Source organism: Drosophila miranda, chromosome 2 (genome assembly GCF_003369915.1).
Source record: "Drosophila miranda strain MSH22 chromosome 2, D.miranda_PacBio2.1, whole genome shotgun sequence".
Classification (NCBI taxonomy): domain Eukaryota; kingdom Metazoa; phylum Arthropoda; class Insecta; order Diptera; family Drosophilidae; genus Drosophila; species Drosophila miranda.
Window position 1 is genome coordinate 20,937,111 of NC_046675.1, and position 143,003 is coordinate 21,080,113.

Consider the following 143,003-nt stretch of genomic DNA (forward strand, 5'->3'; position numbering starts at 1 on the left):
AGAGCTTCTTGCCCCAGGCCACTCCCAGGGTGAAGCGCAAAAAATACCCGAGAACAAAGTGGGGACAAAATTTATATGTTAATGTCAGGTTAAAGCCAACTAAAGAGGCTGGTCTTCGGCCAAACAGGGGGACTCACCAGGCACGTGATCTGGACTGATCATTCGATCAATGTGAACAACATGAATAACAGCAGCAGCCAAAACCACAACAGCGATACAGATAAATAAAAGCTATATCGGCGTGATTCCCTGGCTTGGGTTGGACAAAGAAGAAGTGAAGCAGCCAGCTCTACGAGTAAGCCCCAGCCGGTTTTGCTTCTCTCTCAGTCTCTCGCTTTTCTCTGTCTCTGGTTTTGAGAAATGTGACGTCACTTTTGACGTTCGTTTTTGTATGCATTTCGAGCTTGAATCTGAAAATATTTAAATAAAGTCTTTGCACTCACTTATGGACTGCACCCAGGGTATCCCCTGACTCCGTCCCCAGACCTCACATTCACATCAGTTTATCAGCCAATATTAAAGCACTTTAGACCCGTAAGACCGTAAATAAAATGCATATAAATGATATTTAGCCCATATTTGTTACTGGGCCTCCCACTCCAAAATGGGTGTAAATTTCTTTTTGTTGCACTTGTCCACAAATACTCGTGGCATGTATATGTATGCACATATGGTTATGGCGTGTGCATTCCCCCCAAGTCCATACATGGCGATAGGGACAGGCCCTGACTGAGGCAAAGTCATTAATTTACAACGCCGCGTGCAGTCCAGTCCAAGACAGGGACGTGTACTTTTGGTCATCATGATGTCACATGTCCTTGAGCTGGTTAAATGCCCATCAATCCCAGGGTAATAATGATGGGCCTCATCGAATCAGTTGATTGCATTGTCCGATTGGGCGAAAGCTACGGCGATTAAAGACGAGTTGAAGACCTGATAAGAGACCTGAGTAGTATGGTAATGCGTATTGAAATTACTGCCCATATAGTACTTCTAGGCCTAAGCACTTTTATTGTATAACTCTGCCCCCTAAACGCTTCTTGAGTCATGGCTGTACCTCCAATTCCGTTTCTAAATCTTACACAACCCGTTCAACGATCAACGATCAATAGAAATTCCATTAGCTATTTGTTCGCCTATATATATATTTTCTTGCTTGAGCTGATTTCCTCAACAATAGGCCCAGCGGGAGGCGCTAATTAATTTGGCACTTGGTCAGAGTCACTCGGTTCCTCCATCTTAAATAATTAGACACTTTTATAATGTTCCTTGGCCTAGGTATTTTCTGCTAATTGACAGCCCTACGTTACATGTTGGCCACACCCCAATTTGGGGGATGACTCGTAGCGACAGGTTCGACAAACGTGTGTCATTTCCTCTAATACCCATATTTATTGAATAATAATGGAATATTGACAGTTTCCGTTACATGATAAGATTACGAGGAGTACTGATACTCGTACTCGTATTTCAGAGAGAGACAATCAGAGAGTAAGCCCAGATTGGCCACTCACCCGCAAATCCCATTCAATTAGCCCTGACCCTTCGGGCTTAGACTTTCACTCACTGCGATAGGTTTTTATATGGGAATATATGTATATATAAACATTATTTTTTCTTTTATCCGCTTATAATTGAATCAAATGCGGTATCGCCAATGCCATTGGCATTGCCAAACGCAAAGGCAAAAGCAGAGGCAAAGGCAAAGGCAATGGAAAAGGCAAAAGCAGAAAGGCAAATATTGGCGCAAGTTTTTATCTGAGGGATGTAAGTTTGTTGTCAGCTCCAGATGGCACTCCTACTCCTCCTTGGCCATCCACCCTGACATGAGGTTACACTCTCTGCTATCAATACCAGTGTATTTATAAGTATGATAAAGTTTTCTGCCACAAACACAGATTCATGAAAATTCCATGAAAAAACGAATTGCAGTTGGGAACTTTTCCTAGACACAATATTTATACCGCTCATAAACATATATTGTAATTGCTGTTCGGCTTTTTGCTGTAAGCGCGTATGCAAATGAACGAAGAATACGATTTAATTGCTGTTCATGTTTTCCAGAATGGAAAACTTACAGAGCAAACATGGCTCGGAGGCAGGCGCTTATGGGCATTATGTCCACTCATTCTCCCTATTAGTTCTAGTGGAAAACTTTTCCATTAACTCGTTAACTCTCTGGAACAACAATAGGCTGCTGCCAGGCTCGCTGGCGCTGGCGATGGCTTGCTGGCTGGCTGACTGGCTGGCAGCCACGACATTAACATCATTGTCTCTGTTTGCTGTCGTCGTTGTCTGGCTGTCATCAATTCTGTGTGACGTTTTGCCTCCTATCGAGCAGTGGAAAAAATTGATATTGTGCAAAAATAAAAAAAATAAGTACGAGTCCACAGAAATTAAACATGCAAATGCACTGCAATTGCTGATTGGGTCCGATCAGAAGTGGTCGCGTGTGGTTAATTTGATGCGACTTTTGCGTTGGGGGAGTCTGCCTGTAGACAGACAATAACAATAACGTGGCTAACAACGGGGGTAACTACGCAGCGTAACGGTTTAAATGCCTCGGTAATCTTGACCTCGAACCAGAGTCAGAGCCCAACTCAGTTCAAATCCATATTGATTACAAAGCAATAGAACAAAGCAGTACAAGAGGCACACAAATTGCGATGAATTCAATTAAAACTTTAAAGTATTAGGGTTGGGGAAAGACGTGTCGTGTCAATGCATTCTGTGGACAACAGAGCTGCTGCGCTCTGTATTGGTTGATTGGAAATATTTGCTGTAGCTGTCAAAATCCTCATTCCACTCTCTCTCTCCCTCTCTGACCTCAAGCCTCCCATCTCTGACCCTCAACGATGCCTGGAGACTAACTAAGGTAATCAATTACCTAGTTGCTGGCAGTCGACAGCATAATTAGTTAACTTGTTCAAAGGCTGGCTTCAATTACAGCTTGAGAACGGCCATACCCAGCACGAGACCAAAAGGTTTACGACTCAGATAGCAAGTTGTCAGAATTAATTATCATCTTGTAGTTTGGCTTTAATCAAATAGTCGAACCATCTGTCCTTTCTTCAATGAATACACAATGCAACATGAGGTAATTTTCCCTACCTAAATAATTATCCCAATTTTAAAAAGAATAAATTCGTACTCCTCTTTTTTTCTATCTTGATAAGTTATTAATAATAATTTATTAAATCTCAAATGGAAAAAATTTACCGTCACTTTGTCGTTTCATAAATATTTTATTCCTATTCCTATCATTTATATATTTCTTCCTAACGAATACCCAAAGGTTAAGCCTTTAAAAACTCATAAATAACAATAAACTAATCATGTGTCAATCACTTGTTTCAAAATATTATTAGATAATGCATTTTGATGATATTATGGATGCATTAGCTTATTTGCATGACGTTGTCCCATCGATGTGGTAATTTGCTTGCTGCGAACTCGAATTTATGGATATGCCCCATACGAGTGCTGGGAGGGTTCAACGCACTTGCAGCATTGTCATCGAATTTCAGATTCAAATTACCCAAGCGGCAAGAGGCGACAAATTCATCAAAATGGAACTACCTACTCGTACAACAAAGAGCTTAGGGCTGGTGGCTGAGACTGGTGCCTGGGCCGGGGAACTGGGGTCAAAGTGTGTTTTTTTTTTCGTCATATGTGAAGTGGAGCCCCAGGGCACTCATCGGACCAGCTCTTGTCTCGGTTTCGTTCTCGTCCTGGGGCTATTGACATTTTAGTGGTGCTCGAACTTAAATTGAATTTTGAGGCTTGCCTTTGTCACACACAGCCGGTTAATGGATGGACGGGTCCCCGACTAATTGGCAGTTTTATTTGTCTTATCGTGACCCAATTATTTTCCTATTCTGTGACTATCCGGAGCGAGGTCAGCCATCAAGAATAAGGCCTACATTTTCCGTCGCTTGACTTGGCCTTTTCCCAGCGGACAGGGAAAATATACTGCGAGTATTTGCGGATTGTGCCCCATTGATAATTTATAGGAAAACATATTGGAGCATTTAGTTCAAAATAGTTTCCCCCGAGTCTGTTTGACCTTAGCCAAGACCCACGACCATGTCAGGCCAAGAAATATGATTGACAAGTTTGGCGCATTGAACACACAAACAGCATTTTTAAATTTCACAATTCGAAATTTCTACGCAAATGTGTCGAGATCGAAAAGAGTTATTGAGCGTTAATTATAAATTCCAATACCATCGCTATGTGCGGAACTAACAAAATCCGTCCTTGCCTTTTCCTCACCTTAGATAAGATGGGTTCTTCAACCTGACGGTCCTATCTAGCACGTGGCTGGATGAATCAACATATTCAAATTTCGATAAATCAGATACATATATGTACTTCTTATATACTTGATTGATGGCAACGGCTGGCGCTGAATGGAGCTTATAGAAAGTTAATTTGTAGAAATGAACATTACTTTCTGGGAAATTTATGTATATTTATTTATCTTATCATAAGCCAAAGAAATAAAATTCTAGATATGACCACATGGAATTTTGATACTTTTCCCTTTGAACGCATGGTATAACTATTTTATGAGCAACAGTTTATGCTAATGAACCAAGGGACAAATTTTCTGGAAACTCGAATATTCTCGTATGGTAATTTTATGAAATCTTGTAAACTTTTGCCTGTGCCGCCAAAAGTATCCCTGACAGTTCTTATCAATTATCAGTTGTGTTATCTTTTTGGTGTATCTTGTATCTTAAACTCTTGTCATGCAGCAGACAAGCATGTACCTATTCTATTTACGAGTCTGTGGCAGAAAATTAATTTCATCATGTTGTTTTTGAACTTTTACTTTCCTTAAAAAAAATTCTTGATATCTATTGTGCATATTTTATGATTGAGCAAACAAAATCTCCTGACTAGAATAAAGTTTATCACATGTCTGTGTTCGCTGGTGAATTTCCATCACAAAGCAATTAAGGTCTTTATGGCCGTCAATTGAGATCACAAACCCAGATATTTGTCACTTTCCACTTGCCAGTCACCTTGGCTCTTGAGTCTCAGTTGGGGTTTTGCTGCATTAGGTTTGGCTGATGGTTCTTTCAAGATACCAGTGATAACCATCAAATGGCTGGGCCCTCTGACTTATCAGTCAAGCGATAAAGTTGAGAGAGGGTGGGAGTGGAGACAAAAAGGCGTTGTTCAACGATGAACTTTAAGTAAATATTTTCCAGACTCTGGTCGGTTGCTACCTGTCTGGGCTGGGGCCTTAGGCAGCCGCCCTTCATTAGAGCCGCCCACATATAATGACCCAAATGTCTGCCAGAGATTAGTATGCGACTCTTATCATTCCCGCCCCTGCTCTAAGGTTTCGTCTTATCAAAGAGTGCGAATTAGTAGGCATGAATGGGGTGTGGCTATCATTAATTAAATTCATAATTGTTGCACTTGACTACGGACTGGGTTGAGGGTCTTTCTTAATTAAAACCCATTCACACTTACATTTACGAGTGCGAGTGCGGGTACCAGAGTGTTCGGCTAACCGAACCGTTTAGTTTTATTGGCCTAAATAATATTGTTAAGCTGCACGCTAGGCCGTCCAGCAAACCCCTGCCTCTCCTTTGATTCCGAGTAGCAGTAGGGCAACCCCAGCTGTCGACCACAATGGAGGCCTTTTGTTGCCGCACTTCATAAAACAGAATAAATGCTGAATAAATATACGTATACCTACATATATATCTGTGCGTTTATTTAAACAGAGTTTAATCGGGTTGGCTTAACAGTTTAACCAAAAAAGTATCTCTATATTTTATTATTTTATAATTGCTTGGCGCTGCACTTGGTGCGACCTCTTGGCGTCTTGCCTCAGCTATTAATAGTCTCCCTGCTGGCCTCCCTTCCTCACGGAGCTGTGTTGAATCAGCCAGAGGAAAAAACTACAGCCAGCACCATGCTCAAGGCCGTCCAGTGGCGCAAATCTTGCATTGAAATCGTGTAAAAGAAAAGTCCCAGCCAGATAAACAGTTCAATGCTCTACGGCAAGTACTCGTCTTTGCTCTATCGCAACAGATGAGTAATTTAGTGGGAATTACCCCACTTGAGTTTACTCCTATCATTCCTAGTGGCATCTTTATTTACACCTGTGATAACCCTAGTAAATTACGAAATATACATATACATATGTACTTGCATATTCCCTAACACAGCTCTGTCTTTAAAAAGCCATTTTAATGTGAGAATGAATTGCATTTTGTTAATGAACACTAATTGCACTGAAATCAATCAAATCTTGTTATAGATCTCGGGCTGAATGATCCCTTAATGGCCACACATAAACACAGCTGAGTAATTGATTTGGTAGGTTCATATAGTTCTATAAATGGTAGTGTAGCGAATCGGAAACAAGAAGGAAAAGTAAATTTCATTGGAATAGTAATATAATAATAAGTGATAAAAAATATTCAAAAAATAAAACTTTCAGATTTATTACTTTTTCTATGCAAATAAATATTTAATCAACAAAAGATTTATAAGGAAGATCTTTACCAAAAAATAAGCCTTTAAACCTTAAAGTTGAATTAAACATCAATCAATTAGTCATCTAATTCTTGTGTTCTTTGATTAACACAAAATCTACTTAAATTCCCATTCGAAACCTATCAAGGCCAATATTATATCCATTAGTCAAGCAGTTTCCTTATTTTGTGTTCTTTATTATGTTATTATTTTATAATGAAAAGTCAAAAACACTTCCCATTCAATAATGTTGCATTACTCCGAAAATGGGCAAAAGTACTACAAGATAAAACCCAACTTGATGTTGAACTAGTAAGTCGTTAGGGAACTTGTCGAAAATAAGTTAGTTTTGTAGTTGAATCTCTTGGTATTTATAGAGTTTTGGTTTTGTAGCGAAGTTTCACCAAAGCTCGTATCGTGTGGGAACGATTTCAATGAAAAATTCCATTAGAAGTTTGCGATTCTCAAACTTAAAAAAGTAACCAAAATCGATCAAAACCAAACAAATTAATTTCTGGGCAATCAACGCTTGCGGCTTCCATCGAATGACGTTTCTAACGAAAGTCAGGAGTTCAATGAACTGGTTTCTATTCGGTGCCGGAGTAGTTGCCACTTGGGCTTCAGGTTGTCGGCTTGGAGACCTCCTCCTCCTCTACTCCCCAGCCCGGCCAACGTCCAGCCATCCATGGCTTTGGGTAATTGCTGTTGTTGCGGTCATAAAATGCAATCGTGTAGAAAATTGCAAGGTTGCAAAAAACTACGGCCAAAAATAATATACTCAAATGAGCGAGCAGTGACAGCGCGTCATAGAAAAGTGCCTTAAACAGAAATCGACTTAAACTGTTTGTATAAAGTTCCATAACCATAGCAGGGCAAACTTTGGTTCATGACGTAGGTTGTGGCTGTCTCCGAAGTTTCTGGAAACTGATCACATGGAAAGTGCCCAATTAGAGGCGATACAAATCCATACTCAAACCACTGAATATTCATATTCAGCAATTTTCCAATGGTCTCTAATGGGTGTTACTCGTACTCACTCCGGATATTGGCAAAGGCGGACCCGGCCAGACATTCCACCCGAACCTGTTATTAGGTATTTATTCTGTGTGGAAATTACATCATAAATTGAAGTGCAAGTCATGAACTGGGCTAAATATTCAGTTACAAAGTTGGGAATTCGAATAAATGGGAGGGATAGAGGGGTCAATAGATGTCAAACTTTAGAAGTTATTGCATTTAATGAAGATTTTACTGTAAGGTAATCGATTAAAATTTTAAAGAGTCGAAAGATTGAAATCTAGTATGTATTTAAAAATAATAACAAACAAGGGGGAAGACTGTTTATAAAAATTCAACCAATTACTAAAGAATTGTTATTATTTATTTTATCCAAATACAAAACAATTTGATTTTTAAAATCAAATAAACTACATTATATATTAATCTTTCGGATCAATTTATTCTTTAAATTTCACAAAGTGGGGAGAACCTTTTCGTATCAGGTAGTAGGTAACAGCATGATTAAAAACTGCATATAAATATGTAGTAATATAGATAATCAACAGGAACACTATAATAAATTTACTTCAGTCTACAGTCTAAGGAAATCCCCATTGGTGTTTCACATTCATATGTATTTCTGTATCAATTTCACCAAGAATTTGTAAACAGAAAGGTAATATTTATTTATTTTTTAAGTATGCAGTATCAATTACAAATATTTCCGTCATTAGGGACTCAAATTAAACCACACATATTGTGCAGCTTCTTCAATTTCTTCAAAACAAATCGAATTTGAAACGTATTTTTAGCAATCCACTGCGAAAACTGACTTTAAGTCTTAAATTACACGAACTCAACCGAATTATTCGCTTTGATTGCATCGAAACTTTGTTTTCCTTGATTTATTCCGTCAATTTTCTTTCTTTTTATTTTGGATAATGGTACGTGCCGCAGCATAACCCAAAGGAATTTATATTTCATGTTTTTCAATGAAAAACAAATTATATAAAATGGTGAAATGCCAGCCCAAGAACCCACCGAGTCGTTGATGGAAAAAAAATTGAATATCAAATGGCTTTTAATTCCGCAGAACAAGTGTTTGCAGTGTAAACACACAAAAAGTTGAGACAATTGCTGACCAGAGGCCAGTCAGGCACGCTGATAAAGTTAACACCTTTAAGCCAAAGGCGACAACCGAAAACCAACAAGCAAAAGAACAAAAAAAATCACCAGAACAATTCGCAGACAAGATAATCGAACAATTTTGCAAACACGAGTTCCGTCAGTCAACTGACACTTGTTCGTGTCCAATTCGAAAAGGGGGAAAGGAACCATTGCGAGATGGTCGTAGTTGGAGGCACATGGCAGGGTGACAATCGATATGACATGAAGGAGAACCAGGGACAGCCCCTGTCCGTCACGCGGCCTCTGGCACCTTGGGCATCCGCATCCGAATGCGAATCTGAATCCGAATCTGAGTGGGAGTCAAAGTCCCAGTCAAAGGCCCCAATACCAGAGAGAGTGATAGATGAGGCCAACATTGACATGGAGAAAGCCTCAATCATGTCACAAGCGAAAAGTACATAAGTACTGGCCATGATTAGAAAGTGCCCACAGCACTGAGATAAGGTCGGGCATTCTCTGACTGATAGCACTGACTGAATGGCTGAAAACGTGAGCAGAGTTTCGCTTCGTTTACTCTTGGCAGCCAGCCAAAAGACAAAAAGCAAATGTATTTTTTCTAATGAATGAAACGTACTCGTACATATACTTATGCAATGTGTGTCTCGCCCTCTGAATGAATTCTGGCGAAGAGTCAGAGGAAGTATCGCCGACGCACAGCTTGAGTTAATAAGCAGACGCACCACACGGTGCGTATGCGTAATTTTTCGTATTGATAGAAAAAGTTCCGTGCTATGCGTTTGCGTTCATTAATTTGTGTTGTAAACCGAAATTCTAAGAATAGCTAAAGTTTGGCGTCGCTTTTTATATAGAACCGAGGGGAGAAGGAAAATTTCTTGTTGGAAAATTTTACAGTGAACGGAAATTATTAACGTGGGAAATTCTGCTAGATTCTCAAACTTCAAATGTCACAAAAAGACCTTCTAAAAGCCAGGTACGAGTGACCTATATTTTCCAGCTAGTATTTCCTCTGTGTCTCCCTATTTTCCCATACACTAAATAGGGGTGAGGGGGTGTGTTGGCTTAACCAACAAAGCAAAATACATATATGTATACAGTAACAAAAAAAATGAATATTGCCCATATATTCTGTGTGTACTCGAACTTGCTTAGGCGAGCGTACTAAAACGTCTCTATAGCCCCAACATTTTGTTTATCGAACAAACATATAACGTCATTTGGCCGCTTCCTTGGTGTTCTCCGGCTTTGTGTGCGCCTCTCGTATGATTAGCAATTTCAAAAAGTTGACACTCGACTGACGCATGAGTTTCTTTTTGTACCCAGCTACTCGTAGAACAGAAGGGGGACATTATATGCTATCTGCCATATGGTGTATTATAATCATTGATTTTGGTATATTTCTTTGTCTTTCTGACTTTTACTTAGTTATAGATCCAATCGACTAGAATGTTTGGAGCTACCTTCAATGAAAGTAGGGAGTATCTTATAGTCGGGGGAATATCAATCGGAGCGATTTTTCATTTTGTCGATAAATATTTTTGACGCTCTCTGTGGTCCACACAGTATTCTGACTCTGGCCCAGAGTCGTTTCTGTTGATTGGAAAAGCAATTAGAGCTCGGCCACTCATACAATCCAAGAAGACCCTATCCATGGTGGTGCGAACATGCATCCAAGAGCGGCGAGGGATATAGAGAGGGATTATACTGAAAGATTTATGGCTTGGCCGGGGCTTGGCCATCAAAATTTATGGCAATGAAAATAAACAATTTTCGCTCTCCAGCGAAAATGAAGAGAAGTGTTAAGTAGCATATAACTAAGCGTTTAATATATGTACATACATATATGAATACTCGTAGAGAGAGCATGCGGATATGAGAGGAGCACTTTTGTTGATGGCTGGAACAGATTCACAAAGCAAGTGGCTTCAAGTGGCTTCGTTTTTATGGCACCTCATGGCAAGCATTTGGCTGCGGCATTAATATATCATCATAAACAGGGTCCAGCTAGGAAATATGAGCCATTAGCAGCTCCAGTTCGACCGGACAGAGAGGACCAGGGTGAGAGAGTGAATCGGCTATAAAATGTGCAAGCTGGGCGAAAAGATTGCACTTCAAAGTAAAAAGCAATTGTGCATTGGACATTTATGAGGAGCAGAGCAGAGCAGCTGAGACTGTCTGACAGTTGCAGGGGAGCAGAAGAGCTGCCTTTGATAAGAAGTAAGTTACTCATCGACCTCAGACAATATCATCATAAAGATAAGTACGAGATTACAGCGTGGATTTCTTTGCTTGGTTGTTTGGAGTGTAATCTATATACAAGGCATAGAAAAGAACTGCACTTTCAAAGTACAATATATCAACCAAAGAAGAATGCAAGGCTATCTTAAGCTTCTAATTCCATTGTTTCCATGAAATAATGGGATGATCGATGAGGAGCTATAAGAGCTAGCCTTGGAATTGGAATCTACGGACAAAAGATATTAAAATATAGTTTATTTGTGTACGTCTTACATCATATGATCGAACATTCTAGAGCAGCTTATAAATGATGTAATATGTTAGTCCAGAAAAAAGAAAGGGTAGGTCTTATTTAGCATCTAGTTTGCATATTGTAGACCCAGACGTGTGTTTATCAACTAATTTATCTGGAAAGGGGCAATTAGCTCTGTTATATTTTTTTATTAACTGTGCGACCTTTCCCAATCTCACCTAGCCAAGAGCCACTTATATACAATAGTTTTGTAGTTCCTCCGCCTGGCAACATAGGATCGATCACTGAACTCAACTTGAGTCTTGAATCGGATGGCGGAAAACTTCAATGCTGCTATTTAGCTGCTGTTTAGAGAATGTTCAAGCCTCTTGAAAAAGCCACTCAGCAGTAAACAGTGAACGATAATAAATAAGCTCAAGTGCTCGTCGGGCATCCCCCAGAGAGTGGCAGGGCAATAATAACAGTACGAGAGAATAAAGGGGAACCATCAATCAGACAATAATACAGAGCGTGTGTTTATGTAAGCCTCTTCATCCCCCTGACCATGGCAGGACGAGAGAAGCCTAAAACTTGATTATTATATCAGAGTGCTAATCAAAAGTTGCAATTCAATCGAAACAATGAGGCCAGAGCCAGCACCAGAGGCTTTATGTAACTTTTTGCGGATTTCGAATGTCAGGAGAATTTCATAAAATTTTCGACAGCTTGGCCTGGTAAGGGATTCTTTCTCACTTGCCCTCACATCCCTGCTCTCTCTCTCTCTCTCTCTCTGTGTGCACGTGCCTGGAAAATAACTATGATTTTCGGAAATAATAGTACACACAGACACACATGTGTGTGGGGCAAAGCTGATTGAAATTTCGGCGCCAGCAGACTCAGGAACTGCTCTGGATGTCGAGGGTAAGCCTAACAAACAGTCGTATACTCTTTCTGTCAAGAATAGGCACTAATTAAAAATAGCAGAACTTTAGGGAATAAATAAGACCCCTGAAAATTCGTTAGAGAGAATACATTCTAGACCCAAAAGGCCTTAAAAAATTTGTTTAATTGTTGATGCGCTCAATGACGTTTGAAATTTAGTTTTTTAATATGAAATTCTTTTCTCCCTAACTATACTGTTGTCAGAATTTAAGAATAATTGCCATAGTCCGGGTAGGAAATTTTTGAATAGCAAGTGACCAATTGCGTTGTGATCGAACAAAAGACTACAAAAGAGTGTCCTACCCTGCCCAGAAGGCACTGTGTTCAACTATTATCTAGGACTATATATGTATAGTCATTTCTATTGCGTACCAATTGCATTTCTATACCCATCTGGTTTAGTCCTCTACCGCGTATCCCTATCCCCCAAAGCTTAATTGAAATTAGCCGGAACATACGCACGATTCTATTTATTCATTTCTCCTAACAAAAGAACAAAGGAGCTCTGAGAAATAGTTGGACTAAAAGTAAATTTCTTTTCACAGAAAAAAAACCTACGTGATTTCTGTTAATAATTGAATGGGAAACAGTGTTCCCTGCCTTCACCTCAATATTGGTTTATTTTACCATTGCCACATGGACTGGTAGGCTATTTACATATTTATTGGCCAATTTCTGTACGAGTATATTTCTTTTGGGTACCTCTGACTTTTGTATTCCCTTTTGGCTCTGTCCCCACCATCGACTGAACTCATTTCATTCCTTTTTCATTCATACTTTTAGCCAACAATAGGATAAAGGACAGCTGGGCAAAAGAAAAGACCTCTAATGAAGTTTTAGAATGCATTTCCTTCCCATCCACATACCAACAAAGTGATTTCCTATAATAATTGAATGAGGATGGTTGGGTTGCGCCTATCCTTACAAATCACCTCCACATGGTGTCCCCATGGAGGGTATTCAGTGATTGGCCTATTGCCCACTCGTATATCCCATCCTATTGGGGATTGTTGGCAATTGCTTACCCTTCTGGCTGAGTTCTCGAACGCCTGCCTCGTGCCTGGCTGCCCCTCAAGCCCCAATGAAATTAGCCCCCGTCGAGTGGATGGCAACGACAACAGGCAATGTCCTTGACATTGTGGGCTGGCAGGCAGGCAAACTGCAAAATAAACAGGCAAACAGCAGTTTAATATGCAGCCCGAGTGGGAGAGCCAGCAGGCGCGTTGGCGTCTTGGCCTACTCTGGGCCTGCTCCTGACTTATTAACATTTTATGCGCGACTCGAGACTCCAAACGAGAATGCCAATTGAAGTAGGACAATAAACAAGCTCTCCGCTAAATAGTTCTGTCAATAGAGCGGAAAGATATTTCACCGCAAAAGCAATAATATTTTTATAGTCTCTTCAGCTATAAGCTGGGACCTAACTCAATTTTCTGTAGGGCAGAAGCCCTTTCTGTGACACGTAACAAAGGTCAAAAGGTGGCAGAGTGTAATGCTTTGTATGAAAACTCTCAAATGACAATAGAAGTGGCCCAAAAGAAGCAAGGGTTACAGGTCATGAATCAATGGAAATGGCTTTCGTTGGCCCGAAAAGGACTCTGATTATGAACTAGGTCCCGGCCCCTTGTGTGGTAACAGAGGTCTCGTGTTTGTCCAAGGGCAAAAGTTCAAGTTATGTCAGCCAATGTTCACAACAGTTGACTCTGATGGCTGATCAGCTCTGTTACCTTTCCCCCGTGATGTTTGTCAATGACAAATTGTGAAGTTTCCATTTCGCATTTACCTGCCGTTGCCGTCTCTCTGAGATGGCATCTTGAGTGGTCCCATTTAAGTCGATTAGTGAAATTGTTTGCGGCCCTTTGGCAGGCTGACTGACTGACAGAATGTGTCTCTTGGCATTGGCATTGCCATCGGCAAACTCGAATCAATTGAAGCGAAACTTCAGCGACGTCAAAGTTCAAAAAGTGCCACTCAACGAGGTCCCTCTCTTCCCCAGCTATTGAGAGGTCTACCAAAATATTTTCAGGGGCTCGTGTTGGGTTGGGGGCTCTCCTCTGTGTGTGTGCGTGTGTTGAATGAAGATTGACAGCTTAATGTATCTCGCGCTCATAAGAACTGAAATACTCGTGCAGCCACTACTGTCAGTGGGTGCCTCCTCCTCCTTCTGGCCTGCTCTTTTGTGGACTAATTTCCCGTCGGAGCCATTATTTGATGTGCGACAGGCAGCGGCACGCAAAATTCGCATTTCTCTGTCGCCTCGACCTTAAGTGCAACAATTAGCAAATTAAATAACAACTTTTGCATAAGCTCAAATTGAAACGCACACGCTCTCCATGCTCTGGGCTCTCTGGGGTCTAAACTTTCTCAGTTTCATTCTCTTTTTTTTCCGCACTGTCCCTCCTGTTACTGTCACTGACATTGAAAGGCAATTAAAAAAGCTGCTAGTGCTCCTGCCCGAGCTCGAGCCCTGGGCCAATTGTGCTCGAAAAATGCTTTGACTGGGAAAGTTTCCGTATACACTTTTTTCAAAATACTTTTAAATCAAATTGCCGGGGCATAATTTTTAATTGAGAACAGTTAGGGCTTTGATTTATGAACGTCACACGGTTTTCTGAGTCTCAGCTGATGCCATACATTTTGAGGCAAATCAATTGGGGGAATTCTGCGGTTGCACAATCGATTTCGGTGTGTGGATGGGAACTCTTCTGGAAACATTTTGGCGAGCACGCTCTGAATGCATGATGGATTCGAGGGAGTTCACGAGCTCTGAGCTCAAGTCACGCATGCTAAAAGATGTTTTCATTTCGATTTTATTATGTGCGAAGCTGTGAACTTCAATAAAAAATCGCGCAAGAGTGAAATCAGCTGAACGTGTATGTACATCATATAAGATTATGGCACTGCAGATCATTTGTTTCTTTTTTCTTTTCTTTCATGATTAATTAGCAATTTTATTTCTTGAATATTCCACATATGAAGAGTCAGAGAAAAAAAATAGATGTGCAAAAATTATTATTAGTCTTATAGATTAAAAAAATCAATTACAAAATTTAGATTTGATGTGTGAAAGAAAACTTCTAACAATTTCTATCTTTAATTACATATTTATCTAAAATGTTTGTACGATAATATAGGAAATATCTTTATACCTCTCTTATTAAATTTGTATTTTTAAATTCCTAAAATTCTTACAGAAAAAAAACATGTGTCTTCTCTTGACGATATTTTCTTTCCATTTTTGTCAAGTTTCCAAGACAACTTAGTCACACCATAAACTTGTTGCTTTGTTGAAAAATCTCAGAGAGGAGCCACACAACACACAGATTTCCATATGCATACAAACTTATAAGACCTTATGAAAAAACGACGCAAAAAACGAGGGCGAACGTTGTGAGTTGCTGCTATGGCCGCAACTCTACATTTATACCGTATACTTAGTAAATAAGGCACTCCTCTGCCAGACAGAAAATCAGTCAGAAAGGGTCGTCGGGCGCTGCGTAGCCACTGCATATTGCAATTATGAAATACACTTGCACAGGTTCGATATTACAGGAGGGTGGATACCAACTTTGGTTGCTTTAGCTCTTTTAGTCCCTGAGACCTAGGCGCTCATCGTAAGCGATAGGCAAAGCCGACGACGGAACGTGTGTGTTAAAGAGAAACGCTTCCTTCTGGACGTTAAACACATCCACTTTCACCATAAATCTAATATACCCCTGTACTGATTTTGAGTATCGGGTATAACAAGCCACAGCCAGGCAAGTAACCATAAAAACGAAACCAAGTCAAAAGGCTGAGACCGAGAGATTGTTGTGGGGATGAGCGGAGGTGTTAATGGCCTTAATAGCCAAACGTGACGAGCGTCAAGTGGACAAACAAGCGACAGAGTGTGAACCAGCCAAACAAATCAGCTCGGATCCAGCAACAGAGACCCCAGAGGAGAACAGAGGAGACAAAAAACATTCCCCCACCCCGCCCTCAGATCGGAGTGGTACAGGATGCCGGCACGTGGCTAAAACGAACTTAATACGCCCAGAGCGATCTCCACTACTTGGATGCTGCCTGGCTGGACGAGCCTTCTGACAAAAGGATTGAATTACCCATAGTCTCAGTATCCGCGTGTAATGTGAGGTGTGGGTTATTGTCCTGCCGTACCTTAACCTCTGGTGTTGCCTGTCCCTCCATCTGGGCTACTGGCACAAAACTATTGAGATTCCTTTCAAAATCTCTATTGGCCATCGATCGTACGTTTTCGTGCGGTTCGGACTTCGTGTGGCTTGTGTGTGGTGTCCGTGTCAGGTCATGATGCATGCGCCGTGACATTATTGATTACAAATTGAATTATGCAGCTTTCGTTTGGTCTTTTCCGACATCCATCATACGCCGCGTTGGCCCACCAGTACTGCACCCAAAATGCTAGGTAAATTACACGCATATACGGCTGATTGATTGCCACAGAAGGCTGTTGCTGTTGGGGCAGAAGCAGCTCCAGCTGCAGTCGCAATTTTGGCCTTAAAAGCACTCCGGCAAACACAATTACTGCATGGCGCCAAATTCAATTGATTGAAATACATTTATTTAAATATTGCATTAAGTTTCCTGCCGATGGGAAATTGCATTTTCCCTTGCTTAAACAATTTGCTCGAGTTAAACGGAAATAATTGAACAGAAAATTTAGCAGAAAAAACAAAAAGTAAAGGCTTGAATTTACATACCCTTACACCGATTGTTTCCATATCAGGTATAAGTTTTATTCAACCAATTTTAATCAGCTTTTGCTGAAAGAAATTGTTTAAATAATATGCATGATAATATTTACGTTAATGCTGATCGGCATCGAGATTCTTCCTTCTCTTTGTAGCATATGTCTGCGCAAAATCATTACAACCGCTACAAGGGTATACAAATAAAAGCTTTTCGACTGTTTGCCTTTGGCTACGACCTGCCCAGGGGATGCTCTCAGAGAAGGGATAGGGATAAGCTGACAAGGGGCTGAGAGCCCAGAGGCAACAGTGCGGTTCATTAAACTCGTGCAAATAAATAATATGCAAATAGCGTTCATAATAAATGCGATAAATGCAAGCAATTTTCATTCTTGCAAATATCACGCCAAGAATTGCACTTCTTACCCCGTTCCATACACCCACACACCCACACCCCACTATAACCCACCCGTTCCCCCGACGAACATCCGCCTCCCCCCTCGCTAAGGTGCATTGGCTTTTGGAAATTTAAGGTTGAAGGGCGCGTACACATGAGTTCGGACACGGGCAGGGGCAGGGGCATGCTCTTCTCTCTTCTGCGCCTCAGGATTATTATTGTCTGAGCATTGACAGGCATCTGGCGACAATGGAGGCGTCTCCCAGCACCCGAGTTCAAGGTGCACACAGGGGAATCAGGGGTGAGTCAACCAAGCGACAAGAATATTGAGAAGAATATTGTATGAAATGATGCAGAGGTAGAGAGCATCAATAGATGAAGGTTTTCTAAAGGTTTTTGTTCCTCCATGAATCAATGAAAGTCCACATTTTTTGAATACATAGTTTCTTGCATAAAGATTGTTACATTTTTTGTATGCAATCTGCTCTTAAACTAATTGGAATTCAGCAATGGAAATCTGTAAAGAAACGAACTCAATTCTTTTCGACTTAAAGAAGTATTACACGTTTGATTTATGCATACAGTTAAAGTTCTCCCTTTTTGATTCATTAAAAGGCCATTTAAATAATTTAAATCGTCAATTTCTGGGAAATAGCTGACTTCAACTAAGAATCCATTAGCACTTAAATTTCCAAAACAATCCTGCGTACAGTTGCCGCCAAAATATTACGCCAACATTTGGCAGATATGCCACATTCCGCACTTCGGTGGCTGGGCTTCAAGGTGAAATCGGGCAGCAGGCTAATGCCCCATATCCATCCATCAACAGAAACCGTTGCTTAAGCGAACCAAAAGCCCCACGAAACCCAACCCAGTTTCAGCCACGCGTCAAAGTTTACCTTAATCATGAAGAAAGGAGCTGCACAAAATATCGCACAAAATAATTATACAAGAATGCGCCCGAGAGTAGAGTTGAGTCGATCATATACTCCGACATGTGATTATTGTTGTTGTGGTGCCATATCATCAATATTAGCGATCAATATTCATAAAGGCCAAGAAAACAGCGGCAGCAGCGGTGGGGCTATAAAAATGTTTGCCCAGCCATTTAGCAGGGCTAAAGCTGTTTTCGCACGCATGTTGCTACACTTCGAGTCCCTCTCTACGAGTGTGCTTTTTTTATTGTTTGATTTGTTGCCAAAAATATACTGCGTCAATTGAATGTGCAAATAACCCCCCTCGGGTTCCTGTTTTCCTTCTTTTTTTTGCCATATTCGCAGGGAAACCGAGAGCACGACTCGTTTGTTTGGGACTCAGGTTTAATCTTCTCGATTGGCAGAGCCGCACATGGGGAAATGGAAATGGTAGTGAAATTTATGTGACTTGTGGAGCATAGCATCAGGCAACAAATGGGACACATTTTCAGTGGAACTCAGCAGCAGCGCCTGCCTTAAACACTTTCCGAATGATTGATTGGCCCCCTGACTTTGAGCGCATTAACCATACGCCCTATTGCACACACAAGTTGCTTCATTTTATTGCCTTTGCCTTTTCTGTACCACTGTCCCCCCGCCAATGCCAACGGTCAATTGATTCGAATCTGTAGTAGCACTTTTCACTTTGGTCTTTGCATATCCTCAAAAACAGGATCAGACATCAGCGTCGGGCATCTGGCATTGAGCCATTTTGAATACTGATTGCCCCGACACTTGAGGGCAATCTCTGGTGTGATTTTCTGATGAGATTCTGGGGCTGCTCTGTCCGTCAAATGGCAAAGGTGACCAGGCCCTGGCCCCACAAATGCATAGACACATTTGCGCATTTTCATATTTGATTAGCTGCCACAGTGTTCTGGACTGTTCTGAGCTGCAGCTTTGGTTGGTGGCATTTTTAATATGACAATCAACGGAGCAGAAGCCAATCAGACCGCCAGGGAGAACACTGGCAGGCAGATATTGCATCAACTGGAAAAAGGTATGGATGACATGACATGACACGGAGCGCCACGGGCGCTCTATGATGCGATTATAGGGTGCCAGAGCTTTCAACTTTTGCCTTGGCCATGCCATGCATTGAACCGTAACAAAAATGGCTTCTCGAAAAGAGGGCCATGCCGTTGATGACAAATGCCAAAACTCTGATCCGGAGCAAACAAAGAATGCAGCACAATTGGGCATCAATCATGCGCAAAATTGATTAGTTTAACGTTTCCAAGAATCGCTCCTTTCTGTCCTTGCAAATATTTGTGCGCGCATCTGACACGCTTCATCGTTATGAACGAGAGTCTGTTCTACGAATGGGGGAAAGGTCTATGTCCGGATGCAGCAAAAGTGTCGAGTGTCAAAGCAAAATGAAAGCTGAGACGATGCTGGCAAGTGTTGAAAGCTTAACTTTAATTTCCGCACAAACATGCTGTTCAATAGATAAAATGGGGAGAATAGAATGGGGGCATTCAGCCAGGCAACCGGCCCTGGTAACGACCTGCAACTAAGCTTGGGGCTGGCTGGGCTGGCTGAATGTATAGCATACCCTCGAGCGCATCGCAACGCGACACTGAACACGCGCTTCTCGGTGGCAGATTGCGTCAGGCACTTGGCCAATTCATAAAAGCCAACAGCGGTGACTACTCAAAGCTATTTCCGTTGCATTTCAGTAAAAATGACAATTTTCGCTTCGTCGTGCTTCAGGCACTCCCTACTCCTCTGCTGCTGCTGCTGCTCGTTATATTTTCTGTAGCGGAAATGCACTTGAAAGTGCACAAGGATTTCCGGCTTAGGTCTGCTCCAGCTCCAGCTCCAGCTCCATGCCTTCGTCCATGTCAACGCCTCGGTTGATTAATGCCAAAGCGATTGGCTGGCTGGCTGGCGAAATTGCATCAAAGCGTTGAGCGGCGGAAACTGCATTTCCTGTGGCACGGCTGGAGCATGGCAAATGAATGCAATTAGCGGCAGTCTGAGAGCCTGACAGGTAGGGCTCTCTGCCTCGCCTTTAGCCTGGCCAAAACCCGCACGAAGACATCTCAGTTTATGAGTCTGCTTTCACATACACACACCCACATACCTTACGGGCCTCGAGGATGACAGGCTGTTCGCCGTTGTGTAATTTACGAGCCACCAGCCTCCACAATCTGCACCTTTGCAGGCTTCCGCTATCTGTGGCTTCTCTCCTTCGAAAATTACACAACCAAAGTAGGCATTAAAGCTTTATGTGTCACTCATACGCCATGTTGCACTTTCCGATGCCAGGCGCAGGCAGTAAACATTTCCCAAAGTATTCTGTTCTGTGGACTCCTTTTGAGGTTGCCGAACATACTTTCCACGTCTTTTTTGTACCATTTTCCTTTTTATTGTAGTTGGTGATGCTGTGAAAATATGTTGGCCACTTGACAGCAAATGCACATATCGGAAACAAACTTTCACTGCTGTGTGTTTCCTTTTTTTACTTTGCTTTTTATTAATTTAGTGGAAAATTGTTTTCGCTCGGCGGAGGGATGGCGTGTTTGTGGTTTGTTAGGTCTCTGATTAAAATTTCCTCTTTGAGGTCTCAGAAGACGCAACAGTAGACCACTTGATGAACTCAATTTGATTAGAGAAAGCAGGAGATACTCCACTTGTCTTTTCCTACCCGAATATAAATATTTTCTTATTATTTTCATTACCGTCTGCTACCTCTGACGAATGCATGGACTTCTGGCTGATGTCTAGACATAGGGGAAGACATTAGGGCAGACCCTACATCATATGTGTGCTTATTACTTGTACGGGGATAAACATCACATCTAATATTTGTCGCTCAATTTGTCGTCTCGTGTGTCAGCGATTACCCCGAGGCTGGCTCGTTATTTGTGGCCCCATTGTAAATTATAACACTCATACGCAGTGTGGTCTCTACTGCTATCTGTCATTGACAGCCGCATCACCAAACCAAACCAGACCAGACCCTACGCCACCAATGACGGTTAGTCGGCACGTGGAGGTCGGTGGGTGGTTGGGTAAATCCTCTCTGACGCTGATACTGAGCAAGAGAGCGAGTGTTTTGCATGTGATTATGCACTTGCCTTCAGGCACCACGCAAGTTGGGCTTCGTTCACGTGTTGCGAGCGGGTAGGGTTTCTCGTCTCTCATTTTTTTACTGTTTTTAAAATGCTTCCCCACGTTTCGCGTGTCTCCGAACACGTGAGAGGGAATAACACATTTAGTCCAGATATATATACATTTTAGTCGTCGGGAAAAATAAATATAAAAGCAATGAAAATGAATGTACATATTTTCATGATATGGCAAACAATTTGCATATCAAGTGCCAGAGCCAGAGCCGCATGTTACCAAAAAGAATGCCGAATGAATGACGGAGAAAAATATTCAACATGTTTTATTGTTTTTCATATGCATATGAATGCTGATTGCCATTAGCCGTAGAGTGCGAGTGTGGCTGGAGAGTCCTTCAAGTTTCCGACAAAACTTTGCACCCGGTGCAAACACAACCCGATTCGGGCTATGAATGAAGAATAAATAGCGGACAAATTAAATTTAGATTGTGATTTCTACCATTCATATTTCTTGGGAATACAACCCAACAAAAAGGAGGAAATGAAAACTGTTTGGCCATCAAAAAATACAAGAGTTTCCGGCCGAAACACAAAACAGTTAAAAACAAAAATGATGCCCGCAGTCATGCAAAAATTGTATTGGCTTTGTTCTCAGAGTGGCTCCCTGGCTCCCTGGCTCTGTGGCACTCCTGCCTTCTGGCTTTCTTCTGCCTCAGCTGTATTCACTGACCGAGTTAGGGCTGTCAAGGAGCCCAGTCTGTAGTCCACACTGGGGGCAGCTCTGTTTATTCGGCATCAGGCAACAGCAGCAGCTGCTGCAACAAAACCACCAGCAAATAAGCCAAGTTTCTGACTTTGGCCCTGAGCGCCACAGCACCAGCCGGAGCAGCAGCAGCAGCAGCAACAGAAGGAGCAGCAGCAGTTGTACCACATCCTATCTAGATATTAGCCTGGACTTTTGTTGCATAATTTTGGGCTTACAGTTGACAGGACACACAACTCCTGAAAGGATTCAGCTTTAGCAAACACACTCGTATATCATCCATACCCCACAGCAAGACCCAGACAAGCTTTTTATTTAAGTAATTATGCGTAAATCAAAATTCCCCGAGAGCCACACGGAAATGGGTTCAACCTTTGTTATGGCAGACAGCTCTTGAATGTGTACAAGTATGAGTTTCCGCTTATGTGTGTAAGTGAGAGCTGCTTTTGCTTATGTGTGTAAGTGAGAGCTGCTTAAGTGCTTGCCGGACCCAGCCGCAGTGCTGCTGGAATGCTTGGCTTTTTTTAGACAGCTGCAAATGTGTTGGAATAAACCCAGCTGTGGATAGAATGAAAACTCTGTATATTTTTCAGCAGTGGCTTAGCTTAAGCCATCACTGACCCTTGGGTGCTAAAAACACATGCACACATACGCCCTGCGTTTCGGTGGTCTTTTGTACTGGGCTTGTACAAACATCGTACTCCAAAAAAATAGAAAAAGTAAAAGCATTTACCACCGCCAAAGTGTCTGTGTGATGTCGTTAGAATCTGGCCCCAGTCCCTGCTCCTTGGCACCTCTGGCACTCGGACCAGAGACACGCCACAGAAACCTTCTCAGGGCTGTCCTCAACGCACATTTTTTTTTTGCTGCTGTCTTTGTGCAGGGACAAAAGCGTTTTGGTCGAGTGTGCGAGAGTAGCATATTTTAAGGTTGAGAAGAGAGGGCAAGCAGCGCAGACAGGCATTTCACCTTCGCTGAAATGTATGCCAGACATGTCCTGGACGAGAGGACAAAAGGGTTGCTCTTGGTTGGTTGGTTCCTTTTGGCTTTAAGGACAGCCACGCACACTGCTGACTATCTTTGGCTATGCAAAACCAGCTGAGAGAGTAAGGACTAATAAACAATTTTCGCGATAAACAGAGGGAAAGCTTGAACTTGAGCTCCAGCTGCGAGATCTAATGCAATTTGTCCTGGCATTGAGAGGGTGTCATGAGCTTGCACATAATTGCATTTCATTGTGATTGCCGTTTCCTTTCCCGTTCCCGGCCTTGGGGCTCCAGTGCGGAGGGATCTTTCCCACTCAATCCCCACTCATCCTCAGCTCTACGCTGCACTTAATCAAATTGAGCGCCCTGGCAAATGTCAGTGAACCTTGAGAGGCGAAGTGGATTCCATGTAATTATTTGCCACAGTTGTCCGCACAGTTGGCACAAGGTTCAAGAACAACAGAACAGAACAGAACAGAGCAGTGCTCGGCATGAACTTGACGATTGCCAGGACATTCGCGTGCGAGCTGAAGAGCAGTAAAAATGGAGAAGCAGAATCAGAAGGAGCAAAGACCAACACGCCATAGTCACGTACAAAGCTCTCCTCTCTTTGGGTGCGAAACTAGTTTTGCATGCCCTAGGACTAAGGACTAACTGCCAGGACCTGCAGCCAGTCTCTGAGTGTCCTCACCTGAAGAATTCTGGAATTGGACCTCTCTGCTGTTTTACATTTTACATATCCTACTGCCGCCGCGAAACCGAAAAATAAAGTAATTTGTTTAATTCCATTAGAGCACTCCTCTACGTGCCCGGCATTAAAAATTCCGCACAGCTCTGGGCTGTGGGCCACCCACTGGCCATGGACAGGGTCCGATCACGCAGCATGCATCGGGCATTGAAAATTTGTGCCAATTAGAGGCGCGTTGTTTCTGGTCTATGGGACTCCATGGGGCGTCCTGACATGGCCAGACGACTATGGGGAGCCCTCCCTCTGGCCTTCCTCCCTGCAAATCAAATTTTTTGTTTCCTTGGACACTTTTTTTGTCCCTGGTGGGCTGTGGCACGAGCACGCTCGAGCGCGTGGACTGTGACTGGGATGTACATATATTTAATGAATTTTTAATGCACTTTTGCCTTGCACTTTCAATCGCGACTGTGTTTGCCAAGTTGTCAAGTTCGATGGATGTTCGAGCAGACCGGGGGGGCTGGATGTCACTGAGGTTGGGCTAAGAGAGCACCAGCTGTTGGCAGAGCATTGCGTAAGACGGGGTTGACACAATTGGAATGCGCGTGGACATGTTGTCACACAGGTGCTGCTTGGATTAGCATTGAAAAATAGCAAGAAAAACAGCTTCTTGTGTGTCAGCATAAAAAAAACAGGGGCAGAAGCTACCAGGAATGGATTGTGCGAAAGAAGGGGACAAGAGCTACCAGGAATGGGATTGATTGTAAGAAAAGACGACTAACAAGACTGCCTTAAAGATGAATGGCAGTCAATCAGAAACTAACGAATATCAATGGCAGCAGGGATTGGGGGTCCGACTCCTACCTACACGGAGCTTTTTCATTAGCCATTCCCTGGTGGACACATTAGCGTGAATTATTCATGCCGAGGCGATGACAGAGCGAAATCAACAGTTCTGCGTCTGTGTGCCTCTCTGAATTATGGTCATAAATATATTTTTGCTGCCACTGCCACTGCCTCTACCTGAAGCGTCTTCTCATGGATCTTTTTTTCGCGTGCTGCAACATTTCGCAGAGGGCTAGGAAAGGATAAACTCGGTTAGTTGGTGGCCGTTCAAGGACCTGGCCAATTAACCTCCTCGGAAACACCTGCAGCTAATGGTTGGCTACTCTACTCCTTTGGTTCCTGTGCATGCTATCCGCCGGTTATATCATCAGCAGCACAGGTTAAATATAAACCAGCTAACACACGACTTTAATATCAATGATAATAATATACGTGGCTGTGGACATACCCCGTTTCATCATACGTATATCATTTCCTAGAAATTCTACGAGTGAGTGTGCGTGTGTGTGTGTGTGTGTTTGACAACCATAAAAAAGGAAAAGGAACTGGGTGTAGTCTCCGGGCCAACACACATCCACAGATAGTTCCACGTGGCCTGCATTCTATTCTGTTTTACTTTTGACGCCTTCCACTGACGGGCCTTGCCTATCGATTTTCCAGTTAAACCGTCGCCATTTTTAATGGCTTTCATTACTTGCGCTCGTCTTGTCTTTACTTTTACTTTTACCTTCATCATTTTTGTTTTTCTGTTGTTCTTTCGCTGCCTTTTGCCTGACTTTTTCTGCGTGAGTTGATTAAGAGGCGGCGGGCGGCCATCATTCTGGCATCCGTCTTGCGCTCAAATATGGCGTCAACTCTCATTTATCATGGAATTTAATTACGAGGCGCATAATTTCTCGGCCAGCCTCTTATTAAAGATTTCACGTCTACGTGCGGGCCTACTAATGGCGCGGGGCCAGGACAAAGGCGAGTTAATAATGCATGCTCGACCATTTGGGCGCCGGTAGAGTGCGACTGAGAGGCATTACGCATACGCTACATGTAACGATAAACCGCTAACGGGCCACAAAAGACCTGGCAGGACCCCAGCAGCAGCCATTGCCCTCTGTTGGTCGTACGTCAGTGTGTCCTAGTGTGTAAAACACTTCCGTCTAGAAAGGAGGGCCCAAAACCCAAGAACCTAGGGCCAGGCAGCCATTGAACAGACTTTCAAAAATCTGACTCTGTGGCGTAGGAGGAAATTCATCATTAAATATTTACACTTTCATAAATGTGTGAGTGCATTCAGAGGTGCTTAAATATTTTACGGCAGGGGCACCGGCAGCCTCCGGCTCCGCTACCAACACCCGAAAAGCCAGAAACAAATGGGAAAGAGGAAAGAGGACTTGGAAAAAACCATGCAAGCGTGAAAATCGCAGCAGCAACAACCAATGCAATGTTTGTCAGTCTCTCACTCTGTATATATTTCGTTTTTATATTTTTGGCTCATTAAAAGGCAGCCGGGAATGGATATAGAGAGAGCCAAACAAACAAAAAAAAAGGTACAAAAGAAGTTTGGAATCGTAATTTTTGTGAAGTGACAGTCGGACACAAAGACTGAAAGCTTTGAATATGATATAGGGGGCTGGCCAGGGTCTGGGTCTGGGCTCCTGTTAACAAGTTCATCTGGCCTTTTTTTCTGGGGCGGAGTTCATTTGGGGCAGTCAAGTTAGTTCATGCAGAAAAACAGAAATATTTTAATGTAATTCTATGGAAAACAGGCAGATACGTTTCTAATTTATTCATCAACCATGTAAATTATAGGTACTTTGCGGGATATTTGCACTATTAAAACTCATTGTTAAACATAACATCCACTCAGTAATCAGCCAAAGGATTTGATTAATGAATGGGGCTTGCGCCCCCTATTTACAAGTAAATCATATTTACGGATCAATCACTTAATTGCTACATTCCGACCCTGTCATTGTGGGCGGCGGCTGCTCTCGAAATAGATTTGCATTTGCCAACCTATAAGTGAAGGCCATTAAATGCAATTGTAATGCCCATTCGGCCATTTGGTTTGTTTTAAGTTTATCACTCTCTCTCTCGGCTGAATAATTTATCATCTATAATGTTTTCGTTTCGGCCCCATTAAACGGCCCGGGTACTACAGTGCTCGAGAACGACCAATAAAAATACATACGACAATTTTCGACTAATGTTAACCATAAAACAGGGCACAAAAATAACAAAAACACAAACACAAACAAACAAACAGACAAACACATGGATATATTTTCACAGGCGCTAATTAAAATATACAAGCCGCACAATGGCAGCAACAACAGAGCAGCCGCAGGACCCACAATGCGTCAAATGTGGCGTATATGTAATGTACAATTAAACACACACAAGTAAACATAGTCGCACACACACACACACACAGAGAGATTCTAACCAAGTGTCGGTTAGGACGAGGACTACCACTAGTTTGGGTTGCTGTTGCTCCCTCCCTTCCCTAACTTCCTTCCGTTTCTTGCCAATCCCCCTCTGCGGTGGTTCGTGCGTTCGCCTAATTGAAAGTAAGCAACAGCATTACTTGTACATGTAAAAAAATGCACCCCAAAAAGCAACATTAAGTTTTTGATGCCCCACCGTCTCTTGCCCCGCTTGAGTGTCGGTTCTTTTACCTAATATTCAGGGGATAAAGGCATACACTCTACTTTGACTGTGACATAGCCGCTAATCATTTAAACAGAATCATCACAAAATTATACAAAGCGACTTAAACACTCCAACACTGTTCTTCCTATAACCATTAGACGATGATTAGATGATGGGATCAGGGATCCATTAATATATCTACTAAATATTGAATGCTTTCTTTTCTTCACCTTTTTACGATACTCCCGATTCCCTCTACTACTCTGGAGATGAGACAACCAGTAAAAAATCTGTAGTCTGTACTTCGACTGTGCAGAAGCTATCTCTTTCAAATTGGAGCCTCAAAAGGCCTTGGACACCTCGCCATTTTCTCGATTTTCTAAGATAGAATCTCGTTAAGGCATTGGGACTTACATGCTCATACACACTGATATAGAAATATTGTCTCGGCTTTGATGACCAATAACAGCACGTTGTTAGGCGACCTTCTGCCTGCGGCACATATATCTTGTATCTACATACTAGTGTATTGCATACCCACCCAATACCGGGTACAGTCATTTAAATTACTCACAAGACGCGGTACGTTCGCTGCCAAATGGGGCTATAAAACTGCATTGTCTTTATTTTTAGTTGTATGCCATACAACGTACGGCACGTACTGTTAATGTTTGTCTTTGGCTTGACACAGAGCCCACACAGACGCTAGCAGCAGGCACGCACTCTCACAGATACAAGGGCTGTAAGTTAAATTAACATTTCATGGTCGCCTCTGCTCGAGGAGGAAGAGTCGCTTTCATCTTGGATTGACTCCTTCTGCTGTGCACCTGCTAATCAAATCAGCGAAATTTCTGTGTGTACGGGGAATACACACTTTGGCATCTGTGGCATCCTTAAGGAGATGCCAGGCAGCCTAATCGGCAGGCAGATCGGCTTATCAAGTGAACAGATTTGTCAATCGGAGAGGTTTGTAATTGAACGGATTTCAAATAATTGATGAGCATTTATCAGGGACTGCACTGCGCAAAAATCCAAGGTATCGCAGGTATCGAAAATATGTAAATTGGTTAAAACGAAACAGAAGCGATTTAAGCTTTACTCCAAAAATAAATTGGTACTGATGGAATACATATTCAATCTTCTATATCCTACGTTTGATCTAAGATTTTAAGAATTTTATAAAAAATTCGAAATTGTTTTAGATCAAAAATTGACGTGATTAACACCCCATTAAGACAGTTTATTATCCCGCCACTGCTCACAAACCAAGCCCGTTAGAGTCATAATTCTTTTTTCAAATTATACTTTATTAAATGCTTATAATTTGACCAAAAGGAAGATTTTATTACTACGCTTAAAGTATTTATAAAATTATATTATCGTAAAAACGACTTTGCGAGGAGGGTTTTCATCAACTATTTTACAATCGATAAAAAATTAAGCACCGAACTGTTTTAAGCACACTTTGCGAGGATATCATTTCAAGCAGAAAAGTCCAACCATATTAGTCCATAAAAACAGCGGCATAATAGCCCAAAATACCCATAATATATAAAACAAAAATTCACAAAAATAAGGTAACATTTTCACACTTTGCCAGAAAATATTAACTTCTAAAGCTGTCCGATCCCGTTCCACTAAGCTAGTGACATCTAAAGCTGCTGGTTAACTCTCAAATGGAATCACTAAACAACACATTGTATAATTGCAACGCAGAATCCAGGAGTGTCGACCTTCATGACCAAACTCTTCACCAATTAAGTTTGGTCAAAAAGCACTTTGGTTGCTGCACAAAATTCACACCAAAAACCGAGGAAAATATTTTCAAATTTTAATTAAATTACTTTCGGGGGAAAACTTTTGAATGCCTCAATGAGCAAAAGTTGGGAAAACTATTCAGCTTGAAACAGGTAAATGAAAAATATTTATGGCAAAAGACGACAAAAAATACTCACTCAGTTTTCTGGTGTGGACCGGAAGAATAGTTTGTCGAGTTTCACTTTCCAATATCAGAATTGACTGACAGTCGGTTAGTTATCAAATGTCAATATCAGGCGCACTGAGGCTAATTGATCGTTAATTAATCATAGAATTTACTGATGGCTGCGATGCGATAATTTATGCACTCCGTTGTGGACGGGACTGTTTGCTGTCGATGGAGGATATGCAGGCGCTGTCTCGTTTATATGCAAATGACCCAACAAGTCGGCGGCGACTGATTCGAAAATTCAAAATTCTTGGCGCAACGAGTGCAGCGGGTCCAAAGCCGAAACCGAACCGAACCAGACCCGAAGTCGAACCGCAACGAGTCCTGAAACAGGAACGAGGACATCCATCCACAGCAGTGTATTACCAACAACAACCCCCTCTTCTTCGTTCTGTGTTGCCATATCGACAGGACTGCGACTGGGAGTGTGACTGGCACTGGGACTGGGACTGGGAGTTGGTCTTGTGCTCGGGCTTCGAACTCGGGGACTCTCGTACTGCGTCTCAGACGGGGTCTCTCGGAGCCAGCCGTTTGCTGCTTGCTGCTTGCCGTTCGGGTCGAAACTGTTTGGACTGTTTTTTCTGACCCACTCTGTTGGGGCCACACTTCCTGCACACACGTTCGAGTTGCAAGCTCCTTCCACTCCTCCCGAAGTGGGTGGTAAACACAACATGGATGTGGCTGTGTGACAGCTACGTTTTTGGCACTTTCCTTTCTCGAGTGACGTAACTCTTCGCTCGTCGGCGACACTTGTTGGATTGTTGTTGTTGTGATTGTTGCTGTGCAAGTGCACGAGTACCAGTACCAGTGGTCGTACGTTTATCTGTGTAACTTGGTGGAAAGTTCAATCTTTGACAGCAGCTTCTTTACAGTTGACATGATAATGGAGCCGGAAACTTCCGGCAAGTTTCTGTCAGACTCTACGGAAAAGTTGCAAAAGTTTTGTGGGGTGGCCTTATTGATTATATGTACATTGATTTCAGCTATAGGGAATGGAATGTAAAGGAGAGTTTATACTTACTTATCTTCAGGTATCTTTTTAGCTCAAAAGGTACTCAGACTTACATACACTTACATTTCAGGCCCTGCTGCATCTCCGATTCCGGGGCTCCCAGTATTTCATTTACACGCGCCACTTCCCCCGAAACGTCAAAGACTACCGCAACAATAAAACGTGTAGCAGGAACGTGCAGGACCAACATAACACAACACAACACAATAAAACACTACAGCCACCCACCCAGACCTGCCCCTAGCCCATCCCTTTGCTGCAAGTTCGCTTGCAACACGTTCGATGTCGCAGCTACGTCTCAGTGGTAACTTCGCCGGCTGAGAGTATTTTTGGGGGAGATGCTTAGGCGTCCGTCCATTCGTCCGTCGAATGGGTTAGATAACTTTTGCTTTTAATTGGGTCTTGGGGGTGCCGTTAATGCACCTTTGCTAGGGGTCCAACCTTATCATGGAGCTATCACATGTCCAGAGTTCATGGCGGTCATTAGCTTCGATACTTGAAGGCTTTTAAGGTAGCCGAAAAGGTCAGTTGGTCACATTAGCAACAGCAAAGCATCAGCATCTCACCGACAATTCAGAGGCGGATCTCATAAAAGTTTCGATTACAGGTGTGGACCATTTTTTTGTTGCATAAAAGAGGTTTTTATCTCAAACCAGACGTCGGTCAAGCACCTCTTTCTCTCTCAAGAGATGATGGGAGTATTGGATTACGCAGCTGCCCGCCAGTCAAGTTATTAACCTCAGACTCAGGTCCGAGTTTATTCAAGCTGATCTCAGGCTGAGAACATTTATGGAAAAATGGCATGGCAACAGGGACCCTCGTAACTGAAACATCGTCCACAGGAAGCACCTCCAATTTGCTAGATGAAATGAAACTGTCAATGCCGTCTCACAGTTGGGAACACCCACATACGAAAGAGACTCCGAAGTCCTCACTGTAACTCAAGATCAAAGGAAGACCATTACACTGATCAATGAACCCAGAGTCCCAGCCCCGATCCCGATCCCGATCCGGATCCCGGATCCAGACATTAACGTCATCTCTGTCTCTTTGCTTCCGATCTGTCTGCACTCGATCGGATGGATCTTTGGGATGTTTTTTTTTTTAGCTTCCTGAAGAATCAATTACACATCCAGTCTCGGAGCAACAGATGTGTTCCCTGGCGAAAGATCACTAACCATCTCAAATAACATTAACCAGACACGACAGACATTTTTTTTTATCTTTCATAAAAAAATGTGCCTCTTCCTTACTGCTGCTGCGTCGTTGCGGAATTTTCTATGCAATAAAAGCTGCAGGACAATAGCAGAGCCATCAACAAGGATATCAGATGATAAACGCACCTCCCACCCCCAACCTCCTCCCTCAGATAACGAAGAAGAATTGTTTTCACTGCCTCAGCAAAAAGTTCCTGTTATTGTTGTTGATGCGACAATAGCAAAATGTATAAAGTCATTTCTATGGAAATCATTAAAAATGCGGGACTTTTCAGTTTCAATAAGAAACTGTTGCCGCACACGGAGAGGGAAAACCCAGCATAATGAAGGAAGTTGTTGCCAATCGAAACAAAAGCAAGTCACGGCGGCACCAAAGCCCAAGATTTGTACGGAATTACAAACGATTTGTATGCAGACTGGCTGCGAAAATTTAACACAACAAACAGAGCGGAATAAAATGGGGATTTTCGTATTTGATGGGCATGTAAAGAACCAAATGGTAATTATTCATTGGGATAACGACAACTGAGGTTCATTCGAGTACAGGGATAATAGGTCATTTTTGATTTCACATACTTATTCCAATGTAGCTTATAGTCCATTGGGTAAGACCCCTGCGCACTCGCTTTATCGGACTTTATCGGATACTATAGGAAAGAAAGCCAAAGTACAAATTAACCCTAGTTTCTGCTTATCAAAATCGTTTCCACAGAAAATAAACTAGAGAATATTTCCACTAACAGCCCTAATCGGCTTCCTGGTGCTATGCTGCGACGACTTAGCTAAATAGGCACATGGTTAACGAACGTCAGAAGCGGGCCGCGCACGCGCTCCTCGCCTCATTTCGCATGCGAGGCAGAGACCCCACGGGAACGTTCGCCGAATTATGTACGATAAAAAGTACGCCGGAACGGGGCGTGCGAACCGACCGGTCTGATGTTGGGCATTATAAATGCGATGGCAGATTGTCCAGATATTGCGGCGATGGGTGCGCACTCAGTGCAGAGACATCGTGAATGGACTGACAATACCGGGATAGATGGTCCAGTGAGAAACAGAGGCACTGTTGCGGTTGTGGTTGCGGCCTACGTGATCGACTGGACATCAGCCATCAGCCGGAAGAGGGAGAGTTGCTTGCCCTACGAGCCCTACGTTCAGGAAGTCGGTTGATCGACGTCGTCGACCGGGTTCAGTGTCCAGTTTTTGTACTTGAAACCCAAATTACGCAGTTCCCGAAATACCAAAAATAAACAGCACATCCCCGAGGCACATCCCCCAAAAGCTCGGTATTTTTGGCCAGAACGTAAAGTACCGCTAGGCGGGCAAGTGCGCAAGTGGGCCGCAGTGCCGAAACCCGGTTGTGATGTCACCAAGCACGGTGTTCGCTAAGCGGGTTTTTTTTTTGTACACGAACTTACACTTGAACTCCCCATCGCTGAGAGGCTGATGATGATTAACGCAGCCAGCCCGAACGAATCGGGCTCGGATCAGTTGGAAGTGTTCACATTCACGTCAAAGGGGCTTGCATTGCATAAGAGACCCAGATCATATCGATTGACACGCCCCTAACCGATTAGTTGCAGTCCTCTGTCTTTGGGCAGGTGTGAATACATAGGTTCATAAAGAATACATTCAACTCAGGGAAACCTTTGGTATATCCATTTAATGTAGTCTAAATTGGTGAAAAGATGGCAACAATATCATCATTTATACTAATGGCTTATACCGTATAACTACGGCTGGACACAGCCTGTTCAAAACTGAACCAGTTTCGTTTTTTCCTCATTAATCATCTTTGTTTTGTTTTGTTCAACATTTAAGAATCAATTAAGTCCGAAATTTATTGTGCGAAAACACGATTCCAGTGAAACAATGACAATGACCGCATCTTTGATGACTGCACACAAGCACATCGCTGATCTCTGAGATACTTCCATCCACTTACGCACTCGCTTAGCGCAGGGTTGGGTTGATCAACTGGTTTTTTCTGATAAGTGTGTTATTTTCTGCCTGAACCGAGCAGACAGAACGCATGGGATTTTTATGACCTATTGAAACAAAAAAAAATAGATGCAAGAAAATAAAATATAATAAAACCAAAATACTTAACATACATAACATAAAATTCATAACAAAAGAAATCAATCAAGATTAAAAATATTATTGGTATTCTAAATTAATATAAATGGAAGATACAAATAATTTTGTGACTAGTGCCTTAAATAAAATAAAAGTAAATCTTAAGTAAAATAAAGAAATAAAAATCTAAAATCGAAGGTTAAGAGGTCCTCTTAAGAGGTATCTGCCAAAAGATTTCGTATAGGTCTAAGAGTACAATAAAATGAATTCATTAGATATGAATTTGCCATGAAATGATTAGATTATGCTATATAGATACGATCTCTGCGGTTAACTCTTATGCAACAGCAGATCATAGGGTATTTAGGCTAGCGCATACATAACATTTCCAACAATCCCCTCTTTCGGAGCTTTAGTTCTGGCCAAACAAACGTGACATTTTAGATTTAAAAAAATTACGTTTTTCAAGTGTTCTTTATGGATTGCAAGGTTAGAATCAGTTGACCCACCCTTACGAAAATAGAGTCGGTCCCATCTATGAATCCCATCTACAGTAGATTTCTCTGCCTGCAGCTGCTGTCGCTCCTGGCAAGAGGGCTGGCAGTTAAGCCCAAAGCCGTTGCTGTCTCGGATTCCAATTTACATGTAAGGCCAGCCGTACGGACCGTGAACACAAATGGCTTCCAGCTGACAGAAGGGGGCGACGTGGGCTACTGGCTGGTCCACATCATGAATGGACAGCGGTTCATATGTGGGGCGTCCTACTATAGCTCCCTGTATGTGCTGACCTCGGCGAACTGTATGTACAGGTACCGGAAGAGCCTGAACACCATGAGCGTGGAGTACGTGAATCCCAGAATGGATCAGGAGAACAAAATCGCCCAGATCGAGAGCGTCAGTGTGCCCAAAAACTATCAATATCCCGACAACTACATGGACATTGCGGTGGTCAAGTTGCGCAGAAATTTGACCGGCAGTCCGGACACTGTTCGACTCTGCTCGCAGCCGTTGAGAAGATACCCAAAGTTCACGGCAGTGGCCTGTGGCGTAGATCCGGGAGGATCCTTTGATCGCACCGCCACCGATGATGTCGCCATAATGCCGAAAAGGTTCTGCCAGCCGCTATACAATAAGGACAAGCTTAGGATCTCCGAGACGATTGCCTGTGTCAGAGAGTGGAACAATTACAGGTACCGCATGTACGAGTTTGGATGCCCCGTGACGGCCGGTAACAACGAGCTGTGCGGCATCGTGGCCTGGGGACCACAGCTCGAAAGCGAACATCCTGGCCTCTTCACTGACATCTATCAGGTGAAAGGATTCATCCTAAAGGTGGTACGCGGCGTTTATGTAGACAGCCGACAGCTCTCAAAACGAACACGCCGCATTCGCCCAAAAAGAATGCACCGCACTTGGGCCCGATAGTGCTGTAAATTATGTACAATAATAAAATGCAATGTATAATACCATACACTAACCTGTGGCACTTCACTTGATGTTATGAGAATAAAGTTTGCGAAAACCAACTTAAGAAATAAAACAAAAAGAAAGGCATACAGAAATAAAATCAGCGATAGTAAGCGATGTAAGTAAGTATGGAAAAACGTGAAAACCATCACTTAGTCTGCACCATCAATTTAAAGGGTACAAATACAGGATAGATACTGTATCCCAATAATATATGTTCTGATTCTAGCGTCACCCCCGTCAAAGGAGGCCTGGAGATGTAAATATAAGCTTCAGCTGATACAATTCGAATTCCTAAGCTACAAAAATCTTTGGTGATTCGTTGGGTTTTAGCTTCGGTATCTGGGATCTGATTTAGATGATAGTTTCATCATCTTCATTTGTTGTTTTTTTTTCGCTGCCTCCAGTCTTCGATCCGTCTTCGGGTGGCGGAGAATCTGTTGAAGTTTTCGGCCCTTAAGGTTCAGCTCGACCCATTGGAATATTATTAAAAATATCAAATAAAAGATTCTACAAACTCAAAATGTTAAAAGCAGCACCCATGCTGCCGGCGCCAAGCCAATCGTTGTTCCAAAGAAGTTCAACCGGATTCAGTTTTGTCAATCGCGAACGGTAAGTGTTTCCCGTGCTCCGTTTATTAGTTTTTTGTTGTACTAGTTATTACTCTTCCCTACCCTCGTCCGCAATCTGCAGGGACAACCAACTTGCTTGGCGCAAGGGATTTATTCCTATGCCGCCAACGACCACCGGCTCCACTGTCGTGGGCATAAAGTACCGTGACGGCGTCATTATTGCCACCGACAGGCAGGGGACAGCCGACTGCATAGTAACCACAAACTGTATGAAGAAAATATATTGCTTGCAGGAGAACATTAAGTGAGTATTTGTTGGTGGTTGTGCCATATCCTTGTATCGTTCCAATGCATTCTGATAACACAGTGCCGGTGGGTCCGGGATCTACGGCCCAAATGGATCTTCACCGACTGCAAATGAGGTGCAAGGTGCCTGTCGTCTGTGCTAACCAGTTTGTAAAGCATCTATTGTATGACTATCAGGGCAACATCCGAATCAACCTGATCATCGGTGGGGTTGACAATGGGGGGCCTAGTCTCTATTCCACCCGCTTCGAGGGCACCACGGAGAAGGTTCCGTTCGCATCGAACGGATCGGGAGACTTTGCCGCCATGACGGTGCTGGAAAAACGATGGAGAGAAAGTCTCGACGAAAAAGGGGGCAGAGTCTCTGGCAATCGATGCCGTGAGATCAGGCATAAAAAAAGATCTGTATTCTGGCTCCCCCATCCATATCTGCGTCATCCGCACCGATTACTCGGTATCACTATATGACAAGATCTTCGCTGGGAGTCCTATTCCCAGACCACCCGTATGGAAAGTGAAACCCCAACCACCCAAAGTTCTTTTCGCTGCTGATCATGCATTGGAACCTATTGCCAACAGCTTACCTAGATCTCCACCAGAATCCGATCAGGTTGTGCCAAAGGGCACACGGACCGCCCTCGCATTAGCACGCCACAAGAGCAAGAAAACTAATAACACCACGGAAATCGATGGTTAAACTTTTGCTAGAACAAGTTTTAGTTGTTTTTGATCTCATCTAAGCTCATTTAATTGTTACTATAAATTATAGCTGTCAACTATATCCAATCTCAGCAGCAAATAATACACAAATATTCATAATATCAATTCAATGGATTTGAATTCGATTTGCTCATTGCTAAATAGCGGTCAGCCTCTGTAAGGGAACAACAGTGTTGCATCAGAATCGATACTTTGCATCGGTATTAATTCCTGTATCGATAACTGCATCGATAGTTGGGCCCATCGCAAGGTCTATTAAATGTGGGGTAAGGCAGGCGCTCTCCTTACCTTCCATGAAATAACCTTGGGACATTGCGCTGAGCTCTGGCACATTAGCTTTCGGTTATTTTAAAACCATTTTTTTTAGACCACATCCAATTAAAGAATGTATTTAAAATAAACCATTTAACTATGAAATTATTTCATTAATCGGATAAAATTATGCGGGCGGTGCTGAGGGTTCTATCTAGCTGATAATATTCAACGGAATATCAAAATCGAGGAATATGTATAAAAGAACTTAAATTCGTCAGTATATTTACGGTATATTTTGAAAATGAGACTGTATACTTCTGAGGGTCGGGCGGTATATTTTATTGTTAAATCCGCGGTCACACTGGGGAACGACCGACCAAAACAATAATAAAATTTAAAATTTAAAAAAAGCAAAGAATGGAAGTTGTGAGCGAACTCGTGCAGTTTATGCAGCCGAACCAACGGCTGGACCTCAAGGCGGTGGCGCTGACACACGTGCTGGGTGAGTGAGGGGAAGAAACAGGTGGTGGGCCACCGTTGGAGCTCCACGTGCGGCATGTTTTGGTGTATTTTGGGCAACCGTGACGTCACCTGGCAATCATTTTCAGGTCTTACGGGCAGCGCCGAGGGAAAAGCGGCTATACTGGCCCTGGACGACATGCTGATGGCTATCTTCGGTCTGACATTCGACGACAACCACACGGTGGCCAAGGATGCAGTGCTCAGCCTTATCAATCTGACGGCGGACGAGGAGTGCGCCACCAAAGTGTTTCATTTGGCCAAGCGAATCCAGCCCGTAAGAGAAGCAGCTACTTCCTAAGATAACATACTCATAGTCCCCCGCGATTACTTGCAGCCCTTCGCCATTGTGGAGGTGGCTGCCACACAAATCAGTGACGAGCAGTCGCCGCTGGCCGATCCCTGGAGCATGGTGCTCAGCAATCTAACGCGCGTGGAGAGCCTGGTGCACGAGATACTCGACATTCTGGAGCGGGGCGAGCAGACATTGCCGCGGCTGGCCAAAGCCTTTGCCCAGCTGGACTACAACAAAAAGAAAGCGCGGCTGCACTACTTGGCGCCCATCTTTTGCAACCTGACGCAGGTGGCACGCGGCCGGGAGCTGTGTTGCCACGCACGGTACCAGCTGTTGGAGAAGCTGCTGCCCTTCGCCTCGTACGAGGAAAATGTGGTGCGTCGCGGCGGCACCATTGGCATCCTGAAGAACGTTTGCTTCGATGCGGTCTACCACGGCGTGATACTCGGCGAAGATGACAACATATTGGTGGCTATTCTGCAACCGCTGTGCGGTCCGGAGGAGTTCAGCGACGAGGAAAACGACATGCTGCCCATTGAGCTTCAGGTGAGTGAGGGAGCCTATGCGCTCCCCGTCTATCCAGTCGCATATCTAAGAGACGTCTTTCCTTGGCTCCTCCAGTACCTGCCCGAAAGCAAGACACGTGAGACGGATCCAGATCTGAGGAAGATGCTCCTGGAATGCCTCCTCCAGTTGTGCTCCACGCGGCGCAGTCGGGAGATTCTGCGTGCCAAGGGCGTCTATGAAATACTGCGCGAATACCACAAGTGGGAAGCGCGAGTGGGCCTAGACCGTGATTGTCTGCTGGCCTGCGAGAATGTCGTAGATATTTTAATCAAGTTTGTTCAGAAGGAATACCCATACTCGATGATGTCTTCTGTAACGCTCTTTGTTTTATTCCAGAAAAGAGGAAGAAATCGGCCTGGATAACTACAAAAACGTTGAGGTGCCCGCGGAACAGGCCGAGAAGTTTGTTCAGGAAGATGTCGAATATGTTAAGAGTCTTTTAGATTAAAACCCACCCAATGACCCACCGTTTTGACTGTAAATACGCGTAGTGTTAGTGAAACTCATGGACGGTATTGAATTTTCAATATATTTATGCGGTTTTTATTCAGAAATGCTGATAGTTCATTTGTTTAATGCTTTGCTCCAAAATGTTGCCCTAGAAAAGTTGTACGCACGCACTTAAATGCGAGAGAAACAATTTCGATCGATTTCAATTCAATTTTTGATTAGTTCAAGTAGCGCGAGATCTATTTAGTTGATCTAATTATGCTCCACCCTTCTGTATTGTATAAGTATAAAGTTCTCTTAAGTGCTAGATACGTTCGTACATGCGTTCGAAAAATGTCATGAAACTTCATTTTAACAATCATTTGCTTGGTCGTTCATCGTGTGAGAGGGTTTCGAGGTGCGTGTTAATTGTTTGCCTTTTGATTAGTTTTCGCTTAGTTTTAGTTAAGTTGTAGTTGTAATTTTAGTTGCACTGCAAGCAAGCGATTTCAGCGGAAAATGTGTTTGAGTGTTTGCTGCCCGAAAGCAAAAACCGTTTGATTCTATCAAAATTGTTGTTTGATTGCTGAGGATTTTGTCATTTCTTATTTGCGGAAACCATTGCAAGCTCGCTTAGACTCGATAAAGTGAAATAAATAAGTACGAACCACTCGAATTCCAACTGAAAATTCATACAAATATTCTTTGTTCTTCTGTGTGTGTGTTCATTAAATGCTATTGCTGTTGATTCCTAGCTTTGCATATATGTACTCGTTTTCATAATTTGTTTAGTTGGTCCTATTGGTTCTTCTTCCGCCTCCTCACCATATCAAAATTTAGTTAGACTTTATAATTATTATTCTCTAGGCTAGGTGTAATTTTGCAAGTTGTGAACTTAGTCGTTAAAATAGCACTACTCCCATAATTATTTTGGTTTTGTTAACTTAGAACTGTTTCCTGCATAAACGGGCTAAGGGCACCATGGAAAACTGCGAACTCAAATTTAAAGATCACTGGACAATGAGCCACATTTATAAATAGGTTAATCATCTGACGACACTTTTAAGATAAGGTCTGGCCATTTTACAACCATTCAGAATCAGATAAGCACCACTCATGGGTTTTATACGAAAAAATGTCAAATTTATTTAGAAACCAGCTAACGATTCAAAATTGGTTTTTGGGCGGACTTATCTAGCCATCATGCGGCGCGACAGAACCTCGTAGGCGAAGATCTTCACCTCCTCACCGTCGTAGGGGATGTAGAGGCAACCGTGCGACGGATGCACCTTGCCGACGGTCAGAGCTCCGGCGTGATAGCCACGACCCGCGTACAGGGCCTCCCCATCGACGTTGTGTCCCACGCTAACGGCGCCGGGCGGAACCTCTCCGTTCTCCGCGGACAGCCACTCGTAGTTGTGGCCACTGAGAGCTTCGTAGCTCTCCAGCTCCACCTCCTGGTTGGCGTAGGCCACGTAAGCCTTGCCCTTGTTGGGGATCACCTTGGCCGGCAGCAGGTCGTTGCAGTAGAAGGCGCGTCCGACGTAGATGGTGTCGCCATCCGAATCATGGCCAGCCACTACGGCGTTTTGGGGGACAGTTCCGTTACTGTAGTGAAACCAAGTGTGACCTGGAAGGGATTCGCATGTAGAGGTTTAGGAGACGGGCTTCCTGTGGTAGAGCCATCCATCTTACCATCCATTTCGTTCGGGCTGTCGCAATGTATTATGCAAGCCCATTCGAGGGAAGTATTTCTTGAGCGATAGTCCTTATCAGCTTATCCCGGTCTGGCCCGATAACGAATCAGATGCACTCAAAAAAAGTATACATATTTGAATGTGAACTTTCTAGGAATTCTCCTTAGTTACACCACACTCAAAGAAACGAAAAATGTACTACTCAATTGCGGGAACTCTGAAAAGAATTTCTAATCAGACATTTTCCTTACATTCTGTATGTTAAATTTAAGTTTAAAATGTGGAAGTAATTTAAAAAGCGGAGTACATTTCACATAGTTGAAGACAGAATGATTGATAATAGACTTCAACTTAAGTAACCACATTTTCTTTTTTTTAAATTGTTCATTTGATATGTAGAAAATGTATCTTCTGGGTATAAAACGATGATGGTTTCTTTGAGTGTGGTGACTCAATATATGAAAGCAGACCGGCAGCGATAGCCTTAGAAAAGCGGTAACAATGGACGGATTGGTGTCTACCACACATTGAAAACCCTATAAACAACGTTTTGTGTCATTTATCAGTGGATTTTATGGCTTGATTTAAGGTGTGCAGGGCCGGAATTCACTTGTTTTTCTTTAATTGGTGAAAAGTACTTTGTGATTAGGAAATACAAATAAAATTGACCTACTTGATTGAAATATTTTCCCTGCTTCTTGGTAAATTGATAAATTGATCTGACAATGTTTATTCCGCGCAAAGTTTTGGGCGAGTTCTAGATCTGTTAGCGCTGGTTCGCAGTTTTCCTTACACGATTTTTCCCACTAATTTATTTATACAAAATTGTTTAATCTATAATCTGCCTAAAATTCAGCGTTCATTGTAACAAATAATTCGATTTGCTCTTTCATATGTATGTACAATAGTCGTCTAGGGAGGCGAGGCGAAAAATACTCTAACGCATCGCATATAAATCGAAAAAACATTTGCATTGCGTTTTCCCCCGCTTAATTTTTGATGAAAACTTAGCAGCGTCAGCACGCCTTTAAATCTAGGTTTCATTTTGCTTAGAAGCTAAAAATAATTGCAATTAGAATTTGAATTTCTGCCTTTGATTTTCGACTCTCGAATGCTTAGCATATACCTAAATACAATACATAGTTCAAGTTTCGCCATCAATTATTGTAAGATAGTTGTTGAGTATTCGTTTATAAATCACATAATTGCTTGATGAATTCCATAAAAATATGCTCCATTGCCACTGTGTGCTGACTGTGGGTTCGGGTGTCGAGCGTGTCCTTGTTGCCTGTCCTTGTTGCTGTGGCTCTGGTGCAATTATTGTAAGGTGCAATCCTAGACACTGAGAGAGTTTTGAGAGGTGAGGGATGACATGCAGGTAGAGATATTGGGATAGGGAGCATATGAGTGGTGCATCGGCGTCGCCGAGTCAAAGGAAAAAAGTATTTCCACTCGCAGTTGAATTATATTAAATGATTTTCCACGCTTTTCCCACACTTCATTTTCAATATCTTCTCAACTTTTATGGGGTTTCCCTTTCCCCTCTTCTTTCACATCCTTATGGTTCCTCCAATGTGCTACTTCTATTGCTACCTTGCAGCTGCCACCAGCAAAACCGCGAAGCTAAGCAGATGCCGCATTAGCGCCTCCGCCTTCGCTGGATGCCGTTGCGCCGTGGCCGTGTTGCAAGCATCCGCATCGCTGCAGCTCTGAAGGCACCCATGCACGTATCTGTAGGGGAGGCGAAAGAGCGGAAAAAGTTGGTGAAAAATGTCGGATAGTGTTAAGCTATCAGTTCCATACACTCAGAAAAAACCACATTATTAGTGTTAAGCATGTTTTATATTTAATGGGCTCCCAAAGTTTCACACTTTTTAGAATTGTGGGCGTGTTTTCTCTGAGTGTAAGATCCACTTCAACGAACCTATTATCGTAGTAAAACTTTCCACAGTGCGACATTCTTATTAACTCGGTGTCTGTGGTAAGGGTGCCGCTGTCCAGGGCACAGCCCCGCACCGTTATCGTTTCGCCGGTGTCATCTGCAGGCAGGGGTAGGAATTATATTAATGTCAAGACCATGCATCCTCGTCCATCATCCGAGAAATTCACTTACCATAATAGCCGGCGATCTTAATGCAGGCCGTGGCCGGGAAGAGGCCGTCGCGGCCCTTGCGACCGCCCATGCAGGGCGACTCGAGAATGGCGGTGGAGTAATTGTTGTGGAACGGATCGTCGCACGCCTTGTTGGCCCCATTATACGAGATGCACTTGAAGCAGTCTATGCAATAGCCTGTCGAATGCGAGACATCAAATTCAATTGCCATCTTCTTATTAATTCGTAGCACTTACCGCTCTTGACGAGCAGGACAAAGAGCAGCAGGGTCAGGCATCCGAGGATTTCCATGATTGAAGTGGGCGCTGCCATTATTCAGGCTTTACGCTTCAGTCGGTCAAAATCACAGAACTCACAGGATAAGACGATAGACGGATGACGGACACACCTCGTGGTTCATTTCGATGCGAATCCTGCAAAGGGAAATTCATCAAAATTAGAAAATGGATTGAAGACTCTCCTATGCTTAAAGGGCTTCTAAAGTTTTTCGATTTCTTTCCGAAAATATCCGGCTCAATGCTTAAAAAGCTCATAAAAAGTTGAACGAAAAATGGTCATAAAAATTATATCCACAATCCGCAGATATGCAATTTCAGCGAGTGACACCGAGAGGGGGTCCCACAGTCACCCAGCCCGAAAGACAGCAAGCCAAGAAAAATTAAAGGCAATAAATTGCACAACGCCATTTCTGACACAATTTCTCCTCTCGTTGGTAGGAGGGGGAGCATTTTTCCATTTCTTTCGGTTTCCCTGCGTGTTCCATATTTTTATTGCCGAAGTGTAAATAATTGCTTTTCAGTCGATTTTCGTGTCGAATGCGCGCCATGTGCTCTCTGTGTTTTTCCTCGTTCCTTTCTTTTCTTTTTTGGGGTCCCTTTTAATGGCCACTTTGATAGCCCAAGGTGTTCTGTTTGGGTCAATCTTTTTTGGGGTTCTTGTTTTTGTTCCTTCGGTCCCCTCCTTGGGAGCGAATTATGACAAATGATTTTGACTTACGGGCTGTAACTGTAGCTAAACTTGGTGGTCGGAATTTATGTGGATAATGCGTGTAGACTGAGTGGATGATTTTAGGATTACGGGTGAGAGCCTTATACAAGAAAGTAACCACTTTCTTCGAGGGTGTAAGCTTTAATAACCCTTGCATATCGATCGATTTCTTATGGCAACTATATGACGGGGTTGGAAATGTTTCATAATGGTAGGGTATCAATCCATCGGTGTCAATCACTGGCTCGTGGCATCAACACAGCCCACAGATATTCTACAGCAGAATTTGAACATTTCCAGAGAATTGTTGTAAAACCTTCGTGTATCAATTTTTATGGGAGATTATGACACTGGCATTTAAGTGTTTCCAAATCCACACGGGTCCACAGGGCATACGAGTAGGTGTAACATCCTGTGCAGCCGCAAAATGCTATGCATTAATTATGTGATTTTGAGTGTCTATCTGTGGATTGGTGTGGCAATCAGAATTACCCACAGACAGCTTTGACTGAGTCTGTCAAACGTTTGACACTTTGAACAGCTCGGAAAATGAAATTATGTTTTGGTATTAAACTCAAGATGAGAGGATTGATGGTTGTTCTACGCTAAGTCATGTAATTAAAAGCAACTGCTGCTTGAAGGTAGATGAAGGTGAAGAGATTTATAATTAAATCGCAAGAATTCCAATCAGCTTATAGGAGTAGTCTACTCTCAGAGTAATAATTATGTGGCACATGTACATCTATTTGCAAATTAACCCCTAAGCAGTCGAACGACCTGCCAAGCTGCTCTGTCTTGGGGGGCCAGAGGGAAGAGAAAGAACAGAGCGGATGTGCTATTCAATGGCAGTGTTGACGGAAACGGAAGTCGATGCCGCCTCCATCCTGCCCCAGTGGCTTCTCGTCTTTTGCCAAATGAATTTTACCTTTTGTTCCTTCTGTTTGCTGTCGTCTTTCAATGCATAGAACTTTACTCTCGGGCTCGTCTGTGGCTAATAAATACCTTATATATGTATATAAAACTTTTCCACTGTCTTCCATATCCAGCCAGAAGTATACTATTGTCCTCGCCTAACTACCTTCAATGTATAGTGAGAACACCGTCTGTTGCTGCTCTTTTGCCAGTACTTAATCAATTGTGTGGCTTCGGCGTGGCTTTGGGGACCAACCCACAATCGAATCAGGAATGAAGGGACCAGCCGGACAGCCAGTCAACTTTCTTTGGCAGCTGCCACATCGTAACTTTTACGACAAGGCAATGCCAACGGCAGTTAGGGAAGAGCAATATTTGTGTGTGGATATGGTGGTGGGTGTGTGTTGTCAAACAATTAAAAGCCCTACGTTGAAAATTGTCGTTTGACAGGACATTTAATAATTCCCCGCGAAATCGCTAGTCAGATCTGCACCGCACCCTCACAATTCTAAACAAAGTTCGTGGCATCTAATCACTTATTCATGGACCAACTTGCCCTGTGGCGAGCATTAAAAATGAAAAATGAACTTAAGGTTGTGCCCAAATCTGCATTTGACAAAGAGCCTGCGCTCAATTGGAGGCCATTAATTTCTTAATCTGCCTGTAAATGGCAACCCAGGCGGAGTGCGAAGGGAGAGAGGCAGACGGAGAGGCTGAGGAAGGCCTCATTAGGCTCTGGGTCAGATTTGATTAAGTGACCAACACCTGGGGGCAAAGCAAGTTTGGCATAAAAAATGAGGTCACCCTTCTCATGGATGCTTACTTTTCATTAAACGGTATCCTAGGATACCAGGCTTGAGAATGATGGTCCTAAGGTCTTACGGTAAGGTCTTAAAGCCTCCAGATAAGCCCCTTTGAATAGTCACTGTACAGGGCGAGAAGTTCTTTGATTTTGTTTCTATTGAATAGGTTTTTTCATGAAGTTCGTATTACTCCGATGTACTCCCGACCTCCACACTCAGGAGCCATTTTCTTCACGTTATTTTGCCTTCACTTGGGTTCCTATTTATTAGTCAAAGAATTTTATATACATTGTTGGACTTAAAACGTTGACAAAGATGACTGCCGCATCAAATGTATGAAGCTAGTAGCTCATAATTTCACATCCCCTTTCAGCTATCGCCATGACATGTGCTTTCAAGGCCAATTAACTTCTAATGACCCTGACTATTTATGGACTGTGATGGACCGAAAACTAAAATGTTCGAGACACACGTAAAGCGATTGGGCATTCGATTTATGTCTTGGGGCGGACATAGGGCTTACATTGATAAGGGTTCCCGATGTGGATATGTGTCCCATGTGAGTGTGGAAATATTTGTCGTTGGGCTTATAGCCATGCTTACCCGTAGTTAAGCTCATAAGCCTTTCCATTTTGCTGATTTTGTTGTTTTAAAGTTTCCAATCAATGAAAAGTCTGGACAACCAAGCCAATTTAAAATCATCTATAGGGGGAACTGGAGCCTTTAAATCTATATAATCCTTTCCCACAGAATACGAGTACGAGGCTTATATTTTAAAGTGGAAAGGCAGCTTATGAAAACACGAATATGAATGGTTTGAACTACCACGTTGATACATCAGACTCGTAGAAATTAAATTTTCTGGCTTCTTCTGGATAACTTTTACCACAAATAAAACTCTCCTTTAAAGTTTTTCAACTTGAGAAAACTTTGCCAGTTCTCCTCCTTCATTTGAAATTTAAATGAGTTCGTTTTGACGGACCAAATTTCACTTAAGTCCAAATAATTTAGGTCAATGGTCAATAAAATTAATTACTTCAGATAAGAATCCAGAATCTAAGTTCGAAATGGCCATTCCTAGAGGGCAAAGCTGCTTAAGACGTTTGGATTTCACCTTGCTCTGAATGCTTCTCGTTTTTCTGCCCTGTCTGGCTAATTGAGACTATAGAATCAATTTTATTGACTTACATTATATACATTTTTGTAATATTTACTTTGTTATCAAACTACTTTCTTTGCGGTTTAGCCATGGAGATCAATGTGTGTGCACTGTTCAATGATTCTCAACCGCAATTGGTTGAACAACAACCAATATCGATGCTCTTCTCGAAGCGTCTGTCACTCAACGCTGCCACTCGCCGTTCATTGTTGTTCGACACTTATTCAGCTCTCAATACCCGTACGCTTCAATGGTCAAAAGCAAAGGGAACAAAGCCCGGCCAGATGGTAAAGGTAACTCTGATACAATCCTTAGCTCTCTCTCTTTTCAGAGCTTAGAAAACACATTTAATTGCTGGTTTACTCTGCTCTTCTGGCTGCTGGTCAACTAAGTTAATGAATTTACTCTTCACTCCAACCATCGCTATTTCAGTGGGGTGTAGGTGGGGTCGGGGAACTGCCTGTTGTTTGTTTTATCCACTTTTACTGGTTTTGGCTTCTTCTGCGGTTTTTAGTTAATAGACAAACAGGAAAACAATGGCCGTGGTAGAAAATGGGGACTATCTCATGCTTCAGAACATTCTTTCCAATTAATGTAATTATTTTCTAAATGTTGATCTTCGCTTTTAGGACGATTTCTTCATTAAATGGAAGTGCGGAATAAACAGCGTAGCTGTAACTAAAATTGACAATTTGACTTTGTTTTAACTTCTGCTCTCGTTTCCCTAACAAGAAACATTTTTAAAATTCTATGAATAACAGAGTTCTATGAATAGTATCCATACATTTAAAGCGGAACAAGTTCTGCGAAATTTCTCTGTCTATGTCTTACTTTCTTTGGTGCCCGAAAGTTTTGCTCAAAGGAGCTCAATCTAAAGTTCGGTTGAGCGTGTGCTGGCATGACTGAATGTCATATTGAATAACTGAGTGAGTTTTCTCTGACAGTCTGGCCACAAACGGAAAGTTCTCCTGCCACAAAAACAAGTTCTAACCAAAAACGGCAATACACTTTATATGGCCACCCTTTGTGTGATGTCCCCCGAAGGGATTTGAAAACTGAAACGTGTGAAGTTCAATGTTTTAATGGTTATCTATGCGGAAAATCCTTTTGTGTGTATGGGAGAACTGAGAGAACTGTGTGGTTTTCTTATAATTCTGAATGCTTACATTCAGTGCACATTCATTTATTTTATTGTGCATACGTCAGCTAAAAATTTTCCATTAAATGAACAACTATATTTCATGCGTGGCAAACAGAATATGCATCTGATCGGTCGGAGAAGCATACCACCTAAACATACATAAAAAAGAATACATTCTGAGTTATTCAATGCATTTCAATGAGAATATACTACCCAGAAAAGTGTGGTAAGAAGGAAAAAGGAAGGAACCACATATGCGACATGTATGTAATCTTGCGCTATGCTCATGGGAGACCTGAAATTTATGCCATAGCTATACATTTCTCTTGCAACAATTTATTACATTTAGAGGCAACATTTTGAGTGCACAACAGAAAACCCGATGAAGCTGAAAACGGATGCTGATGCTTCCTTTCGTACCGAGATTCTGTGGCCCACATAAAAATGCATAAACAATCTCAATCTCTAACAGCTTGCTAAGACATTTCCATGTTAAGTACATAGCTTTCAACTCATATTTTGTAGTTAGTCTGCAAATGTGAATATTAAATTGTCTGCATACGGGGTTAATTAATTTAATACAATTCACTGGCCAATTTTCACAATTTTCGAAATGAATTCACATTATTAATTAGGTAATATAATTACATAATATAATTCTTATAACGAAGAAAAATCTTCTTTGTTCTTTGAAGGTTCTGTTCTGGTTTTAATTATCAAGAAAATTTAAGAAAACAAAATTGCAAAACAAACCTTTAAAAACTTTCTAATTTTTTGTCTCTTCTTTCTTTTCTCCCATTTTCTCTATGGTATATTTTTCAAGGTGCCCAACCAATTTTTCTTAGTTTTTCCTCCTCTTTTTACAAAACATTGCAGCATGCCATAAAGTACGCAACTAGCAAGAGTGCAAAGTTGGAAATTCTCTCTGGAAACAATGTATAAATGTTTCCTCCAGAGCCATTTGGAGCTAAGAAAATTTGCAGTCGAGTTGAATTAAGTCTAAATTTAGCTAGTCGGAATATATTTCTTTTCCACAGTGAAACTACATTGTAAATAAATTAAATTGCATATATGTACGTTGGGGCACATGTAGGACAATAATAGAGGAAGGAGATAAAATAATTGATTAGAAAGGCAACAGCAGGCCACTTGCAGAAGTTACCTTAAAAGCATACATGCAACTTCAGAGCAGAAAACGTGAAATGGAAAGAAGATTAATCGTATTATGTGCCTATTTACGACTCTCCAAAGAAATTTATGAGAATTTATTTTATTCAAGAGCCACACCCATCTCTTTATAACAGATAGTTCTCAAAAGATTATGATAATATTCCATTTTCCATCTTATTCTTTTGCATACTTTACAAAAAAGGAGAACCAATTAAAGGAATTCAATTTGTCTTAGTACAGAAATAAAAAAAAAATAATTAAGGCGTACGCTGAACAAGTAATGGACTTGTTGAAATTCATCTGCAGAACGGAGGGGATTGGAAAGCAGAAGGAGAAACTGCCACGGAATTATGAAATGCCGTTGAAAATGCAGAAAGTTGTTGCTATTTAAGTGAAACTTTTCCGTGAAACTTTTCCAAAGAAGATGTCGGTGCTAAAGTTTTTCAATACGCGGACCTGCTAAAAACAATCCGAAGCGAATTCAGTCAAGGGGATAATGGCTTGAAGAAGAAATTAAAGAGGTTTAAGTTGAAAAATTTATATATGTACATGTATATATCAGAGTCCGAGTGTAGCAAGCGGCTGCCAAGGACACAAAAAACACAACAATTTATGATAAGCCAATAAAAGTAATTGAAAAAATCATCAATATGAACAGAAACTCCACGCAGGCAGTCAATGGCCAATGGCACTTGGAGTAATGAACCTGAGGATGTCGATGTCCTCGCCCTCAACCTCATCAGGGTCGTAGTCGTAGCCAACGCCTTCATCGATTGAAGTCGGGAAAATCGAAGAGAAATCGATGCCACCACAAACAGAGGTACTACCATGTTGTTTATGGAAGTACATATAGAAGCCGCAATAAAAAGCGAGACGACCATAAAAAGGGCAACAGGAATTTATATAAAAAGGAAGCCAGGAAGTCGTTGGTGACGGAGCCTTCAGGCCTCCTCCATTTGTTTTGGGAAAAGGTTTGAAATAAATAATACATGGAGCTATGTGTTTCCATTCTCACGACAAGGCGAGGGCGTGGCTGCTATGCGGCAAAAAATACAAATAAATATTGCATAAGCGATTGATGTTTGACTTACGCGTACGTCTGAAATTTCATAAAAGGGGTTACATCAATCAAAAGGTATTGCTCCACACAAATGTATATCAAAGGACATTGGGAAATTGTCTTGGTATGCTTTGATGGGACATTAAAGGTGCCATGAACTGAATAACTCTGTACATGTATTTCACATTTGCTTTGGTCGCTTTATGGCAGCGGAATATCATCCTATAAAAAGTCCGCAATTTATTACTTGTTTAGAGAGGTAAAAGTACTCTTAATGCCGCATAATTTTTCTAGAGATTCCTTTCCTTTATTCAGAATTATTTTGGCACCAGATTTAACAACGTCAGGTTTCCCCCACTTGACTTTCCATCACACTTGAGGCTCATTTTCTCTGCCACAAAAACTTGAGAGCGTCAAATTTCACAGCTTTCCTGCTCTTGGGGGCTTACCTAAATTTTCTTTTATGTCTGGGTTTTGTTTATTATATAAATTTCATTTAATTGATTGTCCGATTTTTTGTAAAATCGCAGAAAATTATTAAAAGCATACTGCAAAATATTTAAGCCACATAAACAAATATTGCAAATTACTATATTTCACACAAGTAATTAATTTTTCCCGACTTGTTATGCAAAAAATGATGGTATAAAAACTTATATCAAACACAAATATTAATTAACAAAAGCCACATCAGGGATTATTGTAATTATGTATAAAAATGGGACCTTAACGGTACCTAAAAAGCCATGAAATTAATTTCTGTGGAGTGACCTTTTTTACTCACACCTTCAGCTGCCTGTGAGAATTGTGTACAGGAGCACCGTCTCCTGGGCCTTGGATAGACAAGGAATTTTATGGCAAAAAGTCAGCGACCACAGCAAAAGTTAAACTCCACTCTCCCTCCTTTTTTCTGGTTCCTGGCACTCGACAAAGTTTGATTAAAAAGCCGTCAACAGAGCAACTCATCCTGCAACAGGACAGATTGGATTGGCAGTCAGGACATTGGGTTTGTTTCGGGCACGTAGCTGGCTGAGAGGAGTTTTCAATCTGAGTGCAACTCTTGATGCTGCTGCGGCTGTTCGGATGATTGAATGGAATGTAAATGGGTTACATTTTGGGAGTTTGCCGGTGGTAGACAGTGCCCTATAAGATCCAATCCTTTCGCTCTAACTACTCCACTAAGTCCCCATTCATCATGTTTTGTAGAGATTCAACCAAGCTGTAGTCTTACAAACAAAAGAAAACATAAGGGAATGAGCAAAAATGTATTACAATTGATGGAATACGATATATTTTTCACTCCATTTTTATAAATACTCGTATATAGGTTGTTTAGTGGTCTGATTACTTTTTGGATGTCTCAGAGTTATTTCCTCTCTCGGGACTGATGAGTCACATATTCTTCTATTGTATATTTAAAGTGTGAGAAAAACATTTATATCGTCAGGTCATTAATGTCATCCATAGAATTCACAGCACGAAAACATTCCGACTTCATCCACATTCAGCATATGTTCTTATTTACTGATTATTTTTCATTCAAGTTCATTTATTTATACCAAAGACTTTCGAATAATATTTACTTAAACCAAACGAAAACAATGCAAAATTCAAAGTGAACCAAAACACTAAACAGAAGTGGCCTAGAAATGAGTAAAACGGCACAGGCGCAAGCTAATAAAAATCCCATAAATTTGCATAATTATTCAAGCAAAATTTCATTAGCACTCGAATGGCAGAGACCTTGAGAGGAGGTGGAGCCTGGAGGAGTTAGCAGTGTACAAAGGATTTCAATAATTGTGCGACACTTTGTTGGAATTAGCTGGAAATGTTAATGGGGGGATTTCCATTTGTGCCACCTTCCTACACTTGTAAATATTATTTTTAAGGTCCGTAATTTCTTCAATACTTTTTAGTACCACGATAAATCATAAGTACACAAGGCGGAATGAAAAATTACGTGAGAAAGGAGAAGGAAGTGTTTGCAATATCCCTAAATTAAAGGGCGTGAGCATACACAAAACCCATCCGCCAACGGAAGCAATCTACACAAATTTTAAAGCAATGATGCCAACTGAGTCTTTCCGCTGCCATTTCCTTAAGATCTTGCCTCTGGCGATGTCGTTTCATCTGCGGAGAAAATTACGAGGAGGTAGTGCGAAATTTCATCAACCCTTTGTTCATTTTATGCAAACTCCAAAAACCCGGAAATTTAAAAATAAAAGAAAAAACCAAGGGCATTTACCTGGCAGCATTTCAATAATGGCAGGTCTGGCCACTTAATTCCGGTGGACGTACTTGATTTTCCCTAAAAAATTCTATATCTTCAGCAATTTTTCATTTCTGATGAGGCACTTCCGTAGCCTAAAGGCAAATGAGTTTGTTACAGGATAGAGAGCCAAAGACTTAATCCAAACGCTGCAATGGCTGCTAAGTGTACCATGTTCTTCATCGCCTTATTAATGATGGTAATTTAGGTTCACATTATTCATTGTCCCTGTTTTGTAACACCTGAAGGAATTGCCAGAGAAGGAAATAAAGTTGTCAGCAAGTGACGACTTTACATCCACTTAGGTGAACCTAAGATTGGCTAACAGAACAGAGTTTTCTTAGTTTTGTTTTATTGCCGTCTTTCTTCATAGTGACAGGTACACTGCCCCGTGTAACTAACACTCTGAAATTGGCTTAGTGACTTGAGCTTTATGGCCAGAACGTGCTCACAAATGGCCAGGCAACGAAGAGGGTAAAGAGATAATGAAAGTGGCAGCCAATTAGAGTCAAACTAAACGATCTTTAACTGCAAATTGGGGTGTAAAGGCTACCTTCCAAGGGAAGCTAAGCCACAAGACATGAAATAAGTCCAGGACAGAAAGCTAAAAGTTGAAAACTGCTCTGGAAAGGCAGATGGAAAACAGACAACGAAATAAAACGATACTGTGGCTAAACAAAAAAATAGCAGCGAAAGCCATAAACCAACAAAACAACAGCGAAACAATGAATGGCCAAACTTTTGGAGAGAGCTGAATGATGGAAGCTGGTTGGAGAAAGTTTACTATGCTAGTTTAAAAATTTAAACAAAAGCCAGACCAGACCGAAAAGGAAAATGGGTCTGTTCCCCTGAGAACTGGTATCCAACAACGAAAAATAAACTAACAGAACACAGAACACATAACACAGAGCAAACAGCAAAAAACTACAACAAGCATCAGCTGCAAAATGGGAAAGTTTCGTGGGAAGGAGGAGGAGGGTCGAAGAGACCAGACCCCATAGAGCGTCCTGTGAAATTGCTTGCCAGGCACTTTCCCCATCATCTGTGTGCTGGTGGGTGTAATGTAGTTTTCAAAGGCGATTTTATTATTATTTTCCCAAGCATCTGTCTCCCGTATTCACTTTGGGTTGAGTAAAATTAATGAGCTGACCAGACAAACAGCTGCTTTGTGGTCTCTTTGAAGTGGTCTAGCAGTTGACTTTAAATTAAGTTTAAGTACAGGATAATTCTGATTAATTGATTAAATAAAGTGCAAACAAGTTTACGACTTATTAATGGCATCAATGAAGAAATTTCAGGATGGGAAGGGTTAAACGTTACTCAAAAGTCAACCATATGAAGCACCTTTATATTGAGGCGTGAATGAAAAAAACACAACCCATTTTGCACGTCATTAGTCTTACAGTGCAACATAGTCGGTTTTCCCATTTCCCATTTCTGTTTCTCTGTTTGCTTTGACACTTTTTCTTTTGTTGACATAACAGAATGGGCAGGATGGGCGGTTGGCAACCGAGGAAAACTTTAGCCTCACTTTCATGCTTATGTTTGTTCTTCCCCGAGAAATGTGGCGAATTTGCCAAAAAGGCGTTAGATTATACCAACAAATGACACCATGTTCTATGTCCTGGCAGCAATTCTTCGGCAAACTGTTGAAATTTCCTTTCTGAAATATATTACATTTTCTGCTTCGATTTGTAGTAAATACTAATAAACTTGCAATTTATACTAGAAATCCAAGTGCTATGGGGTCTGGGCACATTTTTGTCTATCTCTGAAGAAACAAATAATCCAGCTTCCATCAGATATAATATATATATTATACTATTCAACTTAAGATCTCGCCTTATATGGTATACAGTCCCTTGCGATTTAATTAAAAAACCTGCATTGTTTTCCTTTTGTCTTATATGTTCACCAAATGCCCCAGTAAAGGCTTGGCCGTGGTCCATTTCCCTGATGAAAAGTAACTTTTTTGTGGGTCAAACTGGGGAAAAACAAAGCCCAAGCCAACATCGATTAGCCCAAGCAACACGTACTCCATTTTTATTGAATTGGACGCCGGAGAGCCAAGTTACAGGGGAGAGAAATGAATGGGGAAGTGAGACAGAAAGCCAGAATGCCAGAAACGATTACTAAAGCAAACAAAGTAAGAAAAAAGAAAAGGGACGAAGAGAAATCCGAAAAGGCAGAGAGGAAAAAACGAGTATGAGAAAAGAAAAAAGAAAAGTGAAGCTGAAATGTAAATCGACAGCAATCAAAAGATTATATTTGTGTATCTAACTAGATGATCTTTGATCTCCCCTTGCAGAAAATGAGCTCTCCCTAATGGGAACAAATGCTTCTTCATAAAGTTAAGGGAAACTTCTTAGCTGTTTGACAAACGGAGTACCATATGCTTTGTCTCTGGGATCCATTCAGACCATGTCAAGGTATCATTAATAAAGGCAGTGCAGATGTCTGACAGAGTCCAGCAGTTGACATTCCTCTGCTTGATGTCCGCTCATATATTTATTACAAATCTTGGCCAGTGTGTGTTGGGTTCTATCAAAGTCTTTGAGTAATGGCTAGAAATTTGCAGACAATAAACTCGAATGTCAAGACTGGGGCCTGGACTCTTACATGACCCTACAAGGAAGGGGTTAAAAGACGAAAACCTAAGTTTTATACGAGTGTTGAAGTATATACATGTTTTGCATTTCAAAGTAGCCACAAAATAAAATACCTTCAAGTATGTAATTTCCTGAATTTTGTTCTCTTGAATGTAAATTTTGTCTAGAATGGGTTATATTTTTTATCCATTTAGAAATCATCAGGGCATATAAGGCCACTGTCTTAAAGCAGTATAGGATCGACCAAGAGGTACGACTCTAAAAAAGTCATTTAACAGTGCATGGAATATCATATCAGAAGACCAGAGCCGCCTGAAAAAGTGACAACATTAACAGAAGGAATATTTTCAGGCCTGAGGAATCTTTATAGCTCAAGTGATTTGCATGTGAAAGCCCCAACGCATGTCCTGAGAGGAGAGGATATTGCCAGAAGGCAGCAACAGGAGAGGTCTTATAGTGCTAAGCCAGGCCACCACAGGACACAACGAAATCGCTGCAGGACGTCATAAAATATGTAAATTACGGAGTAGTCAATGCTAGGAACTTAAGGTACCGCATTCTATGCAAACTGTTCCATCAAACGGGAAACTCGCGTTTGTTGTGTATACACGACGTGTGGGAAAGAGCCACACCATGGCAAAAAGGGAAAAGGAAAGGCCATAAATTTTCCGGCCAAGAAAGTCAAAATTATAATTTACTTCCGCAGCATACAAAAAAATAAAAAAAAAACACCGCATTCCTCAACCACTGATTGTTATTGTTTTTGCGGGTTAGCAAAATTCAAATTTCATTACGAGCAAAAGGAAAACTTGAATTGTGTTAAGGGAGGAGGGTGCATAAAGACAATAAAATATACGACAAGAAAATGATATGCATGAGTTTTTCTTTGCCATTTCGAAACAAGTTTACCACTTCGCCGACGGCATTTGGCAAAAAGTTTTCCTTGGATCTTAGAACCGCTCAGAAAACAGAGACAGATACAAATTTCATTGCGAAACACCCGTATTTCTTTAAAAATTTTCATACATATATTTGCCTTTAGCTTTCACTTTATCTAATTATACTTCGAAATATATGCTCCCATTTACAGGAAAATTTTATTGGGCTATAAGCTTCAGTTCTTATTATTATTATTATTAAAAGATGGAGAAGTGCAAAAATATATGTTTTAAAGACAAGTTTCAACCTGTTGAATTCGCCTGCTTTTCTGTCTGTCTCTTTTGTCATTGGGAATGTAGAATCGATAGAAATATGCACACAAAAGTTTAAGGGCTCAACACCTACCAAACTCCTCAAACAATTCAATTCGATACGAGTGTGTGACAGTTCCGTAAGGATTTCATATTCAATCTGACACCGATCAATGATGTCAATTTTCCACCTGAGCAGCGCAAAGAAGGTGGAAAACATGAAAATCCAATTGCTGTCGAGAAACAAACTCAAACATTCAGCATGGAAATCCTTTTTAAGATCCTCAACCAATTCCTTGCCAGAGGGAGCGAGTGGCAAAGCTCTGGCAAATTGTTTTTCAATTTTTTCGGCTGTTCAAATGTTAAAAGGTTTCTTGGTCTAGTCAGTCCATTATCCTTCGAAGGTGACGTTTTTTGTGTGAGGGGAATAGGACCGGATGGCTGAACAGTTTTTGTGGTTTTCCATTTAGAGTATCAGTTTTTTAATTGTGGCGACCAATAAATAAGGCAGATTGGTTCCAATGGAAACGGAGAACACCTGCGGTATAGGGATTTTCCATAGAAAATGCTTTTAAGCATTGTATTTTATGTATTGGCCGCCAGCATAGTAGCTTGAGTTACTTATCCTGCATCTGGCACCGTAGATAAGTCAAACGAAAAGATAACTTTCTCAAATTTAAGTCTCCAGTTGGATGACATTGCAGAAACACACACACATACACACAGGATGCGGAACATAAATTTCAAAGCATGGCCCATGGAGGATGGCTAACGTACTGACAGAATGACAGACTGACGCAATGACAGTTGCATGGAGCAACAAACGATTCATGCATTCCTTCGAGCTGTCTTGACACTGAGAAATGGGTGTCTGGATGTGGGTTGCATGGTACATGAGTCGTCCTTATGTCAGACTCCTTTCTTCTTCTTCGTGAACAAGCAACATCATCATTATGGATAGAGACAGGCGGCAGCAGCTGGTCCCCAAGCAGGATTCCAGCCATTTCTTGAGCCCTGCCCTCCTTTATCTCTCTCTGCCCCGAAGCGCATATGTTAAGCTGAAAAAGTGGCAGACACGTTGAAACTATTGTGGAAATCAGCGTGTTTCCGTCTTCGTTCTTTGGATTCTGTTCTCGATTTTAATGCTGATGAACGCCAAAGGTGTTTCTGGTGCGGCTGTCACCACTTACTTGACATCTATCTGTAGAATTTTTCGAATCTGATTCCTGCGGGTCCTGAAGGCGATTGAAAGAGGTAAAACAAAAGAAAAGGTGGTTTGTGGTGGCACCTAGATGTCAGCAATATATCAATTAAATAAGCAACACCTTAAGTATATATAAAGACTACATATTTTTTTTTAATTGCTGGTATGAACATAGAGAGGATTTGCTGTAATTTATGAACATAACCTTATTGATGTAACCTTTATTTGAATAAAGTTTACAAATATTCCATCTAACGATATGCAAATAGATCTGAGAGCTTGAATCTATTGACAGCATGACAGCAATTGTATATAATGCAAATCTGATTCGAAACAAAAACAAGAGCTCTTTCTTTTCGAATGAACTGTGGGAGAGGAGAGAAATGTGCCAAATGTTGTCTGGCTGTCATCCCAGTTCAGCATTTCAGCAAATTGGCTTTATATGACAGCCAAATGTGTATGTAATTATTCCTGTCGACTGCCGAAATGGATGGGGCGGGACCTTGGTCAGTCTTGGTCGGAAAAGTGCCCCCAACAATTATTATGATGGTGGCTAAGCCTCACACACACGAATACTTTAGGGTCACGCGTGTGTACTAAAAGTGGACTTGGGGTTCGCTATGCTACGTGACTGTTGGTAATTTTCGCTCACACTGCGTATACGTAATATGGTGGCACCTCATACTAAACATGTCCTGATGCACCTCTAACGCACGACATTTGCGAGTGGTTCTCCATTCAGGTTCCACATGGGATTTCTGGCGGCTTGTGTTCTCTCTCTGCCTACCGTTTCATCGCGTTTATCCATATTATTATGGCGTTTATGTGGCTCCCCCCTCAGTTTTTCTGGTAACACAAATGTTGCCAGGTTACAGGTTCTTTTGTTGTTTTCCCTCCGTTTCGGTATTGTTTTATTTTTGTTTTTTATTACCCTTTTATTGTTATTTCTGGTATATAAGTTCGCTCTATATAACTTTAGCTAACGCTCTGTATAAAACAACAATACTCATTAAAGTTTGAAATAGAGTTTGGGGTAATATACAAATATTTTATATTTATATATTATATTTGTTACCTCCCCCCACACGGTCTCACTAGCATCAATTTTTTTGGTTAGTTTGGGTAACTTTTGAGTCTTAGGAAGCCATTGGAAATAATTGAGTGAAGTTGTATAAATTCCATATAATCATCTGTTTGAACATATGGCTGTTATCTTAGCAAACTATTGAGGTATTTATATAATATTCATTGAGTACACGTGCCGTGCACGTGTTTACGCAAATACTCACTGTAATTTTTAATTTATTTTAACTAAATTCTATAATTGATTAAAACGCTCAAATCTCCGTTGCAGCTGTTTTTCTTATACATTTACGTATTTTCGGATTTTAGAATTCACTTGATTTTGATAGTAATTCACATCACAAGGAAGTTAATGGGAATATAAAAAAGATTTGTATTATAGAGGAGCCACTCGACTTCGTTTTACTTTACGATTTTCATTTGAATTTTCCATCATAGGTTATTACTCGTATGTTCATTGCGGAGCGGGTCGATTTTTTTTCGTTAAAATATAGCACACGCGAGTAATTGTGGGTGAAAGGCCTAAAGCGCCTCGCTCCTTGGATAGTAAAAAGGTCGGTAAAAATAAAAGGCGCTAGGAGCTCTGCTCTCTGTATGAATGTGTGAATGAATGGTATATATGAATGACTGTGTAAAGGTGCTTTAACTTAAATTTATGGAACAAGCGAGAGTAAAAGTGCTAGGGAACACAATTTATCTTTTTAGTCTCCGTTCATTTACTTTCGGATTCCTACAATTTCAATGCAGTGCCTTTTTTAATTTTATTTTTTTCCGAATAGAATTTTATATTTTGTTCCACATACACGTGTCGCCTTACGCAGCTCTTTACGTAGTTCAGCCACGTGGCGTATTGTTCTGTTCCGTGCTGTGCCTCTCCGTTGCGTTGCTCATGAAAGCCGCATAATGACTGAAGTCTCATCGGGCTGTCGACTGATTTCAGTTGGGGCAGAGACTATGGCAGAGGCAGCTCTGCTAACTGCGACGCACGCGGTGGGAGTCTGCGCAGGAAAAGCCGTGAAAATGAAAACAAATTTAACACGCCAATGGTGCCAGAGGTATGAAACGAAGTCCAAAGTGTTGCTGTTTATACCTGAAAGTAAAGGAAACCCAAGTTTTAGTTTTAATAGTATATACAATTTATAAATATTAGGGAAATTCAAATTATAAATGCATATTAATGTGGATACTCGTGGCAAAATGACTGTCGATAATCAACTGTTGGTTTCCAAAAATGATCTCAATAATTTGTGCAATACGGTCAACTTTTGATTACACTATGGAACTTAATTGAGTGCAGAGTTTTTATTTTTACTTTTCGTGCATTGTTTGGCTTTGATTTTTTTCTGTTTCCTCCTATTTTTAACTTTTGCTGTTTACATGGTGGAAAATACATTTGATGTGCTCACTGTACCCGAACAGCTATGTACAAGCTACAATCACTTTAAAGTTAAGGAATTCAGAAGAATATGAATTACGCACAATATGCTCATGAAATGATTCTGCATTGTACATAAAAAGACACCTGCTGCCTTCATGCATTCATTTAAGGCATTCATTAGGTTGTTAACTATTCCACTTCTATTGTGTTGAATTTAGATGATTGATTGCAAAAACCAGACCCCTAAATTCAAGTTAACTCTGAAATATAAGAAATCAAAGGCTGCTCACCTCCATTCATTCGCCTTTTTAAGGATTTGTACCTTTTACAGAATTATCCAACTTATTTAACCAGCAAGCATCAATAGGAAACTCGTGTTTCCACCTCATTGGTTTGTGACTGTTGCTTCTAAGGTGAGAAATCACCATCATTCATCAGTGTCAGATTGAATATAAAAACCTTTCTGTTCAACCACACAAAAAATTGTGTTTCCTTGAGACCCTCTCAATAAATAATTTGACAGAAAGGTTGAGATTTCTGATGATTGGATGTACCCCCGCTATTGTAACTTTTAACTTGTATTGTAAGTAGAATTTAGAGCCGAAGATTAGCTTTTAAATATGCCAAAGGCAGAGCTAGTGAAAAATGCCTTCTGAGAAAATCTTAAATTATGGCCTATATTGTGCGATGTCCAAATTAGTTACCGCTTTTTAAATCTGAATTTATTTATTCTCTTTTCTTATAGCTTCTGACAGTTTATTGCGATGTTCCCAATGCTTTTTTCCCTCGTACAACTAATGCCGCCCTGAATATACCTTTTTCCACATTTCCAGAATCCAGAAAGGAGTCTATTGACACCGTACATAGGAATAATTTAATTATATCCCTCTAAGGAATTTTTCAGCTTCGTATATTTATATGCAAGACAGACGGAAAGGATATTTCAGGCATATCCCTTCCATTATTATCCTCGCCCGCTAAATTATTCAGCAATTATTCCGAATAGTAAACGATATTTTAAATATTAAAATGGTTCGTCGTTATGACGGTGAACTGCGGCTACAACTATTTGTACTCTGCCAGCTGGCACGAATCCATTTTTCCATTCCTCTTCCATCCATCCATTTCCGCCACAATTACAGCTACATTGTGTGGTGGCCGTTTGCCAGATGTTGCCACAATCATGAAGCGTAATAAAAGTCCCAGACAGACTGTACTTGGGACCATTCCTGGCATAATGAGACATAACAAAGGTTCTTTTTGTTTGCTCGAGATACGCCTTATTGGCTGCTAACAGGACAATTGCTGGAGGACATTTTCAAACACTTGGTATGCCAGACAGCCAAAAAGATTCACAATCTTAAAGCAAACTGAGAACCAGTTGCGCACTCATCTGGTTTGTATCGATTTCTGAGTGCGGACGATATCGCTAGCTCAAGGGTATCAAAAGTGATTTGCAATACTTCTTTAATTTTGTATTACTAAATATATCCTTAATAGTAACCCAATCTAATCCAATTTAATTTAAACCAAATGGCGATGGGGCATCGAAGACTCCCTTAAGATCTATGTCACCTCTTTTTTTAGCTTCAAATTGTTTTAAGAATTCTGTACTGATGAATGTAAACATACATATGAATAAATATTTAATGAATCAATGGAATACAATCATCAATTTGAGTTTTAATTATCTACAGTGTTTTGTTTTTTTTTTCATGATTTTAGTGGCTACTGTTTGTTTTTACTTCGCCCACTTCTGCATTATTCCTTTTTCAGAATTCAGAATAAAAATTTAGTGGGAAGTGTTTTCTAGCAAAAGGAAATAGGGCAGTGACGTGGAAAAACATTGGAATAAACTGGAAGTGCTTTTATTAATTAAATAACGCACTCTGATTTCTACCAATCATTTATGGATCATAAATAACATTAAATCTAAACATTAACGCTAACCATCTCCCAAGCATTTTCATTATTAATGGAAAACAAGAAATTAATAAGAAAAACATCTGGCGAAAATGTTATTCCATAACCCCCTAGAACTATTCATGAATGGTACCGAATGGTCCAGAGCATATGAGGAAAGTTACTCACGAGTATATGCGCCTTATGGGAAATATTCTGCTTTAATTTGTTTTAAGCCACCAGATCATTTCATAAGGACGAAAGAATAATTGGCTTACTGCCTGCAGACACAGTCAAAAGACTGGAGAAAACGTAAGTGCCACTTAATGAATACGTTAAAGTAAAGTCTTAAAGTTCTGTTATATTTCTGTATTTTTAAAATAGTCTGGCTTTCGTAAATGAAATGTTCGTCAAATGTGTGTCTCAAATATCCTAGTCAGCAATATGCCATTTCCATAGACGTAAAGTTTGGTTTCGTGTGTGCACCGGACAGGCGATGTGACACAGGATGAAGTGACCAGCACAGATTAAAAACAGAATTTTGTTGTTTTTATTTTAACGATGGCTTATTCAAAATGCCATGGAACACATACCCACACCGGTGGGTTATATAACTGACCAGCAACAGCAGAAGCCGTAACTTGAATAGAAGGCCAATCACCAGATCCTGGTTGTTTTCATTAAAACCAGCTTATTCTTCGCTTCCTGTCACGCAGAGTCACAAAAATTAAATGAAAATTCCCTTTGGCAACCGCAGTTGAAAATTATAGTTTTATACAATTTATTCATTTGTAGCATTGTCGATGATGTGGTGGAAATATGTCCTCGTTGTCAGAATAAGCCAATAAACAATTTAAGAGAGATGTGAGATGCTCTGAAGGGGTAACATAATTAGTACCCACTTTTGCCTATTTTTAATTAAACCACATAATACCATAGGTAATATGATAAAGCCTTGAAAAAGGATTAACATGTGATGAGCCACTCAGCCGCAAAGAATCCAGAGCTCTAATCTCTCCACAACACTTGTCGCATAAGCTTCCGGGAAACGTGTGTAAAGGATTTCCACGACATTTTAATATTTGTAACATGAAAATGAAGCCAGCAGAAAAGAGGCTACCCGCAGTCTGTCGTCCTTCCGTTGTGTCTATCTCAGGTGACAAGAGGCAAACTTTGTTTTAACAGCCACACATCTGGCTCAACACGCCCGACAAAAAAGCCACATTAACATTTGGTGTCGGCCTCCTAATCTGGGTACTAAACACCTGCTTATGCGCATTATTTTCAAAATTGAAATTTTTAAATCTTAATATTCTGCTGCAGACACTCTTTTTGGACTCTTATCATTGGGAATTAAATAGCAAAAGTTTTCATTTATGTCTGTGTTCAGTACTACTGTGGGTAAAATTATTGAAACACAAATTAAAATTCAAAGAGGTTAATAAACAATTTTGTTAGCATCTTTGATGGAATTCAATAATGATTATGGTTAGTAAAACATGTTAAAAAAACTTGAAACTTAAGAATTTTTAGAAGCTCAATATCGAATTCCGCCAAAAATCCTTCAAAACAGAATATAATTCATTTATTTTCACATGCAACTGTTGAGTTTAAAAATCATTCCGGTCTGATGGAGGAAAATTCATGTACCCCAGAGTTGCAGAACTTTATGAAAAGCACTCTTTTTATTACCACTGACTGGGGCAATACCCGTATTCCAGCTGACCGAATCCAAAGAGGGAGGACTTTAGTACCAGAGAAATGCTCCAACAATTATTAAAATGGCTTTTATTACATACATGCAACACACACACATATAGCTGCACACAAAGAAATGGGGGTTGAATACGTGACTGTTGGTAATTTGTCTGTGTGCACACTGCGTATACGTAATGTGGAGCATACAAACGCCAGGAATTTGAAACTGCCTTGGCCTCATGGAGGGTCTCTACCGGGTTCCCCTTCTGCCACAGTCCCTCCTCTCATTGTCGATTCATATATGCTAATGTTGGCTGCCTTTTGCCTTGTGGTCTTCTTTTATTCTTTATTATGCTTTTAATTATTTCTTTCTTTCCGTGCTTTTATGCACATTTCATTATTTTCATTAAATACGACAACTATGGTGTCCCTTAGAACGCATTCAGCTGCACGGGAAGCACGGTTGGAGTTACACACTGCCATGTGTAAATTATAAGCCAGAAATTGTATTCAGAAAGTTTTACAAATTCTTCAATTCATAACCAGAAAGGTGCATCTTAATACGAGGTATGTGAAGAATATTTCCCACTCGTGTCATGACCACACTTTTATACAAGTTCCACGGTTCTTTTCGAGGCTCGACGTGTGAAATGGGGAATTCGAGCTGGTTATTTCCCAGTCATTCAGGACTGGAGTGGAGGACTGGTGTGACATATGTCAGTGCTGATAGGGACACAGACAAATGCCTCCGTCGACGCGACGGGGAAAAAGCAAGCACGGAATATGTCAAGTGGATGGTGACAATAGAACAAACTACTTTCGCTGCCATCACAATCATCATCATATTTAACACAAGCAGCCTGCCAGAGGTGTGGAAGGAAATATGAGATATATATTCGAGGCTGCTGCTGCTTTGGCTGTGTGGCGTCGAATGCAGATGATGTCTTTTTCTGAAGAAAATAAATAATCGCACATTTCTCTATGTCAATCATTCTTCCCGCCTGAGAAAAAGAATCATATGCGGGTTTCTATATATATTATACCATCGTGTTTCTTCTTTCTTCAAGTGACTTAAGTTTTCCATTCGGGAAATCGAAATAGAGCCTCTAATCTCTTAAAAATACGTATCTTAAGTCTTTTAGAAATAGGTGTATTTTTTATTTTTGTACCTTGCGACTGTAGCTTTTTTCGTAAGAAGATTAAAGATTAAGCATGAAAACAGATCTGGCAAAAACTTTTGCGTTTATGCTCTTATGCTCTGGCATAAACATTGTAATCGTCAGTGGGAGTTCCATTACCGATTCGGCAATAAAATGTAATTAGGATGCCAACACACACGCAATTCCAGAGCGACATCGACATATTTATGGCCGATGCCTGTTGGAAACATGTTCAAGGAGTACTTCAGAAGGAAGGTTAGCAGTTTTTGACACTAACGACAGAACAAGAGTCTCTGGTGAAGAAGCAGTTGGGTAACTCTCGCCCTTCCCCCTAGTGCTGTTTGAATAATTGACATATTTTAGTGAGCTTATCGCAATTAAAAACATAGCTAGTGCGCCATGAATGGCGGGGGACAGGTAATTAAAAGATAAATATTATTTTATTAAAACTTATTCAATGCTTCTGAAAAAATACCCTACAAATTGAAAATCAAGATCTCACTATTACTCTAAAAGTTTAGGGAAATGGACAAAATGGAAAGGCTTAGGATCTTTAAGATGGGAATGAATGCAATTTGGAGACAGAAAGCAAGTCAATTCGATTTGGGGAGAAAGAGTGTGTTTCAAAGGATATAATACATTTTGCAATGCATTTACTAAAGTTGCTACGTACATTTGATTGACTACATAGAGTGAAGTGCAGTACGCCAAGGGGTTTCAGCAATACCGTTTGACAGTGACCGAAATTCGTATCAAGACTTTAAAGTACTCAACTGCCGACCCATTCCCCAGCGGAAATTGGAGTGCACGCAGTGGAGGTTGTGCCTGTCTATCAGTCTGTGTATCGGGCCACGTCCCACTTGTCTGTTTGTCAGTTTTCCTCTATTGCAATTCCCTCATCCACGCTGCTTTGATGCGCCTTTTGCCCGCGTAATTGTGCGTAGCAACAAAACCAATAGGCAACACCCAAAACAACCACTAACGCAGTCCGTTGAAGCACTTTCCCGCACATCGGGAAATTGCTTGTTTCCTCTGCAAAGAGTTGGACGGGAAATCGACATTCAAATTGCCATGGGATTTTTTCAACTGATTTGCCGGAACTTCGTGCTTTTAAACAGGGCAGCATTTTTTACGTAATCGGATATCCACACAATCAATACAATATCTCTTTTTGACTAAGTGGTATCACTTAACAATCAATTTACAAGATTCGTAAGCTCGAGAATTCACAGAAATCCTTGCTGATTCCAATTAGTTTATATACCTATAATTAGGTTCTGCAAACATGGTTTAATATTGTTAAAGTTTATTTTTATATTATTGTATAACCTACTTATTAAAGAGTAGTGTGCACTACATTTTAATGAACTTAAAATGGTTTGGCCAGGCAACAAGACTAATGAAATCAGTTCTAGTTAAAGGGTCACAGAACTGGACACTTCTCTTGTTTTCTGCTTTCAGTCGGCTGTTGCTGCATACACTGTGTAATGACTAATCGAATGTGTATTATTTTATATATCAAGACAAGATCAACATCATCATACATCATACAAAGAATCTAAATTTCTCGCTACCACCTTTATCTACCACGCTCACGCTCTTTTTATTTTCGGTCCATTTCGAAATTCCCCAATCCCAATCGTTTGGGCCATAAACTTCAACGCAGACTAAACCAATTTCAGAGTTTATATAATTGAAAGTTTCTAAACACATGGGGAAATAAAGATTATCAAGACAACATAGTGTATACAGAAAGATATGTCATAGACGATGAAAGATGAGTTTTTAATTATTTATCTATACGATTATAATCACAGTTACCAGATAGAACGATTTATCCCATACAATTATGGATTATGAATTATTGAAAGATATGGATAAAATTGATTCTTAAATTTATTAAATCAGATTTTACTGTATTTTTTCAGTTAAATTCCTAACCTGCCTAACCTCTTAGAAGAGTTAAGCGAGGTATTAGGGGAAAAGGTACACACTTCGATAAAAGATTGTTTTACCTGTCAGCAAACAATAATATCAACAGAAAAAAATCTGCATTTTCATCTTAAAATTAATTAAAGCCGAAGAACGTACAGTCAACAAAGGCTTTTTCAGACTGACAGGCCCCAAATGAAGCCGAAACAAAGTTGGGGGTCCTGTCCGTGAGTTGTGGCAACCGTAAACCTGCTGCCGAAATCCCTAATTTAAAATACGGCAGATAAATATTTACTTTGGTCCCACAATGAAACAGCTGGTTCCGTAAGTTGGAAAATGTAACAAAAGGTACAGGAAAAAAGGTATTCGTATTTGGATGTTAAAAATGGTTTTAGTGTAAGGTGAAGGTAAATTTGGGGATTTAATCAAGCTAAGTCTCTGCTGCATGCAAGTCGAAATACAATTTTCTTACAGCTCTCGTTTCATGAAATTGGTTTGTATAGAAAATAACTTTGTTGTGTGCAAAAAGCTACAATTAGATTGTTATTCGGCGAGGCATGCAGAAACACTCTCCGCTTTACCGTTCTTGCTACCATGCCCCACCATCGATTACTTTCGCTTGGCGCATTGCATCCGCAACTTGATTACAAAAGTTTCGTTACTCTTTTTGTGGGAACTTAATTATCACACCACATCACGAATCCTCTTCTGCGATGGCTGCTCTTGTTGGGGATGCTATTTCCGTGCTAAATATTTTGACAAAGCAAGCAACTTTCTTCTTTTTGTTTTATATGACTTTCTCAAAGGATTTTCTTGTACAGCAAAATTATACATGTTACAGGGGCCTTCAATGGCAAATCCTTCATATGAGTTTTCTAAGGTTTCCACTTCTCACCGGCAGACTTTTTTTACTTTTTATAGCCAACTTAATAGCTCTAATACTGCATTTTTTATGGCATGTGCAGGTCGATACTGGTCGCAGGATGATTGAACCAAGTCTGCCAAGTCAGTGGGAAGCAGCAGATTGTAGATTAAAGCTTTCTGCTTAACATTCGATAAAATGTAGACTGCTTTCTATATGTCTCGTTTTCACAATTCTCATATGAAGTTTTTTCACATCCTGCTGCACAGCTTAAAATAGTTATACAGTCACGTCAAAATTTTTCCCATCACAAAATTGATAGCCAAACTATTGGAAATTTCCCGCACCACATGGACCTATGGCACCTGCAATCAAATTCAGTTTTCATCCAGAATCGATTCTTATTATTGGCCAAACATTTGGCAAAGCAATTAGCACGTAACTCGCAGTGAACCGAGGGTTTAATTGCATTGTTTTGTGGTTCCCGGTGAGAATTTAGAGCCTGAACAACACCAACATGTCGCGCTGCTGAAATATGACCACAGCCTCTGGCCCATTGCGGACACAGAACGTGGCCACTGAGGTCAATGTGGCAGTGGCTGACATCCGGGTGCGCACCAGCATATATATTTTACACCAAATATGCCAGGCCTATGCCCCACAAACAGATTGTTTAAACTTTCGCAGGTGGGTTGACTAAAGGCAGGCGTAACACTGAGCCCATTCAAAGATATGCTGTACTAAACTTTTGTAGAATTTCACCCGCCCCGGCAAACTTTTATTGTTTGAGTAAACAATCGCTAAGTTATTTTCATCCAAAGGTACTACGAAATTCTGATAACTTAAAAACCTAAAAGATAACGTAAAATGTTACAAAAGAAAAACAATCTGTTGAATTATTTCATTCATCGGACTTTTCAGCGAGCAAAATTCCATTTAAGTCATTGAATAAGACTGGAGTAATTTGTTAAAGCATTTTTCTGCTGTTGAACAAAGTGTATTTCACTTGCCTACGAGGAGAGCACTTTGGGAAAATTCAATTAAAATCCATATTTTATCCTGCCTTACCTCTCTTGCATATACATATGGTGTTCACCCCCTGATACTTAATATTTAATTAAAGTTATTGCTTGTACGCCACGTGGACTTGACCCCATACATAAAGACACATATATAAAGCTCTGTACGCTGCCCTGCCAGACAAAGTAGGTTAACTTTATGGCGGGGCTACGAACCTCTATAAAAGCGTTCGTTGCTAGGCCATGAGCCATGGAAAAGGGCAGTAACAGTAATTACCAAATAAAGGGTCAGACACGAAAATTCTCGAAAAAAAAACAATGAATACGTCTGGGATGCGTGGAATTATGTTGCGTGTGAAAATGAGTTCTAGTTACAGATAATTCGGTTTTTTAAACAAAGAAAGCGGATTAAATTAAATTTTTCTAATAATTCCGTAAGATATAATTTAATTTAAGTTCTGGAAATACAATCGATTCCAAAATTCAAGAGTTCTACGCAGCCTCAATGGCGCACATGGATAAATGTAATTTCATGATTTTTATTAATCAATTCTATTGAGCCCGTCGAGATAATACCAACGAAAAATAAAATTTTCTCCTCTTGGATTTTGTGCTGCTGACGTATCGCTTGCGCTGGCATTCTGTCAAGGAGAGTAAGGACCTCATGGCGTATGTGTATTTATCTCCCTCTGCAGCCGCAATCGGAATTAACCACAGACCGTTATGACTGAAAATGTCGATTTCTTGACGGTTATTAATATGTAATTTCGATTAAAAGTAAAGCTGGAGATGATTTAATTGAATGGCGGGATTTCTTCATCTGATGCAGACACTTAACCTGCTCAAACAAAGACTTATACTCCCATTCTGATAATAAATTTTCCTTAAAGAATAGAGGTGGCAAATATGTAATTTTATCGTAAGAGTTCAATTCTCCATCAAGTCTGTTAGAAACCGTTTCTTCTCGAATTCGCTAATAAATCAACAAGTAGTCAAGGAGCTGCCAAGCACATTGTCCTGTTATGTATGGTATCCAAGAAAACGCGAGACACGGTGGAAACGAAAGTAAATGCCGCCCATGTCTTCGACCAAATAAAGTCAACTTTTTGTTCATTTTGTTTGCCAGCTTTTCATATAGAGCATTTTGATCCCAGTCTGTGCTGCGCTCCATAAAGAGCTTATAAAAGACTGTGCCACCGCTTTTCATATCCCGCCAGGAGTCTTCCATTTTCCATTGTTAGCGGCCATCAATGTGTACTTGGAACAGCTTCTGCTGATGCTCCTTTACCAGTAGTTACTTAATTGTGAGGCTTCACCATAGCTTAAGGCAAGCAACAATCGAAAAGGAAAAGCAGGCAACCCTCCAACCTCGCGGGCAGTCCATTTTTCTATTATTTTTCACATCGTAACTTTTATGACAAAACCAAAGGGAGTGGTATTTTTATCTGTTCTGGCAAGCAATTAAATTTCTTCAATGCAGAAAATTGTCGTTTTATTTAGTAATTCCCCTGCCAGCTCCCCATCCTTACTGGTGGATAATAACATTCGTGGGGCCTATCAATGTACTGAAAACTCTGCATTGACAAAGAAACCCGTCTAAGTGTTTTAATCTGCGTGAAAATAGACCAACATGGGAATCTTTGATAAGTAAACTTATGAAGGAAAATATAGCTACGGTACTAATGGGAGCTCAATCTTTTTTCCCAAGCTCAAAATGATTTATTACGAGTACTCGCCTGCTAGCAGCTTTGACAGTTATAAGCCAGTAGAATTTTCTTTTGATTAGGATAAATCAATCGATTTTATGGTATTATGTACTTTCTGCAGCTGCTGATGCGGAGGCTACTAAGCATGTTCGCTTTTCTATCACATGTGTATACATCCTGGTACTCGTATCTGCTTAAAAACCTCCAAAATATTTGATATATAAATGGAAATGCTTATAGAGCAAAATTAAACAAAATACATACGCATCTGTGTAAAATTAGCTACTTAATTTGTATTCCCACTCCTCTGCAGATTCAATGACTACACATGGTATTTTGCAACACCTATAATTTGAATGTGAACTCTTTCCTCAAGGGAAACCAGAATTTCGCGCACGGTTCTTACCTAAATTTACATATAAATAAATACATATATCGACCACAAAAAGCGGTTTACGAATTAGATTTGATAAACTGCAGCACTGGAGAAATTTTGCGGAGATGGAAATTGGATTTTAAATTTGTATACTAGTCCCCAACCTACGCAAAAGAACAAAAGAAAAGTTTTTTGTTTTTCCGCTAAATGTTGGGATTACCTAAACACATTCTGCGTTCCTAACAAACTCCTCTCCTGGCCAGTAGATAAGTAAGTTGATAGCCGTTGAAAAGCTCCTTAGCTCTCTTCCAAGAAGTCTCCTTTTTTTGCTCCATTATTGAGGCTCTCATAATAGGTAGTGTGATTAAATCTCGCAAGTCTCTACAGCCATTGACATCAATTTGATATGTATTGTTGGGACTTAGACTCCTTTATGCATTGTATGGATGCTCCTCTATTCATTGGACTCCTTTAGACTCCTTTATGCATTGTATGGATGCTCTTCTATTCATTGGATTAACACACCATGTTCATTCATTGGCTCGGGAAAAAGAGGAAAAAATATTCTCCAAGAAGCGCATGAACAGAAAAAAGATATAGAATCTGTTGCCTTTAGAACTAAAACCACTTCAAGCAATCATAACTGTTCATTTATCTTGCTACGAGTATATTCCTAACTTTATCTTCACGTCTAGTGGATTTTCTCTAGTGCATATCTATTAATTTTCACTAGTCAGGGGGAAAGGCTTGCAAACAATTTTTCTTAGTTTTTCCTCTTTGCAAAATGCACTTAAGTATGCAACCGGCAACTAAAAAGTTATAAACTCTCCAGCAATGTTGAAATGCCTTCAACACGGCCATGCCACTTTCAGCTGGAGTAGATGCAGTCAATGCCCACAGCCAAAAATTTCCTTTTTCATTTTCAAAAGTGGCTCTTTCCATACTTTTTTACTTCAGCAGTAATACAATTCAATACAATATTAACTAGTGAAATGCATTTTACATGAACAACCACAACAGTGAAACAGCCATATAAGGAATAATAATGACACGGAAGAAAACACTGAGTGATTAGCAAATAGAAAATATACAGAATGGTGTGAAAGTACAGTACTAGAGGAAGGGAACACGCGATCAAGAGGGCATGCAATTTTAGAGCCGGACACGCAAGGAAGAAGATTCATGGCATCAGGAAAAGACACGCGACTCTTTAAGAAATTGTACAGAGTCTATTATTATTAGTGATGATCTAATGACATGCTTCACATATTTTATTTCCATTGAATGTTTTCTTTCTACCAAAACTTCAAGTATCTTATTTACAACAAATTTTGCAGAATAAAAAGTATGCATGTATCTTTTGAAAGCAACAAATCGTCATGTCTCATTTCTTCTTTAGCTTATTGATGAGAGCTCATTTCCTTTTGGCCAAAAACAAGCCAAAGCGAAAACGGCTATGATGCTAATGTGATGAAAAAGAAAAAGTGAGGACTGCACAAATAGAAGAAAGCCTGACTCTGGGTCTTCATTTATTTTTAGTTCTGTTATATAAGTGTTTGTTTAAAATCAAGTTTTCTGACCTCTTATTCTTTTTACATTTACACAAATGCAGGCAAGAAAGAAGAACAACCAAACAAAAGTCTTTTTTTGGATATCCCACCAATATAAAACGTAGCCAAAACTGTATCTATTTTAATCTAGATATGTTGAAATCCGCCTCCAGGGCATTCTGTAGACAAGGAATCTTGTGGCAGAAAGTCTGCGGCCACGCTAAGAGAGAACTTCCGTTCACTCTTCTTTTTTCCTGGTTCCTGGTAGTCGACAAAGTTTGATTAAAAAGCCGTCAACAGGGCAACACAAGTTGCAGCGGAACAGATTGGAAAATGTGATGGCAGTCAGGAAATTGGGTTTATTTCGATCACGTACATAACTGCCTCAAAGGAATTTTCCATTAAAGCGAAGCTTTTGATGCCAACGTAGTGCAACGGGTGCAGGCTGCATTACAAAATATAAAAAAATACATTTTCTCTAAGTATTTTGTTGTTTTTATTTTGTTCATCCAAGCACTTCAAGGGAAAAGCATCCATAAAACATGCATTCCTAGCAATATGCAATAGTTTTTGCTTCCTCAATAAACACTGTGGCTAGAATGTAGTGCGTTGGGTTCTTAATTGAATTCAATTAAAATTAAAATCGGATACCTTAAATAAATTATTCTATTCGTACATACATATATGAATATAATTTAACTTAACTTAATTTCTACTCTCATATAAGAAACTATAATGGGTTACACCATTTATCTTTCCCGGTCCTACAAAAAAGGGGGATGGAACGATTGTAACGAATAGGTAAATATTTGTCCAACTTAATGAAAAAAGTCCTAGCGAACCTTTTGTTTCATCTTCTCGTGCTATAAGTTTTGCCTACGTCAAATAAGGGACACTCTACCCTATACTCATTCAGTACGGGGTATAATAAAGCAAGAAAGGTGGTGGTAGTATTGTTCCGCCAAAAACGTCTATATAACATATATCTGATGATAAACAAAACTCATCATTCTAACGGAAGACATTTACACAATACAAATTTGTAAGAAAATTTGACGACTTCCTCTTTCCGCTGACGTTTCCTTCAGAACTTTCCTCTGACTCTGGCCTTTCATCTGCCGCTGAAATTTCGGCAAGATAGTCTAATACTTCATCAACCCTTTTCAGATCTCGTAGGTCGATAAGACTCCTCAATTGAAGGCCAAACATTCCCAAAATCACAAACCGCTAAGAGGAAGGAAATTTCTTAAATCAAGCAGTCCTTGACCTGTCAGCTTATTATTGTAGACAAAAAGAATGATGAATGTGTCTTCATATAATCCATTCATAACCTTATTAATGTTGGCAATTGAAAACATCTTCGTTGCTTCTCCCTGAAAATACTAAAGGAAATGGCAGAGCATGGAAAGTGACAGAATTGTTAATTCGCTTAGTGAGAACTGACCTTAAAGAACTAAGATTAAAAGCAGCTAAAAGCACCTAAGGTAAAGTTTTAGGGCTATTTTTGTTGTGTCAAGAAATTTGCAAAGATACAATGTAGGTCGTGTGGAAAAGCAAAAAGTGCTGACTTGATCCAGCAGACATAAAATAAGTTCCAGAGCTGACCGTAAAGCATTTTTATATTAGCAGAAAGGCTGGTGAAAAACAAAAGGCAAATAAAACGAAACTGGGCTGGAGAAAATATGCACACAATAAAACACTAGATACACAACAAAGTTTGAAATTGTAATACAAAATTTCAGACAAAGAAGCTGGTTGGAGAAAATTTACGAGGTTAAAAGTCTAAAAATTCAACAAAACCCAGCCCAGAAATGAAAATGTGAAAGCTATCTCAGAACAGAGCAAACAGAAACATACTGAAACAAGCAACAGCTGCAAAATGGAAAACTAACCAATGAGGAGACCTCATAGAATATCCGGCAAAATTCATTGGCAGGCACTTTACTCAGTGGGTGACGTATGGTTTTAATGAATGATTTTCTAGTATCGGGACTAATGAGCTGACCAGCCAAGGACCTTCGCTGCAATATCTTTGATGTGTTCGGCCGAAATTAACTCGTTAGAAAATGTCTGTCAGTTGACTTTAAATTGAGCTTCAAGGCAGTATTCATATCTGATTTTGATTCATTTGTATGTCTTGTGTTTAAGCCTGAGCATGAGCATAGACAATGATTAAATAAAGGGCCAACAAGATTATACAATACCCAATAGAAAGGTTCATTCGTCCTCATTTGGAACTCACTTGTTGTATCTGATTGGGTGAGAATCGATATCATTCAGTGGAAAGTGGGTCAGCGATGAGCAAACAGAAGGAAAGCTCAGACAGTCAGATGCCAGCTCATGCCACTTTCTCCTTACACTCAATTACCTCTATCCGTTCCGTTCTTCCGGAACAGAAGCCATTGGCCAATTCGGTTCTTAGGTTTGGTGAGGCTAGAAAAAAGGGTGCGGAGTAGCTGGCTGCTAACTAGTCTAGTCTCTCCCCCATTGTGGTCCCTGGCACGCACAATTACGCGGCCAAGGAGCGCATCAGGCAGAGGGACAGCGGCAGGGAATGAGGATTGCCAGACCAGCAAACATGAATGCGTGTACGTAGTTCCCACGTTTCACTCGTCTTTTCTTGGCCACTGAGCAGTAAACAGGCGGTTAAACGGAAGTGCGGAGGATAGTAGGATCCAGAGCAGAGTACTTTGTGGCACATGATAGGCTTTGAACCGGCTGTCATGTTAAACGCCCTCGAAATTGTATACATTTCGCGTGACATCAGAACATACGAGTTTACCCCGAAAACGATGACCTTTTCTCGTTTGAAGCACCATCATTCAGCCTTTGAGTAAAAAAAAAAAACAATCTTAAGTAAACAAACAATTTTTCACGTAATTTATTTGCCAAATCATAGTGCTCTTTCACTTCTGCTGTTTCTATTTATTCTTCAACTTCTGCTTAGAACTCTTCTTCTATGAGGACAGATGGGTGAAGGTAAACACAATCCCATCATCAACATTATAGCACCACCGGAAAAAAGATTAGTTAATGTAAGGATGAGGTCACAAGGTAATTGTTTGACTGCAATGCCAATAACATAATTAGTTAGTGTAGAGAACCCTCTCAAAGATCACATTTTAGTGTGGAAATGTCGGAGTGGTATGACAAACAATTTCTCTATGAAGTAGTGCCATATTTCATTTTGTTGCTCCATCTTCCATGTGGACCATGTCAAGTGCATCATTAATAATGGCAATGTGCCAGATAGTTTCCACCCCGCCAGATACAGTCCAGCAGCTGCCATTCCCCTGCCAGATGTTCGCTCATATATTACAAGATGTGCCTAAGGAGGGGTCAAGGATCCAAGATTGAGTAATGGCTCACACATACAGCACGATAGTTACAGACAATGAACTCGGAAGGAAAGAATGGGAGTGGACATCGTGTACTAGTAGTGGGTCTGTTTTGGTTTCCATTATTTGTACAAGTGTTGAAGCTTAGACGTGGTTGGCATCGAAAAATATACAATAAGAATAAAGCAATTCTTACTTTAAATTTGTTCAGTTTTTCAGCCACTTTTAAGGTAAGCTTTAAATATAAAATTTAGCACCGATCACACAATAATATCTACATGAAGGTGTGCATCTTGATTCGCTTAGGTTGGTTCTACTCCAAGCATAAGCGTATACAAATAGTTGGAGGCTGCTTCGTGGCCCGACCAATTTTAATACATATTTAAAATATCATACCTGAAAACTGGAGAGAGAGAGAGCATGCAAGCATGACTCACTGAATAATTCATAGTTGAAGGAATATTATGGCCTGCGGAGGAATATACAAGCATTTTCATCAAATGCAAATTTCACGTTTGTTGCGCATACGCCGAGTGTCCCTCACAACGACAATACAAGCCGACGCCACGGTCTCATGCATGGCTAATGTGGACTACAAAGAATGAGAAAGTCGAAATTCTAGTTTATTTTCTGTACTTATAGATGAAGATACACTCTATACCAAAGATTATAACAAAAAAAAAAAAGCTAGACCCAGTGTATATTGCCGTTGGGATGATGCCTAAACTTCATTATAAAATTTGAGTTGGATCAAGAAATCTTCACCAGATTCAGCCTAAGTGCACACCTTTTAACCCTCATAATGAACTGCAAAAAAGGTAGAAAACTATTTGTAGCACAAACTGCAATAAAAAAAGTGGGAAATAAGAAATTCTCTGTTCTCTTTCATTTACTTTTTTTATACCATTCTCTGTTATTCCTTCTTTGATTGAAATCGATACACGTAAAAGATCATTATAACAATTGAATTTGATGCGTTGAAGTCCTGAAGTCAAGCACTCAGCATGTAAGCGCCTTATTTTTACAGTAACGGACGCTGGGGAACCAGAATTGAAAATGGCAAAATTGTGTATTTGCTTTTGTTGTTTTTCATGCAGTGATTCTCAGTTCTCAGCATGTTGGACAGAAAAACCCATAAAGAAGTCTAAATAACTATATAATCTTGTCAGAAACGATGGATCCAATGAACAACAAAAGATTCTTGCATTCCTTTGTGTCCCGTGACAAGGGTGTCAAGGGATCGTGAGGTATCTTTCTGTCAGACTCTTCCTTCTGTATCCTTAAGCAAGAAACATCATCATTATGAAGCACATTTGAGCAGGCAGCATGGAATTGCAACTGTCGTGACAGTCTGACGTTGTTCCTAGCCACACCCTTGTTTAGTTATGTTGTCGCTTTTTATGATGATGACAGCCAAAGGTAGTTCTTTGTTGCAGAGGATGTTGGTGAGATTGTCACCTGCATCTATTCGAGATTTTAAGCGCACTCAACTATCTGTGGGAATGTCGCAAATGACAGATGCTGGGGTCTGTGAAGTGAACTGAAGCCAAAGATAGTGTCATGGGCCATTTGGAAGACAGTTAAATATACCCCACAAAAGAATATGCGTTGATATTAATTCGTTATAGAAAATCTGCTTTTTTATCCTACTGGGCAGTTTTAGAAAATGTCAATATATACATATATCATGTAAACATTAACAGAAGAAAATTAAATCTTAAGTAAATTGTAATTGTAAATAAAAACAAGAGCAAACAAAAAAGTTCTTGTTCAGAAAACAAAAATGAAAATGGCCAGCAAAATCGTTGTTTTGGAAAGCAGAGGCATGTCATGCGACTATCAAAACCCACAAAATGTTCAAAATGTTGTCTGGCTGTCATTCCAGTTGAACATTTCAGAAAATTGCCTTTTTCTGACAGCCAAATATGTGTGTAATTATTCCTGTCGACTGTCGAAATGAATGGGGCGGGACCTTGGTCAGTCTTGGTCGGCAAAGTGCCCCCAAAAACTATTATGATGGTGGATAAGGCTCCCACTTGAATACTTGCGGGTCACGCGTGTGTACTAAAAGTGAACTTAGAGTTCACATTGCTACGTGATTGGTGGTAATTTTCATGCACATTGCGTATACGTATAGTGACGGCGGACCAAACTAAATGTCCTGTTGCACTGCTGCGAATGCTTGGGTTCTTTTAGTCCTCCATTTAGATTCCATATCAGTTTCTTTTTGTTGGTTTTCTGCTTCCAACTCCTTTCCGCTCCCCACATCATCTGCCTTTAACATATTATTATGGTAGGGCTTGCCAGGTTACAAGTTCTTTTGTTTTGTTTTTTTTGCGATATTTTTGTATGTCTTTATTACCCTTTTATTGTTATATTTGCTGCTTTCGTTCGCTTTCTTGTATATTTGACACAATTAACACTGCGAAAGGTATCCAAATTCGCAGTTGAAAGGCCAGATCATTTTGGCAAGAATTTTCCCAGAATGCAATCCTACTGTTACTTTTTCATTAGGTTGGGTAACTAGTAAAAATTACGACGTAATTAAATATTCTTATATACTTTCTAGATCTACATCTCCTTCATTAATTTGTATGTTTCGTTATCCTATTCTCGCCGTCTCTAAAGTCCACTGGCTGGTACGTGAATATACTCACTTTAATCGTTCGTTTATTCCAATTAAGTCCCAAAGTTGACTAGAATCCTTTCATCTCTGTGGCAGCTCCGATCATTATGATAATTGTAACTTTACACACTGTTTTCTTAATCCTGATTAAGATTTTTATAGGCACTAATTTACTTATTTAATTAATTTAATTAAGTTAATAGATGTATACAAAAGGGGTGGATTTTTATTTATAGGCGCCACTGGTTTCGTTTCGATTTGTGATTTTATCTAAATATTTCTCTGCTAGGTTATTACTAGAATATTAACTGTTATGTTATAATAGTATAGCACACGCGAGTAATTGTGGGTGAACAGTAAAAACTCGGTATGGGTGTGAATGAATCGGTTATATCTGAATAAATGACTGTGTATGAGTGTGTTAATTAAAATTTATATAAAATATAAAAGATAAAGCAATTTAGCTCTGGACACCAACATATGGAATACAGTTTATCTATTAAGTCTCCGCTCATTTACTTTCGCTTTCCTGGATATTTCTATTTTTGTTTATTCTGAGTTTTATTTTTTGTTTCACAGACACATGTCGTTCTACGAAGTACCTTTCGTAGTCCATCCACGTGGCGTAATGTTTTCTCCCGAAACGTGCCTATCCGTTGCTTTGCTCATGAAAGCCGCATAATGACTGAAGTCTCATCGGTATGCCGACTGAGAATTGCTGGCATCGCTGAGGCAGAGACTGTTGCAGAGGCACGCAGTCGGAGTCTGCGCAGGAAAAGCCGTGATAATGAAAACAAATTTAGCACGCCAATGGTGCCTGGGGTTGAAAACTAGGCCCTTTCATAGCTCATTACTGAAAGTAAATCAATACAAAATTTGCATATACTGCTATATTAAAGTTAATAACATTTTTTAATGGTAATAGAACCCATAGAATATTCAATCTTAAAATATGTTGAAAAGATATTTCTTATATTGATATAAAAATTGATTGAATAAACCTCGAAACTCTAATTTTAGTACTTTGATTTCTCAAATAAGCTTTTTAGTTGCGTAAGTACCTCGTCATGCTATGCGGGTACGCATTCAGATAATTTTGTTGGAAATATTGGTTGATTAAAAACATGGCGTGGATTGACTGGAAAAATAATAAACTGCCTGTTTTCGAAACTTTTTTGCTGCCGTATGGTATTTAGCGGATCTATATCAACCAACAAAAAAAAAGAAACATCCTTAAAGGATGAAAACCGCTGATAGCTGTAAATCCGATTCTCGAAAAAATAATTAGCAAATCATACAAAAAAAAATCTCCACATCAAGTATCAATAAAATTCATGGGAATAAGCCTTAAGCATTTCGCTATTCCAAAGCGTACGTGATACGATAAACATAATGTGAACTACCCCATCCCCAAAGGATCGAGCACTCTAGTCTTTCAACAACATTTGTCGGATAAGCTTCCAGGAAAGGTAAGCAAGGGATTTCACGACGTTTTAATATTTGCACAATGAAAACGAAGCCAGCAGGAAACAGTCTACCCGCAGTCTGTCGTCCTTCCGTTGTGTCTCTCTCAGGTGACAAGAGGCAAACTTTGTTTTAACAGCCACACACCAGGCTCAATACGCCCGACGAAAAAGCCACATCAAAATTTGGTGTCGCCTTCCTAATCTGAGCCTTAAACATCTGCTTATGTACTTAGAGATAATTTCCAAAAGTTCCTTGTGTTCCTTTAATTGCCTGCCGCAGACACTCTTATGATAGGAACCTTTGAGGCAGAAACAGCTTACATTTTGACGGTTCCATTGAAAATTCTCAGCTAATTCACATGTGTGGGGAGTACATGAAACTAATTGGCTGTTCGGTTAGTGCGAAATATTTTCTTCCTTCCCTGTTCTTAGTGTTATTGCTTGCGTTGTTAATGAAATAAGTAGACACAGCTGGAACTTTCACAAATTCATATGAGTGTCACCCCTGTGGAAGCTTAGATTGACTTTAAACTGGCAGGAGAACCATGATGGTTGTTGTAGAAGTGCAATCAAAAACTATTGATTGACTTATTCAAATTTGAAACATTTGTTTACATTTGTTTGCAGAATAAATTGGTGGATAAAAATGCATCTATAGCTAAAATTGACTACGAACAACTATTTCCAGTGGTTCGTACTTTACATTCAATAGAAAAAATATTTTTTAAAAACGTACATCAGAACTACGCATGCATAGATAATTTAAAATAAACATTGTACAATTTTCTGCCAGTTAACAAAAACCATTGTTAACTATTCAATGGCTAAACAATATAGTACAATTAAGTCATACATTATTTGACACAAATTGAAAATCAATTCAGGAATGATCAAAAGATGCCCTCTGGATTCAATGTTACAGGCCCTTACAGCACAATGACAAAAATAACAAATGACCAGCCTTGGGCAAGTCAAAAAATGTGCCTGTCTGCCCTGTTTTTGGCCTTGACTTTGACTCAGGGTGAACCAACCCTTGTCAGCAATGCGAGTGTAAAGAAATTGAAAGCGATTTAGCTGATAATATCGAGAGCTTAGTGATTAATCATTTCCTGGATGTGCAGATTATCATTGTCAAACATTGAGCCCATAATAAATCAATCAGTACCAGCAAAGAATGACCTTTAAGTTTCCATATTGAATATTTTCTGGAATGCTTTATTACAGCTATTCTTATTTTCAAAATAATATTTAGAAATAATGGCATACTTTAAATACTGACCAAATTTTGAATTTAATGTGATAAGTGCTGAAAGGTAATATTTATAGATATTAGTTTGTCCAGAGGAAATGTCCTGAAGAGCAGCAACTGGCAATGTCAAGAGCATTTGAATATTCAGCTGTTGGATGAGAGTGAACATTTTTCACGGCTTCGTCGGCAGTCTGTTTTATTAGCACATTTTCTGCTCTGTCATAAGCGGTGCGGCTCCACGGACAGGAAGCTAAATATAAACCATAGATTTAAATAAATCCAACAACAGATATTTTACATCGCCATTCAAGAAGATGGTAGGTTGTTTAAAGGGAGAGCAGAGAAATCGTTCGTATAACAAAAGTAAAATAAAGGTAAAATGTATTTTAAAAATTAAATTAATTCGGAAAAAGTTTTCTCAGTATAGATAATTGTATGGCATGGAAAGAGAGATTGCTTTGTACCAGAAATTGTGATTCGGATTCATGGTTGCCTCCGCATCAACAAATCAAACAAATGCATGGAGGAATGGAAGAATTCAATTTGATTTCTGGCTTCTGCAAATATTATTTTTTCTGTTTTATTGGCTGACATCGATTGTGTTTATTTATGATGTATCGAAAAACTCCTCATAGTTTAACACATGGATGAGAAGACGCCTTAAAAATTGAAAGGCACGTCTTTAAATTCCAAACTCGGGCTGTCCCACTTTCGAAATCCCACTAGTGGATGCTGTTGTTTTCCCTCGAGCCCTTCGGTCGCTGTCAGCGTCTCCTGTTTGAATAACCCAGTTGAGTGGGTCCGTTGGGCGATGGTCTGTTGTCTGTTTATATTGCTTTGCTTTGGCAAAGCCTGGTCATAAAAAAACTGTTGCAAAATGGTGCACAAACAAACGAACCGAAGGGATACTTCTGTGTCCCATTTCGCAACAACTGAGCTGGCGAAAATTCGGAATTCGGGCTAATACTTAATTCGGTGTATACTTCTTTAAAGGCTACCAAAATATTAGGTAAAAGTGGCCGCAGCCGCATTTCAGTTAAACGAATTCAACTGAGTGAGTTCTTAGTAAGATATATCTAAAACATCGTTTATTTGTAGTTTTACTCGATTGCTGGTAGTTTTTATTGTACACACTGCGTATACGTAATACTTTCAGTGTCTTGTCCTTTCTGCCCCAATTTCTTGCATTGTCTTTATGTTTATGGCTAGAACCATAACCTTTCAACTTTTCCCCTAAAAAAATAGTATTCCAATATTTACCCACACTTATCGACGCTACCTGTTGACTTCCCATTCAGTCAGGACTGGAGTGACTTTTCAAAATGGACCCAATACGAATTACGTTTACGAATATTTTAAATATTGCTGCAATTATAGCAAGTTCTACTTCACTGTTCCCAGACTGTAGTGCCAGACGCGTTGGATACACCTCAGAACTGAACTGAGAAATACGAAAATACTATGTTGAATCTCGATGTTATTATTGTTCTGGCTGCTGTCTAAGTCAGGCAAGCAAATGAACACACAGCCCGCAGTATCTATTGGCAAACATTTGTACAACTGATACTCCACCCCCAAGTGCCAGTCGCTGTTGCTGCGGGCAATGTCAGATTGCCAGACAAACAAGGGGAGCATTGGGAGTGGTAACGGCCTTAGAGACTGAGTGCAAAATGTCACAGGGCCACCCGAGCGTGTAATCAATTTGCTGATGTGATAACAAACCAAAATTGAGCCTGTATACTGAAGAGCTCAAATATTTGTTCGGCTTCTCTCACTAAAGGAAAACCAAGTCGGTACCTCCTTGAATTTTATTGTGTATTTTTCTAATTAAAGAGTTAATAAAGGCAAGTTAGCTTCAAACATCTGATCTATCGAGCAGACATTACTCTTAATTAAGTTAAATGATTTTAGTTGGAAATCAAATCCAGTCCTTATCTATGGATCCTTCAGACTGATAAGATTAGAACGATGTTATATTTCAATACCTATTCCGAGACAAAGTTATGGTTTTTTAAGCGAAAATTCTCTTCTTGTGATTCGATTCTGGTCCTAACACATCATCATCGTCACTGGCACATCGTTGTCGTTTCGCATAAAATCTTCAAAATATCGAGACATTAAAATGTAATTAGGACGGCAGCACACATGCCCCGCCAGAGAAACATCAGCATATTTATAGCGGAAGACTGTTCGAAGCATGTTCTCTATTAACGACAGAATAGCAGGAGTCTCGTTGGCCGACTGCTGTGGACTGCTTACAATTTGTCAGCGAGTTTCGAAAGGAATATCCAAACCAAAAACCAGACTATAAAATATCACAAATTTGAAAAGAAGCCACAATCAATATCGATCAAAAAGGTAATTCTCAAAATTTGGAGCCAGACAAACTCCAGTTGCAATAAATTATAGCAAAAAATTAACATTTAAATCGCATTAAATGCGTACGCGTGTGCTTACAAAACGTTAGACTCCCAGAGGAGCAACAAATCTGTTGACTGCCCCATAGGGAAGAATGTATTATCCCAATTTTGCACATGACGAATGCATGTTTGATGATTCTGCCCCACAGTCCTCATGCCGACCATTAATTCACTCAATGGTTATGGCTAATTGCCTAAATAAGTGAGGCTCAATGCGATGAAAATCACACACAAGTTCCCCGAGCAAATTATACCATATTATCATTTGATGATTCCCCTGTAGGGTTTGGTTGAGTTGGAGCTTAATTCAGCATTTATTTTCCAACGACGGCTGGCTGGCTTCATAAATAATTCAAAAAGAATTTCAGACACACATTACATTACTCGTATAGTCCCCTCTGAAAGCATCAAAAGAATCTGTGCGAAGGAGTGTTTCTAAGTACATGGGATTTTCTGCCTCTAAACACCCATTTTGAAAGAAGAAAAGCATCTGAACCTGCATATGGAGAGATTAATTTCACCCTAAATTAACCTGCAAGCAGTTTATAAGCCTACAATTATTTAATTACCTATTTAATTACCCTAGAACAGTTTTAAATAAATACAAATAAGTTTCAAATGGCTTTCTGGATATTAACACAGCGCATAGCAGTAGAGTACAGTTATAAGATACTTTTTAGATTTTCGACATGCGAGGGATGCATTCCGACAACCATATCCATTTCCATGCATTCATTCGTTAAATGAAATTTCTCGCTATATATTCTTGCATGCCGCATTGTATCCGAAACAGAAGGAGAATGCGGAAGCAACATTAAATTTAAACGGAAGTCACTGTCTCCTCCTGACCGCTGTCCTTGGACGAATGAATTTAACATTTTGTTAATTTCTTTTACAGATTTTAATGTATTGCATTAAGCATTGTCCCGCCAAGATTCTTCCATAGTCATCTATTACCGACTATCTATGCTATTGCTCTCTTGGTTGTACTTATTCCTACTTTGGCCTGGCTTGAAGACAAATCTCTTTTGTCAGGAAGTTACGCATCAGCTATATATATGGGCGGGTATGTCCATTGGGAAACAATTAAACATCTTGTATGTATAGATTGTAATCCTTTGACAAGACTTTAAATAGTCTCAAACACAACAAAGTAAAAACTCTTAGACTTATATCTTTTGCATTTGCTTCAAAGCTCGTATAATCTATTCATTTCAAAAAATATACAAAAACTTGAGATTAATTGTTATCCAACTTTAACTTTAACTTTTTTGTCCAGAGAATTGAAGCCAATGACCACTCAAAAAGATTGTCTGAAAACAAGACGAAATGAAGAACGATTTTTGTGAAGCTAAAAGCTGCTTATCACATTTAACCAGCTCCTTGACCTATATGCAAAGCAGCTTAGCGGAGTCCTTCTCTGGGTAGGTGCTTGTGTTCCTCCTTTTTCTGCTCTGTACGGCTTATTGCTGCACTGCTAAATGGCTCACGCCTGAACAGCCACTGACTTCGATTGGATATAAAAGATAGGCACCAGCAGCGATTCACTGTTCAATCGCGCTTGCCACATTTTCTGTGTTCTATTTTTTTTTTAAATTTAAACCTGCGAAGAACGTGAATTGATATTCCACAAAAACCCAATTGTAGACACTTCCATTCATTCATTCCGTTTCAAAGGGAAATGTATTTCATCGTATTCGTACAATTATTGTTTTCTGTTTTAAATTTGTATGCTTGAATATGGCATCAGGGATATATGTATGTACATAGTGGCAATATTTCTATTTTTTGTCATCCCTAACATCGGTGTAAGAAGACATAGCTCCTCTGTAGGCGTTAGCTGACGTCAGGAGGAGAGCAGCGATAACACAAGCGAAGATCTTCATTTTGTTTAAATTCAGTAAAGTTCAGGAACCAACTAGAGTTTATATAGCAATCCGCTGCAAACTTAATGCACGGACTAATAGGCTTATCTAATTAATTTATTTTCCAGTTAAACAAATCTGTACAATTGGCAAGAAGAATTGTTAAGAATGCATACAAATTGTAAATAACAATTTTAAATGCATTAGAAACGAATTCCATTCTTGTTTGTAATAATGAAATGAGACGCGCAGTAATACAAGTGGAGATGTGCTTGAAGCTTATTCATAAGTATTTCCATTGTTTAAAAAAGTATATTCCTCTGGAATCGACAGATTACGTAAAACAAGAGGTGATGCCTGTCAGAATATTCTGTATTTGGTTTCGTATTTAGGGCTTATGCAAAATGGCCACAACATATATATATCCTTTCCTTCCTATGGTTTAGTTTTTGACGAAAATATGGAATATTTAATAATCATGATTAGACAAGTGACAAGTGTGTCCGACGCTTTTTCAACGATGAACTCAGATTCGAAAAAACACTCTTACACGGTGTATCGAACAAGAATTGTTTAAATTGTAGACTCGCTTATTTAATTCATCGTAATTGAAGAATAAAGCATTAAGTTTTTTAAAGCAGCTGATATTTTTAATATATCAGCGTCTAGGATAATATAATATAGATCCTCTGTAGGCGTTAGCTGACGACATGAGGATACCAGCCAGAATGCATCCAAAGATCTTCATTTTGTTTGAATTTAATAAAGTTCAGGAATCAGCTAAAGTTTATATAGCAATCCACTGCAGACTAAACAGAATAGAATATTAAGCTTATCCAATTCATTTAAATTTAAATTCATTAGAAACGCGTTCCGTTCTTTCTTGTTATAGACATATCATTGTTCTTTCTGTTGTATTTCCCACATTTTCTGCAGTCTGTTTTTAATTTAAACCTGGGAAGAACGTGAATTGATATTCCACAATAAACCATTTCTTTCAAAAAGGAATTTATTTCATCGTATTCGTTTTACTATTCCATCAGGGATATACAATTTAGCTATATTTCTATTTTTTGTCATTTCTGACATCGGTGTGAGAAGACATAGGTCCTCTGTAGGCGTTAGCTGACGACAGGAGGAGAGCAGCGATCACACAAGCGAAGATCTTCATTTTGTTTAAATTCAGTAAAGTTCAGGAACCAGCTAGAGTTTATATAGCAATCCGCTGCAGACTTAATGCACGGACTAATAGCCTTATCTAATTAATTTATTTTTTCAGTTAAACAAATCTGCACAATTGGCAAGAAGAATTGTTAAGAATGCATACAAATTGTAAATAACAATTTTAAATGCATTAGAAACGAATTCCATTTCTATTTCTTGTAAACAAATTATCCAATTTATTACGCAAGCCGTGAAATAGTATGCATTACCTAACCACTCCTATGGAGACCTCGTATCCTTTGGGTTCTTTGGGTATTTGCCCCTTCCCATTGTTTTGAAAATGTTATTTATGCACTTCCTTCTTAAAAAAGGTAATGCGGGTCTGAGTTCTTTTGTAAAGAAAAAGATTTAATTGAGCTTTCTCAAGCTTCTTAGCATTATGCATTTCTTATAGCACTGATAAATCAGATAGATAGGTTGAGGTAAAGGATGAATAATTAATAAAAATAAGAAAACATTTTCACACATTTTTTCCAATTTCAGAACATTCCTTTTAATTTGCAGCACAAGCTGAAAAGCTCGCCAACATTTTGCTTGGTTTATCAAGTTATATTCCTGAACAATTATTTCAGTTCCAACAACAAATTCATAAATTTTCCATAACTTAAATGTTTTGTCATTGTGGTACACCACAACAAAACAATTATTTTCATTATATTACTCATTGTTGAATATTTAACTACGGAAAATTTTCATTTTCTTTTCTGAACAATGAACAACAATGGATGCGGAGGATCATCCAGAGGGAGATGATTGACATTGTTATAAACAGGAAAAAATACAAACACCAAACTGGTTACACCAACCCCAATGTGGATACAACCTGCTGCCTTTTTTTGTAAAGAGAGTGCCGTCTCCTGGGCCAGGAACACAGAAGCCATATTGCGGCAAAGGGCTTGAAACCACAGCAAAACACATTTGCTTTCTTACTGGTTTGTAAAAATCGACAGTTTGATTATATACCCGACAGAAGAGCTGAACTATAACGGATCTAGTAAACTTATTAGCTGGCTAGAACGAAAAAGTCTTCTTTTTGGCAATTTAAATAGTTAGAAATCTTCTAGTAAGTAATAATTCAAAGTAAATGAATTATGATTAAATGCAGGATAATTCTAATTAAATTAATCAACATGTAACAGACAAAATCAGAGTACGTAATCAATATGAGTAATCAATATGAGTTCGGCACAAAACAGAAAAAGAATCAGTATAGAACGAGTCAATCATTGAATTGGTATGAATAGATATGAATTCATAGAAACTGGATCAGCAACTGGAGTAAACTGAAAGGAAACTCAGGAAGTCGAATATTTAAATACTTCAAAATGGCATGCTTTTCGTATTTTAAAATACTAAATCAGATATCAGAATATTATCGCCCAAATTATATTTTAGGTGAGATTTAGTTCCAATAGCACCAGATGTCCAAATTTCCAATTAATGCGGACTTCTGTGTGCCATGTTGTTGTCAAAGAATTGGTGGAAAATGCACCAGTTTCTTATTACATGTCCCTATATATTTTGTTCATACCTTTTCTGTTTGCTTTGCCACTTTTGCTTGTTTGGATAACGAAAAGGGAAGAAAAGCAGGTTAGGAAGCGGGTAGGAAGAGCAGGTTGCAAAGGAAAAACTTTAGACTGGCATGTTTATGTTTGTTTTTCCCCAAGAAAAGTAAAGAATGTTCCTAAAGGGCTAACACTGTACGACACCGACACCATTTGAATCCCGTTATAACAAATCTGGTTTTCTGGACGTGTTATCCTCCTTTCTTGTTCAGTATTAGCAGACGCTCTTCTCGTTAATTTTCTGCGTACATGTGCCTCGCTTTCCATTAATTTAGCCAAATCTATTTTCCTGTTTTTTTTATAGTTATCTCCCTAATTATGCATACGCAAAAGCTATGGGGATTGCTTAAGATATTGTTGTTTTCTTTTTATTATTTAAACATACATACAGGATAAACAAACATATTAACAACAGACATTTGCCAACTCCCTGATGCAAAACTTTGTTGGAGGTCCAACAGGGGAAGCCAACATCGATTAACCCAAGCAACACGTACTATATTTTTTATTGAATTGGACGCCAGAGAACAAAGTCACAGGATGAAGGATAAAAAAGAGGAATGGAAGCAGCAGGAATGCCAGAAACTATTACCAAAGAAATCAGAGTCAAACTAGAACGTCTCTGGAGGAAAAGTATGGCAAAAAGAAAGACACACACGCAAAACGGGGAAGCAAGGTGTGAGCTGAAAGTGAAAGAAAGATTGGAAGTGTGTAATAGAAGAGTTGACATAAGGTTAATGCACCATCGAATAAGATTTGTATCAATGCCTTGATTAAAAATAATATTTTCCAACAATGATTCTAACCTCCTTTCGGGTCATGTAAATTACATATGTACATACCTCATTCAAATGAGGAGCTCAACTCAATTTTATAATCAAATGAAAGAATAAATTTCAAAAGAGTATATGTTAATGGAGAAGTATCAGACTTAGGTAAATAACTTTCTACACGAACTGGAAAATTAATGAGATTTTAATAAGACTTCAATTACTTCGATTACAATTGTTCTGCTGGGATAATAAATATATAATACATATATACAAAAATTAATAATGGCAATGGGGTCATGAACTTGGTGGAAGGAGGGAGAGATAGAAGAGCCTTACTTCTAGTACCAACGGGTTTGGCGTTGCGAGTTACCTTAATATAATCTCAACTAGAAAACACTCAGAAATAAAGGGAGCAGTCTGGTAAGGGGTTTTATACCAATTCCTTGCGGTGGCGCTACGCCTACGGTCGACCATTTTAATATTTAAAATATCATTTAGCAAAGAAGGGAATAAAATAGCAGTAGAGCAGAACTAGCTGAATAATTCAGCAAGAGATGACTATAACATAAGGGATATACGCTGACTTAACGGGTCTTCATAGCTCAAGTGCTTTGCATATGAAAAACTCAAAGGAGGGCCTGAAAGAAGGGGATGTCGATAAGAGCCAGAGAAACCCACAGGTATCGCGAAAGAATCCCATGAAATATGTAAATTAAAGCCAGCGCTTAGTTTGGTTCGCCCACAAATTTGGAGCACCAAGACACATAGAGTTTCAACCAAACGGAAATTGGCTTTCGTTGCGAATTAGAATCGTGTGCCTCTTGTAAACAAACAACTTGCCGACTCCACCGTCTCGAGCATGGCTGGAAGACCAATACTTTCCTAGACAAGAATGTTTAAATTCTCAGCTACTCCCTCCATACATTCGGTAATATGAATACATCAGCAGGCTCAGTGTATTTATAAGTTGCAAGAAAGTCAGTCACTGACAAGAGCAGGCATATCCATATCCCACCGCCGTTCGTTATTTTTGTTTCATATTTCGTTGGGGAAAATTAAAAATTATTTGGTTGAAAACTGAAAACCAGCTGCTGCAGTTCCTTCTGTCCTATGGTTCAAATATTTAAATTCATTTAAAATAATATATGAATCTACGATGTATGATTTTTTTGTATGAACCAAAGGCACGTTCTGCTGCGGTTTGTGGAAATATTATCTGTGACTATAACTGATAAAAAATAGTGTATAAAACGACTTTAAAAAAAACCTAACAGACCGTAAATTGAATCTAATGCAAATTTAAATTTAACAAAAATAGGAGCTCTGCTTTTTTCGAAAACAAAAATGGAAATTGACAGCCCATGAACACCGACCAGACACCCCAGAATAGGGATATATGTATGTTCTGCAACAATCAAAATGGACACAATGTCCTACAATTTATTGTTGACAAAGTTCAGAAAGTTGGCTTTTCTGTCGAGTATCGAAAGGGATATGGCGGGTGCGGATGGGCCATTGGTCAGTATTGGCCGAAAACTTTTTCATTTCAAATGTTGTGATACAGGATAAGCCTGAATCCAGAATCTGTACGTATACGTGATATGTACATATTAGCATGATTATGGCCGCCAAATAAAATGCCCAATGAATACACAACGTTTTTGAGGGTCTTTTACCACTTATTCAGGTTCCACATAGGTTTTCTCTGCACTCCTGAGTCCTTTATCCCATTTCATCATCGCGCTTAATATTATTTTATTGCTATTCATGTGACTGCCTCTCCTTTTTTCTGTTGTCGTAATGCTGCCTTCTTGACGAAGAATTCCTTTTACTGTTTTTCGTTTTTCTATTTATATCTTTTATTACCCTTTCATTGTTAGTTCTGGTGCATACACTAACTATAATTTATTTTGTACACGGCTTTTACTTGCCAAGGGAACAGAAACACGGAAAATTGTCGGCTGTAAGGGATGCGAGAGAGGGCAGAGAAACCATCGACTGCTTGACAGAATGACAGCCCAAAAGCAAGAAATTCCTGGAATTGTCAGAATTACATTAGTCACTGTTAATTGATAACTGAGCAAAGTTCAGAAATATAATTACATGGCAATACAGGCACGTGTTACGAAAGTTTTATTTGTATAAGAAATAAATAGAAACTTTTCTCAATGTTCGAAAACAGATAAATTTCCACTCCCCAAAAATGATTGTTAAAGATAATTTTAGCATTGGTAAAATTTCAATTCTAAAGTTCTCACTGAATACGTTAGTATTAAATCTTTCATTTATTTGCATTAAATCCATTATATACTTTAATCTACGTATGTGCCATCTTCCTTGGACTGTTATTATAATTATAAAAGAGTGAGGGATCCAACCTAGAATGAATAGCCACTCAAGCTATTTTACTGTTTCTTTGCCATATTTTGTATAATTAAGAGCCTTGATATTTGAATAAATAACCATAAGGGACGACAAAATATTTCTTCATGAAAAATCAAAATCACCATGCCCAAATGTACAAGCAGGAGAGAAAGTGAAAAGGAATGGAAAGTCCTCTGTTTTCCCTCGATGCCCCGCTTTACTCGCTGTCATTCACTCCGTGGGGGCCAATGTTATTCTTACCAGCACGTTCGGCGCTCCTTGAGGTCAACTACCCAAATCTGCTTTGTGCTTTTCGGCACTTTTAAATTTGTTTATTTAACGAGAAGTTTAAAAATGTGAGAATTAAATTAGCTTATTTTGTTTTTTATTTTTCCTGAAAATACATAAATCTAATAAATAATTTATTCCAGATGTTGATGTATGGGAAACTCACGAGATAAAATGAGAATCATTTAATTCTATCTCGAAGCCTATAGGGTATTAAACACTACATTTAATGTCCTCCGCGCTATGCAATGACTCTTCTAAAATATCTTCCAGCTCTCGAGTAACAACAAACCCTTTTTAAAGCTGGACCGTTCTGCAGGCCAAAGTAGGACCGACCAGACATTCTCTTGCTTCGTCAGCAATATTTACAGTCTTAAAGCAAACTATGAAAAAGTTGTGTACCCATCTGATCTAATGGCTGGGCCGTAGCAAACCTTCTAAAACCAAAGCAGTCTGGATAGTCTTTCATAGATCAAAATCTAAAGCAACTTAAACCAAATGTGCATAAAATGAGACCCGCACGCGTTCCATTCTTGCTTCTTATAACGTATATACCAAATATTCTGTATTCTATACTTAATTTAAGTCTGGGAAGAACGTGAATTGATATTCCACAATAACCCATTTTCAAATACTTCAAAAAGGAATTTATTTCATCGTATTCGTTTTACTATTCCATCAGGGATATACGATTTAGCTATATTTCTATTTTTTGTCATTTCTGACATCGGTGTGAGAAGACATAGGTCCTCTGTAGGCGTTAGCTGACGACAGGAGGAGAGCAGCGATAACACAAGCGAAGATCTTCATTTTGTTTAAATTCAGTAAAGTTCAGTAACCAGCTAGAGTTTATATAGCAATCCGCTGCAGACTTAATGCACGCACTAATAGGCTTATCTAATTAATTTTTTTTCCAGTTAAGCAAATCTGTAAAATTGGCAAGAAGAATTGTTAAGAATGCATACAAATTGTAAATAACAATTTTAAATGCATTAGAAACGAATTCCATTCTTGTTTGTAATAATGAAATGAGACGCGCAGTAATACAAGTGGAGATGTGCTTGAAGCTTATTCATAAGTATTTCCATTGTTAAAAAAAGTAGTAAAGTAGTAGTAGTAGTAAAACAAGAGGTGATGCCTGTCAGAATATTCTGTATTTGGTTTCGTATTTAGGGCTTATGCAAAATGGCCACTACATATATATATCCTTTCCTTCCTATGGTTTAGTTTTTGACGAAAATATGGAATATTTAATAATCATGATTAGACAAGTGACAAGTGTGTCCGACTCTTTTTCAACGATGAACTCAGATTCGAAAAAACCCTCTTACACTGTGTATCGAACAAGAATTTTTATACCCGATACTCAAAATGAGTATTGGGGTATATTAGATTTGTGGTAAAAGTGGATGTGTGTAACGTCCAGAAGGAATCGTTTCCGACCCCATAAAGTATATATATTCTTGATCAGCATCAATAGCCGAGTCGATTGAGCCATGTCTGTCTGTCCGTCTGTCGTCCGTCCGTCTGTCCGTCCCCTTCAGCGCCTAGTGCTCAAAGACTATAAGAGCTAGAGCAACGATGTTTTGGATCCAGACTTCTGTGATATGTCACTGCTACAAAAATATTTCAAAACTTCGCCCCGCCCACTTCCGCCCCCACAAAGAACGAAAATCTGTGGCATCCACAATTTTAAAGATATGAGAAAACCAAAAACGTAGAATTGTAGAGAATGACCATATCTTTAAGACAACGGAATCTGAATTGGATCGTATTATTATTATAGCCAGCATCAAGAAAACAATTTTATTTTTTCTCGCCCTGTCTCTCTCTAACACACACGTAGCATAGGCGGCTTTGCTTAGAGTAAAACATTAGCGCCTAGATCTCAGAGATTACAAAAGCTAGAGCAACCAAATTTGGTATCCACACTCCTAATATATCGGACCGAGACGAGTTTGTTTCAAAATTTCGCCACACCCCCTTCCGCCCCCGCAAAGGACGAAAATCTGGGGATATTCAAAAATCTCAGAGACTATTAAGGCTAGAGTAACCAAATTTGGTATCCACACTCCTGTTAGATCTTACTATAAAACGTGTATCTCAAAATTTCGCCCCACCCCCTTCCGCCCACACAAAGGACGAAAATCTGTTGCATCCACAATATTGCACATTCGAGAAAACTAAAAACGCTGAATCATAGATAATGACCATATCTATCAGATTGCTGAATTTGGATCAGACTTAGTATCGGGTATAACCGTAGAGTTGCGGTGTCCGCAGCAACTCACAACGTTCCCCCTCGTTTAGGTTATAGTTTCTGCCCCTTCATCTTTTGCATCTCTCTCCATCCCTTTTTATAGGACTCGAAGCTGCTGCTGTCAACTCTCTGCATACATAGGGCTACATTTTACATGCAGGTCATCCAATCAACTTGTCCGGCTAACATAGTCGGATATAAATGTGTGTGGAAGAACAAAAAGAAGAAATTCAAGCAAAAAGATAAGATGAAAAAAGGTCTGATGCTTTGACAAGTGACGCTGTTAACACTTTTTCAGGTCACGGACAGAATACTGTTCATGTTGTAACAGGATTAAAACGGTGCAGCACCTTAACTTTTCTTTAGGAAAAACAAACATAAACTTGTCAGGAGGACAACTTTTTTCTCAGTTTCAGCCTTCTGTTCTTCCTTGTTCCTCTTTCCTCTCTGTTATATGTATAAACAAGCTGAACATTTAAAGCAAACAGAAAAAATTAAAGAGTCAAAAAGTTGCTGCATCTGCCTTAAAACTATGTATGTATGGATACATTATATCATTCATTTTTAGCGCCATTGCATAGTGTTGTGAAATCCTCGATACGAGATTTCAATGTTGAGCAGAAATGCTCTGGGGAATCTTTGCGTTTAATAATGTACTACACGATATAGACAATTCGAGATTTATTCATTTGGACTTCAATCAACTTAAACTTTAATCGTAATCGCGTATAGAGTACAATGTAATGGGTAATACGGGTTTAAGTGCGGCCGGCTGCAACTGCTAATTGTCGTTGTGATTTCGTCGACACGCAAACGAAGACTCTTCTCGGTGATCGGAGACGAGGTTACGCCGCCCTAGCATAAAACGACGCCGTTCTCCGAGTGGGCAATCGCAGTTAGAGCGCTCTCACTCTCTTTGTAGTTTAACCCTTAGAAAACCGTCCACATAGAATATTCCTGTTTACATTTCATTCAAAAATCGGCTCTGTAGACGCTCTTGCATTAGCCATAAAATTAATCTTTATTCTAATTTTTATACCCGATACTCAAAATGAGTATTGGGGTATATTAGATTTGTGGTAAAAGTGGATGTGTGTAACGTCCAGAAGGAATCGTTTCCGACCCCATAAAGTATATATATTCTTGATCAGCATCAATAGCCGAGTCGATTGAGCCCTGTCTGTCTGTCCGTCTGTCCGTCCGTCCGTCCGTCCGTCCGTCCGTCCGTCCGTCCGTCCGTCCGTCCCCTTCAGCGCCTAGTGCTCAAAGACTATAAGAGCTAGAGCAACGTTGTTTTGGATCCAGACTTCTGTGATATGTCACTGCTACAAAAATATTTCAAAACTTCGTCCCGCCCACTTCCGCCCCCACAAAAGACGAAAATCTGTGGCATCCACATTTTTAAAGATACGATAAAACCAAAAACGCAGAATTGTAGAGGATGACTATATGTTCTAAAGTGTAAAATCTCAACCAGATCGTATAATTATTATAGCCAGAATCAAGAAAACAATTTCATTCTTTCTCGCTCTGTCTCTCTCTAACACACAGGTTTCATGGTCGGCTTTGCCAATTGCAAAATATGAGTTCAAGGATCTCAGAACCTATAAGAGCCAGAGTAACCAAATTTGGTATCCACACTCCTGTGATATCGGACCTTGACTGTTTCGTGTCCAAATTTCGCCACACCCCCTTCCGCCCCCGCAAAGGACGAAAATCTGGGGCATCCACAAATCTCAGAGACTATTAAGGCTAGAGTAACCAAATTTGGTATCCGCACTCCTGTTAGATCTTACTATAAAACTTGTATCTCAAAATTTCGCCCCACCCCCTTCCGCCCACACAAAGGACGAAAATCTGTTGCATCCACAATATTGCAGATTCGAGAAAACCAAAAACGCAGAATCATAGATAATGACCATATCTATCAGACTGCTGAATCTGGATCAGATCAGATCATTTTTATAGCCAAAAGGAACAAATCAATTTGCACTGGCTATGCAGCACCCGACGTCACGCTCAGACTGATTTTCTGTCTCTCTCGCACGCACTCTTTGTCGTGTCGTTTAATATTAGCGGCGTTTGCCGGAGGAGAGCCATACTGACTCAGTATCGGGTATAACTGTAGAGTTGCGGTGTCCGCAGCAACTCACAACGTTCCCCCTCGTTCATGTTAAATTTAGTCAAAAACAGGCCGTGGCAATAAACTCAATCAAAAATTCTTCTTTGGCTTGAAATATTAATATCTTAAAAAACAGGTTTGAAATTTGATATACATTTATTTGTACGTAGTTTTACGCAAATTGAAATAAAATTCATTCTGATTTAATGCGAAAATTGTCACTGGAAGCTCTATGGTGCTTGTCTTTCCGTGCAGGCCATTAGGGCAGACTGACAAATTAAACTTTTTTACACCCCACTCTGATTTATGGTTTCAGGGAAAATGTGAGTCAGCTTATAACACACTTTTTTTTTTGATAATCACAACCACATTAACTGGATGGATAAGCCCTTATAATTTTAGGAAACAGAAAATATATTCTGTTCTCTAACATACATTTTTAGTACTCGGAACGAAAAGTCCAATTTGGTTTTTTTTCTGTTCTCACATATGAATTTTGGAATCAATTCGTCTTTTGGTATTGTAGTTGTTTATCGCACTGTACACACCATTATCTCGCATAAATTTCAATTCCCAGAACAAGCTAGAAGAGAAAACCCATCAAGCACTCAACCATTTTTTTTTGTTTCCGCCTAACTCTCTTTATTTTTAATGAAATTTTTCGACTTGCTGTTGGCCACGACCAAAACTACTCAAAATGCAAATTTAATTAATTAAGTGGGAATATTCATAAATGGTGTCAGAAATTAGCGCAGCTTTTCCGTTATGCATCTTGTAGATAATTATCTCTGTTGTCCAGCCATCCATGGCATGTGCTTTCTGGGCCAATTAACTTCTAGCGAACTTGTTAGAGAGCCATGTTCTCTCTTTCTTTTTGTCACTTTACAGCCCAGAGGTGAACCGGAAAATATATAGAATCTGTAATTGGAATTTGATGTCCAGGGAGGACACATGGCCTACCTTAGATTGATATGGGTCAGAAGTGAGTCTGAAATAGAAAGGATAAGCATTGCTTAAGACTCTACAAGTTTTTCTTGCTGATAATAATTCTTAAAAGTTCCAGACTTAGCAATTTGAATTCGTTTGTTTTGTATATCAGTGACACTGCGTGGAAGCCATTCGGGAAAACACGAAAGATACAATATTCCAAAAAACGAAGAAAGTCTTTTAAATAAATCTTTCAAATATTCCTTTGCTTCCAGTTCACAGCAGTGGAAAAGTTCTGTAGGAACTTAATTTAAAATTGAGTTGAGTGTGTGCTGCCGTGAATGAATAATTTATTGAATAACTAATGCAGGCCACAAAAACGGCATCTAACCAACAAGGCAATTCATTTTCTGTAGTCAACCCCAAAGGGATGCAGAAATTCCAACCATCGTGTTAAGTTTAAGTAAATTAATGCGCCTCTATGCGGAAAATCTTTTTGTATATACGGGAAAATTAAAATTGGCCACAGAATATCTAAAAACCACAACAAATGGGTCTATGGTTCTAGGCCATTTTGTGTTATGAAAGAAAAAAGAAAAGTGTAAAAAGGAAAGATGATTCTAGCAGAGTTACGGTTAACAAAATAAAACAAAATAAGCTTAAGGCCAAATGTTGCCGACATTTTATAGATATGAGAGTTTATGGCTAAAACGTAAAACAATCTTTTTCTATATCTTCTAAGTTTTTTGTAATTTTAATTTGTATTTGATTTTGTCCTATGTCAGAATGATTTATTTATTTATTTAGAATTATACAGAAGACTTTATTTGGGGGAAGGGAAGAAGCTTTGTATCTTCTCATAATTATTTGTTCATAATTCTTAAATGCCAAATTAATTAGGCCGGGCTCCGACAAATAATTAACTTGTTCAAATTTTTGAATTACTTTTTCAAGGCTGCAATGAGAAGGCAAAATAAGATACCATAAAAGTATGAAATGCTTTTAAAAATGCAGAAAGTTGTTGCGATTTAAGTAAGACTTTGGCCGTACGGCGATCCAAAAAAAAATATCAGTCGGCGGTAGTTTTTTAATAAACAGCGGCATTATAAACAAACCAAAGCAAATCCTGTTGGAAAGATAATGTGATGATGGAGGAGAAAGACGTTTAAGAACCTGAATTAATATGGTTAATGGGCTAAGAGTCTAAGAGGATTTGCTGACATTGAATGCAGATAAGAATTCAATGGCTTATGCATCTTGGACTAATAAATTCAATAAAGACTCTCCATCTTAAGGCGACACCTCGCAGACACCTCAAACAGAGGTAAGACCATGCTGTTTATGAAATTTCAGACACTTTAAGAGGGCTCTACATTGTCCTTCAAAGAGTCTCCAATTTATATCTTGTTAAGAGGCGTTCTTATGTTGTCGTTCACTTTTGCCAGAGATTATTTACAGTACTGTTGACTTAACCTCGGAATCCCTCAACTTGACTGTTAACAGCACTTGTGCTTCATTTTCTTCGCCACAAAATGGTTAAGGCATCAAGTTCCACAGCTTTTGCACTCTTGAGATTTTAATGCCAGGCCGAGCAGTTGATTACAGAAATCGTATATAATCTCTGTTTAAGCTTTCTTTGCCTTAAAGTGCTTGAACTTAGTCTTTATTGATTGATTATAATCTCTCATTATAGCAGAATCAACCGCATTACAAAGCAGACTACACTGGACTGTTTAGAGGTATTTAAAAATAAGGTCAATTATTAAATTGACTGGTATTCGGATTTTCGTAGACAAAAAGTAAAACAAAAGCAGGCTCAACAAAAGCACGATTTTTATATAAAAGTAGAAGAGGCAAAAACATATTTTAGTTCATAAAAACCGCAACACGGATGCAAAACGTATATTTCATTATCTGAACAGTGCACAACAATGGACACTTAGGAACAGCAGGAGGAAAGGACCTATAAAAGTCCATGACTTTAATCGCCCAACTGAGAGCCCAACCTGTCCCAGATCGTAATGGACCTGACTTTGACTTCTGTCTTTTATCTGACTCTAAGAGATGTATATTGGGCGCCGTCTCCTGGGACTTGAATAGGAAAAGCAACCTTTGGCAAAAAGTTTGCGACCACAGCAAAAGGAAACAACCGCTCGCCCCCTTTTTTCACTGGTTCCTGTTACTCGACAAATTTTGATTAAAATGCCGTTAACAGAGCAACTCAACTTTCAACGGAACAGATTGGAAAAACTGGTGGCAGTCAGGAAATTGTGTTTCTTTCAGGTACATAGAAGGCGGCAAGCATTTTTCAATCTGAGTGCAACTTTTCATGCCTCTGCTACTTTGGTGATTATTCAGTCATTTAATAACATTTAATTTTATTATTTTTATTTTATTTTAGTGTTTCAACTGTGCTACTTTTATATACACTCAGTTTTTTGTTTAGGTCTTCAATTTGATCAATAGAATTGAAAGTAGTCTGCTTACTTACTAAATAAAGCGAATTCCGGTACAGGGAGCGCTTCCAAAAATGTCATACACTTACATTATCAAATTCGGAAACACTCGAATGGCAGAGACTTTGGAATGGGGTGGAAAAATTAAATTTATGGAGAGAATTTACATAATTTGGCGAAATTAGATAAATGAGGAAAATGGTTGCCATTAATTGGTTTTCATCTCCATAATTTTCGAAATCTTTTTAACAAGACTTAAGGTTGTGCGAACAACAGAGGGAAGGGCAGTATTCCACCAAGGACGTGTGAATTTTACTGATGGTACACAGAGCCCATCCCCATTGGAAGCAATCTACTTAATGCATATTTGTAAGAAAATTTACTTAATGTATATTTGTAAGAAAGTTTGCAAATTTTCCTTCAGAACATGCCTCTGCATCTGTATCCTTTCATCTGCTGTGCAAATTATGAGAAAATAGTCCAATATTTCATCAACACTTTTTGGGGGTTGCCTTTTGTTCTTGAAGGGTGATATATTTATCCTAAATAAAGGGCCAAGCATTCCCCAGTAAGGCAAACACCAATACACTGACGCATTTGCATAATAAGTACACCCTGCTAGACAGCGGTATGGTCGTCATTTGTCAAAAAATTTACATTTCTTAGGAGTCTCTTATAAAAGATTGGCTATACGATATGCGTTAACGATTTCGCTCCATGTCTATTAAAAATGGAAATGGTCCAAATATCAGACTATTTCAGGTCAATTTCCTTTTTGGAAACAAACTTTTTGTGGCTCAAATTGTGGGAAAACAAAGCCGAAGCGAGAATCAATTACCCCAAGCAACACGTACTCAATGTTTATTAAAGTGTACGCTGCACAGCCACAGTCACAAGAACGAAGAAAACATGGGCAACAATGCCAGAAACTATTATCAGAACAAACGAGGGGGAACGTTGTGAGTTGCTGCGGACACCGCAACTCTACGGTTATACCCGATACTAAGTCAGTATGGCTCTCCTCCGGCAGACGCCGCTAATATTAAACGACACGACAAAGAGTGCGTGCGAGAGAGACAGAAAATCAGTCTGAGCGTGACGTCGGGCGCTGCGTAGCCACTGCAAATTGATTTGTTCCTATTGGCTATAAAAATGATCTGATCTGATCCAGATTCAGCAATCTGATAGATATGGTCATTATCTATGATTCTGCGTTTTTAGTTTTCTCGAATGTGCAATATTGTGGATGCAACAGATTTTCGTCCTTTGTATGGGCGGAAGGGAGTGGGGCGAAATTTTGAGATACACGTTTTATAGTAAGATCTAACAGGAGTGCGGATACCACATTTGGTTACTCTAGCCTTAATAGTCTCTGAGATTTGTGGATGCCCCAGATTTTCGTCCTTTGCGGGGGCGGAAGGGGGTGTGGCGAAATTTTGAAACAAACTCGTCTCGGTCCGATATATTAGGAGTGTGGATACCAAATTTGGTTGCTCTAGCTTTTGTAGTCTCTGAGATCTAGGCGCTAATGTTTTACTCTAAGCAAAGCCGCCTATGCTACGTGTGTGTTAGAGAGAGACAGGGCGAGAAAAAATGAAATTGTTTTCTTGATGCTGGCTATAATAATAATACGATCCAATTCAGATTCCGCAGTCTTAAAGATATGGTCATTCTCTACAACTCTACGTTTTTGGTTTTCTCATATCTTTAAAATTGTGGATGCCACAGATTTTTGTGGGGGCGGAAGTGGGCGGGGCGAAGTTTTGAAATATTTTTGTAGCAGTGACATATCACAGAAGTCTGGATCCAAAACATCGTTGCTGTAGCTCTTATAGTCTTTGAGCACTAGGCGCTGAAGGGGACGGACAGACGGACAAACGGACAGACGGACAGACGGACAGACGGACGGACGGACAGACAGGGCTCAATCGACTCGGCTATTGATGCTGATCAAGAATATATATACTTTATGGGGTCGGAAACGATTCCTTCTGGACGTTACACACATCCACTTTTACCACAAATCTAATATACCCCAATACTCATTTTGAGTATCGGGTATAACAAAGTCAAAACACAAAGTCCCGAAAAGAAAACAGTGGCTCACAAAGAAGGAGACGCGCACAGAGCATGTGACAAAAAGTGTGAGGGTAAAAACCGCCAAATTGTTGATGGAAACCCCAATGTTAGATATGAATCAATACATTATTATTCCTTCAAGGATAACGAAGGTCTTCTAATGATTTATAATTAAATTTCCTACATATTTTGTAAACAAATCGAAACCAGTTTCGTCTGAAGAGGTGCCAAATGTTATTTCTGTAACACTAACCTCCATTCTGGTCATTCTATATATATATATATAACAAGACGTGTCTAAGAGAGCGGTTCAGAGAGCTTTAGTATGCGTTTTGCTCATGTCTTTCGAGTGATGGGCGAAGTACGAGGATACGGCAGGAGATTTTCTGACAATGAACTCGGAGCAAAAGAATAATGATTCAAGGTTTAAAAGAGGCAAAAAGTCTGTTGGTAAGAGTGTTAAAGGGAACACATATTGCAAAGTAGCCAGGAGGTTATTAATTCCCTTTAAGGTAACTCTACATATAACTGTTCAAACGCTCAACACGTAAAAGAAAACACCCTTTAACTTATCAAGCCAATTCATTTTGTTATGTGGCAGCAAATAAAGGTTTTCATATTCAATCAGCCCCCAATCAATGATATCAAGCAATCGCAAACAAGGTAGCACTTGGAAATTCAATTTCTGTCACGAAATAAACTCAAAAGCATAGAAAACCGTTTTAAGCCCCTTGAAAAAAAAACCCTGCTAGAGGGAAAAACGTCCTTCGCATCCCTTTATGGGATATTGGAAATAAGAGTGGATAGTAGCATGACAGTGAAAGAAGTAACTTTTCCAAATCGTTTTGCACTTTGAGACATTTGTTATCAATCCTGAAATTACTGGCTGTTAGAATGATAAACGTCGCCTATGTGTAGTAAGTCTATACCTTCTATACCTTCAAAAGCGATTGTTGAAAATGCGGAAATAGTCTAACGGTTTTTGGTTTTCCGTTCAGGGAGCACATACAAAAAAAAGATGAGGCAATCTAAAAAAGAATCTAATTGTGATGCATTCACAAAAAGAATTAATGAATGCATTAAACACCAGTCATAATATACTCTCAATGCTTCAAGTATTAATTTTCAGTGGTTCATCTGCATACATATATAACCGCAGTCATGTTAATGGCATACTTTTGAAGATTAAATAGTTCTAATTTAAGGCTCGAGTCTGATGACAGAGCAGAACACACAAAGGAGGAAACGCCATGGATGCTGGCGAACGCTCTGCCAGAGTGACACACTGTCGCGATGACACTTGCAGGGAACAGCAAACGATTCATGCATTCATTCGAGCTGTCCTCACACTGAGATGTGAGTGTCAGACCTTTTCTTTATTTTCTTGAACAAGTAACATCATCATAATAGAACAGATTGTGACACGCACAAGATGCTACTCTGCAAACGAGATTTCTCCAGAGCTCTGTCTCTAGGAGAAGTAGCAAAGATATTGCAATCACCGTTGGCAAGTTCAGTTCCCGATGTTAATGATGATGACAAACGTTGTCACCACCTACTTGACGTTGAAGCACTCGCGACTGAGAGTATCTGTGAAATGTCACGACAGGGAAATGTCATTGGAGTGGGGCGTAAACATGCCACACATTTAAACATATATGACTTGCACAGAAACTTGTAACAATAATAGCTTCGCAACCATATATGCAATGAAATCCTGCTAATGGCTGGAAAAACTTTGTTTCATTTTAAAATGTTATCCAAATAAATACCTAATACCTAATGGGAGCATGACATTAGTCAGCAAATTGAAACTTAAGCACGGAGAAATATTATAAAACTTGTATTTGGTTTTTATATATGCTATAAACACGTAAAAAATGTGGACGACTGACAAATTTAGAGAACAAATGAGAAGAATTCCCTCTGATTTTATTATTATATTTTATTTTGTTATAGTACCCCCCTGATTTTATTCTGATGGATGTCGTTGGACAGACCCCCACAGTGTCCATTCGCGACTTCACAGACATTCAAGCTGGGACTGACATGTGTCAGTGGTGATTTAAGTGGGCACTGAATCCGTCAAGTGGATGGTGACAGGAACACAACAGACTATCGATGTCTTCATTATTTTCGACAATGTGTCCCGCAACAGAACTGATTTGATATCGACGATAGAAGTGGGAATAGATTACCCCCAGGGAACAACCGCTGTGGCTGCGTGTCAAATGTCTGGGAACCATGCTCCAATTATGATGACGTTTCCATACTTTGACCCAACATTTGCCGTCATATCCCATTGTTCGTGACTGTCATAAATCAAGATACCATCCGCATTTGATTTCATACATACTATAATGCCCCAATTAATTTCGCCTCTATGCGATCCCCTTAAACTTTTCTACTGTCCCCTATTGAATTAATCAGATTATTTTGTCTTGATATTTTTAATATTCAAATCAGCGTTAGGGCAGGTAATAATGCTTCAAATTAAGTTCTATAAAATCCGGCTTATACTTATACGACTGTTGTCTGAAAAATTCGCTGGGCAACTTCTTTTGTGGTAAGTGAAGGCACAGACGAAGCCGAAGAAGAGATGGCCCAAATACTTCCAGCATAACTTAATTAAATAACAAGTATCTTCGACCAGATGGTATTTGTTTGTCATCTATGCACAAGGCTTTGCTAGAAACAAACCTTCTTCATTCAGCAGCAAGGATACTGTGAACTTTAAGGGATCGAACCCTCTAAAAAAGATGACCCTTTCACGGTCAGCCGAACAGGTGGATTGCAATTCAGTGATTTACTAGTAGATTACTTAAATTAAGGAGAATGCCTGCAAAACGATAAGGACTGCTGGTCTTTAAATTTCAGGCCCGAATTGCCCTAGTTTCTCCATCTCATTTGAGGCAACTGCTGTTCTCCCTCGAGCGTTCGGGCTTTTGTCAGCGTCTCCTGTTTGAACAACGTAAAGGATGTTGCTTTGCTTTGGCGAGCAGTTAGTCATACAAAACGGTTGTAAATGCAGCGAACAAACAAACCGAAGGGCATCTCCAGTGTCCCATTTCTGGGAATCTGAGCTAAATTTCGGTTAGTAATATATATGTATTTTCAGATGCTAACAACTGTCTGGTAAAAATGCTTGCTTATCGTTACTAACATAAAATAATGATATATGAATGCCTTTAAATTATCCAACAATTCTTAAAATTTATTTCATTCCATATGCAATAGAAACACACACAAACGTAACTGTTAATATTTTTTCTGAGTGCACCGTGCGTATACGTTGTGTGGAACGCATGAGTCATTTGGGACCTGCTTGCCATGATGGAGTATCTCTATTGGGTTCCCTCTCTTCCCTTCATTGTCCATTCTTGTATGCTCATGTTGCCTGCCTATTGCATTGCTGCCTTCTATTATTCTATGATTTCATTTATGTCTTTGTCTCGTACTGTATGCTTTTATACACATATTATTATCACATCTGGGGTCCCACAAAAGGAAGTCCGTTATATGGGAGCTTGCTCGTATAGCACCTCTGGTTCTGAGTTAGATTGAATATGAAAACCTGTTATGGCTCACTGTAAGTTTTTATTTCCACTTCGGCTCTTAACTTCTGAATAAATGGCAAGATTGTGGTTGGAGACTGTGAAAGATTAGAGAAAAATCCGAAAGGTTACTCCGAGTTTTTTGTCAATGTTTTCCTGTAATTGTCATTATGATTGATTACGATTATGGAAGTGGATGAAATGAATCGATTAATTTATTTAATTAAGACCTAATTCTAGTCAGTAGTTTTGAAGATAGCTCCCTGATGTTGACAAAAACACATTTCAGACACTTCTTTAAGCTTTGGCAAAACTTTCACTTTAAATAACTGTGCCTTGCAACTGTCTCTGCCGCCAAAACCTCATCATCGTCAGTGGCAGTCATGAGCACCTCGTTACCGTTGCGCATTAAAAAAAACTGTCAAATATGTAAGCCATTAAAATGTGATTATGATGGCAGCCCACATGCCCAGTCAGGTCAACATGAACATGTTTGAGCCTTGTTCGAAACATCCCAAAAAAATTACTCCAGGTTGTTAATACTTTTGGCTATTAATGACGGAATAGGTATGCCTAAAGAGCGGGAACTGCATGTCCTGGCGTTATGCTAGAAAAGCAAATAATTTAAAATAGAAAATTCCCTTTACTATTTTCAACAAGAAGAGAAAAGTAAATCACAAAATTACCAATTTGCTTTGCTTATATCTCTGAATAAATAAAAAGAGGAAAAAATCATTGCCAGATTGCACTAAAAAGGAAATACCCAGAGGTCAAATATGACTACCCAGTTTTCAGCGTCCAATGGAGCGCAATTCAGTAATTGGTTTAGGCTAATTGCCTAAACGAGTGAGCCTCAATTCGCTGAAAATCACTCAAAAGTCCCAAAGGTAATCATATGATTATAATCATTTGATGATTCCCACAAAGAAACGAGGTTGATTTTGGCATTTAATATCCGACTGCCGACTGTCATTCAAAGACTTTTCTGAAACACATTCGAATTTAGCAGAGTTAATAAAAGCCCCGAAAATATGTGCGTGCGGGAGTGTGTCTCAGTAGGCACGATTTTATTCAAGCCCACATATAGGGAGAGGAAAAGAGAGAAAAGAGAGACATTCTCATGCGACCCGCTGGAAAAACAGTTGAAAAACAATAAAATTATGTGTATGCGAGGGTTAAAAATGTTGATTCGTTCTGATTTATGGGATAGACTTCGATGCCGCCATTAGCAGAACCTGCGTATTAGTAATATTTAAACAAAATTTGATAATAATAACTATAAGCAAATGATGATAATTATAAATGTAGATCTACTTCAAGAGCACAAAGGAACATGATCCACAAGGCGTATGTGTGATATTCTGTAAAGCCACAAGTTCTGTGCATTAATGTGATGTGATCTGATGTGATGTAACATACTGTACCGACTGTGATTGAACTACTGGAACTATTGAGTTCAGTTAATGCAATTAAGTTCTGTGAAACCAAAATAACATATAATAATAATAATAATAACAGAATTACATATAATAAATATGTGCAACTGTAAGAGTTCCAATCCGCTTTAAGCTATTAAAACATTTATCAAATGAAATTTGTATCCATTTGCAAATTAGTCAGTAAGCAGTCGAATGAGCTGCCAAGCACATTTTCTAACTCTAATCTGGCTGGGCGCTAGTTTGAAACGAGGGGGAACGTTGTGAGTTGCTGCGGACACCGCAACTCTACAGTTATACCCGATACTTAGTCAGTATGGCTCTCCTCCGGCAGACGCCGCTAATATTAAACGACACGACAAGGAGTGCGTGCGAGAGAGACAGAAAATCAGTCTGAGCGTGACGTCGGGTGCTGCGTAGCCAGTGCAAATTGATTTGTTCCTTTTGGCTATAAAAATGATCTGATCTGATCCAGATTCAGCAATCTGATATATATGATCATTATCTATGATTCTGCGTTTTTAGTTTTCTCGTATCCTCAATATTGTGGATGCAACAGATTTTCGTTCTTTGTGGGGGCGGAAGGGGGTGGGGCGAAATTTTGAGATATACGTTTTATAGTAAGATCTAACAGGAGTGCGGATACCAAATTTGGTTCCTCTAGCCTTAATAGTCTCTGAGATTTGTGAATATCCCCAGATTTTCATCCTTTGCGGGGGCGGAAGGGGGTGTGGCGAAATTTTGAAACAAACTCGTCTCGGTCCGATATATTAGGAGTGTGGATACCAAATTTGGTTGCTCTAGCTTTTGTAGTCTCTGAGATCTAGGCGCAAATGTTTTACTCTAAGCAAAGCCGCCTATGCTACGTGTGTGTTAGAGAGAGACAGGGCGAGAAAAAATGAAATTGTTTTCTTGATGCTGGCTATAATAATTATAAGATCTGGTTCAGATTTTGCACTCTAGAAGATATAGTCATCTTCTACGATTCTTCTACGATTTAGTTTTCTCGTATCGTCGAAATTGTGGATGCCACAGATTTTCGCCCTTTGTGGGGGCGGAAGTGGGCAAAGTTCTGAAATATTCTTGTAGCAGTGACATATCACAGAAGTCTGGATCCAAAACATCGTTGCTCTCGCTCTTATAGTCTTTGAGCACTAGGCGCTGAAGGGGACGGACAGACGGACGGACGGACAGACGGACAGACGGACAGACAGACATGGCTCAATCGACTCGGCTATTGATGCTGATCAAGAATATATATACTTTATGGGGTCGGAAACGATTCCTTTTGGACGTTACACACATCCACTTTTACCACAAATCTAATATACCCCAATACTCATTTTGAGTATCGGGTATAAAAAAGAATAAAGCGGAAACGGAAGTCGATGGCGCCTCCTTTCTTCCTCCGTCGCTTCTCATCTCTAGCCAATTAAGGGCTACTTTTTGTTCATTTTGTTTACCATCTTTCAACATACAGTTTTGTATATATGTACATACCTACATTCCCACTGTATTTCGTATCCCGCCAGGAGACTGCCATTGTCCTCTTTTAACGACCATCGATATTTCGTTGGAGAAACTACTGCAGTTTCTGCTTAATTTTGTGGCTACGTCCTGGCTTCGTCCCAGGGACAATCGAATGAGCCCGGAGGCAACAAACCAACGACTGGACAGTCAACTTCCTGTGGCAGCTGACAAAGTCAAAGTCAATTATGGAAAAGCTATATCTATGAGCAAACAAAAAAAAATTAACTGCAAGTTATGCTTCAATCTTTTCTTGAAGAAATATTCCACTAAATTTTCGGGAACTCATTGCTAAATTTGTATTGAGATTGGGTCAGAGAGGAGAAGAATGATTGAGCGACCTTCATAATAAATATGCCTATGGATTAGCCCATTATACATTATGCAGGCTGCAGCTTACCATTTTCCATTCCCAGCTATCCATGGGATGTGCTTTCAAGGCCAATTAGCTTCTAATGGCTCTGACTTTTTATGGTCCGTGCTCAGCTATTTTTTTGAGAACCTTTTACCACACATAGAAATGGTGAAAAAACAACAACAATGGAACTCTGCCCATATCCTGTGTTGACCAGGGAGCTTACATTGAGTTGGGTCCTCGATAAGGATTCCATGTGAGTGTGGAGCTAGTTGCAGTAGTGCTTATGGCCATGCTTCCATCTATAAAGCACTTAAACTTTTCTTCTAGCTGTTTAAAAGTTTTCAATCAATGTGGCGACATCTGAGGCCATTTATACGGTTTCGTGGGAGTATTTAGGGGATTGAATATTAATTTCACGCATATGAGACTTTTGCCAATTTGGACTTTCCACTATACAACCCACTTTATCAAATCAAAACCTCCTCATGCTCTGTCTGGCAGGCTAATTTAGACTTAGATGATTGTATGATGCAATGCCTTCAGCCTGAATAGCCATTGACATCAATTAGATATACTCGTACGTGTATATATGTGGACGTCTGTGCAATGTTCAATGACTCTCGACCGCAATCGGTTGATTGCACCAATATCGATGCCCGTCTCGCCGTATCTGCCTCTGGATGCTGCCATTGTGTATGCGTCCCCTTTTTTTCTTTTCACACTTATACCCTTCAGTGGTCAAAAGAGCAGCGCAGTCTGGCCAGCAAGTGAAAGTGAGAAGGGGAAATCCGACACAATTCTCAGTTGCTCCCTCAAACAACTTTGGAAAAAACATTAAATGGATGTGATTTCCTTACTCTTTTGCTCTTCTTGAGAACAATCTGCAACATTGCAACTGGGTCCTATCAAATAATCCGTCAATGCGTGTATTCCTTATATGACATTTTTTCTGTTTCATTTTTATTTTCATGTTTACCCCAAGGCTTGGCTTCGGCCTATGTTGCCTGAATGACATATAACTTAGTGAATTGCTTTCGCAAGACCTTCCAACTCCGAAAGTTTTCAGGTCACAAAAACAAGGTCTAACCAAAAAGGCAATTAATTTTATACAGCCAAATACAGCCTTGTGAGCGAGCTCTCCTCCATGGGAGTTCGAAATGCCAACGTGTTAAATTCAGTTAATTAATGCTCCTCTATAGAGGAAATTCATTTGTGTGTGTATGGGAAAGTAACAGCTAGGAAAAACAGCCTAGGAGCCTGGCTATTTTGTGGTCTGAAAGTTAAAGTTGTCAAAACGTTTCACTTTTCTGGCTTTTTAATTAAAAGAAAGCAATGTTGGAGTGCTGGGAAGAATACGACCAATAGAAAATAAAGGCCACAGGGGGCCAAAGAAATTCAAGCTCAAAGATTCACCTGGAAATTCAGTGGCAAATTCAACTCTGTATGTGTATATACTGTAGAGAGTAAAATAAAAAGAGTTAAACTTTTTCCCTACATTTGAAGGGACATCTATTTATGATAGGGCGTTTTCTTTTACTTTCAACCATGTATTTATTGAATAATATATTAACAGTATCCTCGCCCATGAAGCTGAGAACGCTTACTGCAACTCTGACCAAGATTCTGTGGCCTAAAGGGAAGTGCCTGCTCTCTTTTTGAGAGGCCATTTGGTTGGGAAACAGATTGATGTAATTGCTCATAAAAATTTGTAAATAACAACAAATAGTGCTGTCCAATAAATTGCCAATGGGAATGGGAAGAACCACCTCCTGCAGAAAAGGGCACAAAGAGCCCCGCTTCTCCATTGAAAATATGAAAAACGTATTTTAATAAACAATTTATTCCAATATTTAACATGGAAACAAAGAAGGCATCCGAATTATCCAAAAACCATGAACTCTACCTTGTTATACCCGATACTCAAAATGAGTATTGGGGTATATTAGATTTGTGGTAAAAGAGGATGTGTGTAACGTCCATAAGGAATTGTTTCCGACCCCATAAAGTATATATATTCTTGATCAGCATCAATAGCCGAGTCGATTGAGCCATGTCTGTCTGTCCGTCTGTCCGTCCATCCGTCTGTCCGTCTGTCCGTCTGTCCGTCCGTCCGTCTGTCCGTCTGTCCGTCCCCTTCAGCGCCTAGTGCTCAAAGACTATAAGAGCTAGAGCAACGATGTTTTGGATCCAGACTTCTGTGATATGTCACTGCTACAAAAATATTTCAAAACTTCGCCCCGCCCACTTCCGCCCCCACAAAGGACGAAAATCTGTGGCATCCACATTTTTAAAGATACGATAAAACCAAAAACGCAGAATCGTAGAGGATGACTATATGTTCTAGAGTGTAAAATCTCAACCAGATCGTATAATTATTATAGCCAGAATCAAGAAAACAATTTCATTCTTTCTCGCTCTGTCTCTCTCTAACACACAGGTTTCATGGTCGGCTTTGCCAATTGTAAAATATGAGTTCAAGGATCTCAGAACCTATAAGAGCCAGAGCAACCAAATTTGGTATCCACACTCCTGTGATATCGGACCTTGACCGTTTTGTGTCCAAATTTCGCCACACCCCCTTCCGCCCCCGCAAAGGACGAAAATCTGGGGCATCCACAAATCTCAGAGACTATTAAGGCTAGAGTAACCAAATTTGGTATCCGCACTTCTGTTAGATCTCACTATAAAACGTATATCTCAGGATTTTGCCCCACCCCCTTCCGCCCCCACAAAGGACGAAAATCTGTTGCATCCACAATATTGCAGATTCGAGAAAACTAAAAACGCAGAATCATAGATAATGACCATATCTATCAGACTGCTGAATCTGGATCAGATCGGATCATTTTTAAACCCAAAAGGAACAAATCAATTTGCACTGGCTACGCAGCGCCCGACGTCACGCTCAGACTGATTTTCTGTCTTTCTCGCACGCACTCCTTGTCGTGTCGTTTAATATTAGCGGCGTCTGCCGGAGGAGAGCCATACTGACTAAGTATCGGGTATAACTGTAGAGTTGCGGTGTCCGCAGCAACTCACAACGTTCCCCCTCGTTTTACTTTAAAAAATTGTTTAAAAATACAATCTCTTCAAAACTATTAATTTACAAAGAAGTTTAAGCACGACAAGACATTCCTTCCAGCAGCAGAAAAACTCCCCGCTTTAAATATTCATTTTGAAAGCAATAAGAGCCCACTACAAGTTAGTTTTTTTTAGATCTGAAATGCAAAACTAATTAAGGCGTGCTCCGAACAAATAATGAACTTGTACAAGATTTTTTACTTTTGTTTTTCCACAGCTGGAATGAAAAAGCAGGCGAAACTTCCAGCGAATTCTAAAATACCATTGAAAATGCAGAAAGTTGTTGCCATTTAAGTGAAACTTTTGCAGTAAGACGATCCACAGAAGATGACAAGGGGAAAGTTTTTCAATAAGCGGCCCTGCCAAAAACAAGCCAAAACCAGCCAAAGCGAGTCCAGTCAAGGGGAAAATGTGATGAAGAAGAAGTTAAAGAGTTTTAAGTTGTGGAAAAATACATGAAAGTCCGAGATGACCGTCTTCTAGAGACCAAAAACCTTATAATTTATGATCAGCCATACAAGTACATAATTGAATAAGCCATAAAAAACTTCAGTATATTTGGGATTGAATATTGTCGATATCATAATAATAGTACTCTATCATATGTAGTGAGTAAAATCGAACTACTATCGAAGCCGTAGTGGCTTAGTTACAAAGTTAAAACCTTAATGTGACATAAGATAAATGTTTCCATATATTTTTAGTTAATTTATTCACTTTATTTAGTTTTCACTAATTTATTGTCCTTATTAAAGGGAGTACACAAAAAATACGCAGAGCGACAACAAAATGCTGTTTTCCAACAACATTTTTTATGTAAAAAATACCTCAATTTTGTTTTCAACCGCAGTTGATACCTATTTTCTAGGTTAATGTTTGTTTGGTTTTTTTTTTTTGGCTGGATGAGATTTGATTCAATAGAGAAACCACATCTAAATTATGTTCCGATTATGCTTAAAATCGCTTTAATTATTTCGTAATTAATTATTTTCACTCCGTCAACCTTGGCCACCATTTTAAAACAGACCGCAAAGAATTTTAGATACTTCATACATTTTTTTAAATTTTTAACCCATCGTTAGGTACATTTTAGTAATAAAATCCGCTACAGGGAACCAAAATATTTCTTTACTTTTTAAAACAATGGACAGCAATGGAGATGGTGGATCAGAAGGTGATTGACATTTTTGTAAACGGCGCACTGTCATAAAAGCAAACTAAAAAGCCATTGCTAAAATCCGTCCTTCTCCTCACTTCAACCCCAATCTACTCATATTTCAGCGACTTCTACCTGGCTCAAAAAGGTGCACATTGAGTGTGGTATCCTCAGCCAAGGATAGACTTGGAAAATTGTGCAAAAATGTCTGCGACCACAGAAAGAGTGAACTCTACCTCCTACACCTCTTTCTTTGGTTCCTGGGACACCAAAAAAGTTTGCTTAAAATGCCGTCAGCAGAAAAAATCTAGTCTGAAAACGCAATGAAACAGATGGCCACAACTGGTGGTAGACGGCAAATTGGGTTTATTTAGGTCACGTAGCTGGCTGAGAGAATTTAAAGTCTCAGCTTTTGATACCGCATCGCCTGTTTTGATGGTTGAATGGAATGAAAAGTTGAAAAAGGAATGAAAGTTTTCGGTATAATGGAAGGTCTCACCTGGTCCAAAGATACTGGCTTACAAAATAATATAACAGAGTGATGATTTTATTGCTTTATTCATATATTAGGGGATTAGTACTACTTGCCAATATTTATTTGACGTACTCTTCATAACAATCATTGATATTTTATAACAAACCCACTTATCCCACCACGCTTAAGGTCACTTATTACCCTTTCCGACGTTGTTTCCTTGTTTGCTTTTCGTTTTTTATTGCTTTAGAAAAACAATCACTAAACCTTTATTGAATTTACGAGGCCTCAAAGCGGGGTTCACGAAACCTTTTTCAATATCAGCGTCATTACGGTTCCGTTGAATTTTTTGGGCATCTAATGTCGGACTTTGCCCCATGAGAGATGAAAAGTGTTTCCCAACTTTTGTTTATTTCCTCATTAAATTCATTAAGAATTTTTACTGGCAAAACCATTCCTTGTTTTACTTAAAGTCAGCATTATTTTATACAGAATTTAATGGATCAACTTTAATATGCAAACAAAATAAAAACACGTTTTTTAAAGTCAAAGAATAAGCAAAAGAACCCAAAAATAAACAAGAACAATTGAATGAAGCACACGGCACAGGCCCAGGCCCCGGCTAATAAAAACCGAATAAATTTACATAATTATTCATGCCGAAATTCATTAACACTCGACGGGCACAGGTTTAAGAGGAAGGTGGGTTCTGTGGGCGGTACTGAGGATTTTAATAGCTGCGCGACATTTTGTTGGAATTAGGTGGAAACGGCATTGGGGGGTTGTCCCTTATCCGGGGAATGGAAAGACAGAGAGAAACTTTAATTTTAATGGCGGCCATTTGCTCGTTTTCATCTCCGAAACATTTTAAATCCTTTTTTGTTCCACGTAAATCACGACAAATCTTGAGGATCTCTAGGAGGCGACATGAAAAATTAAGACAGAGTCTGTTTCTCATCTCCGTAGGGTGTAGTATACGCAAACCACCCGCTTTGCAGGCAATCTATACCCAGTTTTTGTAAGCAAATTCGCCGACTTCCTATTTCCGAAGCCATTTCCTTCCGCAAGGTGGGAATTATGGGAGAACACTTCATCAAACCTATTTCAAGGCTTGTGTTTTGTTCTTTTAGGATGTGAAGTTTTTCCTAAATTAAAGGCAAAACATTACCCAAATAGGCCAACGCCCAGAGCCACAAAATTTCGTAAATCACAGGAGCCACAAGCGTGCCTGCCCACTTGCCCGCTCATTTGCATAATGCTCTGGTCAGGTATGGCCACTTATTTGCAGAATTTTCCGACGACCGTGCTTGGTTTTCCCTTAAAAATCTTCATTTGTCAACAATTTTTCATTTCTGACGACGCGTTCTCCTATCTACCAGGAAATTCAATCGTTAGAGGTCTAAATGTACACGACTTTTTATTTCTCTGTACTCTTTTTCTCTGCACTTCTTTGGAGCAAAAGGTAGAGGCGGAAATAAAGTTGTCACCAAGTCAAATCGTTTTACATCCACTTAGCAGGAGCCCAACATTGCCTTCAATGGAAGCCCCGTATAGTAAAAGTAAGTTTTCTTAGTTTTTCTTTATTTCCGTTCTACCTCTCTGTCGTAGACAATGCCATTGCCCTGGGCAAGATTATATTACAAACATTCAGGAATTGGCTTAGTAACTGTCATAAAATGCAAGTGGCATTGGATTTTGAGCATGGAAGTCAATTAGCACTAGAGTATTTAAGGTGTAAGGCTAATTTTCAAAAGAAATTTGATAAGAATTAAGTGAGATCGAGCGAATGAAATGGACCATCCCTACTGGGCTGTAAAAACTTTGAAATGGTCTGAAAAAAATGATGAAACTAAAAAGATAAGTAGAACAATATTTTTCCAGAACATAAAAAAACACCAAAATAGCATAACAAAAAACAAAAGAGGAACAACGAAATTCAAAGCTTTTAAAAGAGGAATGGTTGCAGAAAGTTTACGAGAGTAGTTCAAACGCAAAAGGGAAATACATAAGTCGTGCCCACTGAGTTCTGGGATTAAAAAGAAAAGAAGAAAAACTATAAGAGCACAGAGCAAACAGCAACAAACCTTGTTACTACAAGCAAGAGAGTCCTGACAAAATGGGAGAGTATAGTGCCCTGTAAAATTGCTTGCCAGGCACTTTCCACACCATCTGTGCTAGTGGGGAAATTTCATAATATTTTTGGCACTGACAAAAGCCAGAGTATGCTCGTCTGTAGACACGATGGTAGAGTGAAGTGCAAACTAGATTATCCGATAAAACATAAAACGGATCAACCAAATTATACAAAGAGTAAAAAATTATCAGCGATGGACGGAGTTGTTGTCATTGATTACATGGAAAGTGTATCAGCAACGAGCCATCAGATGGTAAAACTCAAAGGCCACGTAACAGCACGATTTCTACTCATGGTCCTGGGTAAACTTGGGGTTTTTGGTATTGGTGAGGGTAGTGCAGCAAAGCTGGCACCACAGCGGGAAAACAGAGCATCAGGCGGGGAAGACAGCCAAGTGGGAGAGATTTTTGCAGAAACAAATGCGTATTAGTAATTTCAGCTCTGTCATGGTTGCTTTTTCCGCCGATGTTTAAATATTAAATTATATTTTGGAATACAAACCAATCCAAGAGCACCTGCATGACGGTAAGATGAATAAGCAGCAACAATCCCAAGTAAACAAGTCTTTTTTCCTGTCGAGTCATAGTGGGAAATGAAACATCTTAAGTTCTCTCTTGTTTCTTGTTTCTTGACTTTGTCTCCCGTTTGCTCTGCTACTTTGCTTGCTCATATTTCGGGAAGGGAATAAGGCCTAAAACGACGGGCAGGATGCCATCATTCGTGCCATGTTTATGTGTGGTTTTTACCCACTCTTGTTCTGTTACAAATTATGTTGGTCGGCTCGCTCCATGTCCTGAATAAGTGGCTAGCATCCTCACTTATTTTAGCTGGCGCCCACCTTGTTTAATTTTCAACGTGCTCATAGCGTTCCTATCTCCCCCTTCCTTATCAATTTCCCAGCTTTCCCTTGGCCAGACTAATTTATTGGGTGAACTGGATATAAAATGGTACCCTCTCTGCAGATCGCATAGATGTCACCTCACAGGCAATACACTCTCGCCATTGTTTCAGTCCATTGGATATTCTCGCATCAATTCCTTTATTCTCTTGTTCTGTTTTTGTTTAATTTTGGCTTGCGAACAATTAATTTATAAATTAGTGTTGTATTCGATTAGCATGGACGACTTGATGGTGCAGTTAATATATGAATTGACTCAGCGTAATCATGTTCCACACTTCGGAATTTGGGAACTTTTCCATCTGAAACTAAAAATTGTTTCAATCCGGTTAAATATTACCCAAATCAAATACTCACCAATTCCAGCTTAAGCTGCTCGACTTCACACAAGTCCCCTTCCAATTGCAGACGTCTCTCTGTGTTAAAACCATTTTCTTTTAAAACGGTAATTAATGATCCCAGAAATTCGACGAATAAGTATCGTATAATGGCATTTCTGGTGCTAATAGACTGCAACCGCTTACATTTTCTGAGAACTATTATCGTTTGCTCCGCATAGAATTTGTCTCGACCATCGATAGGCGATAAATCTAGATACTCCAATGTGTTTCCGTACTTTGAAATAATGTCACCAATGTTTTCAACGTAGCTCACAGTAAAAATCAACATCAATTGTTTTAGTTTCGGACATATTGGCAAATCTAATTTAATTTCGAAAAACTGAAGTGTCAGCTTTTCTAATTCAGGATATAAATAATCCTGTTTTAAATCGGTTGGATATTCAAAACAGGTAGTAGTGAATTCGCGAAGTTTCGGAAGATGGGAGCATATTTCGAAAATATTTCGTACATAGTACGATTCCACATACAGTTTTTCCAAATGAATCAGTTGCCGTATATGATGCTCTGAAATAAATTCAAAGCACTCGTCGAGGAAATTCACATCGAACTAAGTAGATTAAAATTCTTACCCTGGGCCATCGAAATTCTCTCTAGCTTCAAATCTTTACAGTATGGATTTACGTACTGGATGAGATCCGTTCCGCGATAATGGAAACTATCTAAGTTAAGCGTTTCTATGCATGTCATGTTTAAAACACGTTTGAACGCATTGAAATTTTCATTGTTTATCATCAAATAGGCATATCTGAGGTTAATGCAGTACTTTTCTATGAGTTCTCCTAGTTGATCCATAACCTCAGTACATTGTATTGAAATAAAATTAACAGTTGATCCGCATGAAGACAGAATAACACGTAATTCGGTGTCTGTATAGAACCCAGGCGAGTTTATGTCTTCGCGGACGAAAAGACACCTATATTTTTCTTTAACGTGGTAAGCATAGGTGCATTCAAGTCTTTTGTTTACTTGGGCCAAAATCAGTTTTTCTTTCTCTTCCAGGTATCCAAACACTTTGTCAATGATCTCAGTTGGTAAATTTTGAATCATTTTAAAGCAGAAATAGCGGCGTGGGTAGATTAAATCGAGGATAGAGATAATTTACAATTTCTTTAGAAGAAATTTTCGGAGACTTTGTATTTTGACAGCAAAATCAAAATGTTGGTTGACTGCACATGCGGCTCATAATATTTTTGCGAGCTAACGAAAAACGTCGATGTTTGAAGATATCGATGTTTTAAGAGAAAAAACCTCTAAGAAAAAATATAATTATTTCTGGTCTTCAGGTTTTTCTCTATCGCTTAATAATTTTACTCTCTGCCTGTATATGTATGTATTTGTGTCTCCCTTTCTTCACAAAGTCTTGAAGAGAATTTCAAAACTAGATATCGATGTATGCCACAAGCAATCGATGTTTATAAAAATGACAAAATAAGTTTCTCCACAGTCTCGCGCAGATATAGAGGGAGATATATGTATGTATGTAGATTTAATAGCTATTAGTATTAAAATACCAATAAAAAAAAGAGACCTATTCCATGAGCCGAAAAATTCCCAATATAATTTAAAAAATGTGTTACGGGCCTACTTTTTTCACTGCTGTGTTGTTGTGTTGGGGTCCATCTATTAGTGTGACCAGGTGTACATGACTCAGCAGGATTTGCTTACAAATTAGTTCAAAGTGTTTATGAAAACATATGCGTTTTTTTTTGTTATGCGTTTTAAGCAAAAAATAACAAGGAGCAAGGCGACGAATATTTTATTCCGTGAGATTGCGAATTTGGGATTCCATCGATAGCTGCATTCGGAGCATACCTGATAGCATTACCTAGGCATTAAACGTCAAAAGTCATGGGTCACATATAATTGCAAGTTAATTCGTTGCGCCCTGAAGTGAAAATCCCGTGAAAATGTCTATATCAAAGTTTCCAAAGTTTCATATGCCCGTAGAGAAATTGGATGTGCGCCATGACACAAAGGTCATTAAAAATCTACTGAAGTTGGAGGGCATCACGAATTATGAACCCGACGTTTTGGATAAGCTGCTGATGACCGGTTACGGTAAGAAATGCCACTGTGTGAGTGACAGAAACTACGAATATAATCATTTTGCTCTAGATTTGATCAAGGACGAATTGTTGAAGCGCAAGCACCGTGAGGATATAGCGGAGGCCGTCGGAAATATTGACGAGCCTTTGTCTTCGGCTGCTGACTCCAAAGATACAGCCTTCAATCCTGCCAATTATTTCAGAGATCCGATGGAGATCGAGTTGCTTGGCGCGTCGTCAACTGTTCACTCCGAGGATATGGATAATTCATTTCTAAGCTCTTCGGCCTTGATTTCTGTCCAACCTTTGAACGTTCTGAAGGAGAGTGAAGATCTGGGCACGCCTTCAGATTCTGACTCCGAGGACACGGATAGTTCAGGTCCAAGCTCTTCGGACTTGAATTCTGACGAACTTTTGAGCTCTCCCGAATCAGATACGAACACAGATCAAAGCTCTTCGGCCTTGAATTCTGACGAACTTTCGGGCTCTCCCGAATCAGATACGGACACAGATCCAAGCTCTTCGGCCTTGAATTCTGACGAACTTTCGGGCTCTCCCGAATCAGATACGGACACAGATTCAAGCTCTTCGGCCTTGAATTCTGACGAACTTTCGGGCTCTCCCGAATCAGATACGGACACAGATCCAAGCTCTTCGGCCTTGAATTCTGACGAACTTTCGGGCTCTCCCGAATCAGATACGGACACAGATCCAAGCTCTTCGGCCTTGAATTCTGACGAACTTTCGGGCTCTCCCGAATCAGATACGGACACAGATCCAAGCTCTTCGGCCTTGAATTCTGACGAACTTTCGGGCTCTCCCGAATCAGATACGGACACAGATCCAAGCTCTTCGGCCTTGAATTCTGACGAACTTTCGGGCTCTCCCGAATCAGATACGGACACAGATCCAAGCTCTTCGGCCTTGAATTCTGACGAACTTTCGGGCTCTCCCGAATCAGATACGGACACAGAAAGCCAGCCAGAAATACTGGGAGAGCATGATGATTTGACTGAAACCACGTCGGAGTCTGACTCTTCTTAGCTAAAACCTTAGATGCTATCGATCCAATTTGACCTTAACATTGTTTGCCAATAAACGCAGGTTTAAGATAATCAATAAATTGCTGCCACAAAAAAATAAATAAAACTCTTATAAGAAATAAAACAGCTTCACAACCTGATGGGCCGTCCTAGTTTCCATCTGTGCAATATTATATCAATATAAATATATACAGATGTACATATAAAAAATGTTCAAGAGATAAAGACAAACAATCTCAAAGTTATCAAAGCATTGGATATTCTCGCATCAATTCCTTTATTCTCTTGTTCTGTTTTTGTTTTATTTTGGCTTCCGAACAATTAATTTATAAATTAGTGTTGTATTCGATTAGCATGGACGACTTGATGGTGCAGTTAATATATGAATTGACTCAGCGTAATCATGTTCCACACTTCGGAATTTGGGAACTTTTCCATCTGAAACAAAAAATTGTTTCAATCCGGTTAAATATTACCCAAATCAAATACTCACCAATACCAGCTTAAGCTGCTCGACTTCACACAAGTCCCCTTCCAATTGCAGACGTCTCTCTGTGTTAAAACCATTTTCTTTTAAAACGGTAATTAATGATCCCAGAAATTCGACGAATAAGTATCGTATAATTGCATTTCTGGTGCTAATAGACTGCAACCGCTTACATTTTCTGAGAACTATTATTGTTTGCTCCGCATAGAAGGCGATAAATCTAGATACTCCAATGTGTTTCCGTACTTTGAAATAATGTCACCAATGTTTTCAACGTAGCTCACAGTAAAAATCAACATCAATTGTTTTAGTTTCGGACATATTGGCAAATCTAATTTAATTTCGAAATACTGAAGTGTCAGCGTTTCTAATTCAGGATATAAATAATCCTGTTTTAAATCGGTTGGATATTCAAAACAGGTAGTAGTGAATTCGCGAAGTTTCGGAAGATGGGAGCATATTTCGAAAATATTTCGTACATAGTACGATTCCACATACAGTTTTTCCAAATGAATCAGTTGCCGTATATGATGCTCTGAAATAAATTCAAAGCACTCGTCGAGGAAATTCACATCGAACTAAGTAGATTAAAATTCTTACCCTGGGCCATCGAAATTCTCTCTAGCTTCAAATCTTTACAGTATGGATTTACGTACTGGATGAGATCCGTTCCGCGATAATGGAAACTATCTAAGTTAAGCGTTTCTATGCATGTCTTGTTTAAAACACGTTTGAACGCATTGAAATTTTCATTGTTTATCATCAAATAGGCATATCTGAGGTTAATGCAGTACTTTTCTATGAGTTCTCCTAGTTGATCCATAACCTCAGTACATTGTATTGAAATAAAATTAACAGTTGATCCGCATGAAGACAGAATAACACGTAATTCGGTGTCTGTATAGAACCCAGGCGAGTTTATGTCTTCGCGGACGAAAAGACACCTATATTTTTCTTTAACGTGGTAAGCATAGGTGCATTCAAGTCTTTTGTTTACTTGGGCCAAAATCAGTTTTTCTTTCTCTTCCAGGTATCCAAACACTTTGTCAATGATCTCAGTTGGTAAATTTTGAATCATTTTAAAGCAGAAATAGCGGCGTGGGTAGATTAAATCGAGGATAGAGATAATTTACAATTTCTTTAGAAGAAATTTTCGGAGACTTTGTATTTTGACAGCAAAATCAAAATGTTGGTTGACTGCACATGCGGCTCATAATATTTTTGCGAGCTAACGAAAAACGTCGATGTTTGAAGATATCGATGTTTTAAGAGAAAAAACCTCTAAGAAAAAATATAATTATTTCTGGTCTTCAGGTTTTTCTCTATCGCTTAATAGTTTTACTCTCTGCCGTATATGTATTTGTGTCTCCCTTTCTTCACAAAGTCTTGAAGAGAATTTCAAAACTAGATATCGATGTATGCCACAAGCAATCGATGTTTATAAAAATGACAAAATAAGTTTCTCCACAGTCTCGCGCAGATATAGAGGGAGATATATGTATGTATGTAGATTTAATAGCTATTAGTATTAAAATACCAATAAAAAAAAGAGACCTATTCCATGAGCCGAAAAATTCCCAATATAATTTAAAAAATGTGTTACGGGCCTACTTTTTTCACTGCTGTGTTGTTGTGTTGGGGTCCATCTATTAGTGTGACCAGGTGTACATGACTCAGCAGGATTTGCTTACAAATTAGTTCAAAGTGTTTATGAAAACATATGCGTTTTTTTTTGTTATGCGTTTTTTTTTGTTATGCGTTTTAAGCAAAAAATAACAAGGAGCAAGGCGACGAATATTTTATTCCGTGAGATTGCGAATTTGGGATTCCATCGATAGCTGCATTCGGAGCATACCTGATAGCATTACCTAGGCATTAAACGTCAAAAGTCATGGGTCACATATAATTGCAAGTTAATTCGTTGCGCCCTGAAGTGAAAATCCCGTGAAAATGTCTATATCAAAGTTTCCAAAGTTTCATATGCCCGTAGAGAAATTGGATGTGCGCCATGACACAAAGGTCATTAAAAATCTACTGAAGTTGGAGGGCATCACGAATTATGAACCCGACGTTTTGGATAAGCTGCTGATGACCGGTTACGGTAAGAAATGCCACTGTGTGAGTGACAGAAACTACGAATATAATCATTTTGCTCTAGATTTGATCAAGGACGAATTGTTGAAGCGCAAGCACCGTGAGGATATAGCGGAGGCCGTCGGAAATATTGACGAGCCTTTGTCTTCGGCTGCTGACTCCAAAGATACAGCCTTCAATCCTGCCAATTATTTCAGAGATCCGATGGAGATCGAGTTGCTTGGCGCGTCGTCAACTGTTCACTCCGAGGATATGGATAATTCATTTCTAAGCTCTTCGGCCTTGATTTCTGTCCAACCTTTGAACGTTCTGAATGAGAGTGAAGATCTGGGCACGCCTTCAGATTCTGACTCCGAGGACACGGATAGTTCAGGTCCAAGCTCTTCGGACTTGAATTCTAACGAACTTTTGAGCTCTCCCGAATCAGATACGAACACAGATCAAAGCTCTTCGGCCTTGAATTCTGACGAACTTTCGGGCTCTCCCGAATCAGATACGGACACAGATCCAAGCTCTTCGGCCTTGAATTCTGACGAACTTTCGGGCTCTCCCGAATCAGATACGGACACAGATCCAAGCTCTTCGGCCTTGAATTCTGACGAACTTTCGGGCTCTCCCGAATCAGATACGGACACAGATCCAAGCTCTTCGGCCTTGAATTCTGACGAACTTTCGGGCTCTCCCGAATCAGATACGGACACAGATCTAAGCTCTTCGGCCTTGAATTCTGACGAACTTTCGGGCTCTCCCGAATCAGATACGGACACAGAAAGCCAGACAGAAATACTGGGAGAGCATGATGATTTGACTGAAACCACGTCGGAGTCTGACTCTTCTTAGCTAAAACCTTAGATGCTATCGATCCAATTTGACCTTAACATTGTTTGCCAATAAATGCAGGTTTAAGATAATCAATAAATTGCTGCCACAAAAAAATAAATAAAACTCTTATAAGAAATAAAACAGCTTCACAACCTGATAGGCCGTCCTAGTTTCCATCTGTGCAATATTATATCAATATAAATATATACAGATGTACATATAAAAAATGTTCAAGAGATAAAGACAAACAATCTCAAAGTTATGAAAGCAATTCAATTTGTTATGTGGCAGCAACGAACGGTTTTTCATATTCAATCTGACACCCATCAATGATGTCAATTCCCCACCTGAGAAGCGCGAACAAGGTGGATGCATGGAAATCCAATTTCTGTCACGAAATAAACTCAAATATTCAGCATGGAAATCCTTTTTAAGACCTCATTCGATGTCAGAAGAAGAGAAAGGTGCTTCTGCTGCTTACCTTCCGATTGCCATTAGGTTATTTTTTTCGTAGTTTTCTTTTCCATTTCGAAGTTGTTTTTTTTTTCTTGTTTAAGGGTTGTACAACCTTTGTAAATCGTTTCGCACTTTGAGACGTTTCCTATCAATCCTGTAATGGCAAGCTGTTAAAATGATAAACGGCTCCTTGGTGGTAGTCAGTCTGTTATACTCATACCTTCGTAGCGCATTGTTCCTGTGGAAATGGAATTAAAAATGGCGAATGGAATGGATGTTGTGGTTTACCGTTCAGTTCAATTCAGTTCAGAGCTGCCTCCAAATCAATCTATACAGGATTACCTAAGCACAGGAACTTAAATATTACAATTATTTTCCCAGCAAGGGCAAGCTCAGGTGAAAAGGGGTTAAAGTAAAACACACGCGAGTAATTGTAGGTCAAAAGCCTTTAAATATGCAAGCGTAGCGCTGCTTGGAATAAAATGTCCCTAAAAATAAAACGCCCTCCGAGGGCGGCCTCTTTTTTGATATTTTTCAATGACTAGGTAAGAATAGGAGTCTGGTTAATTTAAAAAGAACCAAAATAACTTTAGTGTGTTTCCTGCCCTTTTCAATCGTTAATTTACCGCCACAGCTTATTTGTATTTGTAATTGTTTTTCAGATTCTTTGTTGTTCTACAACAGACACGTGTCACGTTACGTATTTCAATACGTTGCTGAGTTACATGGAATTACGTTCTCCCCCGTACTGTTTCCTTGCGTGAAACGGAGAGAGCAGTGGCCGTCAGCTGAGGCAGCAACTGAGGCAGAGGCGGCGCTGCTGACGATGACGCAGGCGGTCGGAGTCGGCGCAGGAAAAACCATGAAAAGGAAAACAAATTTAACACTCCAATGGTGCCTGGGGTAGAAAACGCTTCTCAAAGTGAGGTCCGGAATGGAAAGAAGATTAATTAAGGAATCCATTTAAGAGTTTATAATAATTTTCCAGTTCGTATTAGATTTAAGCATATTCAATCGTCCTCTTATCTTTGAAGCTTTCATATTCCCGATTTGAAAGATAAGTATATAAAAATTCATATAAGTAGTTCAGATAAATGTCTTCAAATTCATATGCCCCACTGTGGTTACACATTTAAACGACCCTCCCTTGACAAGCACCTGTCCTGTCGGCATCTCCATAGCCGTCACCACATGTCGCCCACAACTCCGCTGTTCCTCAAACTGCGACTCATATGTGTCAGGTGCTGATGTGACCACAGACCGAACGAACACTGAAAGCGTCAAGTGGATGCTGACAGGAACGCAAACAAATGTCGCTGTCATTAGCATCTCGACAGGGTTTTACATCATATCACTGCATGTATTTGGCCCGAAGAATATTCTTTACCTTAGATAAAGGTTGGTACAGCTTTAAGAATTCGCCTCAGTTTTCTGCGGTCGTTGCCCAAATCAAAAATGTATGCTCCCATGATGATGAAGTTGCTCATGATTATGTCCGTGTTTCTTAGCCCAAAAGTAGAACAAATTTCTCGAGTCGAGACAACCATAAGTGGCGGACTGTGTGCTGGCTTCTGTGAGTGTCATTTTTAAGATCCAGGCCTGAAATGTATGTTCAAGCTTCAGCGTTCTGTTCTTACAGTTAAACAAGTTGAATTCATATCTGGCTAATCAGTCAAAAAACTAGACGCTTATATAGAATAATTTAAATACATATATGTATGTATATCTGTGGAATACGCCAAGGTATAAATTGTGGGCCATGCATATGTTTATCTGAGAAATATTGGCAGTAAAACCTACTTTTGATTACATTATCGAACCTAATTAAGTTCCTGTTCGTTCTTTGTTTGGCTTTGCATTTGTTTTCGTTGTTTTTATTTATTTTTTTGGTCTCCTATTTTTAGCTTTTGCTGTTTACATTGCAGAGAATGCGTTTAATGTGGCACAATGTGCCAGGAGCTAAAAATTAAATAAGCACAGTATGGTTAACGTATATCTTTGATAGGTAATATTAATTAAATGAATTATAAGTGACTAATTGAAGCAACTGTGGCCTATGTGTATTTTAATTGAGGGCTTCATTAAGCTCCTAATTAAAAGTATAGAACACCCTAATTTCAGAAAAGCGCTGCACCTGTTCCAATTTTACCGCCTTTGGGTGTATACACACATGCTTGAATCTATCATTTTAACAGCTACAACATTGTGGATTGATGCCAATTTCCAAAGAGCAAGTCTGCAAGTTATTTCGCTCCCACTAGCAGAAATAGGAAATTCGTATTTCCAATTCATTTCCGTTTGGAGGCTTGGAAGTTGCCTCTCAGGTGAAAAATCGACATCATTGATCAGTGCCTGATTGAACATGAAAACCTTTCTGGTCTGCCACATAATTAATTGTGCTCCTATAATGCTCCTCCCACATTGAATGAGCTCAGAGACTGGAAGGTTGGAGATTACTCTACTGAATATTGCCTTGTCAGATTACGTACAATTAAAAGGCTCAGCTTTATATTTGAATAAATGGACATAAGGGTGGATTGCTTCATGAAATCTCGCTCTCAAAGCAATTTGCAAGCAGAAGGGACATTGTAGCAAGGACTGGAATGTCCCTCGCCTTGTTGTTGTGTGTCTCTCTCTTTTGTCATAAATGGGGGGAAGGTTGGGGGCCCTATGCTCTCCTAACGAGCACGTTCGTGGCTCCTTGAGGTCAAGGGCCCAAATCTGCTTTGTGATTTTCGGCATTCTCAAATTTGTTTATCTGACGAGGAGACTAACAATGTGACAATTCATTTTGCTTATTTTCAAGTTGTTTCTTGAATATTCTCTTGCCTGAAATTAGGGAATTAGTTGTAATTTTTGCCTGTAAAGTACGTTAGCTTAATGAATAATTCATTTATGTTATTTAAATTGTATCTTTTTGTAGACGTAAATGTAGGGGACAGAGAATGGAGAGTAATTTAATTCCTTCTAAAAGCCTGTGGAATATTAAGCTGATTATTTCCAGGTTAAATGGCTTGATGAGAATGCTCAAATGCTTAAAATACACACATAAAATCAGATCCTTTTCAGTTTTCAGAAAGTTGTTGCAGTGAAGGGCTATGCATTCTTCCAGCAATCTCGAGTCCATTTTTTATACATCTATTTCCATCTATCCATCTATCTATTTTCTGGTCTTTTCTGTGCCAGATGTGCCACAATCATAGGGCATAGTAAAATGTCAAACGAGACTGTGTTTGGGGGCATCCTTGGCAAACTGAGGCATCACAAATGGCTTTTTTTGAGGACCTTATTGACTGCTAACAAGACAATTGCTGGAGGATATTTTATGACGCTTCATTTGTATTCCAGGCAGCAGGAGGATTCACAATTTTACAGCCCACTGTGAACCAGTTGTGCGCCCAACTGATTTAAATAATTTCTGAATAGAGAAAAATATCAGAAACCAGTTTCGGCTTTATTTTTATATAGAAAGAACGCCTTACTAAATCAAGACCATTAATTTTAATTCATAATGCTAAATACTTTTCCTGAATCAATTCCCATATCTTAAGTTGCCCAACTGGAATAATCCGTGAACTTTACAGAACTTTTTTAATGAAGCCTCAAAGGTAGTAAAGAAAATAAGAAAATGCCGTAAAAAACCAAACCTCTGGTGGCTCACTGTGTGGTTTTCCCAGTTCTTTTCTCTGGCGTCTGGCATATGGCGTGGCCGAGACCGCAGCAGAAAAAAAATTCGCTTAAAGGCTGATTCCATCCGACAGATATCCTTACGGTTTTCTGCTCTTCTTCTGTCGTTGCCTGTAAATCCGTTTCTTAAAATAATAATGAGAAATTATTGGCGCACTGCGGACTTGGAGTCGGGAGATAAATGTACTCCTATATGTAAGGTTGATATATATTAAGAGGTTTTTCCACTTATTACTTTTGACAAGAAATTTTGGCACCAAGAAGAATGAACAAACATCAATATCAGAATATTCAATGTATCCGTCCACAAAACCTTTGCTTGTTCTAACAGTTGTACGTGATTTACCTCATTGTCAGAGAACATCAATCTTTATCCATATTTTTCATATATGTGTGTACATATGTAATCTGCCAGAAAACGATGAAAATGAAGCCTAGGGAAAACAGTCCGCCTTGCATCCTTCTCAGCAGACACAAGACTAACTTTCCTTAAGCAACCATAAGCTCAATACCCCATACGAAACACAGCCGACTAAACTTTCGGTGTCGGCCCTTTCCTCAGGGACTTAAACACCTTCTTAAGTGCTTAGACATAATTCACCGAAATTTTATTTTCCTACCGCACACCGTATTTTATGGCAGAAAGCTTTGAAGCAGGCGCATTAATTAGCTTAAGGTTTCACACTGCCATTTGAAAATCCCCAGGAAATCCACATGTGGGGAGGATATTAAACTAATTGTGGTTTCTTCTTGTTTGGTACAAAATATCCTTCGCCTTCATTAAGGTTTTCCCTCTTTCGGCATTTTATTTTTACTTTTTATCACATAGGAAGCAGATTGGAACACATAGTATAATTAATTCTTTATAGTGTATAGTATACTATGTATATCTATAGTACATATCTGTGTTCTCGTTGCTGCTTTTAAGCATACAATTAATTAAACAACTTTGGTCATAATTTGAAGCAAAGTTATGTCAAAAATTCAAAAATACATTTTCAAGAAGTAACTTATATTGAGATATAAGTGTCATCACTTAGACCACTTAGGCTTTGGCTTTGACTCATGATGAACACTCCAAGCAATGCAATGCAAATTTAAATAGATGGAAAACGACTTAGCTGATTGTTTCAATGACTTTGTGATTAATCATTCATTTTATGTACAGACTATCAATGATAAAGCAAAGCCCATTATAAATCAATAGAAGGCAGCAGGATAATTCCCTTTAAATTACCAAATAATATATTTCCTGGAATGGTTCTAAAAGATGGGTGATGGACTCTATTATTTAAGGCTGATTTTGTCCGCGCAGATGGAGAAATAATGGCCTTTCAGAATTATGGGTCTGGTCCCAATTTGTACATAATTTCCATGTTTAAAGTTGAAGCGTGTCTTTAAAATCCACTCTCGGACTATCTAAGTTTCCCCAGGTCAAGCCTTCGTGGATTGTTTGATGCGTTAAACACACATCATTGATTAAATCCTTACATATAATATGTTGGATCTCGATATATGTTCCGCTCTTGTAGACTGCCAAAATTAGGCAAATAACATGAACAAACAGCCCACATTATCTAATGCAAACACTTAGAGAATTTGCGCTCCTCTTCCAACTGCAAGAGGCCGCAGGCAGTACCAAATTTGCACACAAATAAGATCGTAAGGACCTATGTAAGTAGAAGACTGCGTAAGCCTTATTTATTTTTCTGATATGATAACAAACCAAATTCGAATCTTTTTACTGAAAATATTTTAATATTTACTTAACTTTTCTAACTGATTTAAAGTACACTTTTTTTGGGATGTGCAACAATTGAAGAGAGCTTTTACTTAATTAGGTTAATTACTTATGGAAAGAGCAGATGGAAACCCAAGCAGTCAGTAAGCATGATGTGGAACGATAAACATAAATTGAAATTCGTAGAAAAGTACGACATGGCGTGCAAAAGTTTATACCTAATGAAATGACGCGCCTGCAAGAAAATATAATTTTTAGAGCACTACTCTTTCATGTACGAGTACGTTTCAAAGGATTCGATATTGCATTACATTCTCTTAAGTTGGCGAATGATTTCGCGTGACTAAATTGAGTGCAGTGCTCCAGGGGGTTTAAGCAATATCGTTGGACAGTCACCAAAATTCGTGGCACGTTCCTTCAAAGCACTCAACTGAGTGAGTCCTGCTAACCGTTCCCCAAAGCGAAAATGGACCTGCATACTACGACTGCTGCCACTTTGTCCATCTGTCTGTCTATCGGTCCATTTTCCCGCTTTTCTGTTTTGTCGGTTTCCCACTATTGCAATTTCCTCATCCACATCCGCTGGGTCCTGGGTCTGCCCGTTGCCTTGATGCGCCTTTTGCCCGCGTAATGGTGCGTACCAACAAAACCAACAGCCAAAACCCAAAACAGGCACTAAGCGTAGTCAATTGAAGCCCTTCCTCTACGCACATCGCGAAATTGATTGTTTCCTGTGCAAAGAGTTGGACGGGACGGGGAAATCGTCATGCAAATTGTCATTGGCTTTTGTTCAACTGATTGTTTGCTGAAACTGCTGTATTTAAACATGAACAATTTGTATACGTGTGATTTAAATGTAAAATTAATTAGCAAAGCTTTCTGGACAAAGTAATGCACAGACCACTCTGTGATGCGTGATTTTCGGAACTTTTCAGTCAAAGCACACGTGCCTTAATAGTTACTGTTGAACTATTAATTCCCTCAGTTGTGGAAAACATTAAAAATCTCTAAAATTTCACAAGGAAATCGTCCGTACGTCAAATAACAAAGGAATAAATGAGTTCATAAATAACTTCAATAAAAGCTTCGAAGGCTTTTATAAAAACCTCCATTTATATAGAAGAAGAGAGTGTAATCCTCATGAGAATCGCTGGCTTAGCTCACTTCAACAACAATGAAATTACATGCAAGAGATTTTGAATATTTATTAATTTTGATTTATGGGATAAGCTTCGCATCCGCCATTAGCAGAGTCTTTTGCACATACATATTTTTGAGTGAGCCAAAAAGTTGAAAGCCTTGAAGGCTGGTGACAATACGTACCCGAAGGATTTATTTCCCTTTCATTTTTTAATATTAATATTAAGTTAGCTTTCCAAAAAAGCTTGTGTCGATGGCTCTTTGGTGTGAGCTGTTCTTTAAATAAATCTCTTAAAATAATTCAGTTAATGTAAGTAGGTGTCGAAAAAGAGTATGCCACTGTTTCTGGTATACTGCAAGAAGTCATATCAGCATTGTCCTCGCATAACGACCATCAAAGCTTCTCCTGATGTCCAAGCTTCAGGAGCAAGCCAGGACAAAGGACAAAGCCAAAAGCTGCTTGCAAAGTATTATACATATATGTATGTAGATTTTGCTAAGATATTAATCGTATTAATGTCGTTTAACAATCTCAAGTTTTTTCATAAAGTTTCCCTAATTGCGTATTCATGGGCAAACTTGACTTTCAGCGAAATTAAAAATGAAAAATTAACAGAAATTAGGGCCCAAATCTGCACTTGACAAATTTAAGACCATTAACTTCTTAATCTTATGAGGCATGTAAATTGATTTTTTCAGAGGTACATAGATGAGCTTTGGAGGGAGAGTAACGGATAAAATATGATTAAATCTGTATCTGTCTAGTGGCTACATTTATATTCACCGTTTAGGTTCTCAGAATAAAGATAGTTTTTCCTTCTATCAGCATCTTCAACAGAATTTGAGCCAATGGCAATTTGATTTGAATGACTCAACATAATAGTGCCAGAGAAGGAATTCGAGACCCCTTATCCTTGGTGAATCCAGCTGAGGAGATTTCTGTCGCTACTTGAAGTTTAGCTGCATCCTTGTCCTTGTACGCTGTGTAGCTCATTGAATATATTTAATGACAGTGTTCTCCTTTCAATCTTCATCGGTCAAAATAGCACATAAGTCTGAAGAGACGGTAACGGTAATTTAGCCACAATCTATATCGCCCCCTCTAAGGCTTGCATTGTTTTCCTTGCTTTTGTCCTACTTAATTAATGAATCGGCTTTAATATTGCGGTGCTGCTTTGTACTCGCTTTCACTGACTTGACTCCTTCTGAGGATTTCAAATAATTATCAAATATTCCAATGGCAGTGGGGGTAAAATGGACTGTGATGGCTCGAGAACATTTTTTTGTTATTAATCAAATTATATTTTTTAATATTTTAAAGAACCTTTTTAAAGTTGAGCTAAATGGGTTCTCTCTGGGCCATCAAATAAATTGGTGCGGTTTCTACTCTAGACCTTAAAAAATGGAAATTTGGTATGCCACAAAAACGAACACGAGACCCAGTTTGACCAGCAAGGCAATCCATTTTATGGACCCACCTCAAGGGGGATTCCCACCGCAGGGAGTACGAAAGACCTACATACGTGTTAAGTTGAGTTAATTAATGCGTCTCTTACCGGAACATGCTTTCATGTATATGAGAACAGACAATTTCTCGTAGCTTTGGGACTTGGTTATTTCCCGGTCTGAAAGTTAAAGCAATTACATTTATTATTCTTCTAGGTTTTTTATTAAAAGCAAACAGTGAAAAAATTATGGAATTATGAAAAAAAGGATAACAAATTCATCTAAAAATTTATCAACAAATTAGCAAACAACTCTGATGGCAAGCGAACACAAATGATTCTTTAAAATGAAAATCGAATACACTGAATATCAGAAAAGTTAGTCAAGCTAAAACTAAATAAGGAGAAAGCCATTTACTGTGCTTCGCAGCGAATTCTTATTTATGCCACATCTGTCTATATTTATTAGATTTAACAGGCAGAATGTTGTGAGACTTGGGCAAAGTCCGATGAAGTGGAGAAAGGTTGCGGTTGCTGCAACTCTGACCGAGATTGAGAGAACCACAAAAAACCCTCAACGAGATTTTCAATTCTCTTTCTCTTTCTGTTTCTATCCGCTTAGCCATTTGCTAAGTACAAAAGTACATTTTTCTTGCTATTTTCCACCATTTGTCTCCATTTAAAAAGTGAATTTTTTTCGAATTTTCGCTAGACACGCCGCAAGGCTTACAAGAGAATATTCTTAGTTTTCATCTCTTCATTTTATGTGAAAACTTTGCGGACCACTGTGACAATTCAATGTGGAAATGTTTTCTTCACAGTAGCCTTTTTCAGTTAAGGAAACTGCAGTTGGCTCTATGCAACTATTCTTTTTTAAAGGTCTCCACACCAAGAAAAGGAAAGGAATGGAGGGAAACATATTTATAGAAGGTGAGGGCATATTCAGTACTGCACAAGTCATTGCACATTCGACTTTTAAAGCAGTGCTTAAATATATTCTTAATGTTATATCTCAAATGTCAAATGTTACTGTCTGGGATATTGATATTGCTTTCAAGGAGGCTTAAAATGAAGAAATTGAAAACGAACAGTTTCGCTTTGAAGTTTAATGAAAAATATACAACAGCTGGAAACATTTTTAACACATAACATCAGTGTTTAATGTCTCAAATTTATATTCGTGGAAAATTTACCAACAGCTCTTATATTTTACACGGTCACAAACGCAAATTATAAAAATGTTTGCTCAGTACACATCTCCAGCAGTTATAATTTTCTTAAATTATATTTACTTAGGTGTCCTCAGCTCTGTCCCGAAAGATCCTCCAGAATAAAAGTAAACAAAAACCAAATTAGCAAAAACGATTTTCTGTGGGTTTAGTCATGAATATGGAAAAGAAATAAGAAAAATAATTTCTTTTCTATGATGTAAGGATGTAAAAAGAAAGTTAAAAAAAGCAAGCAGGAAAGAGATTCGGTGTTTATAATACTAATCTTGCGTTATTCCTGCGTGGACGACTTTTTTCTTTCGTTCGAAACTCGTTTCTTCTGTTTCAGCACAAAGTTTGAAGAGAAAAATTACATCAAACACCCTATCACAATAGTGGAATGACTGTAAAGGGCACACATTTCTTCATCGCTTTATTAAAAATGGTCTCAATGGTTAAGGTCTTAATGTTAATGGTCATAAAGGAAAGGACAGAGAAAGACATAATGATGTCACCAGGTTAAATCGCTTTAACTCCACTTGGGGAGATCTAGACTTCGTGCTACAGGAAACCACGTTCATGGCTGAGTGTTCTTACTTTTCTGTTTGTTTGTCGCAGAGAAATAAAGCAAACGCTGCTCCAATTATGTTTCAATTACAAGGCATTCTGAAATTGGCTTAAGGACTTCTCCTCTATGGCCAGAACGTGAGTGGAATTGGAAGTTACAAGAGCTACCAGTTAAAGCACAACTTTTTGACGTTGAACTTCAATTCGAAGAAAAATGTTACAAGTTTAAGAAACTCGACCTGTATTATTAATGGCGCCTTAAAAGAAAACCCACTGACCATTCAGGGAATACATAAAAATACTTTTAAATGCGCTGAAATCCCGCAAAAAGAGAAATAAGCTGAAACTGTGGAAAAGAGTGCAAGCAACAAATGGCCTATGAAAAAAAAGCACACAAGCGAAACAGCGAAATACAAAACTTTTGGACAAAGGAGTGAGAGGAATGGTAGTATGGTTGAGGCAAGTTTGCGAAACTAGTTTATAAACAAAAGCTAGCCCCAGCCCCAAAAGGAAAATGTGTCGGCTCCCCTGCGTCATGGGGCTACAAAAAACAAACCGAAAACTACCCGAACACAGAGCAAACACAAACAACCAAAAACAAGCAACAGCTGCCAAATTGGAAACAATCCAGCTAGTAGAGGCGGTGTAGAATGTGCCGGGAAATTACTTGCTTGGTTGGCCCTCTCAGCCATATCATTCTTCATTTTGGGCTTAGTAACATTAATGAGCTGGTTAGACCAAAGCGAACTGCGCTTTTTTGTGGTCACTTTGAAGTGGTAGTGGCTCCACTGCTACTCTCTGTACTATTTGACTGACCAAAGGCAGAGGCAACTGCAGTGAGGAAATCTCCGCTGCTGACTCTCCTGTGTATCGCTTTATCGGTCATACGATGTCATATATGGAATGTATTTCAAGAGAAAGGCATGTGTGGCTCGACATAAAACGTTCCGTGGTTTTCTATTCCGCCTTCGTTCTCCTGGATAATCGTAAGCATTCCATACCCAAGATCTTGCTAGTTCCATCAATTCAATATAATATAGACATACAATATAATACAAGATTCTGTGTGGCATCTTCAAGTGTCCCATTGGATCATCTCAAAGAATCTTTTTAATTTGTAATCTCATGAACAGTCCGGAGAATGAATCCCACGTCACAAATAAATTTCAGGTATATACTAAACAGTGTTAAATATTAATAATAATATATACATATGTACATATATGCCAAAGAAAAATATGAATGAATAACAAAAATTGCGTTTATTTACCGACAATCAGATGATTAATTGAAAAAAACCAAACCAATAAAACGTAATTTATTTTAACAGGAACTTTGATGCATTAGACGAAAGAAACCCCCACAGCCTTACTCTCTTCAGCAGACCCTGCAGACGTAAGGACAATCACGTCTCCTCCCTTTACTTCCGTAATGCTTTCCGGCTTAGCTCGCTTAATTGGCATAAGGAAGGTCTTGGTTAAACACGAAGAGGCCAGCAACAGGATCACAACAAGGTTTGTCAATAGGACGTGATCGAGTGATCGGCGAACTTGGCGCCAGTTGCCTCTGTTTTGAATATATAAACAGAAAAACAAGCCCATGGCATCGCTAATCAAGAACATACAGTTGAAAATAGCCCGTGTATTCATACGGGCATAAGGCGAAAGAGTGTATATCCCTGAGATGAAAATAATGGATGGAATCATTATCTTGGCTATGATGAGAATGGTTATTATAAATGGGGTAAAGCTGGATATTAGCAGCCGTCCAGTTGTTGCTCTGAAGGCGAAGCCTAATGCCCAGTGTCCGGATCCGAAGAACGATACGAAGAAGTAAAACAGAATCAAGACGGCATAGTGATAGTTTAGCTTCAGCCGATCTAGTGGACCCCGAATCTCATTTTTCGGTTTTTTTGTAACCTTAGCGTGAATTTCCTGCCGAAGCAGAAACTCGGTTATCATCATTTGGAGGAAGAGCGACCCCGTTGAAACGCAGAGCAGTGCATGAACTGCCACCAGGTTGAAGGTAATCAAATTAAATCGTTTTCTTGGGGTTTTCTCTTTGCTGTATGGCAACGATACGAAGGCATAGGCAAGGAAAGCCCAGAAGGCAGTCCGCAGAAAGAGATTAATTTCGAGGTTATTCTCGTAGAGGTAAGTTCCATAGACTCCCATCAGTAGAATTCCTGAATTTATCATCCAAACGTGCTCCACAAATTTATGTCCCAATATCCATGGAAGGAGCACTGCCAGAAACATGCTGAACGCTAGGACATAGCTATCGAGGTCTAGGTCAATAGCATCTAATATCCATTCCAAGCTGAAGTTTTGCGTGACAACTAGAAATGCACTTGGTAGGAGCATGGCTGTCAACCATATAAAGAATTTCCCTGTAGGCCGAAGGAAGCCGCGTCGATTGTAGCCACACACGACCGCTGCATACAGCAGCCCCACATGGGTGCTCGTAAAGGATGTCGTTATAACCAATCCAGCGGGAATCACTGTCCAGATGAAAAGTGTAAACGGAAAAGGTATGGATTTACCATGCAGCGGCCGTTCGGCTAGTGCCATCGTCCAAATGCCTATGGGCAACAGCAGGTAAAACTCCGTGTACCAGGGCACCCTCTGCAGAAACAATACATATCCGAGCACCAGTCCCAGTATGGCCATCAGAAGAGTCATCCATGTTACGAGTCCCTTCTTCCGCTGTTTGCTCTCTGTGCATTCGCGTGTCAGCATGACAGTCAGGCAGTAGAACAGGCCAAAATACGATGCAGTTAAGGCCACAAGTAGCGGAATGTTATAGTAGCTCTGATAAAACTCCAGGCACTCCCGGGCCTGCCAGGACGCTTGCCTGAGTAGCTTTACTGCTTTCCTGTCGTGGCCCGCTGCCACTAGGCGATTCACTTCAGAGGGAAGGCTGGCGATTCGCCTCGAGTCCAGGTGCTTATATTTCGGCAGCCATTTGTGGAAGAAGCTTTGCTCATGGCGGCGTATCATGATCTGCGCTTGGGCCATGAACTGCAGGACATTCAAGAACAACGCCTGCCGCTCGTACTCTTCGCTCACATTGAGATAGCCCAGCGGTAACGGGGCCCTATTGTTAGTGGGCGGCGGCAGGCCTATTAAGGCCGACATCAGCGGCGCCAGCTGGATCTGCTCCAGCTCTTGCAGAGGCATCTGAAGTCCATGTGCATTGACAGTGAAGTTCAGCTGGGACCCAGGCGGACCCAGGTGCTTGACTCCGGCTCCCCAAAAGAAGAAGGGCATTTCTATTTCCATATCAGATCCCCCGCCATGGTGGCCTGAAACAAACACAGCGGCAGTCTTATATAGTCAATGGCGTCAAGAATACATACCAACATCTGACATGCCATGATCAGAGGTCATCAGATAGGCCGTGCGACTGTTGTTGAATGCATTCTCAAAGAGATCGTACGTCTCCCGAATCCTCTTCTGCGTCAAATACAGCCTCTTCTGGTACTCGCGGTGAAGTGGAGTAAACACATGGCCAGCCTTATCAATATCCAATAGATAAACCAAAAATACCACCGCTGTTGCGTTTTGCAACTCTCTAATGCTCTCGTTGTTGGTAAGAAACTCACGGGCCTTGTTGTAAACCCAGGTATCGGTCTTAAATCTTCTACTGAAATCCGAATATCTGTACGTTTCGAATCTCAGTGGCGCACCACCGGACCGCGCGAAGAAATCGGACACTGTTTTATCGAGCCATCCGATGGCATGGCGACTACGATTAAATATGGAGTCAAAGCGTGTCGGATTCCACTCAAAATTGGTAATGGCCGCTTGGGGATCTTCATTGAAGCCAGCGAAGATGGCAATGTGTCCGGGTCGGGTCATTGTCGGTGCGCAGCCTCGCGAAATTCCGACCACACCCTGCTTCAAGAACAGTTTCTGGAGGTGCGGCACTCCTTTGCAGTTATTTGCAAAGAACGACTCTGCCCGAAGACCATCGATCAGGAATACCACCAATCGATCTGCCGGCGGTCTCAGCCCAAACTCAGGCAATGTCTTCTGTGGCTCAAGCTCCTCCAAAATAGTCGATTGAAAATATATGTTCATAAAACAACCGATCAGCAAAATGTGCACCACTATCACCTGAAGCTCCCACATTTTGAAGAGAGAGTTTATGGAAAAATTGTATTGCTTTGAAAAAATATTTTAAAAAAACGGAAATATCAGTCAGCTTGAATTAGGATTGAGTTCCTGGAATGTCACGATATCAATATTTCACACCGAACACTGGGTCCTACTACAATACTACAACGAAAAGAAGGCCGAGCAGTACCTCTCTATTATATAAAATAAATTTTATTTTCACATATACAAATGTATATCACAGATAATAATGACTGACAGATCATTTATAAACTATTCGCCGTTGTGTTTTAAATCATAAATTTGATTTACGCGCACAAGCTATCAGAGCCGAAAAGCTTTGCTGTAAACTTAACAGAGCCGAAAAGCTATTTTCTTGTTTCTCTACTCTCCGCCAGAGTACGTATTGGTACGCAGTGCCATCTACCAGGTGGTGGTGGAAAGTCGTTTTTCAAATATAACCGTCTTTTATTTAATTTAAATATTTTCTTCTGTGCGGATAAACAATTTTGAAAGCTAATAAAGAGGTTTTAGGTGCTAAAAAATGACTTAATTATCACATGCAAGCTTAATCATATCACGATAGATATCTAGATAATAAATTAAAAAATGAGGGTACCACATTGAGGTTGTTTTATGTGGTCCTCATGCGCCACGTATTCTTGATCATGTCCGCCGCCTTTTCGGCAATCATGATAACAATAGCATTCGTGTGTCCAGCCGGCACATTTGGCATTACTGAGGCATCCACTACCCGCAACTTCCGAATGCCATGAACCCTAAGACCGGAATCTACCACAGCCGAGGGATCCCCAGTGGGTCCCATCTTGCAGGTGCCCGACTGATGTTGCAGGCTGGAACCGTAGCGACGCAGGCAACAGCGCCAGTACTCTTGGCTGGCGAAGGTCAAGTGCTCACACCCGGGAAAGGGTCGATCGTGGAAATGAGTGCCCATCTTGACCATGGACTTGGAACGAGCCACCTGCATGATCTGAAGGTTTGAGATGATTATCTGAGAATTTTAAAGAATTTAAGAAAGCTACGTACCATTTCAATGCCCTCGATCATGGCTTGTATGTCGTCCGGATGCTCCATAAAGTTAGGTTCCATACGAGGCCAGTGAAATGGATTCCGACTGCGTAAGGAGATGCGTCCTCGACTCTTGGGTCGCAGCAGCACTGGGACCAGTCCAAAGGTTTCTCTGTTCTGCAAGTCACCGAACATTGTCTCATAGAACTCGTCCGTTATGCCCAAAAGATTGCGCATAGTCCCAAAGCGATCGCCACTCAGGGAACCAGCTCCCAAGACCAACTCCATGTCCGGATAGTCCTTAGCTGTAAGAAAAATTGGTTGATTATACTGTATTTATTCCGGACAGAGTATATTTACCATGGCTAGAGCTTGGAGTACGCACAAAGGCAAAAGCCTCGGCTCCACCTGGTATGGTGTATGGTCCCTGGCCTGCAAACAAGTAACGGAATATATCCGTTGGGTTCAGAAGCCGGGCATCATTCACTGTCGAATCATTGACCACGAATACCAAGCCGTTGAGGGTGATGTGATCCTGGAGATTGTACCCCACCGGCAGATTCTGCAGCACTGTGATATTGTGCTCCCGGAGATGATCGCCGGGTCCCACACCGGACAGCATCAGCAGCTGGGGACTGGCTATGGTGCCAGCGGAGAGGATGACCTCCTTTCTGGCACGCACCACAAATCGCTGACGCTGCTTGACGAACTCCACGCCGACGGCCGTTTTAGTAAGTGGATCAATGATGAGTTTAGTGACCCAACTCTTCATGGAGATGTGCAGGTTCTTGCGCTGCACCACTGGCTGGATGAACGCCTTGCTGGTACTGCAGCGTCGACCGTTTCGGATTGTGGCCTGCGACCTGCCGAAGCCCATAAGATGCTCTCCATTCGGATCGGTGATGTCGTAGCCCAACTCTTGACCCGACTTGAGGAATGCCTTCAGCAGCTGCGACTTGTAGTCCGTGTACTGGACATCCAGCGGTCCATTCCGGCCATGATACGGCGACTTGTACAGCTCGGGTATGCCAATGCGCTCGGACTTCTTGAAATAGGGAAGGATTTCGTCGTAGGACCAGCCCGAGTTGTTAGCCGCCGCCCAATCGTCGTAGTCTCTTCGATGGCCCCGCGTGTACAGCATGAAGTTTATCAGGCTGGTACCGCCAATGCCACGCCCCTTGGGCCAGTTGCAAACGCCTTCTTTCAGGCCCTGGCAGGCGTTGGCGGTCGGCTCCGCTTTGTAGCCCCAATTGTAGCGGGTCATTTGGGTCAGGGCCGCTGTCAGGGGCACATCACTGATGAAGGTCTCCTGATCGCCCGCCTCCAACAGCAGAACGCTCGCTGAAGTAATCTCACTCAGACGATTTGCCAGGACACAGCCTGCGGTGCCAGCACCGACAATGATGAAGTCATACTCCGGCAAGAACCGCGTGGTATCTGGGATCCTTGTATTCAGCAGCGATGTCTCAAAGTCCCGCAGCAAGTCCACCAAGAGCTGGCCCCTGGAGGATTGCAAGAGGGAGAACAGACAGAGGAGGAGGGAGCCAAGCCAAAGCCTCATCTTGGTCAGAACTCAACCTGTGAGGATGATGAAGCGGACATGTTAATAAGTAAATACTCTGATTAAGTCTAGAATTCTTGATTAGCAGCTGGATGTAAATTTTTGCAGCGAAGCGACCTTCAAAATGATTTCACTTTTCATACCATACCCTTGGTGGGGGTATTCTAACTTTTCTAAGACGATTGCAATTCTCAGAAGGAACGAAGTTGATAGAGCTGATTGATTTATAGTTTACTATAAAAATCACTAGAACTTAGTTTTGCTATTGCTACTTGCTTTCTCGTAATAAATCTTGTATAGTTCTGTATTTGAGCAACTAATATCAAAGACTATATAATATAACGATGTTGCATGATTGACCAAGAAGCTGTACTATGGCAGGATATTTCCTGACGCCCCGTAGAAATATAGGGAAAAAAATTACTTTTCGGTCCGAAGAATCAAACACCAAAATACACAAAGTTTTATGATGCTACCAAAGGAGAATTTATGATGCATTATCTTTCTAATTCTATAGTCATATTTAGTTTCAATTTGAACAACAGTCTGGTAAGAGTATCTAAAGCTTCACCCTACTGGCATTCTTGTTTATTCCAATTCTGACTTCTGACTAGTTCAATTCACGCTCCATCGATCGGCGGAGCAATGTTCGAACACAACACCTCCTCCCGATCGCGTTTTGAGCTCAAGTTCAACGGGTTTGGGATTACAAGACAGCGTTGATGCGACCAAAAGTGCCAATAAAAATAATGACTTTGCAAAAGGAGCGTAGTAAAGTAAATGCTAGCCTAGCCAACCGGTTCGTGATCAAAACAAACCCAAAATGAAACGAAGAAGAAACCGAATTAAAGCAAAAATCAGCTGAATAAAAATCAAAATAAATCGATCGCAGAGCAGCGCGCAAATATTTAAGTTGACCCATAAACCGCACGCGGATGTCCATAAGACACAAGCAACAAAACTGACAAGAGAAAAAAACAACGAAACGCCAAACAAAAAATCGAAATTAAATTACTTAAATTGTGGGCGCCAAAATGTTTTTTTATGCAAATTTTTCCATTTGGGTTTTTGTTGAGGGCTTTGGCAAAAATTGCACAAATGTTAATAAATCATTTCAATTAACCTCAATAGAGGGACGGTCTCCCTGTACTTGTGTACTTGGGAAGTAAATTATCTGAGTAGCCGAGAGTCGAACTGACTTATTAAGCGCCCCAAGAAACTGGCTGCGCGCTACAACAAAGAGCCACGATACAGTTGCTCTGCCTGCGGTTGGTATTGTTCTACGTGAGTGTGGCCTTGGACTTGTGTTGGCCACACTTGATTGGCTTGGTCAAGAGCACTACTTGCAGAACTGGCTCTTACAGAACTGACCTACGTCATGCTGGTTTCCCTTTTGTGACGACGCCCTGCCGAAGGGCACTGCATTCATTAAAGTTCTGGTTATCGCGTCTATAGCAATCAATGCGGGTCATTAAACCTCACTTAATTGGCTGGGTCGTGCTGCCCAAAGATCTCGATAATTATAACAAGAAATGTACGAATATGTAGTCCAGTGCTGTGACTGAAACAATGGCTTTGGCAGCTTAAACATATCATTAAGAAAATCATCAATTTTGAAATTGGAACAAATTATTCCACTCATGAGCATAATAAAAGGTTGCATTTAACTCGTAAGAAAATTATAGTCCAATACACAAATCTGCAACCAAATTACTCAACTTGTCAGCATAGGAAACCAAAATTCACCAACGCTGTGAAAAACAGCATTTTTCAGTCTAAATCATTTTCGGTCATGCACAGTTCTTAAAACCAGTGTGCCACTTGTTGCACTGCCGTTTACGTCAACTAGCCAGATCCGGATCTATAAACACACACACACACCGAACATTCATTCTCTTGGCAACAAGCCAATACGTATACTTATATTCTCTTGTGAAATTCTGAACACGTTTGTCAATGCAAATCAAGCAGCAGGCAAAAACAGAACTGTTATCAAAAGAATGCACTTACGAAATGGGCGCGTGTGCTCTTAATAGGTTGGCTCTGCCAAAAAAAACTAATGCTTAAAATCACTTTGGGAGACACCTTAGATCGATTGCCCGATTTATCTGTCGAATGCGCATGCGCGCCCGCTGATGTCCGGCGCCTAAATGAATCGTCGCTGGCCGAACTTGCAACGTTGAAGCCTATTTTGAGATAAAAACCCCAGCTAAGAGTTAACAACACAGGTAGCTGCCGGGCAAGTCGGTCAACGCGCTACGCTGGAGCGATCACGCCAACAAAATACGGGCCAAACAGAGATACATTTTGTGTGTGGCTCTCAGTGGACCGTCTTTTTTCAAGTTCATCGCCTGAACTTGCCAATTTTGTCTATGATCTTTTAAGCATTTTATGAGATATTTTTGGAGGGAATTCGATGCGTGTCGCCGGTGCTTTTTGCATATTGGATTAGCAGACCTCGGTTCGATGTAAACGTAACCATGTCGGACAAGGCGACGATCAGTAATTTGTCGTCGACTCTGATTAGCACTGGGATGCGAACGAATCAAACATCGGATCATTGTAGGTGAATTAAAGTGCTTCCGGTATTTACTGTTCTCCGAATATACTACGTATTTATAGTTTTATGGATCAAGTCATTGGACTTCTGTTGAAGTTCAATGTCAAGCAACGCCCCGGTCAATCGGATCGGTAGCCGCTTTTCCGGATTCCCATTCGGTTTATTATGCGTGCATGATGGCTTGCAAGATCGTTTGGGTTTTGGGTCTGATGGTTTGTGGAATCATTAAGATGGCATTCAAAAGATTACAAATGGCTGGGTTTCTTCGGCTTGACTTGGACTTGGCCCAGGCATCATTTGCATACGAACAACATTCAAAGCGTTTCATTAATGGGCAACTGAAAAATGTCGGCTTTAGCTCGCCCGATTTCGCAGATACTTTCACAATCAATATGTGTTTTTGTTGTTGTTGCAATTTTTGGTGATTCGCTGAAGCTAACCTTGAGTACAAGAGTTGTATGCTTTTGCCTGTATTTCTTTTTATAGATACAATCCAAACAAATCGGTTTGAATGCATTTTGCACTGTCTCATGAGACGATTTATTTGTGGGTCCATAGTTGATATTTGCCCGGCATTTATGCATATTCATTTTGCATGACTTGGCAACAGTTGAATTGACAGGCAGTCTTGCTCACTTTCCGACTCACTGACTGACTATCCCACCTCTATCGACTGCAAACACTCTCCATAAACTGATTTGCCTCACACCACTCACTCGAGACCTGATAATTGATCAATGATCAAAAGCTGAAAACAATGCGCTTTGCTAATTAAATTTTAACTGCCTAACAAAAGCCGAACATGGCTAATCGTGTGGGTGGGGGTGGCTTGGCTTACTGATAGTTGGCCAAAAGCACACGATGAGACAACAATTTTTCGAAGACCAGACCAAACAGAAGTTAGATCGGGTAATAGATATGTAATTTATAACTGAATCAACAGCCACTTTACTTTCGAGGCGTTTTTTGCGTTTCCTATAAATTACCGCATCTGAAAACAAATAGCTAAATAATTGTTTGAGATATGGTTACATTTCCTAAATCTGAGACCTCGAGTACATCCGCTCCACAAATGGCTTCCATAAATGTGAACCTTTAACAAAAGGTCCTGCAAAAAGTTATTTTAGGTGTTGCCTTCCCATTAGTCAAGTTTGTAACAGCTTTTGTTTGCTTTATGAAGTCCTAATGTGCAAATTAGGTGCTTCAAACTGCTTACCCGACAATGCAAATGGCATTGGCTAGTGTGATAATATGCCAAAGTAAACACCTAAAGTGAATGCATCTCTCATTGCCCATGAGGATTTTGCATACTTACTCGTATATGCATTTTTTGCTACTGACTAACATTTAAAAATATACATTTTAACGGCCTTGGCAAGCTAATCATAACAGAGATCTAATTTCTCACCTGAAATTGCTAA

At 39.8% G+C, this 143,003-nt stretch overlaps 10 protein-coding genes and 3 long non-coding RNA genes across 20 annotated transcripts; 6 read left to right on the plus strand and 7 right to left on the minus strand.

Moving 5' to 3' along the window:
- Positions 1-33,914: 33,914 nt before the first annotated feature.
- LOC108154346 (seminase-like) lies at positions 33,915-34,950 on the plus strand. Its single transcript, XM_017284612.2, has one exon. It carries the CDS (start codon positions 33,965-33,967, stop codon positions 34,850-34,852), a length of 888 nt encoding a protein of 295 aa, XP_017140101.1. The 5' UTR covers positions 33,915-33,964; the 3' UTR covers positions 34,853-34,950.
- A 215-nt stretch (positions 34,951-35,165) lies between these two features.
- LOC108154589 (proteasome subunit beta type-7-like) lies at positions 35,166-37,009 on the plus strand. The gene is made up of 3 exons (XM_033388791.1): positions 35,166-35,506; positions 35,588-35,770; positions 35,834-37,009. Exons 1-3 carry the CDS (start codon positions 35,418-35,420, stop codon positions 35,913-35,915), a joined length of 354 nt encoding a protein of 117 aa, XP_033244682.1. The 5' UTR covers positions 35,166-35,417; the 3' UTR covers positions 35,916-37,009.
- Positions 37,010-37,091: 82 nt separating this feature from the next.
- On the plus strand, positions 37,092-39,549 carry LOC108156596 (protein HGH1 homolog). Its single transcript, XM_017288137.2, has 5 exons — positions 37,092-37,249; positions 37,356-37,543; positions 37,604-38,107; positions 38,183-38,400; positions 38,465-39,549. The coding sequence occupies exons 1-5, from the start codon at positions 37,165-37,167 to the stop codon at positions 38,574-38,576; spliced, it is 1,107 nt and encodes a 368-aa protein (XP_017143626.1). The 5' UTR covers positions 37,092-37,164; the 3' UTR covers positions 38,577-39,549.
- Positions 39,550-39,678: 129 nt separating this feature from the next.
- On the minus strand, positions 39,679-40,345 carry LOC108156600 (natterin-3). Its single transcript, XM_017288143.2, has 2 exons — positions 40,253-40,345; positions 39,679-40,187 (listed from the first exon to the last, which is right to left on the minus strand). The coding sequence occupies exons 1-2, from the start codon at positions 40,257-40,259 to the stop codon at positions 39,748-39,750; spliced, it is 447 nt and encodes a 148-aa protein (XP_017143632.1). The 5' UTR covers positions 40,260-40,345; the 3' UTR covers positions 39,679-39,747.
- Positions 40,346-40,463: 118 nt separating this feature from the next.
- On the minus strand, positions 40,464-78,186 carry LOC108156597. 5 transcript variants are annotated; one of them, XM_033388788.1, is made up of 7 exons: positions 77,533-77,649; positions 58,758-59,044; positions 58,161-58,269; positions 42,604-42,780; positions 42,368-42,544; positions 42,179-42,293; positions 40,464-41,985 (listed from the first exon to the last, which is right to left on the minus strand). In XM_033388788.1, the coding sequence occupies exons 4-7, from the start codon at positions 42,677-42,679 to the stop codon at positions 41,844-41,846; spliced, it is 510 nt and encodes a 169-aa protein (XP_033244679.1). In that variant the 5' UTR covers positions 42,680-42,780; positions 58,161-58,269; positions 58,758-59,044; positions 77,533-77,649; the 3' UTR covers positions 40,464-41,843. The 5 variants fall into 5 exon arrangements, with proteins under 5 accessions (XP_033244679.1, XP_033244680.1, XP_017143628.1 ...); XM_033388789.1 differs by lacking the exon at positions 58,161-58,269 and having other exon boundaries at positions 58,772-59,044; XM_017288139.2 differs by lacking the exon at positions 58,161-58,269.
- A 4,449-nt stretch (positions 78,187-82,635) lies between these two features.
- On the minus strand, positions 82,636-84,295 carry LOC108156601. The gene is made up of 3 exons (XR_004471847.1): positions 84,006-84,295; positions 83,206-83,949; positions 82,636-83,132 (listed from the first exon to the last, which is right to left on the minus strand). It is a non-coding gene; the product is annotated as an uncharacterized LOC108156601 (long non-coding RNA).
- A 1,759-nt stretch (positions 84,296-86,054) lies between these two features.
- On the plus strand, positions 86,055-86,789 carry LOC117187056. Its single transcript, XR_004471846.1, has 2 exons — positions 86,055-86,147; positions 86,209-86,789. It is a non-coding gene; the product is annotated as an uncharacterized LOC117187056 (long non-coding RNA).
- A 28,060-nt stretch (positions 86,790-114,849) lies between these two features.
- Positions 114,850-116,645, minus strand: LOC117187057. Its single transcript, XM_033388794.1, has 3 exons — positions 116,149-116,645; positions 115,536-116,083; positions 114,850-115,480 (listed from the first exon to the last, which is right to left on the minus strand). Exons 1-3 carry the CDS (start codon positions 116,624-116,626, stop codon positions 115,418-115,420), a joined length of 1,089 nt encoding a protein of 362 aa, XP_033244685.1. The 5' UTR covers positions 116,627-116,645; the 3' UTR covers positions 114,850-115,417.
- LOC108156603 lies at positions 116,421-116,735 on the plus strand. Its single transcript, XR_004471848.1, has 2 exons — positions 116,421-116,512; positions 116,579-116,735. It is a non-coding gene; the product is annotated as an uncharacterized LOC108156603 (long non-coding RNA).
- A 568-nt stretch (positions 116,736-117,303) lies between these two features.
- Positions 117,304-122,189, plus strand: LOC108157834 (clumping factor A-like). 3 transcript variants are annotated; one of them, XM_033388793.1, is made up of 3 exons: positions 117,304-117,637; positions 117,695-118,519; positions 118,586-118,757. In XM_033388793.1, exons 1-3 carry the CDS (start codon positions 117,487-117,489, stop codon positions 118,666-118,668), a joined length of 1,059 nt encoding a protein of 352 aa, XP_033244684.1. In that variant the 5' UTR covers positions 117,304-117,486; the 3' UTR covers positions 118,669-118,757. The 3 variants fall into 3 exon arrangements, with proteins under 3 accessions (XP_033244684.1, XP_033244683.1, XP_017145526.2); XM_033388792.1 differs by lacking the exon at positions 118,586-118,757 and adding an exon at positions 121,742-122,186 and having other exon boundaries at positions 117,311-117,637; positions 117,695-118,585; XM_017290037.2 differs by lacking the exons at positions 117,304-117,637; positions 117,695-118,519; positions 118,586-118,757 and adding exons at positions 120,940-121,255; positions 121,313-122,189.
- Positions 118,927-120,737, minus strand: LOC108156599. The gene is made up of 3 exons (XM_017288142.2): positions 119,755-120,737; positions 119,161-119,689; positions 118,927-119,105 (listed from the first exon to the last, which is right to left on the minus strand). Exons 1-2 carry the CDS (start codon positions 120,230-120,232, stop codon positions 119,343-119,345), a joined length of 825 nt encoding a protein of 274 aa, XP_017143631.2. The 5' UTR covers positions 120,233-120,737; the 3' UTR covers positions 118,927-119,105; positions 119,161-119,342.
- An 11,388-nt stretch (positions 122,190-133,577) lies between the features above and the next one.
- On the minus strand, positions 133,578-136,550 carry LOC108157822 (GPI ethanolamine phosphate transferase 1-like). Its single transcript, XM_017290022.2, has 2 exons — positions 135,673-136,550; positions 133,578-135,618 (listed from the first exon to the last, which is right to left on the minus strand). The coding sequence occupies exons 1-2, from the start codon at positions 136,445-136,447 to the stop codon at positions 133,658-133,660; spliced, it is 2,736 nt and encodes a 911-aa protein (XP_017145511.1). The 5' UTR covers positions 136,448-136,550; the 3' UTR covers positions 133,578-133,657.
- A 119-nt stretch (positions 136,551-136,669) lies between these two features.
- LOC108157833 (glucose dehydrogenase [FAD, quinone]) lies at positions 136,670-141,184 on the minus strand. 2 transcript variants are annotated; one of them, XM_017290036.2, is made up of 4 exons: positions 141,033-141,184; positions 137,822-139,039; positions 137,480-137,766; positions 136,671-137,423 (listed from the first exon to the last, which is right to left on the minus strand). In XM_017290036.2, exons 2-4 carry the CDS (start codon positions 139,020-139,022, stop codon positions 137,067-137,069), a joined length of 1,845 nt encoding a protein of 614 aa, XP_017145525.1. In that variant the 5' UTR covers positions 139,023-139,039; positions 141,033-141,184; the 3' UTR covers positions 136,671-137,066. The 2 variants fall into 2 exon arrangements, with proteins under 2 accessions (XP_033245652.1, XP_017145525.1); XM_033389761.1 differs by lacking the exon at positions 141,033-141,184 and having other exon boundaries at positions 136,670-137,423; positions 137,822-139,022.
- Positions 141,185-143,003: the final 1,819 nt, after the last annotated feature.

What these genes read in the sequence shown, in the direction of transcription:
- LOC108154346 (XM_017284612.2), top strand. Translation starts at nt 33,965, where the DNA reads ATGAATCCCATCTACAGTAGATTTCTCTGCCTGCAGCTGCTGTCGCTC.
- LOC108154589 (XM_033388791.1), top strand. Translation starts at nt 35,418, where the DNA reads ATGTTAAAAGCAGCACCCATGCTGCCGGCGCCAAGCCAATCGTTGTTC. An exon ending in AGTTTTGTCAATCGCGAACG is followed by an intron (nt 35,507 to 35,587) that starts GTAAGTGTTTCC and finishes CGCAATCTGCAG; the next exon opens with GGACAACCAACTTGCTTGGC. An exon ending in TGCTTGCAGGAGAACATTAA is followed by an intron (nt 35,771 to 35,833) that starts GTGAGTATTTGT and finishes CTGATAACACAG; the next exon opens with TGCCGGTGGGTCCGGGATCT.
- LOC108156596 (XM_017288137.2), top strand. Translation starts at nt 37,165, where the DNA reads ATGGAAGTTGTGAGCGAACTCGTGCAGTTTATGCAGCCGAACCAACGG. An exon ending in TGGCCAAGCGAATCCAGCCC is followed by an intron (nt 37,544 to 37,603) that starts GTAAGAGAAGCA and finishes GATTACTTGCAG; the next exon opens with CCCTTCGCCATTGTGGAGGT. An exon ending in TGCTGCCCATTGAGCTTCAG is followed by an intron (nt 38,108 to 38,182) that starts GTGAGTGAGGGA and finishes TGGCTCCTCCAG; the next exon opens with TACCTGCCCGAAAGCAAGAC.
- LOC108156597 (XM_017288140.2), bottom strand. Translation starts at nt 42,679, where the DNA reads ATGGCAGCGCCCACTTCAATCATGGAAATCCTCGGATGCCTGACCCTG. An exon ending in TAAGATCGCCGGCTATTATG is followed by an intron (nt 42,294 to 42,367) that starts GTAAGTGAATTT and finishes CCCTGCCTGCAG; the next exon opens with ATGACACCGGCGAAACGATA. An exon ending in AAGTTTTACTACGATAATAG is followed by an intron (nt 41,986 to 42,178) that starts GTTCGTTGAAGT and finishes CCTCCCCTACAG; the next exon opens with ATACGTGCATGGGTGCCTTC.
- LOC117187057 (XM_033388794.1), bottom strand. Translation starts at nt 116,626, where the DNA reads ATGATTCAAAATTTACCAACTGAGATCATTGACAAAGTGTTTGGATAC. An exon ending in GAGAATTTCGATGGCCCAGG is followed by an intron (nt 116,084 to 116,148) that starts GTAAGAATTTTA and finishes AATTTATTTCAG; the next exon opens with AGCATCATATACGGCAACTG. An exon ending in AGCAGCTTAAGCTGGAATTG is followed by an intron (nt 115,481 to 115,535) that starts GTGAGTATTTGA and finishes TTTTAGTTTCAG; the next exon opens with ATGGAAAAGTTCCCAAATTC.
- LOC108157834 (XM_033388792.1), top strand. Translation starts at nt 117,487, where the DNA reads ATGTCTATATCAAAGTTTCCAAAGTTTCATATGCCCGTAGAGAAATTG. An exon ending in GCTGCTGATGACCGGTTACG is followed by an intron (nt 117,638 to 117,694) that starts GTAAGAAATGCC and finishes ATTTTGCTCTAG; the next exon opens with ATTTGATCAAGGACGAATTG. An exon ending in TTCGGGCTCTCCCGAATCAG is followed by an intron (nt 118,586 to 121,741) that starts ATACGGACACAG and finishes CTCCCGAATCAG; the next exon opens with ATACGGACACAGATCCAAGC.
- LOC108156599 (XM_017288142.2), bottom strand. Translation starts at nt 120,232, where the DNA reads ATGATTCAAAATTTACCAACTGAGATCATTGACAAAGTGTTTGGATAC. An exon ending in GAGAATTTCGATGGCCCAGG is followed by an intron (nt 119,690 to 119,754) that starts GTAAGAATTTTA and finishes AATTTATTTCAG; the next exon opens with AGCATCATATACGGCAACTG.
- LOC108157822 (XM_017290022.2), bottom strand. Translation starts at nt 136,447, where the DNA reads ATGTGGGAGCTTCAGGTGATAGTGGTGCACATTTTGCTGATCGGTTGT. An exon ending in TCATGGCATGTCAGATGTTG is followed by an intron (nt 135,619 to 135,672) that starts GTATGTATTCTT and finishes TGTTTGTTTCAG; the next exon opens with GCCACCATGGCGGGGGATCT.
- LOC108157833 (XM_033389761.1), bottom strand. Translation starts at nt 139,022, where the DNA reads ATGAGGCTTTGGCTTGGCTCCCTCCTCCTCTGTCTGTTCTCCCTCTTG. An exon ending in TACTCCAAGCTCTAGCCATG is followed by an intron (nt 137,767 to 137,821) that starts GTAAATATACTC and finishes TTTTTCTTACAG; the next exon opens with CTAAGGACTATCCGGACATG. An exon ending in TGATCGAGGGCATTGAAATG is followed by an intron (nt 137,424 to 137,479) that starts GTACGTAGCTTT and finishes TCAAACCTTCAG; the next exon opens with ATCATGCAGGTGGCTCGTTC.